The sequence below is a fragment of the Vulpes lagopus genome, chromosome 8, assembly GCF_018345385.1.
Source record: "Vulpes lagopus strain Blue_001 chromosome 8, ASM1834538v1, whole genome shotgun sequence".
Classification (NCBI taxonomy): Eukaryota; Metazoa; Chordata; class Mammalia; order Carnivora; family Canidae; genus Vulpes; species Vulpes lagopus.
Genome location: NC_054831.1, coordinates 130,513,452 through 130,623,801, shown reverse-complemented (window position 1 = coordinate 130,623,801; position 110,350 = coordinate 130,513,452). Strand labels below are relative to the sequence as shown.

Below are 110,350 nucleotides of genomic sequence, written 5' to 3'. Positions count from 1 at the left end.
AGGCTGGGGCAAGGAGAAACCCATGTCTTAGCTCTCTCTGGCTTCCAAACAATTCTCCTGCCCTTGACTGGCTATGTTGGTTACAGACACTTCTCTACCTCCTCCGTAGCTTTGGAGTCTGATACCTTGGACTGTCTGTGGCTTTTGAAGCTCAGGATGTGTCACCTTTGTGCAGCCTAATGGGATACCTCCCTGGCTTGTGACGAGGCTGTCCCAGTGTGAGGGGCAGTACCTGTCGGGCTCTCTGGGCCTTGCTGACGGGGGAGCAGGAACTGCCTTCCTCCTCCCAGGTTTCTGCCTGGTAAGGCCTAGCCCCTGGCCCCCGCCCCCCGCCTCTTCCCTGCAGTGGGTGGGCAGACAGGTTCCCTGGTGGGTAACGCACACTCTGCCAGACCTCTTAAGCATTTACTTAGAACATCAGCTCAGCTTTGTGTGTGGTGACAGGGCCTGGGCTCAGAGCCCAGCCTGGTGGGGAAAACACTGGCTTTCCCACAGCTGGGGGCTGGGGCAGAGAGGGCAGGGGGGCAGCCAGGGGGTGGTGCTCAGAAATGTGGCAGAGGCTGGGGATGGGGTCCTACCCAGGCCTTACAACAGAGGCAGGGGAGGAAGGGACATTTTACTCCTCTGGCCCATCCAGTTTCCCCGCTGAGGCCAGGCTGGGAGTGCCTGGGATGCAAACCTTTCACAGGGTGCCTCCGCGTGGTCTTTTGGGGGAAGCACACCTACTCCACAGATGAACAGTTACTGCTGGATCTAGACGAATTGCTAACTTGTGAGGCTAGGAGCATCACGCCATGTTAGTGATAAAACGGAGGTTCAGACGGGATCTGAGGGCTCCTACGTGGCCTTTTCAGCTCTTGAGTTGTGGGATGACTTGTCTTAGCCCAAAGTGACAGAACTGGCTTTTGAACCGAGGTCTTTTCTGGTTGAAAGCCGGCCCATATCCCTGTCCTGCAGCCTCTCTAGGAAGCCCTTTCTGAGTTGAAAGGGCATGGAGGGAACCCTTAGTCCCAATCCTTGACCTGATGCATACATCAGCTGCTACCCCTCCCCTGTAAGTTACCAGTCTCTGCTTGAACGCTTCCAGCAATGGTGGAATCATGACCTCGCAGACCATCTGCAAGAGCTCTGGACTGCTGTCGGCAGTGGTATATTGTAGGGGAAGGTGGGAAGGCAGAGAAGCAATGAACACCGGTCCCCTGTGGCAGCACTACAAGCAGACCAGTCTGCAAGACTCTGAGGTGATGCCTCCTGTCTTGCGGGACATGAGGGTGCTCAAAGGCTGGCCTTTCGAGGGTCCCCAGATGAGGGTGACGGGAGGCAAAGCCTTGGGCTGTGGGACTGGCTGAGGGTAGTGACATGTGCAAGGCCTTGGTCTCCTGATCTGAATCCGTGATTCCTGCACTGCCTACCCACAGAGCCAGCTGGGGAAGAACAGCAAAGGCCTGGGAAGGAGAAGGGCAGTGTGGAGCTGCCCTTCCCCTGGCTAGGTCCTGTGATTTAAAACTAAATGGGCACAGGCCTCTGGTCCATAATACCCAGGGGAGTGGCCAGGGAGTCTTGTGCAGTGGATGCCACCACCTGCCAGGCCTGGGGGAGTCATGGATCTTCTCTGAGCTGTGTTCTCCCCAAACCGGCACATTCCCTCTTCTCTGCTTCCGCACACCTTCTGACCTGAGGCTGATCATGTTGCTGTCTTCATGTTCAGGTCATCTCCGGAGCAGAAGCCTGCTCATCAGTGATTAGGAGCATGGCCTGTGGTAGGGACAGACTGTGTTAGGATGCTGTCTGAGAGGCCCACAGGCTGAGCTATCCCGAAGGCTGGGCATGTGGGGCCTTCCTCAGGCACTGATGTTTGCCTCCTTCCCCAGGACCACCGAGCACCCCTAGCATTCCACCCACCAAACACTGCCTCCTCTACAACATCCCTACACTGCCCAGGCAATGCCTGAATTCCCCCAACAGTGCCAAACTGGTTCTAGTTCTTCCCAGCAATGCAGAAATATTTCCCCTATTGCTCCTACCCACTGGACCTTGTTCAGCCCAACAGACCCACAATGAGTAAGTACAACCCTTCTACAAGGGCAACTGTGAAAGAATACAAAACAGTCAGTCATTCTACCTCTTGCCAATTCAATAGAGCCAGCACCAAGGGCCCTTCCTCGGGCCACACTCTAATTCGCTGTGTGTCTCAAAGTACAGGAAACAGAATGAGAGCTGCAGGGTCACACACCTGAGCAGGGGACAAGTCACTACATAGTATGCACTGAATGAAAGGAACATAATGGTACTTGGCCCATGGTTATAAGAAACTGGCACACACTCAGCAAGTGGCTTCGGCACTGGAGCAGCCCCCTACCCTTGTGAAGCCCGTCTCCTTCCAGGCACCCTCGCAGCGGGGAAGACTCATGTCATCAGTCCCCAGCTAACATTTCCAGATCAGGAACCCACTACGTGTGCCCTTGAATCTAGGCAGAAGAATACCTGATGTGCCAGAGGCAGAATTCAACTAGCAAACCAAGGAATTAAAGTCCAAAAGGGAGATTAAACAATGAAACAATTCTGACCTGATTTATGGCAGCAGCTGCTACTTACTGCTCTCGAGAGGCAAAAGCCTCAGAGGTTCTCACGGTGACATCTAAAAGATGACCCAGACAACCATAGACATGCATAATCCTTTGCAGGGACATGCTTGTAACAATTTACACAATGAGCCCAGCCCTCTCCTTCATGATCCTGTATTTTCTTCCAGGGTTCATTATAATAATAGCCACCCCCTACTGAGCACTTACCCTGTGCCAGGCACCGTGCTAGTGCTTTCATATACAACTTTAATTAACCCTCATGATCCTTTTAAGATAGAAACAACTGTATCTACAGACTACGAAACTTGTATTCAAGGTTAAGCAGTTAGTAGGGGAAGGCAGGATTAGAATACAAGTTTCTAAGGCTTCAGGCCTATGTTTCTAACCGCCATTTGCTGTGCTAATTCAAGATCCTGGGGCCTTGTGTCCTCCTCTTTGCTTAGGAGGCCAGCGATGATGTGGTGGTTGTCCTGGCCCCTGGGCTCCTGCTCCAAGCTCATCACCTCTCTGGGGTCTCCACCAAAGGGCAGTACCTGAGGCTCTGAAATACCAAATCCTTCAAGCATGACGGGGAGTTTTTAATTAAATGACACTATCCCCAGGGAAGGGCAACTCCCTACCTCTACCCCAAAACACAACCCCCCTAAAGGAGGAGGGCAAGTTTTCCAACTACTTTGCTTCCAGCTTCAATCTCCAACCTCAACTGCTCCCCATTATGGTTGTTTCTTTCTTCTTTTCTACTAATGAAACAGTTAAGACAATTCTGTCCATTTCGTTTTATTTGTTAAATTGCTAAAAAGTCATCAGGGAAAACCTTAACAAAAAATGAAATTGACAGATTTAAATATCAATGAAGTCCACTTTTCATTCCTACACTGTTATGTGCCTAAAATGACCATCTCAGGGTAAGCCACCTGGGACCCCTGAGTTATGGGAAACATCACTCACAGCACCAGCTTTGCCAGGGCACGATGGGTGTGCGCTGACATGAACCCTGGTTGGTGGGAAGGGAGCAGAGCGAGGAAAGAGAGCAACAAGGGTGGAGCCAAGATAAGGGTTGCTCTCCCATGACAATAAACACAGTGAGAGGGAGCCACTTACTGGTGACCATGCAGAACATGCCTTCTGCAGTTGGTGGGGAGGCTGCATGGGAGGCAGGCCTCCAAGTTCGGCTTCCTTGCCCCAGGGTGTGTTCAGGTCCTCCCCACTGACTTATGCGCTGGTAAGAAAGCACAGACAACGCAAAGCAGAGCACATCACCATGCCAGGATCACCACAAGGACAAGAACAGACAGACAAACCCACAGGAACATCACTTTTAAGGGGAAGCAAAGAAGCAAAGCAGAAGGAAACCCAGAATGATAAAGTTAAAGGAAGTATCCCTCTGTTCTCCATCAGCTGGTGGCTTTCTGTTCTCCAAAGTCAAGACTTGTCAAGTTGGTTTTCTTTTGTTGTCCTCTTCTTTTCTTAAGAGAGTTCCAACACAGTTCCTGGGATAGTTCGTGGTTTTAGCTCTTGATGTAAAACTCAAACATTAAAATCAGATCAATCCGCAGAGGGTGGGAGGAGAGGATGCCCAGTATTACAACTAAATTTAAGCTTGTATCAACACCTAATTCTTGCTGTTAAAATACATAATTGTGTGTGTGTGTGGGGGGGGGGGTGAAAGGATGTTTGTGCAGCCCACCACCCATGTTTACAAGAGTAGAAATATGAATGAAAATACAGAACCCTCTCTGCTGCCCAGCCTGTAAAGTGAGAAAATGGAAGCTCTGTCCAAGAGAGAAGGAAGACACCAAGACTGTCACATGAGGTCAATGAGGCGGCCGGTGACGTCATATGACATGGGGCTCTCAAAGGCACACTTGCAGGAATGGAAGGGGTTAAAGCTTCAAGTAGAAACAAAATGTATTTTAAATACTTAAATACTGACAGATATTTGCTAATTTAGGTGCTCCTGAAGGCTAAAGAAATTGTCTCATTTTTCTCAGTGAATTAAGACAAAATTGGCATCATGTCAAAACCAGAGTTGTGGTTAATCTGACCTGACTTGAAGCATCCATGGTGCTGTGGAAATGCTCTCCGCAGGCAGGACACCTAAAGTTCCCCTACACGTGTGGCTTCATTAGGGCCTGAGAACATAACCACCTTGACTGCGTGGAGTCGCTCTCCTAAGGTATCTGCCCACAGTGCCCAGGACCATCATGACCAACACCACCAGGTGCAGATGAGGCAGATTTTTCTTAAGGAGCTGTAAACAGTCTGGTTCTGAGTGGTCTGGGTAATACTGGAGGCCATCATCACCTCTGCCTGCCTGTTTGGGGAAAATAGAGGGAATCCACAAGCTAACAGCTGGCTTAGGGAGGCCACAAGACAAAGGGAATGGTCACAAAGTTGAGATTCTGAACTTTCAGGCTTCCAAATACTTTATATTTAAATAGGAACGGAGTTTGGGGATGCTGTCCATGCACAAACGCAATGTCATAAACAATGTTCAGCAACAGCAAAAATGTAATACCTAATCTTACAGGCTAGCTTTCTCTTGTGAATAAGGACCCCACATGATCTAACAGTCTTTGCCAGAGGAGGACCAGCAACAGCCCCAGAGCAAGGTGTCTAGCAAGCCGAGTGCTGAGCCAGGAGTAGGTGGACACCACAGTAAATAGGCACATGGTAGTTTTGTCATCTAAGGGAGCACATGGAACAGTTTCTGGAACACAGACCTCTCCCTATGAGCTGGCCCTTCCCTGGGCTTGGCACCAGGGGGGCTTTCCCACCAAGACCACATTGTAAAAGCTAATGGCTAGGGGAAAGAATTCAACATGATGTAATAGGAGAAAACACACTTTATCAGACAGACTGCTAAGTGCTGGCCTAAAGCCAGGACTCAGGGCCAGCTGTAGCAGTCTTGCGCTTGGGAAATGCTAACAAGAAAAAAGCGGGGCGTGAAAGATGGGAAATGCAATGTTTTGAAATTCAAATCCTAAGGGCAAAGTAAAAATCTACTTGCCACTAATGAGAAATCACCAAAAATCCACATTTAAATGGTGCCATTTGACTTAACTAATCTCTTACGTCCAGGCCATGGTTTAGAGACTGATAATTTGTAACTTCTTATATCTAGCAAAGAAATGCTCTAGTTTGTTGCACCGTATCTCAGAAATGGCATAACATAAAAACCCAACCCTTATTTGGGGCACATGTGAACGAGACTGTCACAAAGGAGGGACTGCTCCCAAGGTCAGTCTTGCATCAAAGAGGGTAAGCACAGGACACTCAACCCAATCACTAGTCAATAGCCTGACAGAAAAACACATGTCACAACAGGGGCAGAAATCACTTCTAGAAGGAGCTATTACTGGGTTTCCCTTCCAGGATCAATTTCCTCATTGTATAAATATGGATGGGTATGCCCAATGTGCTTTGGAAGTAAAAAGAAGCCCACAAGGAAAAACCAGTATTTTCTGCCGCTTAATGGATTTCTCATGATACTGGCATCTTGGAATTCTCTACTAGGCCCCTAAGTGATACCAGAGAAAGGGTCCCAGAAATATCTCTAGGAGATTTCCTTGGGCACCTTAGCTTTGTAAAAGAAAGTGAGAAAGCTGATAGGGCTTTAAAAAAAAAAAAGGGGAAAAAGCAGCTTCTGCGGATCAAGTTTTAAGGGAACAAATGCGGTTTTTGGCAACTTGCAATCAAATACGATTGTCAGAAAATTCCAAAATCAGACACCAATATGTTTTCTGAGACACAGAGGGAGCATGCTAAAGACCAGTGGACACCAGGTAGACAGGCATCTCTGCATAAACACTGTCTCATGGTGATCCCAGCACACACACGTGGAACAGAGTTCCTGGTTGGGCAAATTTCCTCAGTCACAAGGGTAGAGCGGGGCCTGGCAGAGGGCATGACCACAAAAAAAAGTTTGCACAGGTCCTCTCTGGTTTTAAAAGGAAGGGAGGAACAGTTCTCTACAGGCTCCTTTCACCCCACCAACTCCTGGAGCTCATGGATCGAAAGCCTCCACGTGGGCACCTTACACACGCTTTCTTACTCTCACTCCAAGAAGGCCACATAAAGATTTATGGGGGCTCTTCAGTTGCTTCAGGTAAGTTCTGACATTAGTTTGTTCCCTAAATTCTTGGTCTAGTTACCAGCAAAGTAGAAAAAGGCAGCACAGCCTCTGCTAAAACACAGCAACAAATTTATCTGAACCAGGACGGAGACCTCTCCCTCTTTGTAAACAGAGTTGGCTATATAATATATATTTATATATTTATATATAATTTTTTTTCTTAATGGAGATTTGATCCCAGCCTGGAGTGAGTGAGGTTGGGAATTGGGGTTTTGGTTTATGGTAGTAATTCTGTCCTTTGTTTTCCCAATTCTCAGTCCAAATGCTTGCACGCTGGAAAATTAAAAGCCACAGAAAGGGAAGGGGGTTTAGAACACATTATCTCTTTGCTCGCACAAAGTACAAGGCGTTTGTTTTTGGATAGTACTTCACATTCTGTTTCTTGTCCATGAGTCCTCCGAATATGATGAGTTCACCCCTGCCTTGGACCACTGTATGCAGGCTGGTTTCAGGAGGTCCGACCACAGAACTGCTATTAAATACTTTCCATTTGACCCGCCCCTTCTCCTTGGTGTCTTTAATGTCTAGCACATACATCTGCATGGGCTTGCAGTTCATACTCTGGTACAAAGGTTTGCCAACATTTAGGGACTGTGGAGGGTGGTGGCCCAGGCGGCGGGCAATGGGAGGTAAGGAATGTCCATCTCCTTGGGCAGGCCCGGGACGGGGAACGGGCACTGTTTCTCCACTGCTCAGGTTCTGGCTCCCAGGAGAGCCTGGGGAAGACCCCAGAGGAGGGCTTAGTGCTGCGGAGGCTGAGGGGCCTTTGGATGACATTGCTTTGATGGCTTCTAGGCTCCGACGCAGGGCACCTGGGGAGACAGCTCCTGCAAGGGCACTGGCCACGTGTGGTGGGGTGTGCACACCATTCGTCTGTTCAGGAGGGTGTCTCATGCTTCCCCCAACTGTCCTGTTGTCCACACCATCCATATGATTGCTACTCGAAGCGGGTTTCAGATCCCAATTCAGATCTATTGATCCTAACCTCAAATCTTTCTGATCTGGTAGTGACCCTCGCCGGGAGGCCAAAGAAAGTCCCATTTTGAGGTCATATCCTTCAGTGGTAGATGGAGTGCTAGGAGATACGGCTTGCACAGGGCTGTCCAAGGAAGAGCCACCTATAGCTGCTGTTCCTGGAGACAAATTGCCACCATTGAGGATGGGAGAGCCATCTCCTCTGGCTGGGGAAAGGCTCCCTTCCCGGGAACTTGAGGGGGTCTGCCTTTGGGCTCTGGGCCTCAGTGTTCCCCAGCGGCCATTAACACAAGGAGCTTCATCCATACTCCTTACTGGAGACTGAGAGCGGTACTCTCGGGTTTCAGGAACCAGGGCTGGAGGGGTGGCGCTGATAGGTGAAGGGCGGGAGTTCAAACTGGGGCTGAGTGGGGCTCTCCCACTAGGTGCCTGGCTGAAGACCACCACACACTGCCCCACCTGAAAGACAAAACACCTGTTCAGTTCTCATCATTCATTTAAGTACCAAACATTTTATTATGAGTACCTGGGCAGGCCAGGCATTTTGTAGGTACCAGAGATACAGAGATGAAGATAATGTGACTACATTATTCTAGGCTAGCAGGGGACACAGGCATGGGAACAATCTATGGCTGAAGCATGACAAGTGCTATCATCAGAAGCATGTCTGCAGGATAGGAGTGGGTTGGAGGGAGGAATTAGTTCTTGTTTGGGGACCCTGAAGAAAGGTCACAAAGAGATGCTTAAAGCTGGCACTTAAAGGGGGTGCCCGGCTGGCTCAGTCAGTGGAGTGTGTGACTTGATCTCGGGGTCAGGAATTCAAGCCCCACATTCATCATAAAGATTACATAAATAAATAAACTTGGGGCGCCTGGGTGGCTTAGTCATCTAAGCATCTGCCTTCAATTCAGGTCATGACCCTGGGGTCCTGGGATCAAGCACTGCATCGGGTTCCCTGCTCAGCAGGGAGTCTGCTTCTCCTTTTACCCCTTCCCCCCACAATTCATGCTCATACATGCATGTGTTCTCTCTCAAATAAATAAATAAATCTTTAAAATAAACTTTAAAAAAAAAAAAAAAGGATCAGTGGGGCTCACACAGGTTTCCCATCTAGAGGTTCATATAGAAGCAGTGCCCAAAGAGCAATGGTTAATGGCCGTTTCTTTTATGACATCAAGGTGTTCATTATTTCCATACTAATTTGCTTGGAAATCTGACAAGCCCCTTGGGTTTCACAGTTAGGACCCTTCTCTGGCTGGCCTGTCAGTGCCCTGCTTACCCGGCAAGCTGGGTGGCACCATAGTTCTGGGGCCCCATGGTCTTCATTTTCTACCTTGAGTGGCTGCCAGGCCCAGGGGCCTGAGTGCATGTGCAACAACCAAGCATCCTTGAAGAGCTAGAAGAGAAGCACCAACAATAGGACTTAGGTGTTGTACATTATACAACACACACACACACAGTAGGAATTTCAAAGCTGTGCTCTCTGGTCTAGAGAGTATGTGGGCTCTTCAGAAAGAAGGGCAACATTTGTGGTCACTCATTCCTTCATTCATTCATACACTACCACTGGCCTGGAACGCAGAATTGTGCTTGTAATCCATAAATCACTTTTAAGTGGTTTTGAATTGTGTGTGTGTGTGTGTGTGTGTGTGTGTGTGTGTGTGTTGAGGGGAGAGGGTAGATAATATATATCTGTAACTCTCTGAATCTGCATTCTTAAATTCCATATAAACTCTGGCAGTTATCAGTTTGTTTTTCTGTCCCACCCCTCCTTGAAAAAATGATAGCCACAAACCTTATTGCCTAAAGAGGAAATGGGAGTAGGAAGGACACAGACATAAATATGAGTATTCAAGATATGAATGTCTAGGAGTAATGTCTAGCACCTCTCACCCTACAAAAAAAAAAAAGAAAAGAAAAGAAAAGAAAAGAAAGAAAGAAAGAAAGAAAGAAAGGAAAGAAAGGAAAGAAAGGAAAGAAAGGAAAGAAAGGAAAGAAAGAAAGAAAGAAAGAAAGAAAGAGAGAAAAAAAAGCAGAGCTTGGCCAGAAAATACCATGGTTATATACCTGAAGTGAAAAAGATTCTTTCAATAAAAAGAATGTTATGCTTACAAGGTGAGACAGGGAGCAAGTGTGAACCCCTAGCAGCATCTGCCTTGGAATGCGGCACCAGCAATACTCACAGCATTGGGACCGCCACATCCTCCAAGGATTAAGATAGTTGCATCATCTATGACAATCTGGGAAGAGGAAGACATTTAAAATAAATCTACAAAGACAGAGGCATCTGACCTCCTATGCATCAGTGGTATATGAAAATAGCCTACCCAGATCCCAAATGAAAGTATTCTAGTCACCAAGCTCTCCATTCTCCCAAACCAAGTCAATTCCCATCCTTGTGAACAAATTACTGATGATTCACCTGAATGTATATATTCCTTGTTGATCAAACATTAACATGAGTGTACATAAAATGCAGGGTTCTCTTGAGAAATGAAACAGCAAAGTAAATGCTTTGGGGAGAGGTGTAATACAAAGCCACTAAAAATAAATACAACCCATTAGAGGTTGAAAAATAAATACCAGTAAAAAAGAACAACAAAGTCTCTTTGGCTTATGCATGTTGGCAGCTTACCTGACTCCCTCCTCCCTTTCCCATCCTAACTGGAAGATGCTACAGTGTTTGCTGAATAGTTATTTTAATTCCTGAGCACCTGAGATTGGCCACCTCGAGGATGAGGACTGGGGCCAGAGATGTTCGGCTTGGACCACGCCCACTGCTCAAGGTCAAGGACCCAGACATCGTTGCTCCTATAAGATAAGGGCATAACGTTGAAGGAGTTGGGAGTTCCCAGGAACCACAGAGCTGATATAAATGAAGTTACATTCATATTTTATTTTTTAAATTATTAAGTAGGCTCAATGCTGGACGTGAGGATTGAACTCATGACCCTGAGGATCCAAGAGTTGCATGCTCTACAGACTAAGCCAGCCAGGTGCCCCTGAAGTTACATTTATAAAGATGCCTAGCAAAGTGCCATGATCATAGAATCTTAAACTATATTTTTCTTCCCCTTCTTTCCCTGGAAAGAATGAACTGGTGATAGCAGGAAATAGCTACTGGTCAAGATATAGTCTTTCAAAAGCAAAAACCACAAGGAAGAAAAAAACTGATGCAAAAGGTAGCTTTATCATTGCCCAGGAGATAAAGATTTATCGATTCTGGCTACAAAAAGTAATTTCACCATAGCTACTGAGATCTGCAGTTTTATCAAGGACAGACTGGCATCTCCAAACCCCAAGGGACCAGTATGGCAAGCACACACTACTGGAAAGCAGTCTCTATTTTATTGTCACCTCGCTAAGGTCATTAACTCATAAAGAGGGATGCAGGAATAAGGATGCTAACACCATAAAGCCTTAAACTTTCTCATCTGGTTGGGGTGGGGGGGCAGCTCACAGACTCTCCACAACTGTTCTGAAATAGGAAGATGGGACTATCTTGTCTAACAGAGAACAGAGTTGGGTCTGGAATGCTTTTACTGCTGACGGCTCATCACCTTTCCTCTCATGACCATTAATGCAGCTACCACTAACTCAGATGAAGAGTGATTCAGATGGGTGGCTCTGGCTCTTGACTGGCCTGGGCTGGCCAGTTGCGGCCAGAGATAGTGAGGACAGTGGGCAGGGAGAACAACCTCACAGAAGTGCATCAGACCTGGCAGTTTTCTTGCTCCTACCCACTCCCCTATCTCCTCTCATTTGGAGAATGAACCATTTTCAACCAATCCTGTCAATCTATCTGTCTTCTCTAAAGCCCAAAAGGACATGGGCTGGGTCATAAACAGAGCAAGTAAAAGCACTCTGTGCTTCTTAAAAGGTAGCCTTTTGTAGGCACAGCTAGAAACAGACAAGGTGGAGGCTGCATCAGAATTTGATCCTGCCGAATGAACAACACACCAAAAAAAAAAAAAAAAAAAAAGATTCTACACAGCTCTGATTTTATGGAGGAAGTTTTTCAACCTATTGCTCTGTGATTGCTGGGAAGCAATGATTGGTTGGATTAATGAGAACCATGTTGAGGAATACTGACCTGACTAGTTCACGCTTCTGACCTGTTATTCCCAGGAGTATTTACCTTCAGGTTGATAGACAGCAAACCAAATATACTTACATTTGCCGGGATCCTAAGGAGCCACCAAAGACAATCATTTTATCATCTATCACACAGGAGGAATGGCCAGCCATGGGAGGTGGCCCATGGGTTGTCACAATGCAGTTCCACCTAATAGAAAAAGAAAGGAGGAAGCCAGGAAGTCAGCATCACCTGTGTCTGGTCTTTTGTGTTTAAGGTGGAAACAGTAGGTAGGTACCCACTTTAAAATGACAACCCTATCACCTCTAGTAGAGATACTGTTAAGATAACAAATGGAAGATGGCAGAAGGTATTCATACCTTTCCTACAAACCTGCTAAAGCTATGCTCACCTTCAAGTTCTCTGTGCGTATGGCTTAGAGGTGGGGTGGAGAGATGACCAGGGAAGCCATCATGGCTCCTTGGCCGCTTCAGCCTAGTGTGCTAAAGGAGCACCACCTTCCACTTTTCTACAGTCTGGATCAGCTACAGCTGCCAAGAGCCCTGTACTAAGTAGTCCATTACAAGAAAAAAGAAAAAAGAGTCAGGAATCAGTCCTGGAGACATAGCAGGGAACAATGGATCCACAGCACACCTGGGGAATTAGCAGCCAAAACTGAAGAGCCTCCTGTTTTCCAACTGGCATATTCAGTTTTCTAGGAAGAGGAATAAATCTCTTCCACTTTTTCTCTTTGGAATAGAGATTCTTTAGCTTTAGTTCAGTTTCTTTTTTAAAATTATTTTTTTAACCCTTTAAAAAACTTTTTAAAATTTAAGTTCTATACTTAACATGGGGCTTGAACTCATAACCTAGAGATCAAGAGTCACATGCTCCACTGACTGAGCCAGTCAGGCGCCCCTTAGCTTTAGGTTTTAAGGCGGGTCCTGTAAATTCTCTGAAACTGTCAGCAAACCTTGGTGTATGTAAATTTTTTTCCTGGAAAAGAGTCCAGAGCTTTTACCAAATTCTCAAAGAGATTCCTGGACACAAAAAAGATAAGGTGTCCATTCATTTGAAATCTTTTAATCCGGACTGAAAGGATCTTATCTTTGTGGCTTACCAGTTTTTAGAGGGTGAGTAAGTGTGTATTTCATCAAAGAATCTCTCTGGTTGGTGTAGGGGATATGGGCTTGGTCGTGTCCAGCCACCAAACAGCACCAGCAGGTCCTTGTACACGACCAGAGTTGCTCCAGCTTTAGGGGAAGGATAGGACCCTAGGAAAGGTCAACAACATCATGGTTAGGAATCAGGGTCTTATAAGCCACAGGTAGGTTGTCTATGGATCACCTTCCTCTGAAAGAGCCACAAAAGGGGAACCAACACTATGAAACATAAGGGAAAGGGAGAGAACAAAACTGGTCTGCAGGTCTGACAGAAAACCATCACCAATTTATACTTTTTTTTTTTTTTTTAGTTTTATTTATTTATTCATGAGATACACAGAGAGAGGCAGAGACATAGGCAGAGAGAGAAGCAGGCTCCATGCAGGGAGCCTGATGCAGGACTGGATCCCAGGACTCCGGATCACGCCATGAGCCGAAGGCAGGAGTTTAACCACTGAGCCACCCAGGTGTCCCTATACATCTTTTTTTTAGGACAGTTGACACACAATGTTATATTAGTTTAGGTGTACAACATGGGAATTCAACAAGTTTATATACTATGCTAAGTTCACCACAAGTGTAGCTGCCATCTGTTGCCATATATCACTCTTATAGTATCAATGACTTTCCATTTATACATCTTATAATCAGAACAGAGAGACCGGAGTTGGAGGAAAGTTACTTATTTTGCTTCCCTGACATTAGAGATGAGAGTACCTATTTCATAAGGCTGTTCTGATTATTAAATAATACACCTGAAGCACATAGCACACTGCCTGGCACACAGCAAATAGATGCTCAATAAATGTTGACTCTCTTGACCATCTTTCTTTTCTCTCTCTTTATAAAAAAGACTTTATTCATTTATTCATGAGAGACACACAGAGAGAGTGTCAGAGACATAGGCAGAGGCAGGGCAGGCTCCCTGCAAGGAGTCTGATGTGGGACTTGATCCCAGGACCCCAGGATCACACCCTGGGCTGGAGGCAGGTGCTAAACCGCTGAGCCACCCAGGTGTCTCTGACCATCCCTTTAATAAGCTGACTAGACCCCATACAGGAGAGAATATAAGGAATCTAGGGAGTACATATACAGGCTAGTACCTGGATGCAATGTAAAAACAGCTGCTGTCAGCAAACTTGGTTAAAACAGAGGCAGTGTGGAGTTATTTGTGCTGAGTCACATGTTAGCATGGTGACCTCTAGGCCTCTAGCTGTGGGCCTCACGAGCACAAAAGGGGGCAGAATTTCAGGCTCAATGTGAAGGCATTCCAATGGAGCTGCAGGCTTTATACCAGTGGCTACCAAGGCCCTCGAGGCTGGACTTCTGAGCTATAGTGACCAATTTTTGAAACAACGGAAAATTTGGTTTATGCTAGAAAACCCTAGGAATAAGAAACGTCACATAGAAGCATGATTTTTCAGAGCCTTTTCTGTCTTTTAAATAACAATCACTATTTCTCCTAATCTCTTACTCTACATGCTACCTTTAGTTTGCTTAAGACCAAAGAGATTTTCCTCAATACCTAGGTGTCAGTAAATACTGTAATATTCAAGGAGAAAAGTTTTGTTAACACTGAAGGATCCATTAAAAAAAAAAAAAAGTTAAGCAGAAGGAATCTCAACAGTATATTAAGCTGATAGCAGCTGAGGTGCTCCCATTCAGGTGAGGAGCTGGGCCTTCCCCTTCAGCAAAGGATTTGGGGAATATGGTTTGAAAAGCCCTGCTTAAACTGCTTTAATGGTATTGATGACAAAGTCCCAAGGCTGGAAAAGTAGAGCAAGAGGCTGTCTTCCTTGGGATCCAAATGAAGAGTAACTTACCATGATCTACTGAGAAGGTAACAATCATCAGAATATGGAGTAAGCATCTAAGAGTACTCTGTAGCATCAGCAACATATTTTGAACACTTTCCTAACAGAACAGACATCAATCCAAACAGGATCTGATCACAGAAATGAGTCTTCTCTAGGAATGATTCTCCAGTCACTCAGCAGCACTGACTGAGAGAATACTGACTGAAGTACTTCATGAGCTTTGCTCTCACGACCCTCATACCCTACTAGAATCATGACTAAGGGGGCTGCTGTCCTCAGTCTTATGATTTCTAGTTAAAACTTTTGCCTTTCCAGAAGAAAGCTTCCTAGACCAACCAGTTAGAAAACCTAATATAATGGTCTAGTTAAAATGCTAGTATTACCCCAAAATGATTTAATTTGCAAAATACCAAACAATGTTTCAAGTTCTTGCTATTACCTTGGAACTCCTAAATACTATGAAAAAGTTGGAAAAAAACAAATAAAACATGTTACAGATTCAGCAGTTGTTACTTAAAAACCTTCCAGGCTAATTCCCAAATTTGGATTGGGATTTGAAATAATGGAAATTCTGGTTTTTAAAATCAAGGGTGAAAAAATAAAATAAAATAAAATAAAATCAAGGGTGTAAAATGAAGCAGCACCATTTACAATGACGTGGATGGAGCTAGAGAGCATTATGCTGACCGAGAGAAGTCAGTCAGAGAAAGACAAATACCATATTTCACTCATATGTGGAATTTAAGAAATAAATGAACAGGGGCAGGGGAGATAGAGACAACCAAGAAACAGACTCCTGAAACTAGTATTACACTGTATGTTAACTAATTGGAATTTAAATAAAAACTTAAAAAAATAAAATGAAGTAGCGGCTAAGAGTCCCCGAAACAGCAAAACATGGAAACAGGGGCACCTGGCTGGCTCAGTCGGAGGAGCATGCAACTCCTGACCTCGGGGTCCTTGTATTCAAAACCCCATGTTGGGCCTAGAGCTAGCTGGCTTGTTTGTTTATTTATTTAAATATTTTATTTATTTATTGATGAGAGACGGGGAGGGGGCGGGGGGCGGGGCAGAGAGACACAGGCAGAGGGAGAAGCAGGCTCCCATGCAGGGAGTCTGATTGTGGGACTTGATCCTGTAACTCTAGGATCACACCCTGGGCCAAAGTCAGGTGCTAAACCGCTGAGCTACCCAGGGATCCCCAGTCTAGAGCTTACTTTAAAAAATTAAATTAATTAAATTTTTAAAAAATCATGGAAACAATTTTTAATTGGCCATTTGTATCAAATTTATATTTAAAAATTTTAAGTGCAGAGCGTCTAGGTGGCTCAGTGGGTTAAATGGCCAGCTCTTGATTTCAGTTCAGGTCGTGATTTCAGGGTGGTGAGTTCAGTCCTATGTGCCTCGACACTGTACTGAGAGTGAAGCCTGCTTAAGATCCTTTCTCTCCCTCTGACCGTTCCCCCACACTCTCAAGCTTACTCTCTCAAATAAATAAATAAATCTCAAAAAAAAAAAGTTAAATGCATATACTTTCTTTTCTTTTCTTTCCTTTTTTTTTTTTTTTTTTTTTTAAGATTTATTCATGAGAGACACACAGAGAGAGAGAGGCAGAGACACAGGCAGAGGGAGAGGCAGGCTCCATGCAGGGAGCCCGACATGGGACTTGATTCCAGGTCTTCAGGATCACACGCTGAGCTGAAGGCGGCGCCAAACCACTGAGCCACCTGGGCTGCCCTGCACATACTTTCAATCAGTAATTTCATTTTTTTTTAAGATTTTATTTATTTATTTGAGAGAGAGAGAAAGCACAAGCAAGGGGAGGAGTAATTCCATTTCTAAGGATTAATCCTTAGAAATGATAGCTGGGCAAAATGAAAAAAGAAATAAAAAGATGCTCATTTGAAGTCTTAAAGTAGACTAAAGAATATTCATGTAAAAAATACTATGTGGCAATTAAAAATTATGTGGCTCTTTATTTGTATTAGGTGAAAACTGAAAGCGGCAACTGACTGTGAGCCTATGTTTAGGGGGTATGGGGAAGGTGGTAGGAAAGGACGGGTGATTAGATTTTTTTGAAGATTTTATTTATTCATTTATTTGAGAGAGAGAGCACATGTGTGCGTGTACAGGGTGGTGGTGGTGGTATATGTGTAGGTAGTGTAAGTGGGGGGACAAACAGAGGGGAGGGATAGGTAAGTGGGGAAATATCTTAAGCAGACTCCTGCTCAGTGCAGAGCCCCTATCTTATGACCTTGAGATCATGACCCGAGCTGAAACTAAGAGTCAGGTACTCAACTGGGCCACCCAGGAGCCCTGGGTAACTTGATTTTTAAGAGAAATTAAAAAAAAAAAAAAGAGAGAGAGAGAGAGAAATTGCAATAATTACTATTAACTACTGCTACTACTAATGATAGTGACTAATATTGATAATATTTATCATATGCTAGGCATACCTAAGTACTTTGCATGCAAAAGCTGACTTAATCCTTCCCTAAAAACACTATTTTTATTTTTATTCCCTAGTTTTATTCCCATTTTACAGAGAATACTGAGGCATGGATCATTTAAATAACTTACTCAAGGTCACAGAACTAGTAAGTGGTGGAATTAGGATTCTAATTTTAGTCTAGATTTAAAACTCATTCTCTTAGCCATTATATTATTATTATTATCTTTAAAGATTTTATTTATTTATTCATAGAGACACAGCTAGAGAGAGAGAGGCAAAGACACAGGCAGAGGGAGAAGCAGGCTCCATGCAAGGAGCCCGACGTGGGACTCGATCCCGGGTCTCCAAGATTACGCCCTGGGCTGCAGGCGGTGCTAAACCACTGCGCCACCAGGGCTGCCCCTTAGCCATTATATTAAACTGCTCCTCATGCATACAGATACATTCTTTCTGAGTGGTTGCCACAAGCAAATCAGATACTATAAAAGGTCAGAGTGTTTCAAAGCTGAAAAAACACTTTCCTAAATCTTAATTAATTAGGTAAACCATGGAGAAAGAGTACACAAAAGAGGTAAGTAAACTGAACAGAAGTTTTTTCTTAGGACCTCCTTTTCTCCACAAGGCTCTGGGTCACATCTCTGTCTCATATGGGATCCTTTACTTGTTCTCTGGACTCTACAAGAAAAGGTAAACTAGGGCCAGTGACAATGACAAATTAATCCTTAAGGATTATTTTAGGTAAAGACTTTCCAAAGTGATTTCTCAAATATCCTGATCTTTTAGAAAGCCAAAATCCTTCCCTTTACTTCCCACTTCAAGGAGTGGGAGAACCCTCATCCGGCATTTCCAAGGTCTGTTTCATGTTACAAATACATACTTTAATTTCAGCATCTTAAATACTTTGACAACTAAGTAGGTTCATTAAGCTAAAATTAACTGTGTTCCTCCACCAAAGTTTGTAAGCAAAGTGGGAAAGAATCACCATGCAAAAACAAATGAAGGGGGGGGGGACAAAATTCAACATATAAGCCCTATATAGTTAGTTTAGGAAGAAGAGGTCAAAGATTTTGGTGCATCAAATTTTCTATGATCCAATTATGCACATAATGTTTGCATATGTTGCAAATTTGATACTTTTAAATTCTTGTTACTTTGAGAATCAATAGTGTAGGGATCCCTGGGTGGCTCAGCGGTTTGGCGCCTGCCTTTGGCCCAGGGCACGATCCTGGAGTCCCGGGATCGAGTCCCGCGTCAGGCTCCTAGCATGGAGCCTGCTTCTCCCTCTGCCTGTATCTCTGCCTCTCTCTCTCTCTATGTCTATCGTGAATAAATAAATAAAATCTTTAAAAAAAAAAAAAAAGAATCAATAGTGTAAAGCCTCGGTAAAAAGTCTCTAATTTGTTCATTTCTAAAAATCTACATATTTCATTCTTTTTTGAATTTTATTTGAGAGAGAGAGCATGAGCAGGATGCAGAAGGGCTAAGGGGAGGGAGAGGAGTAGAATGAGAGGGAGAAAGAGACTCCCTACTGAGCAGGGAGCCCACCTTGGGGCTCAATTCCAGGACCCTGAGATCATGACCTGAGCTGAAGGCAGAGGCTAAACCGACTGAGCCATCCAGGTGCCTTCATATTTTGAATTTGTTTAAAGCAGAGAGTCTTTAACTCCCCTCCCAATGATCTTAATGCAAGTTTCACAAATTTATCATGAGGTCAGAGACTGCAAGGTTGATGAATTTTGTTAATTTCCATAGCTTGAAGAAAAAATGGTCCTTTTAGCCAAGCGGAGTTCTGGAAAGCAAAACAATAAGTGTGTACTAGAATTTTGAAAACATGAAAACTTGTATTTAAATTACATACCTTTATCTATTGTTTTATAGTCATAAGAAAAGCAAGTTATTTCAAGGGTACTTAAAATTTTCTAAAAAAACAAAAAACAAAAACAAACCCGAAACATGACCACACCATTAGATAAATGAAATAACTTTTAATATGAACTCTAGACAAAATGTGAGGTCCAAAACTTTGAAGGACTGTACATTCATGCATGCAATTCATCTCATACAGTAGCTAGAATAGTATTAATTTGTTTAATAAATTTTTATTAACGCACACCTGCCTACCACATTAGAGAATGATTTATTGGAAATCTGGTACATTATAAAGTACTTTAACAACAGGAGACCCCGCCCCCAGTTATGAGGCCCATCACCAGGGTGACATATGAGGAAATAAATCCACTTCCCTCAAGAAAATTGATAGATGAAGGATTTATATTCATTTGGACATCTCTCGGCTTACCTTCAAAATAATGTGGCTACTGAGCCTCTAGACAGAGTGAAATATCATTGTATCACAAAAGTAGAGGAAGAAAGGGGGTCGCTCCCATGCAGGTTCTCATCAACACCAAAGGACTGAATGTGTCCATATCAAACCACATTCCTTGGGCCTATTACCCCATAGCCAACAGTTAGCCTCACAGGCTTTATTCCCCAAACATAATCACACAGCAGATATAATCAATGGAGCAAATCTCTGAACAAGGCACAAAACCCAAAAAGGCAGCTGTGGGAAACTGGATAATCACAACAGGCATTGCTACACAAAACTAACATTCCTTAAAATTGCTTTATTAGTTCAGATGCTTCTCAAGGTTCCTATGAAATCAGGGACTTTCACATGTGAAAGTGCCAGAATTACAAGGCAAGTTTTTGTTTACTTTTGCAAAGAAGATGGTAAAACAGTGAAGCAATTTCAAATTCTTTGCCACTTTCCCACAACTGTAGTTTCTATTCACACAGAACCAAGGGCTAGAAGAGCAGCTCAAATGTTTGATGCAAGATAAAACAAGCACTGGTTTTAATTAGGGATGCCTATAATTTTATGCATGACTGAACAGATTATTTCTACATCTCTTCCACGATCAGTCTTTATTAATATTATAGGTTTATTAAGATGTTATAAATAACAGCCATCGTCCCCCTAGAATGTTAGTTCTCAAATTCCAGCTTATTTTTTTTTTAGATTATTTATTTATTTATTTATTCATGATAGACACAGAATGAGAGAGAGGCACAGACACAGGCGGAGAGAGAAGCAGGCTCCATGCTGGGAGCCTGACATGGGACTCGAACCCGGGACTCCAGGATCCCGCCCTGGGCCAAAGGCAGGCGCTAAACCGCTGAGCCACCCAGGGATCCCCTATTATTATTTTTTAAGGGTTTTATTTATTTTATTTATGAGACACAGAGAGAGAGGCAGAGACACAGGCAGAGGGAGAAGCAGGCTCCATGCAGGGAGCCCAATGTGGGACTTGATCCAGGGTCTCCAGGATCAGGCCCCGAGCCGAAGGTGGCGCTAAACCACTGAGCCACGGCTAAACTGCTGAGCCACCCAGGGTGCCCAGATTCCAGCTTATTTTAAAGGAGATGGAGGACTTGTTACAATGCACATCACTGGGCCTCACATCTGCCTTTCCTATTTAGTAGATATGGGGTGGGGACCCAGAAGTTAAATTTCTAACCAGCTTCCAGGTGATGTTCATGTTTGGGGACCAGTCTTCGAGAACCATGTTGTAGAGTTAAACCATCCTTGAGTAAAACCTGTTAGATAATGCTCCAAAATGACATTAACACAGATAAATAGTTTCACCTCCCTCCCTCCCTCCCTCCCTCCCTCCCTCCCTCCCTCCCTCCTTCCTTCCTCCTTCCTTCCTTCCTTCCTTCCTTCCTTCCTTCCTTCCTTCCTTCCCTCCCTCCCTCCCTCCCTTCCTTTTTTAAGATTTACTTCCTTGAGAGAAAGACTGCATGTGTGCACAAGCAGGGGTGGGGAGGGCAGAGGGAGAGAATATCAAATAAACTCCCCGCTGAGTGCAGAGCCCACTTGGGCCTTGATCCCATCACCCATGAGAAAACCAAGAGTTGGACACTCAACTGACTATGCCACCAGATGCTCCATAAATTTTTTTCTATGAATACTCAGTATATGACTATATGGAACCCTTCATTTTGGTTAATAGAGGACAAGGGTCCAAAATGGATTTTCCCTGACAAACACTTTGCTCACAAGGGTGTTGAAAAGAACACTTACCTGTTCAGTATACAAACACTTCTCCAGTCACCTCATCTATAGGTCACTGAACTCAAGAGTTTGCAAAATAAAGAATAGGGGGAAAAGAAAGCATTCTCCCTATTGGCCTTCAGAGAAATCACTTTAAGACTTACTCAGAGCAACATAGGTACCTGCTAATAGTTCTATGCAATTCTGAAAACAAAGACTGAAGACTAGGAATTAGGGGCTTACTGGAGGTAAAGAAACAACTATGAGCATGAAATTTTTAACCATGGGACTCATAAGCATGGGACTCACCAATAAATCCAGAAGAAAAGTACTGGACAAAATCTTTACTTTGCTCCTGGAATTCCAGAATGTTCTGGTATGTAATCTGCTTTTTAAAGAGGGCTTGGTCTAAATTGGTTCTTAACTGGCAATCAAAAGGCTTTCCTTTGGATGCTTTCAGACTTCACATGCACTCATTTTCACAGGGTAGATCCAAAGAAAGGCACTCCCTCCCAGCTCCATAGGCAGCACCCTAAGTCCTTCCCACACAGAAGGCCTCCAGGGCAAAGTGAGACCAGACAGACTAACAATCCTACCTCCCAGTTTTCTCGTGTGGGTACTACTTCTCTGTGGCAGCCAGGAGCCTTGAGTTGTGTGCAAAGGGAGTAGGAGACATAATTTTTGCCGAGAGAATCCAAATTGGGTCTTGGGAAGCTGACCAAGCCTTTGGCTTGATAGAGCTGTCATTATGGTAGTGTGTGAAGTGACTGACCTTGACAGCAAGAGTTCAGAGTTCAGGAAAAGAATAACTTGGAAAGGCATTTCCCAGAACACCGCATTAGCATCTGAATCAGAAAACCTAGAGGGCAGGAGGGGACAGGCTGGCACTTATAACTTAGAGGCAAGAAATCCTTCAAAGAAAAACTGGTAGAGTTATAATTTAACTGCTTATATCTCTAAACTGTTGATTTTATAGGTAATGCTTTTGTCACAGAAACAAGAAAAGCATGTTTCACAGTTTTATCATTTGAGGAATGGAGAAGCAAAAGGAAAATTGAGAACATTTTACAATTCCTAAATATATCTGTCTTGGCTGTAAATACTGAAAGACAACTGTTAGAATGGTCTCCAAAGTACACAGCCAAGGTCCACAAGGGTTCTACCTGGAACAGATCTCAATCTCTCTTGTGATAATGGAAATATTTCTAATTTGTCATCAACATGCCCAATGATAATTACAATCAGTCTTTGCATTTATAGAGATGCTCTCAGAAGATACAAAAATATAGTGTTTATCTTATATAAAGCAGGAAGCAAATATAAAGTTACTCTTTGGCAAAGTCATTACAGAACCCCTAGACTGCTTTCTAGAACTTGGTTCTAGTCAAGTATGCTGTTTAAATTCAGTCTTAGAGATTTAAGTTTATAAAGAACACAGTACTGGATGCAAAACACAAATTCTTCTGCACAGGCATGGCCTTCTTTGGGACCTCTGCCAACACATCCCTCCCAAGCTGGGTTAAAGAGCCTCTTGGAGTGGAAGGTGATGAAGTTTTGGAATATAGGTAAGGCTTGGTGGGGTGAGGTCTGGAGCCGATGACCAAGAAAGAATTCTTGAGACGTCTTTGGTGCAAAATGGTGGTTTTATTAAAGTATAGGGACAGGCCCCAGAGGCAGGAAGAGCTGCTACCCCAGGGCCTGTGAGGGGTGGCTGATTGGGAGAGGTTTAGGGATAGCATACTCTCTAAAGAATTTTGGAAGCAAGGTTTCTAGGACCTTGAGGGGGCTAGCTATTGTTGGGGAAAGGTCACTTATTACCGGCTAATAAAACCTGAGTCATGAGACCCTTCAGATGTTTATCAGTGGGTCTTGTGCTTGGGGGATGATTGCCAACAAGTATCTTGGGGGGTTTAGAGATAAAGGAGATTTCTTTTTTTTTAATTAAAAAAAATTTAAAGATTTTATTTAATCATTCATGAGAGATACACAGAGAGAGAGAGAGTCAGAGACACAGGCAGAGGGAGAAGCAGGCTCCATGCAGGGAGCCCGATGTGGGAATTGATCTGGGACTCCAGGATCATGCATGCCCTGGGCCAAAGGCAGGTGCTAAACCGCTGCGCCACCCAGGGATTCCGAGATAAAGGAAATTTCTAAAGGAATTTTTATATGGTAAAGTAGACTCACAGGATCCTGGGGGTCGGGCTAAGATTACCTCTTGCCCTTAGCAAAATCTGAACCTCAAGGCATTTGAGTCCCTAGAGGCATGTCCCTCTGCCTGTTTCAAGGACTTGTCAGTGTGCTGTCCTGGGCTTGTGCTTTGCCTCAGCTAGCCTTCTGTTCCGCCATCAGAAAGGGTACATAGGGAAGGGACATCCTGTATTTATCTCAATCCCAGAATTTAGCACACAGGGTTGAAATTATCCATTTAGAGTCTCTCAGTAAGATTATACTATCCTAAAGAGCAAGAACTATTTCTTATGAAAATACTGAACTAAACTCCACCCTGGAAACCAAATGGTTAAAGATCCCTCCCAAGTTGGGATAAGCAGTGGCTCCAGTTAATCACAATTTACCCTGGAGGCATCATCCAGTCACTCAGCAGGGGTAAGGCCAAACACTTTTTTGGGTGTTTCCCTTATGCCTCCCCCTACCTTTTCCTATTTCATTCTTTAGTTGCAAAATGGCCAGAAAGTTACTGACTGATATCAAAACAACTCACTGATATTAGACAAAGCCTGTCTGGATTTTAGGCTTTGGGGCATGCGTTTTCATTATTATAATTATACCCATATTTTAAAAATCATCACTCCTTGGGTCACTTATAGACCATCTAAAACAAAAGGAACTTTTGTACTGTGCGTGAGAAATGTTTAGATCCTGTATGCCTGCATATACCATATGTGTTAACAAAAAGAAATTCCCTATTGGCACTGTTTTCACTTCTAAATAAACCCACGTGAAAGGCCACTTGATGAATAGGACAGCACTTATCAGCTAAAAATTAACAACATGAAACCAATAATAGTTCCTTGTTACCATTTCAAGTAGTCTTTTGATTCAATTTCTCCAGGAAGAGAGGAGGTCTACAGTCTGTTTAATCTGATAACTTGCTAATTGCAGTTCTAATGGGGGTTGGAGAGTGGGTACTCTTTGAAGTGGCTCTGTTTTTAAGTGAAAACAATGTTGCTAGTCATAAAGTTTTTGGCGTGGTGTCAAAACAGGAAAATCCTAGTCAGGCGGAAGAGAGCCAAACTGAAATGTGGTATAATCTTATTTATTCTCTCCCCTGGAAGACTAAGGTTTACCCGGATTTGTGCTATGCAATTTTCCCACTCTTCTCTCCAGCAGGAGAGAATGTGTACCCACCTTAGAAAAGCATGTATTCTGGAAAAATCCCAGGACTTTAATTTTATAAACAAACAGGAAGGATTCCTTCCTTTTCTAGGGGAACCCACTGGCTCTGTTCTCATGCACATCTCCTGAGACCACCACAGATCCAGGTTGTTTCCAGGGCAGCAAATGGCTGGAGGAGATAAGGAGAAATCACCAACTCATAAAGAAGATTAACCAGGGATCAGGAAGGAGCTGATATAACGAAGAACTCAGAAGTAGTCACTTAACTACTATCCTATGCCTCCTTCACTAGAGATTAGTCCATGAAAGTGGTATCTGGGTACCTGGGTGCCTTCCTTCTGTGGAAACAGAAAAATGCTTAAAATACTTCACAGTCATCTTATTTTATTTTACTTTATAAAGATTTTATTCATTTATTCATGAGAGACACAGAGAGAGATGCACAGACATAGGCAGAGGAAGAAGTAGGCTCCCAGGACTCAGGATCCAGGACCTGAGCCAAAGGCAGATACTCAACCGCTGAGCCACCCAGGCGTCTCTTCACAGTCATTTTAATCAAAAACACGTCATCTTAATAAAAACACATAAATGGCCTTAAAAATAAATTGTAACAAATTGTGAAGAGAATCCAAATCATTAGTGTACTATTTCTCTCCTCACAAATAAGATTTCCTTTAAAAATCCATGTGTCCATACAGAAGTCCTGGGTTGACACAGTTTATAACTTATTTTACTTTTTAAAGATTTTATTTATTTATTTATTTATTTATTTTAGAGTTAGACAGGGGCAGGGAGTGGGAGAGGGAGAATAGGGGGTACTGACTGGTTTATTGTCTGTCTTCCCCCAATAGACCTTGCACCTTATTCACGCTTGTACCTGCTATAGCTAGCACAGCACCAGCCATAAACACTCAATAAAGTAAGGGAATGAAAGTGAATAAACAGAGGGATGAATGCAATCACTTTTCAAGCTTTGGGAACTTAAGGATAACTTCTGACCACTCCCCACGCCTTAGCTGGTACTTCGGTATATATAAAGGTGTCCACCTAATCAGATTCTATATTCCCCTTCTCCATCTGAATACATCTGTATGGCATGTAATCTGAACAGAAACTAAGAAAGGTAGGTATTACCATCTCTATTCTAAAGGTGAGGCAAATGAGATGTTAAATAACCCGTTTAAGGTCACAAGTTACTAAGCAACAGATATCTGATGCAAACCTGTGTTTCTGCCTGGCACAAAAACTAAGCTCTTAATGGTGTTACCAACTAGCCTCCCTCCCTCTCCCAAAACATTCCTCCCATTACTTTAGGTGGGGAGGCCCTCAGTAGGAGCAGTACCTTTATTTATTTTTAATATTTTATTTACTTATTTATGAGAGACACATAGACACACACAGAGAGAGAGGCAGAGACACAGGATGAGGGATAAGCAGGCTCCATGCAGGGAGCCTGATGTGGGACTCGATCCAGGGTCTCAAGGATCAGGCCCTGGGCTGAAGGCAGTGCTAAACCACTGAGCCACCTGGGCTGCCCTGAGCAACACCTTTATTAGACAAGTAGCCTTTCCTCCCCAATCCTCTATAATATTTAGTTATATTATCATATCTTCCTACTAAGAGCAGGACTAAGTGAAAAGAGAACTCTCTTGGGATTCTCACTGTTATCTAGAATATTACTTTTTCAAGAAGATTTTTATTATTATTATTTTTAAATAATCTCCACACCCAACGTGGGGCTTAAACTTACAATCCTAAGATTAAGAGTGGCATTACACTTGGGACACCTGGGTGGCTCAGCAGTTAAGTGCCTGCCTTCCACCCAGGGCATGATCCTGGAGTCCGGGGATCGAGTCCCACATCAGGCTCCCTGCATGAAGCCTGCTTCTCTCCCTGCCTAAGTCTCTGCCTCTCTCTCTCTCTCTCATGAATAAATACAAATCTTAAAAAGAGTACCATTGCCCTATGGAATGAACCAGCCAGGTGCCGCCCCTAGAATATTTCTTAAAGTTGACAAGTAGGTCTTAAATAAGAAACGAGTGATATGTCCACAAATAAACTTATATAAGAATATTGACTGCAACTATATTCAAAGCAGAAATAACCCAAGTATCCATCAACAGGAGGATGTGTTAAAAAAAAAAAGTAGTATATTCCCATTATGGAACACTCACAGAAATGAGAAGGAATAAATCACTGATAAATGCAACCACACAGATGAATCTCAAACAAACCAAGATGAATCTCAAATCTCTTAGATGTTATAAAAGGTGGTTACCTCTGCAGGAAGTGGTATTGACAGGAAAGGGCATAAGGGAACTTTCTGAGGTAATAGAAGTATTTTGTATCTTGATCTGGATGCTAATCACATGGCTATATAAATTTTTTTTAATTGATGAGTTTTATTTATTCAAAAAAAATTTTTTTAGAGAGCACATGTGTTGAGGGGAGAAGGGCAGAGGGGGGGGGGGGGGGGGGGGAGGAAGAGGGTGAATTTTAAGCAGGCTCCAACCTGGGGCTTGATCTCAGGATTCTGAGATCAGTACCTGAGCTAAAATCAGGAGGTAGACACCTAACTGAGTCACCCAGGTGCACCTACATATATATATATATATATATATATTTTTTAAGATTTGCAAAAAAGTGGGGCTGAAATCAAGAGTCAGATGTTGGAGGCACCTGGGTGACTCAGTAGTTGAGCGGCTGCCTTTGGCTCAGGGCATGATACTGAAGGTCCTGGAATTAAGTCCCGCATCAGGCTCCCCACAGGGAGCCTGCTTCTTCCTCTGCCTATGTCTGCCTCTCTCTGTTATCTATCATTAATTTAAAAAAAAAAAGAGAGAGAGAGATGTTTAACCGACTGAGCCACCCAAGTGCCCCTGTATACATACTTTAAAAAGTCTTGAGTTGTGCACTTAAAATGAATAGCTACTGTCAAAGGGATAGAATGAACTATCAACCATGTTTATACCACTGTCACATGGCGTCACCCACTGATTTCACCAGTAAACAGAAAGATCACTAATTCATTGCCAGAAAATTCATTATATGAGGTCTTCAAGAACATATTTGTCACATAAAATGCAATAATGCTATAACTCACACATTTAAATCAAACAGTAAGAAATGTTTTAAGACTGGGCAATGGATTTCAGAAACCTTACTAAAATGGGAAAGAAGGCAAAAAAGGAACACAGCATAAAAGCCAACAAATCAAATACAAAAATCTATAGCCCAAAAACACTTCTAGAGAGAATTATGGAACAGAGGAAATTATCAGGAGCATTGATTATGTGAAAAGTAGGATTAATTAAAACAACAGTTCAGAAGTACGTTTTCCAAAGAGATGCAAGGTAGCTTCTAAGCTTTGAAAATACAAGGTAGTCTCCAAGGATTTAAGTTGATATTTCAAGTTAATAAATGACCCATCACAACCCTCACTCACCAAGGAAAACCACTCAGTAGATTCTTTACAAAAGTCACAAAAGCTGGGAAAGTTGAGAAACTGGCCCAATCCTGACTGTATAGAGAATAAACTTCCAAACAATATGCACTGGGCAGGAGCTGGTACAAGGCAGCCGAGTGTCCCAGGAACCAACAGTGTTATCCATGGAGGAGTCAGAAATGACTCTAGGATAGTGTCTTTGGTGTTCCCCCAAATAAGATTAGCCTGCAATTCCATTCAGCACACAAAATAAAATCAATAAATCTCTATAGCAATGGAGATACACAGGGATAAGACATCATGCAAAATGAAGTTTATTGTGCTCATAAAACATCAAGTGCTGTTGGGGGAAGGGAGGGTATGTGGATACCTGAGAGAAAACAGAAGCACTAAATGGTCTGAGCATTTTACTGCACAGGAAATCAAAGAGCAACCAAAAACTGTTTGTCAAGATGGTAGACAGACACGATAGCATTGCGTAGATATGAAAGCCCAGAATTGTAATGAAAGTCACTGCTAATGCACAGTGACACTCTGATTTCTATCTAAAATAAGAAAAGGCGAGGGATACCCGGGTGGCTCAGCGGTTAAGCATCTGCCTTTGGCTCAGGGAATGATCCTGGAGTTCCAGGATCGAGTCCCATACCGGGCCTCCTGCATGAAGCCTGCTTCTCGGGCAGCCCCAGTGGTGCAGCGGCTTAGCGCTGCCTGCAGCCCAGGGTTTGATCCTGGGGACCCTGGATCGAGTCCCACATCAGGCTCCCTGCATGGAGCTTGCTTCTCCCTCTGCCTGTGCCTCTGCCTCTCTCTCTCTCTCTCTCTCTCTCTGTGTGTGTCTCTATGAATAAATAAATAAAATCATTAAAAAAAAAATGAAGCCTGCTTCTCCCTCTGCCTATGTCTTTACCTCTCTCATGAATAAATGAAATATTTTTTAAATGAATGAATGAATGAACGAATAAATAAATAAATAAGAATAGGCTTAATGGGGTTTTAAGAAAGGATAAAAAAGGCTCATGAGTTGGACCAAGTAAAGTAAAAGTTAAAGAATGCAGAATTTTCAACATGGACAGATTTTAATACATCATGGTAATCAAGACATTTGAAAGATTCATAGGTAGAATTAATTCGGCCTTCTCATTCACAAAAAAAATATTAGAACATTGAGATCAGTGATCTGTTTTTAGGACAAAGAATGGAAGGAAGCTGGCAGTGTATTTTTTTTTTTAAAGAATTTTATTTATTTATTTATAGAGACAGAGAGAGAGAGGCAGAGACACAGGCAGAAGGAGAAGCAAGGCTCCATGCAGAGAGCCTGACGTGGGACTCGATCCAGGGTCTCCAGGATCACGTCCTGGGCTGCAGGCGGCGCTAAACCGCTGCACCACCAGGGCTGCCCCTGGCAGTGTATTTGAAAGGCAAGGGTGTCCTCTTGTTACATGGTCTGATATTTACCCATTGATAAAATCCATCTCTCATCTCCATAGAACTGGCATTCTAAGAACATATTTGCACATAATGGTTAATTTTTTTTAAATGTATAAAGTATTTAGACGCAAAACAATGCTAAAAAGCAGAATCTAATGCCTGTGAGTACACTAATATTATCGTTAAAAATTCCACATCCTATTTCAATGTCAACACTGACACCTGGGAACTAAGCCGAGGGAAGGATTGTGTGATCTTTTCCAGAACAGACTCTCCTGGTTAGCTGTTTTGGTTATACTTGGTGCCAGGTATCAGTATCACACTCCCTTATGTGTTTTGACATTTCCTGGACACGTTACCACACACAGGCTCAAGAAAGGGCAATAGAGAACCTAAGACTAAACTTTCCTAACAGATGCAGGACAGCAAAACTTCATCAATTGTTCATCATTTTTAAGGTATCATTTACATAGTAAGAGAAACAATGACACTCTGGGCAGTTATTTTCAGATAGTTCCAGAACTTTCCAACTTCTAAAGATATCATGGCCTTCCCACAGACATCTGATATGACCAATAACTTTTTTTTGCTGCCCAACTCCAAAAGTAAATTAGCTTTTCTGCTGGATTACTCAGTGATTTTGGAAGATGTGATTATTTGTTTAGGAAATAGTCCTAATGAAACAAAATTATTACCAGTAGAGTTTTTGGCTCTGGATAGCTGGAAAGATCTTGATGTGCTAGGTCATAACAAAAAAGATGTTGTCTTCAGCATTCTGCTTCCCACCAAAAAGTTTAAAAAGTCATGTTGATTTTTAAAAATTCTCTAAGCTATGAAAAGATTTCTTCAAATGACACACCCTCTGCTCATTATCCTTTCCTGACTCTGATGACAGACAGCTGGATAGCTTAGTTATTCCTCCAAAATTCAGTGGAAGATCAAGGACAAAGGATAACTACACAGAAAGGGAATACAGGAAAAGAAAGAAAAATAAACTAGAAAAAAAAATTTTTAAGTAGGCTCCAGGCCCAATGTGGAGCCCAATGCAGAGTTAGAAGTCATTACCCTGAGATCAACACCTGAGCTGAAATCAAAAGTTGGACGCTTAACTGAGTCACCCAGGTGCCCTGAAAAAGTAATTTGGGAGGGAGGGTGCCCTTCACAGTTTTACAGTAGAGAAATCTAAGAAACACTATCTTAGATCTTAGCCACATGATCAAGGTTATTAACAGCAATAAATTATATTCATAGTATGTTCCCTTGATAGGATGTGTTGACAACACCTCTACTGTGGTGTTCTTCCCCAAAACCCTGTAACTCTAATCTAACCATAAGAAAAACTTCAGAAAAACCCAAACCGAATGAAAGCCCACAAAATATCTGATATTACTCCTCAAAACTGTCAAGATCATCAAACAAGGCAAGTCTGAGAAAATGTCATAGCCAGGAGGAATCTAAGGAGACATAAAAACTAAATGTTGGAATGCCTGGGTGGCTCAGTGAGTGGTCTGCCTTTGACTCAGGGCATGATCCCAGGGTCCAGGATCGAGTCCCGCATTGGGCTCCCGCGTGGAGCCTGCTTCTCGCACTGCCTGTGTCTCTGCCTCTCTCTTTCTCTCTCATGAATAAATAAAATCTTAAAAAAAAAACAAAACAAAACCCAAAAAAGCTAAATATAATGTACCCTGGGATGGGATCTTGGAAGAGATAAAAAACATTAGATTAAAAAAAATAATAAGGAAATCAGAATAAAGTATGGACTTTAGTTAATAAAAATGTATCCGTATTTTTTTAAAAATGTATCAGTATTGGTTCATTCCTTGTCATAAATGTATTATACTAATGCAAGATATTAACAGTAGGGAAAATTAGGTGTAGGGTACATAGGAACTCTGTTCTATTCTCAAATGAAAAGCCTATTTAAAAAAATTTTTTTAAATAACGTGAAATAAATCATAGAAAAAATAAAACTACTCACAGCATGGCAGAGTAGAAAGAACACAGATTTTAGAGACAAAATCTTGGGTTTCAATCATTGCTCCATCATTTATTGGCTGTGTGATCTTACGTAAATTACTAGGTGATTTTCTGAGCTTCAGTTTCCTCATCTGTAAAACGAGGATAATAGTAGTGCCAACCTAATTGGGTTGGTTTGAAGGTTAGTTAATATTTTTAAAGAGTCTGAGACTACCAATACCCCACCCCCAAAACCCTTTCAAGGGTGTTCATACACATTTCCTCAGACAGCAAGCCACTCTTGACTAACCAAGGTAAAAGGTAGCTCTTTCTACAAAGAAGCAGTTAAGAGAGCACAGAGCAGCCATCCTTATTAACAGATAAGGAAGAAGTGCGGCTCTGCACATTACACACTCATCTAACAGATTGTGATAACAAAGTGAGGTCACAGATTGCATAATAAGAATGCCAAAAGATTTCACAGGTATCCAGATTTCCAAATTTAGCTAGGTAGAACCAACTGGGACATTTTCTGTTTTGTTTTGTTGTTGTTGTTTTTTTAAAAGATTCATCACTCTATCCCCAACCCCTTGAGATCAGCTGAGTCTAGTATGAGGTTGAAGAATCTATTATTTTTAGTATTTTTAGGTGACTTGGATAAAAGTCATCTGCTATGGGATTTTTGGAAACAGTGATCTTATCTCTTCTTCTTGCTCAGAAAAGGAAATGGAGGCCCAAAGAATGCAGAAGTGATTAAGGATTAAATTCAGAGGCAAGTGGCTCAGGAGTGGCAAGGCCAAGACGGGAACACATGGCTCGTGGCTCGGTTGTGTATCTCTGTCCTGAGTGTTTTCTAAAACAAAGGGCCCAAACCATAAGCCATCACTTGGAATCGCATGTGTGACTGACAGGGAAGAAACTGAAAAGCAAAAGGATTTACTAGGCAAGAAGATTCTGTGGAGAATGTGGTGGGAAAATCAGCAGTGCTGAGGGACTAGTTAAGAGAGATGACAGGCGGGATGCCTGGGTGGCTCAACGGTTGAGTGCCTGCCTTCAGCCCAGGGCGTGATCCTGGAGTCCCGGGATTGAGTCCCACATCGGGCTCCCTGCATGGAGCCTGCATCTCCCTCTGCCTGTGTCTCTGCCTCTCTCTCTCTCTCTCTCTCTCTGCGTGTCTCTCATGAATAAATAAAATCTTTAAGGGGAAAAAAAAAAAGAGAGAGAGAGAGAGAGAGATGACAGGCTGAGCTTTAAATCTTCCCCTAACATTTATTTTTTTTATTTTTATTTTTTTTTCCTCCCCCCCCCCTAACATTTACAAACTCTTCTACATGTGGAAAATTCTAACACTGAAATTTGTTCCCCTTTTGTAAATGGGTGTGGGCTAATGTTTAAGAAGTTCTGAAAATGAGAACATTCCAATTTAAAAATGCATGCTTGAAAATTTCTACCTTGATTTGAAGTAACCAAAAAAGGCTGTGATTGATGTTACTATATATTAAGTAGAAGCCAAAATTAGCCTCAGTATGACTAAAGGGTATTTTAGAAACTGTGGTTTAAACATTAGTCTTTTGAAGTACCTATCCCAAGAACTGCACAGTTGCTTTGGGAATCAAACACAGGCTGATTAAGAAGTAAGGTGTTCCCTTAGTACAACACCAGAAGGTGGAACATTCAACTTCCTAGAACCAACCGTCTGGCAAAGACTACAATGTAGACAATTGTACATTCATAATCACCCACTGGCATTTCCAAAGGCTTCTGTTCTGTCCCACTCTCAGTTATTTTATCTGGGTGATAAAGCAATCTGTAAGAACTTCCACCAGTTCCCACATCTATCCATCCGCCAGGAACTATAATCACATAATCCTTCCTGTTCCTGTGGATAAATGGTCAACGCTCCCATCCACGGCCAACCCCCTCCTGCGTTTTGTACCACTGGAGGACGCAGCTCTAACAATACTTCCTTTCCATCTACGTCCATTCCTCCCTCTAGATCACTCTCATCAACATGAATATGCTATGCAATCTGCTATCTTAAAAACAAACCTCTCAATTCCACATTCCCCTCCACTTAGCATCTCATTTCTCTGTTCTCTTTTACAGAAAAACTTCAAAAACTGTAATGCACTGTTTATACTGCCTGTCTTCCAACTCCTCTCTTCCCATTGTCTTGAAACCATTCCAAATACGCTTTCATCCTTATCGCTCATCAAAAATGCTCTACTGAATTTAAGGACAATTCTCATTGAAAATATTCTTTACTAAATTTAAGAACAATTCCAAGTCCTCAAATGACTCGACCTCTTCACTGTGTAGGATCTAGCTGATGACCTCCTCTCTCCTGGAAACGCTTTCAAGTATGGTGGCCTCTAAGATGCCATGTTCTCCTAGTTTCCCCCTCCCTCCTTGCGTGCTCCTTTTCTAGTTTTTTATTGTCTCCCTCTCTCCTCCCTGATCTCCAAATACTGTGATGTCCCAGAATTACCCCCCTCTACTATCTTCACTCACTCCCCTGGCAATCTCACAGCCTTGTGGCTTTAAATCCATCCGTATGCTAAAATCTTCCATCTGGCTATCTAGACAAATGTCTCTAGCCTATTTATCTTCCCAAACTCCACACATCTCCACCTGGATGTCCAAATGTGTGTTTCAATGTAGTATGTTTCCAACTGAATTTCTCACCTCTCCTGTACTTTACCAACTCTGACCACCTACACCTACAAGTCATACCTCAGTTAATGGCAACACCATTCCTTCAAATGCCCAGACTAAAAATCCTTAGGGTTGTCCCTCATTCCTGTCTCTCTCTCTTTTTTTTTTAAAGATTTGTTTATTTATTCATTCAGAGAGAGCAAGAGAGAGAGGCAGAGACACAGGCAGAGGGAGAAGCAGGCTCCATGCAGGGAACCCGACGTGGGACTCAATCCCGGGTCTCCAGGATCACACCCTGGGCTGCAGGCAGCGCTAAACCGCTGCACCACCAGGGCTACCCCGTCTCTTTTATATTCCACATCCAAGCCATGGGCAAATCCTGCTGGCTCTGTCCAACCCATCCAGTTCTTAATTTCTAATACTGCTGTGCACACTACCATCATTTCTCACCTAAGATTACTGCTACCACTTCTTAGCTGGCCTCCTCACTGCTGCACTTGTCTTCTATTATACCGTCTTCTCAGAACCCTAAATAACCAGTCACTTCACTCAAAATATGTGAAAAAGTCCCTACAACATCCAGGAAACCTTACATGTATGACACATTTCCCTCCATTATTTGCCCACTCCCTCTCCTAGGATACTATCTTTTTTTCACCCAGTGCTAGTCACGCTGATTCCTCATTATTCCTGGACTATCCCAACCACACTCCCAACTCTGGTTCTTTGCACTGGCTATTCTGTTTGGAATTTTTTTTTTTAATTTTTTTATTTATTTATGATAGTCACAGAGAGAGAGAGAGAGGCAGAGACACAGGCAGAGGGAGAAGCAGGCTCCATGCACCGGGAGCCTGACGTGGGACTCGATCCCGGGTCTCCAGGATCGCGCCCTGGGCCAAAGGCAGGCGCCAAACCGCTGCGCCACCCAAGGGATCCCTGGAATTTTTTTTTTTTTTAAGATTTTATTTATTTATTCATGAGACACTCACAGAGAGAGAGGCAGAGACCCAGGCAGAGGGAGAAGCAGGCTCCACGCAGGGAGCCCGATGTGGGACTCAATCCCGGATTCCAGGATCACGCCCTGGACCGAAGGCAGGCGCTAAACTGCTGAGCCACCCAGGGATCCCCGAAATATTCTTTCCTTAGATATCCACTTGGTTCACTTCTTATACCTAACCAGGTCTTTGTTCCAATATTGCCTCTTACATGAGGTCTAATCTGGTCACCCAAGCTGTAGTCTTCCTATCCCTGACCCTCTTACTATGCCATCATTTTGCTTTAGTAGCTTAACCATCTTCTAACATACTATATTATGTTGTCACTTATTTATAAAGATTTTATCTGAGAAAGTGCGAACATGCCTGAACACTATGGGGGAAGAGTTGGGGGTGGGGTGGAGGTAGGGAGAAGCCTCCCTACTGAGCACAGAGCTCCATGAGGAGCTCAACCCCAGGGACCCCAAGCATGACCCAGAGTTAAAGTCAGATGCTCAAACCAACTGAGCCACCCAGGGGCCCAAAGTTATTTGTCATTTAATTTTTATTTTAGATTTTATTTATTTATTCATGAGAGACATACAGAGAGAGAGAGGCAGAGACACAGGCAGAGGGAGAAGCAGGCTCCATGCAGGGAGCCCGATGTGGGACTTGATTCCGGGTCTCCAGGATCACACCATGAGCTGAAGGCGGTGCTAAACCGCTGTGCAACCTGGGCTGCCCTATTTGTCATTTTAAGTATCTGTCTTCCCTCATTTGGATTTGATCTTGATTAGGAGTGGGATTTTTGTCTGTTTTATTCATTCATGTCCCCCAGCATCTGAAACAATACCAGGGACAGAGCAGAAAATTCATAATATTTGCTGCCAGGGATGCCTGGGTGGCTCAGCAGTTGAGCATCTGCCTTTATCTCAGGGCATGGTCCCGGGGCCCCGGGATCAAGTCCCACATTGAGCTCCCTGCATGGAGCCTGCTTCTCCCTCTGCCTGTGTCTCTGTCTCTGTGTGTCTCTCATGAATAAATTTTTAAAAATCTTAAAAAAAAAAATAAATATTTGCTGCCAGAACAAATGAAGGATGAAAGTAGAATTAACCAAACAAAAGGAAAGGCTGTGCCATCCTTTAAGAGAAGGCAGGCACTCTATTTTAAATGTCAAAGTCTCACAACAACTAATTATGTGATACCACCACTTAAATGTGTAAAGAAAGAAAAAATTAAACTTCTTCCAAATATTTATTCTCCATTTTATTTATTTATTTTTTTTATTCTCCATTTTAGCAAGCGGGCCCACTATCTACCTAGCTGCCAAACCTGAAACCTAAGTCAGCCTTGACTGACCCTCTTACCTTCCCACAGCCAATTCATCCAGAAGTCCTGTCAATTTTATCTTAAAATTTCAGCTCAAATTCACCTGCTTCCCTTTCTCTCCACCACTAGGACTCCAGTCCAAGTCATCACCTCCTCTCACCTGTACCACTGTGACAGCCTCCTAGCTGTTCTCTCTGATTTGTTCTCTTGCCTCTGTTAATCCATTTCCTAAATACCAGCAAAAGCATTCTTTAAAATGTAAATTGGATCATAATATTTCTCTGCTTAAAATCTCAGAATCTCCCAGACCTTGGGGTGTGAATGAGTTAGCTCCTGTCTACATCTCAATTCTATTTTTGCCATTCTACTCCTTGCTCATCATGCTACATCCACAAAGGTCTGCCTTCAGGTCCTCCAACATGTCCTATTTTTTGCTGTCTCAGGGTCTTTGCATGTGTGGGTCTCACTTTCTCCAACTCTTCAACCTTCAAATCTCAGCAAAGAATGTTGCCTCCTCTTTTAAGGAGCCCTTCCCCTCTTATTCTCTTATTTCCTTCATCCTATTTGCTGACTTGTTTTTGTCTGTGTCCTCCCACCCCAATTCAATATAAGCTTCGTGAGAGGAGGGGCCACAATAACAGCTGTAAAGGGAGGAGAAGGTACCTCACTGGAAATATCTGAGGAGTACTACCTGTAGGTAGGTCTCACTCAGCTGTTTGTTGGGTTTTGTCTGCTTTTTAAGTAGGCTCCACACCCAATGCAGGGCTAGAATTCATGACCCTGAGATCAAGAGTCACATGTTCTTCTTTTTTTTTTATAGATTTTATTTATTTATTCATGAGACAGAAAGAGAGAGTGAGGGAGAGGGGCAGAGACACAGGCAGAAGAGAGAAGCAGGCTCCATGCAGGGAACCCAATGTGGGACTCAATCCCAGGTCTCTAGGATCAGACCCTGGGCCGAAGGTGGCACCAAACCGCTGAGCCACCTGGGCTGCTCTTGTTTTTTTTTAAGATTTTATTTATTTATTCATTAGAGACACAAAGAGAGAGAGAGAATGAGAGATAGAGACAGAGAGAGACAGAGACAGAGACACAGGCAGAGGGAGAAGAGTCACATGTTCTACCGACTGAGCCAGCCAGGCGTCCTAGAGTCTTGAGGTCCCGCTCAGATATAAGAGTTGTTATTCTAACACTGGTCACTACCATGATCTTTCCAGATAGAACATTTCTATCATTTCAAAAGGATTTCAGGGGCAAATCACATTAATTCCAATGGCTATGGACTGAATTGTGTTTTATCAAAATTTCTTATGTTGAAGCCCTAACACCAGTGATGGCCTTTGGAAATGGAACCTTTGGGAAATAATCAAGTTTAATGAAGTCACAAAGTTGAGGCCCTTATAATAGGACCGGTGGTCTTATAAAAAGAGGATGAGACACCAGAACTCTATCTCTGCCAGGTAAGGACAGCAAGAAGGCAACTGTCTGAAAGCCAAGAAGACAGCTCTCACCAGCGCCTTGACCTTGGACTCCCAGCCTTCAGAACTGTGAGAAATAAAGTTCTGTGGTTTAAGGCTCTCATCTACGGTACTTTGCTATGGCAGCCTGAGCAAGCACCACCCAAAATTAGAAGGCTCCAGTCTCATCTGCAGTATCAGCAAATAAACACAGAAAAAAAAAAAACGCCTGATGCTATAGCCCTCTCCAGAAAGACTCTCTACTCCAAAAGAAGCTGTCCCCCTGCTCATCTAATGCTCTTCTCCATACTGCTACACTTTTAAAGACTGAACCCCATTTAGGCTATTCCTTTGAATACTCACTTACAAATGCTCACATGTGAGAAGACTTCACAGCTGACAGGCACCCTCCCCTCAACCACCTTCCAACTTACCACCTCCGTACACTAAATGGGTGAGTCAGGCACACCAAGGTATATCAACAACTGTGTTTTGTTCAGAAAGACTCACTGATGTTTCAGTTAGGAAGTAATTTTGGTTGGGACGCATGACAGCAGACCGACCATTTCCTCAGGCAATCTTCCCATGGGATTTCTGCCTGAAGGAGAATCTCATAGGATTCTTTATTAAAAACTAGTGTTGTTTGTTTGTTTAAAAAGTAGACATATTTCAAAAAAAAAAAAAAAGTAGACATATTTCAAATAGCTGCTTTTCCCCCCTTTAAAACTAGGCTTTTACTATAAAGTGGCCAGTAGATTCTTTAAGATGCTCTGTTAGAAAATTAAACCTTCAGGAGTTTCTATGTTTTACAAAAGGAAACAGTCTTAACATTGCATTTTTATTTATTTATTTTATTTTTTGGAAAGAGTTTTGAGAGAGAGTGTGCACATGCACCTGCACAAGAGTGGGGGACAGGAGAGGTGGAGACAGAATCTCAAGCAGATTCCCTGCTGAGTGCAAAGCCTGATGATGGGCTTGATCTTATGACCCTGAGATCATGACATGAGCTGAAACCAAGACTTGGATGTTTAACCGAATGAACCATCCAGGAGCTCCTAACATTGTGTGTGTGTGTTTTTTTTTTTTAAGATTTTATTTATTTATTCATGAAAGACACCCACAGAGAGAGAAGCAGAGACACAGGCAGAGGGAGAAGGAGGCTTCAAGCAGGGGGTCCGAAGTGGGACTCGATCCCAGGACCCCAGGATCACGCCCTGGGTCAAAGGCAGGCACTAAACCACTGAGCCACCCAGGGATCCCCACATTGTATTTTTAAAGTCAGTTATTTCTCTGATACTTCTACCTTGGGGATTTCAAAACATACTCTTAGTGGTTTCAAAAAAAGAAATAAGGGAAAATAAGCACAGTAGTTAGCAACAGGCTATGAAGGTCCCATAGTCCAGAGCTCTACTTCTAGAAGAAAGAGCAGCCCCCATGCCAAATTATCAAAAGCATAAAGGTTGGTTACAAAATAGAGAAAGACAGTATTTTTTTCTTTTTTTTTTTTTTTAAATTTTTTATTTATTTATGATAGTCACAGAGAGAGAGAGAGAGAGGGAGAGACACAGGCAGAGGGAGAAGCAGGCTCCATGTACCGGGAGCCTGATGTGGGATTCGATCCCGGGTCTCCAGGATCGCGCCCTGGGCTAAAGGCAGGCGCCAAACCGCTGTGCCACCCAGGGATCCCGACAGTATTTTTTTCTAATATTTTATTTATTCATGAGAGAGACAGAGAGAGAGAGAGGCAGAGACCCAGGCAGAGGGAGAAGCAGCCTCCATGCAGGAAGCCTGATGTGGGACTCGATTCCAGGACTCCAGGATCATGCACTGAGCCAGAGGCAGCTGCTTAACTGCCGAGACACCCAGGCATCCCAACAGTATTTTTTTTTTTTTTTTTTTTAGATTTTACTTATTTATTTGACAGAGAGAGAGAGCAAAAGCAGGGGGAGCAGCAGGCAGAGGGAGAGGGAGAAGCAGACTCCCTACTGAGCAGGGAGCTTGACACAAGGCTCGATCCCAGGACCCCAAAATCACGACCTGAGCTAGAGGCAGATGCTCAACTGACTGAGCCACCCAGGCACCCCAATATTAGTATTTTGTGATTGGAATAATCAAAGCTGCTCTGAAATGGGACCTGGAAAGCAAGTATGGTGGCAACAGGATGCTTAAGGTGAACAGGTCTACATTTTAGAATCTGTGATTCTAAATATTAATCAATATTGCACAAAGTGCAACAAGTGACAAAAGGCTAAGAAAGGAAACTCTCCAAAGTACAAAATTCTGAGAGCTTTAAAAAAGAACCAATTTCCAAAAATTTTAAAAGATTAACACTTGGTCATTTTTCTAATGATTTTAATAAAGAATTTCATCTGTATAAACCCCAGCCCCACCTCTGAGAACCCACTGTCAGTAGGCTCCTGCATCTTACGTATGCCTATTGCAGAAGGAACAAGAGCTTACAGCTTTGGGGGAATGAAATGTAGCTTCTTCTCATAAAAAAGTTTTAAGTCCCTGGACTACACATTCACAGCAGTCATTACAGAAAAAAAGGGAAGCATAAACTAGCCTTCCCAACCTACTGGAAAATAGAATCATCTAGTCCTAGTCCATATTTATCCAAGAGAAAGGCAGTCACCTGTTCAGATACAGGGAGAATTGGCTGTTATACCAGAAATGAAACTCAAGTGTCTTCACTTTTTGCCGAGGGCCCTTTCTATTATACCAAGCTGCTTCCCATCTAATAATCAAAGTAGTAAATCAAGACCTAAATGAGTAAGGAATTTGCTCAAGGAAAATCTGTCTCCTTAGTCCTAGAGTGAATTCTGACCTTGAAAAGCCAAATGAATGTCTGAGAAAAGCTTGCCAACAAATCTAGTAGAGTACTTTATGCTCAGTGGACTCTATTTCTCCATCCCTTCAACCTTTTAGCTGTGCCTTTACAAACTATACTGCCTCAAGAGTACAAAAACAAATCTCCCACCTGCCTCAAGAAGGGCTAGGTCAAAAAGGAGAAAACAGCTTCTGTTCACTAGAATTTTGGCATAGTGGGACTGTGCAGGAATGTACCTACTCAAGAATCTTCCCACACTCCTGAGTTGTTAAAAGTAACCAGCAGAGGCATGTTCCATACACTCCCCAAATATCTGAGCTGGTGACAACAAAAGATATTCAGAGATCTTAGCCCTGGGACAACAGCTTCTGTCAGTCAACTACAGTTCTCACGATGCTGTGTTCCTGCTCTTACTTCAACTTCATACCAAAAAGCATATCACACCAGTGCAAGTACTTGAGAAAACCACACAAATGAATTCACACAGTAGTATAGCAATTCTGGCAGGGCACCATTAATGATAAAGTTTTTTTTTTTTTTCTTATTCAAAGATCTTATATAAACACATTACTTTTGGCATTTACACAGCAGATTTGACAAAGGGCCTGGGGCCCCAGTACCAGAGACCAATACCAAAACGGAATTACCATGCAGAGGTAGTTACCTGGTAAGAGGGAAAAGATCAGCATTTTATTTCTTACCTGAAGCCAAAGGTCGGATCCACTCTTTGCTATTTAGGTCAAGTCTCCAGAGGTCATTGAAGGCAGCATTGCAGCTGCTCTGGGTACATCCTCCAAACACATACATAGACTGATTAGCATCGTAATAGCATGCACCTAGGAAGAAAACAATAAATGCATAGCTGATATTTAACCTTGAAGCCCCTCTAACACCATAACTATAGCCCTTATCTTTCAAAGATCAATTATTTCAGGATGCCTGGGTGGCTCAGCAGTTGAGCATCTACCTTCAGTTCAGGGCCTGATCCAGGGATCCTGGGATGAGTCCCACATGGGGCTCTTCACAGGGAGTCCCTCTGCTATGTCTCTGCCTCTCTTTGTGTCTCTCATGAATATATAAAATCTTAAAAAAAAAAAAACCAATTATTTCATATGTTCTGCAACTCTGTCGCCAGGTACCAACTTTCTATAACCAGCCTCTTGTCTCCAGATTGGTTAATATCACACTCTTTAAAATAAGGCTCAGAGAGGGGCACCTGGCTGATTCAGTCAGAGGAGCATGTGACTCTTGCTTGATCTCAGGGTTATGAATTTGGGCCCCATGTTGGGTGTAGAGATTACTAAAAATAAATACATAAATTTTTATTTTTTATATTTTTCCTTAGATTTTATTTATTTATTCACAAGAGGCACAGAGAGAGAGAGGCAGAGACCCAGGCAGAGGGAGCAGCAGACTCCCTGCCCGGAGCCCAACGTGGGACTCGATCCCGGGTCCCCAGGATCACGTCCTGGACTGAAGGCGGCGCTAAACCGCCAAGCCCCCACCACCCCGGGCTGCCCATAAATAAATTTTTTAAAAATTACAATTAGGGCAGCCCAGGTGGCTCGGCGGTTTAGCACCGCCTTCAGTCCAGGACGTGATCCTGGGGACCCGGGATCGAGTCCCACGTTGGGCTCCGGGCAGGGAGTCTGCTGCTCCCTCTGCCTGGGTCTCTGCCTCTCTCTCTCTGTGCCTCTTGTGAATAAATAAATAAAATCTAAGGAAAAAAATTAAATTTAAAAAGGCCCAGAGAAAAGCTATGGAAATGTTGTTTCTGAGCACACTAAGCAAGTCGACAATGTCATCATTAAATAAGACAGTATAATTCCAGCAAGCACACACAAGAATTCAGATTAAGGGTGCTCAATGAGTAAAATTTAGTAAGCTGCCTAATTTTTTAAGATTTTATTTATTTATTTGATACAGAGAGAGAGAGAGAACACAAATGGGGAGGAGCAGAGGGAGAGGGAGAAGCAGGTTTCTTTCGGAGAGGGGAGCCCAATGTGGGGCTTCATCCCAGGACGGGGAGATCATGACCTGAACCAAAGACAGACGCTCAACAACTGAGCTGCCCAGGTGCCCCAACAGAGTTGCATAATTAATCTAAATCTGCATCAGTATCCTCTATGGCCAGGCAGAGAAGGTGCTAACAGATCCATTCTGTGCTTGCATTTCCCTCCTACAGCCTTCCTCTTACTATTTTCTCCTTTCAAATGAAACCTGAAGCACATTTGTATATGAAGAGAACAACAGAAAACAATTTTAATCAATGCCATGAAATAACCACATGTAAAGATCAATGTAGCTCAGGGATCTCAGAAGTAGTACAGTCCCAAAGCAACTGAGAGAAAAGCATGGAAGTCATTAAGCTCCTAGGTGCATCCCAAAGCCACCAACACAGGCTGGTTGGTAGTGAATGGAAAACCAGCACAGTAACATTTACAAAGCACCAAGGTCTCTGAGAAGAGCCTTTTCAATCAGATGATTTACATGCCTCACTGATGGGCCCCATTCCAAAGCAAAGGGGCAAGGACTGTAAGAAGGGCTGAGCTGTTCCCCTAAAACCAGGAGGACCAGAGCCAAAGTCTAGATGAGAGGCATTGCCACATTACTTCTCACCTAAAAAGCTCATTTAATCTTTATCCTTTGGAAAAGACGACCCCACTCCTTACAGTCTTGCATTTACCATCTTGGATCTCAGAAAGAGGGCTGAGCAAAACTTTCCTTTCCATTCATTTCATGCATACTGGTGGAGAAAAAAAGACCTCTCAATGTTCACGTGGAACGAGGCTGGAACAGTTAAGCGTCCCATTTGGGGAAGGAGAAAGGGAAAAGAAACTCGGAGATTCAACCCACTAGTGCGTGATTTCAGTTATCAGTAAGCTTACTTGTAGGTCTACCACAGTTTAGCACATCTCTGTTCCTATCTCAGATTGTTAAGAACTGCAAATAACAGGATCGAGTTTAGTTGACATTAGACAAAATGCTTAACTGCTGGAACTACACTTCAATCTCCACTAAAAGAGCTGAGCTTTGACATCTTGGTCTTCTCATATCTCTCTGGAACTAGCTATTCCAACAAATGGGACTGAAATTTTGAATTGAACCAACGGGCGCCAGGCACAAAAGAATTCTTTTCCTCTTGGTAACCCATACTTACAGAACAGAAATTAGCAATGTCCTATAGCTTCTGAAGGCTTAATTTGTGTCCATCATAACAATGTTTAATAAGACAAATCTGTAACTAAGAGAGTCAAGAGCTCATTTATGTCTCACCGTTCTTCAATCAACTCTCAGCAGCTGTTTCCTTCATATAGCAAAAGAGCACAGTGCCTTTATATTTCAAAGAGGTAGCAAACATTCTTCTTCTCTATTTGGATTGAAAACTCAGCCAACAGCTGGGCCCCAGGAGGTCCCTGCCACATGTATTTTAATCCTATACTAAAATAAGGCAATCGGCATTTTCCTGCTTTTTTTTGAGCAAACAAAGGTTTCTGGAAGAGGAAGGCACAGCCCAAACTCTGCAAACCTAGCAGGACTGAAATGACAAGTTTCACACACACTGTATTCTCAATGCTTATTAGTTAATTAGAAACTAAGTTTGGAAAGGAAGGGAGTCAATTTGGGGAGCTATGTTTAGAACTGAGATATAATGGAATGAAAAAATAGCCATCAGTAATACACTAAAACATTTTAAGCATCCTACTAAACTTTTGTTTATTGTCTATTTTTATTTAAGACACCTACATGTTGGTCTGGGTGGGGGTGGGGAGACCCAACAAGTTCAATGGGCTTTTTAGAAAAAATTAAGAATTTAAGCAAATACCAGTGCTCAAGTAGTCATTTCCCTTTTATCAAAGTTCTCCACCCAAACAGCACATTTTCTTTTCAGAACATTTAGACCACTGGAATGCGCAATACAAAAGTTATAGTTCAAAGTACAGTATGAATATTCTAAGAACATTAAGAACATTTTCTAATTGCTAAATCTCTTCAAATTTTCTGAAATGGGTTTGATTACTCCATGAACAACTATTCTAAGACATCTATTTCCAGTTAGTATCTAATAGTCTCTACTCAAAGACAAGTCAAATATTCACAATAACACACAGCAAACAAGCAGTTCTTCAGCATCCTGAACGCTTCTCTACTGTAGTATAACCCTCTCTAGCGCAAGGTCTTCCAGCTGTTTCATGTTTCCCATGATGGCTGGGAGTCACTCAAGAAACATTCACTGTATTCTAAGGTTTGCACATTCAAACGTTAAACTCCCTTTTGTTTCCAGGGAAAGGTCCTGAGGCATTTATCCCATGCTTAAAGAGACTATGTTGTCATGTGTCTCATGTCTACAAGCCAGGACATATTTGATAAGGCCTGTAATTACAAAACTATGGAACAAGCAAGGCAGATTATCCAGTTTGGGCCTGCTGGCTACTGCAGGAGCACTACTAGCACGGGTGTGAAATGATCTATTTGCAGCCTAAACCTAAACGCTAAAAGCATGATGCTGGGGACGCTAACAGATTTCTACATCAATCTGAAAAGGATATTCTCTATTAGTCAAGGCTTGTGTGATTGGGGACGCCTGGGTGGCTCAGTGGTTGAGCATCTGCCTTTGGCTCATGTGATCCCGGGGTTCTGGGATCAAGTCCCACATCAGGCTCCCTGCAGGGAGCCTGCTTCTCCCTCTGTCAGTCTCTCTGCCTCTCTCTGTGTGTTTCTCATGAATAAATAAATAAGATCTTAAAAAAAAAAAGCTTGCGTGATTGGTCATGCACAAAGCCACCAAAAAACTAGGAAAACTGGCTTCATTATACTTCCCTTGTCTTTTGGTCCCAGACTCTTACACAGGAAAGAAGCTGTACTGCTACATCTTTGTTACACTTAATTTCACAGAATTCAATAGATTTTAACTATGAACCAAGTGTTGTGAAAGATGTATGGATGTCTAAGACTCAGAAACCCACTTGTCCTCCAGAAGGCTACCACTTGTGGAGGAGACAACTTCATTACCCTATCACTTTGCAGTTTAAAATAAAATAAATTTTGACACGTGTTTCCTTGATTAAATTTCCTAGTGCCATTAAGATAATTTGTTATACACATTTTACAGATGAGAAACCTGTGGGTTAAAAGAGCCAAGAAGGGGCACCTGGCTGGCTCAGTCAGTAGTGTATGTAACCATGAACATGAGTTTGGGCCCTACATTTGGGTGTAGAGATTACTTTAAAAAAAAAAATTAAATAAAAATAAAAAAGAAGAGCCGAGGAACTGCTTCTCAAGGTTTGTTTTGTTTTTTAAGATTTTATTCATTCATTTGACAGAGAGAGAGAACACGAGTAGGAGGATTGGAAGGCAGAGAGGGAGAAGCAGGCTCCCCACTGAGCAGGGAATCTGATGTACAGCTCGATCGCAGGACCCTGGGATCATGACCAGAGCCGGAGGGAGATGCTTAACTGACTGAGCCACCCAGGCGCCCAGCTTCTCAAGTTTAAAGTCCTTTGGTATGCAGCCTCTCTGACACAGACAATTATGGTGACAGACAGATGGTGACAAACAGTACGAGGAAGGCAAGAAGAGTGTTTTAGGGGTGTACAAGCAGAAGAAGAAAAGAGCTTAATCTTCATGGCAGGGAATGTGAGAGGAGTTTGTGAAGAATGTGGCTTCTGGCTCGCTCTCTGAGATGGGTTTTAGAGGACAGAATATTTTCAGTTTATTAACAAGGGGCAAACAAGGCCATAGACAAAAAAGGAATGAGAGAAAGAGAGAAGGCAATCAGGGCATCCAAGCAAAGGGTGTGAAGTAAGGGAGTTTGAGACCTAATGAGGAGTCTCATGTGGGTGGAGCCTGGCTCTGAGGAGGTGGTAGAGATTCAGGCTGAAAGAGTAAGGTGGGGCCTTGAAAGTCAGAGGGAGTGGAAGCTTCTCCGCGCGCATGCATGGAAAGGCTGAAGTTTTTTGGCAGACGAGTGACAAGACTGGTTTGAAGTTTAGGACTTGCAATGATTCCCAATGGGGGCTCCTATCATTTTAGGCAGATCCATTCTCCCACTCACTGCAGGATAGTGAGCGTTCCTGGTCTTTGCCTACTAAATGCATGCAGTGCTTTCCAGTCAAGCAAATGAACAATGAATGACCTTACACATTTCCAAGTGCCCTAGGAGGTGGCACTGTCCCCAGTTTCAGAGATGGGTGCCAACAATGTCTACTGCAGATTCAGATGAAGAGAGAGAAAAAGCAAGAAGACCATTTAGAAAAGATTTAGGAAAGATGGAACACTTAGCTCATAGATGTGAGTAATGGGAAAACTAAGGAAAGATACGAGGGGGGGGAGACTGCAGAGATGGCTGGAATCAACAAGATCTGACTTTTGTTGTTGAAGGGAAGAAAGGAACTGATGATAAATCCAAGGATTCAAGCATGTGTAACTGACAGAATGATAATACCATAAACTAAATAATGAAGAGGAGAACATTGGGGGAAACTACTGCATGCCACCTGCAGCTGATGAGATAGGGAACATCTGTGTACCTCTGTGACAATATGAGCAAAGTGTTGGAAAAACAGATTTCGAGCTCAAGTCAGGAATAAGAAATAAAAATTGAGTTCTGAGGAGAAATACGCAGGAGAAAGAGGAAGGAGCTAATGAAAGACACTGAAGGAATTCCTTCTTTTCATCCTATTCTGAAAAATGCCCATTTCCATGTAACAATGCTCTTCAGGCTGCCAGTTAGCACAGAGAGAAAGGGAACAATGAGAGATAGGCTGAGAGGAAATGAGACACAGATCCCCTTTTTAAAAAATCTATGGCACCTTTTCTTGGCTTTCAGGTGAAGATATGAAAAAAATTTTAAGACAAAAACATGTATCAAAACACACCAACCGGGGATCCCTGGGTGGCGCAGCGGTTTAGCGCCTGCCTTTGGCCCAGGGCGCGATCCTGGAGACCTGGGATTGAATCCCACATCGGGCTCCCGGTGCATGGAGCCTGCTTCTCCCTCTGCCTGTGTCTCTGCCTCTCTCTCTCTCTCTCTCTCTGTGACTATCATACATAAATAAAAAAAATAATAAAAATTAAAAAAAAAAAAAAAAACACACCAACCTCTGAATTTCTGTGAGCTTAATCATTGTATTGTTCCTCTCCATTTCTCCTTCAAATAATGTTTCTATTTTGTGGTGACAACTCTGTCCAAAGCTAGTTAATGGAAAAATATTTTTTCTTCTCTCATTAAGAAGCTGAACTGTTGCTATGATAATTATTCACCCCTAAATACTTCCCAGCTTGGTTTCTACTTTATCCAGGTTCATTCCATTTCCCCCATTAGGGCTCTAAAATTAGTTGTCTAAAAAAAAGTCTTTGGGGATCGCTGGGTGGCGCAGCGGTTTGGCGCCTGCCTTTGGCCCAGGGCGCGATCCTGGAGACCTAGGATCGAATCCCACATCGGGCTCCCGGTGCATGGAGCCTGCTTCTCTCTCTGCCTGTGTCTCTGACTCTCTCTCTCTCTGTGACTATCATAAATAAAAAAAATAAAGAAAATTTTAAAAAACCAAATTAAAAAAAAAAAGTCTTTGGAAACTCTGTCTCCACTTGTTATTCCAAATATCTGTGGATAACTAAAGTTAACCTCCCTCAACAATAAATACTGGACCTAACATGGATTCTCCTGTAATTTCGTTAAATATTCTTGGCCAGGATTCATTTACAGTCTATACTTCTGAAAACATTCAAGATTCTTTCAAAACTATGTCTGAGGTAATAATATTGAGAAGGAGGAAGGGGAGAGGAGCAGGAGGAGGAGGAGGAGGAGGTGGTAGTAGTAGTGGTGGTGGTAATAGTAGTACTTGTAGTATCTGGGTTTGGGTTTTTTTCAGTAGTTGCTGTTAATGGCTCTTTTCACTATGTTGACATTTGCACTAGTGGTGCAAAAGCAATGCTGGGTAAAACTGCTGCATCCTATGCAAACTCAAGGCAGGGGTATTAAATAAAACTAGTTCTGACTTCACAGACCCTTGAAAGGGTCTCACAGATGCCCTCCTCCCCAGAAGTCCAGGAATCACAATGCCTTAGGCGGTTTACAACAGTACAAGTAAAAATACCTCCACAAGAGAACTGAAAACACAGGAAGAGATTGGCCTGTTACTTTGATCTATTTAGATCCAGTTCAAAGATAATGATAAATTATAATTATGGACTGAACTCTCCTCTGGATATGAGAGTACAACATATGGTCTGGGGCAGCCAGCCCTTAATATGGCCTCCGATGGTCCTCATTTCCTAGTATTTACACTGCTGGTCATTCTCTGTGTGACCAATAGAATTGAGCAGAAAAATTGGTAGTCACTTCAGAGATTAGGTTGGAAAAGACACCATGGCTTCTGTCTTGGTGTCTGTCTCTCTCTGTATCTCAGATAATTCATTCTGTGGGAAGCCAGCTGACAAGTCATAAGCAGCTCTATGCTGAGGTCCAAGTCCTAAAGAACGGAAGCCTCCTGTCAACAGTTACTTGAGTGACCCTGGCAGCAGAGCTCCTGGGCCCCAGTCAAACTTTCAGGGGACTGCAGCCACAGCTGACAGACTGACCCTAACCACAACCTCATCAGAGTCCCCGGGCCAGAACCTCCCAGTTGAAGCACTCCCAAATTCCTAACCCTCAGGAATTCTGTAAGATAAGAAATGTTGTTTTAAGATGCTAGGTTTCATGGTAATTTTTATGTAACACGAATAAGCAATATATTCTCCTTCCCCTCAAGAGTTCAAAATATATACACTTATCATGATGGAATTCTAGAACTACACTGGACACCTGAAACTAATATTATTACACTGTATATTAATTATACTGGAATTAAAATAAACTTATAAAAAAGTTCAAAATTAATATTAGTATCAAAAAGTATCAATATTAGTATTCCAGACAACATCATTGGCTCAGAACAGGATAAACTTTTTTTTTTTTTTTTTTTTAAGATTCATTCATTTATTCATGAAAGGCAGAGAGAGAGGCAGAGACACAGGCAGAGGGAGAAGCAGGCTCCCCGTGGGGAGCCCGATGCAGGACTTGATCCTGGATCCTGTGAGCTGAAGGAAGACACTCAACCCCTAAGCCATTCAGGTGTCCCGGGACAAACTTTTCTAAGAGCTAAAGATTGAGAGGTTTCAAAAAGGAGCTAGAACTCCCAGTTGGGTCTTCGAAGAAAGGCAGGCTCCAGCTAAGTAGATGGGAATATGCAATAAGGAAGAAAGCAGTATGGCAAAGTGACAGCCTGAAAGATGAGAGATCCTGGGAAAATCTGGGAGATGAAGTGGTAAATCTGGACACGGGTCAAATTAAAGAGGGCTCTGAATGTAAGACTAAGTTTATCTTTTAACTTGTTAGCAATGAATAAGCACTGAAGGTTTCTGAACAGGGAAGTAATCTAATTAAAGCTGTAATTATGAGAAACTTTCTAAGAGCCCCCTCAACAAACTTTCTTTATGTAAAACCATTAATAATACACCTTTACTGGCCTAAGATATACCACATCTCATTTTGACGAAGATAGGAATCACAAAAAAATAAATGGTGTCTACAGAAGTCAACTAAAATGGAGAGTTAATTCTAGAATAATTTAAAAAACTATATCTAAATTGCCAGAGCATTTATAATTTTACTATTTAAATTTGTATTTTATAATTAATACCCTTCATGTTTAAAGTTTTTGTGTGATCTCAGTCAAATTCAGTGTTTGCTAAACATATACTATGTTAAAATAAAGAATTATTATAAGACTTAGTGCTAAACTCTGGCTACTCCCCAAGTAGGATCTCAGAAATACCTTTGTGCACTCCTTTCCTGTTTTCCTCTGACTTGATGTCAAATGTCAAGTTGAAGATAACACCTTGACCTCTTTGGAGTACAGATACTAGAAAAATCCAAATATGAAATCATACCAAGGTGCCTACATTGTATCTAGACTTACACTCTTTTCTGATTCTAATTATAAAATTAATATAAATCTTCATTTTGCATTATCTTCATTAAAAAGTCAAAATACATGCCTCCGAAGTAATATTTGGAAATATGACCACAGGCAGGATGGCCTCTGCTCTCATAGTGAATACTTACTGTGTGAGAACCGCTGAGTGATCGGGGTTCCAGGGTAAGGGTAGGTCCGACTCTCCCACTGAATGTGTCCTTCCTGGACAGCCTTTATGAAACCATGATAACACTGGTGGGCTACACCTAAAAACAAAAATAACAAAGGCCTCAGCCTGAATACTTCATTTTTCAATCAAATTATTAAAATTCCATCTATTAACTGTCTTATTACTCTTGGAAGACTTAAATTTCTTAAAGGAACTCCAAATTTCTCTGATTTTTCATTCAAAGAAAGAGATTTTTTTTTTAAAGATTTTATTTATTTATTCATGAGAGAGAGAGAGAGAGAGAGAGAGAGGCAGAGACACAGGCAGGAGGAGAAGCAGGCTCCATGCAGGGAACCTGATGCGGGACTCAATCCCGGGTCTCCAGGATCACACACTGGGCTGCAGGCAGCCCTAAACTGCTGAGCCACCCGGCTGCCCAAAGAGAACTTCAAAACTAGAAGACCAAATCCTTTCACTTCACCATGGTTCAAGGAGGTTAAGGGTTACAAAGCTCAAGATTACAAAATTAGCTCACACTGTAACTCTGTTCCTCTTTAAGTCATATTGTGAGGCAACACATTAAAATAATTGGTAGAGGCACTTGGCTCAGTCATTAGAGCACAGGACTCTTGATCTCTGGGTCATGAATTTGAGCCCCACAAGGATGGGCAGACTTTACTTAAAAAAAATAGTAATAAAAATAAAATAATTGGTATTATTTATTCCAAAGCAAAGGGACTAGGGGATAATTTAGCTTTGTGAGAAAGAGCGTGGTAAAAACAGTGCCTGGGGGATCCCTGGGTGGCTCAGTGGTTTAGCGCCTGCCTTTGGCCCAGGGTGTGATCCTGGAGTCCCCGGATCGAGTCCCACGTCAGGCTCCCAGCATGGAGCCTGCTTCTCCCTCCTCCTGTGTCTCTGCCTCTCTCTCTCTCTATCATAAATAAATAAATATTTTTTTTCTTAAAAAACAAAAACAAAAAAAACAAAACAGTGCCTGGAATATAAATAACAGGTGTTCATAAATATCTATGGTTAAATCATGGCAACCAAAGATAGTCCATCTTAAAGAGATAATAGCTTACACGGAATTATGAAAAGGAAATTATGTAACTAAGGAAAGATGCTTTAAAAAGTGAGAACTTTTACTATAATGGTGGATACATGCATGTCATTATATATTTGTTCAAACGCACAGAATGTGCACTCTAATGTAAACTATGGATTTTGGGTGGTGATGATATGTCCATGAGGTTCATCAACTGTAACAAATGTACCACTCTGGTGGGGGATGTTGACAGTAGGGGAGGCTGTGGATTGAGGAAGGATAGGGGATTCATAGGAAATCTCTGAACTTTCTGTTCAATTTTGCTATGAATGTAAAACCACTTTAAAAAACATGGTCTATTTTTTTAAGTGAGAGCTTCATATTTCTGGAACAATCTAAACTTTTTTTTTTTTTTTAAGATTTTATTTATTTATTTGACAGAGAGAGAGAGAAAAAGTACACAAGCAGCAGGAGGGGCAGAAGGAGAGGTAGAAGCAGGCTCCTCAAAGAGCAGGGAGCCCAATGTGGGGCTTGATCCCAGAACCCTGGATTATGATCTGAGCCTAAGGCAGACACTTAACTTACTGAGCCACCCAGCTGCCCCTGAAACCGACTATCTTTTCAATACATGAAATGACTTACTTACTTACTTATTTATTTATGATAGTCACACAGAGAGAGAGAGAGAGGCAGAGACATAGGCAGAGGGAGAAGCAGGCTCCACGCACCGGGAGCCCGACGTGGGACTCGATCCCGGGTCTCCAGGATCACACCCTGGGCCAAAGGCAGGCGCTAAACCACTGCGCCACCCAGGGATCCCTTGAAATGACTATCTTATTTCACAGAGCAACATTCTGAATGAAGAGTACAACAAATTGTTATACTTTTTTTTTTTTTTTTAAGATTTTGTTTATTTATTCATGAAAGGCACAGAGAGAGAGCAAGGCAGAGACACAGGTAGAGAGAAGCAGGCTCCATCCAGGGAGCCTAATGTGGGACTCAATCCCAGGACTCCAGGATCATGCCCTGAGCCAAAGGCAGACGCTCAACTGCTGAGCCACCCAGGCATCCCAAATTATGTTATACTTTGAAAGAACATTATCATTTTTTAAGTCATGTCACCTTAGTGGATCCTTAAGTAGAATCATAGTACTTAATATATGTTTTCCAGTGAAGATTATTATCCCTTGGCTGAACTCACAGTTAAGAATTAAACACTAAGGGGCGCCTAGGTGGCTCAGTCGGTTGTGTCTGCCTTCAGCGCAGGTTATAATCTCTGGGGTCCTGGGATCGAGTTCCAGAGTCAGGTTCCCTGCTCTGTGGAGAGTCTGGTTCTCCCTCTTTCTCTGCCCCTCCCCCTCATCTGTTCGTGCTCTTTTCCCCTCTCTCAAACAAAGAAATAAAATATATATATATAAAAAAAAGAAATTAAACATTAAAAAGACACAGCTAGGGGATCCCTGGGTGGCACAGCAGTTTGGCGCCTGCCTTTGGCCCAGGGCGCGATCCTGGAGACCCGGGATCGAATCCCACATCGGGCTCCCAGTGCATGGAGCCTGCTTCTCCCTCTGCCTATGTCTCTGCCTCTCTTTCTCTCTCTGTGACTATCATAAATAAATAAAAATTAAAAAAAAAAGATACAGCTACTTTTTTTTTTTTTTAAGATTTTATTCATGTATTCATGAGAGGCACAGAGAGCGAGCAAGGCAGAGATACAGGTAGAGAGAAGCAGGCTTCATGCAGGGAGCCTGATATGGGCCTTGATCCCAGGACTCCAGGATCATGCCCTGGGCCGAAGGCAGGCGCTAAACCTCTGAGCTACCCAGGAATCCTCAACACAGCCACTCTTTTTTTTTTTTTTTTAAAGATTTTATTTATTTATTCATGACAGACACAGAGGGAGAGAGAGAGGCAGAGACACAGGCAGAGGGAGAAGCAGGCCCCATGCAGGAAGCCCGACGTGGGACTCGATCCCGGATCTCCAGGATCCGGCCCTGGGCTGAAAGTGGCGCTAAACCGCTGAGCCACCCGGGCTGCCCAACACAGCCACTCTTAATGTGTGACAGCATTGCCACTATACATTGATGAAGAAAGTAACACAGATTTGTAAAAGCTGAATTGAGGTAAGATAGCAAGGAATAAAAGACAGGTACTTAATGATAGAACAGGGAGGAAATAAATGATAGAACAAGTCATTGTCTAGGCAATGACTTTCTTCCCCCAAAAGACTTAAGTCTGTGAGCACGAGGTTAGGTAAGGGTCCTCTCCCTTTAAAAAAAAAAAAAAGGGAAAAGGAAAAAGGAAAAAAAATACACACACACACCAAAATAATAAGAATGCCAAATAAAACCAAGAATAAATTCATATATTTGATTAGATCACAGCCCCTCATCTGTGATTTTTCTACCTCTATTTTAGAGACAGAATCATCTACTTCCACTGTGTAGGCAGCCAATCTCTCCTGAAGAGTTCAGTAAGTCTGCAAATAGAAGCAGGCTGTGCATACCAGTATTACCATTTATGAGCAAATGAGCACAGGGCCCAGCAAGCAGTTTCAACATAGCTAGCTGATCCTCAGTCTTCAGGTTGCACTCTGAACAACTAACAACAACCCTATGCCCCAAGAGAACTACCTTGATGAAAGCAAAAGATTTTAAGACTCGCTCCGATCTTAAGGCTTTTCTCTGTCATATCTCTGACTGCCTGTTCCTACTAGGAAAGAACAAACTGATACAACCCTTGCTTTGATCAAAGATTATTCAACTGGTCTGACCATCTTCATTTAAAAAAACAGCCCCCCCCCCCAAAAAAAAAACCCCAAAAAACCAGGCCCTTGGGCAGCCCCAGTGGCTCAGCGGTTTAGCGCCACCTTCAGCCCAGGGTGTGATCCTGGGGACCCGGGATGAAGTCCCACGTCAGGCTCCCTGCATGGAGCCTGCTTCTCCCTCTCCCTCTGCCTGTGTCTCTCATGAATAAATAAATAAGATCTTTAAAAAAAATAAAAAATAAGAAAATTTAAATTAAAAACAGGCCCTTTCCACCTAAAATGTAATGAAGCCAAGGGGCACCTGAGTGCCACAGTCAGTTGAGTGTCCAACTCTTGGTTTCCGTTCAGGTCATGATTTTGGTGGTGGGATGGAGCCTTGTATCAGGTTCACGCTCAGCAGGGAGTCTGCTTAGGACTCTCTCTGCCCCTCCCCTTCGCTCTTATTCTCTCTCTCTCTCAAATAAATAAATAAATCTTAAAGTAATGAAGCCAGTTAACTGATATCTATTAGTTAAAAATACAGCACATCTAGTAATTTCAACAGTTAGCCAAAGTTGAAATCTTGATTAGAAAATGGAGGAAAAATAGGAGAGAATAATTTTTAAAAGTAAAAGATATGGATAGGGCCCATATCACTTAGAGATAAAATTGAGCAGTAAATGTTTGCACAATCCCACATTTGCCACAATTAGCTACTTTAAGAAACAAAATGATATCCTCATAAAGAACATGGACTCTAAAGCCAGACTGCCTGAATGTGAATCTTTGATCCCCCATTTACCACCTGTGTCACCTTGGGTAAATTACTTAACTATGCCTCACACTCCGTTTCTTTACCAATCCAGAGTCTCTGTGAGGACAGGAAAGCGGTCACAATACTGCCTGACAACAGTAAGAGGTATATTCATGTTAGCTATACCAATACCCCATATCCATCTCTACTTCACCTGTTCAAGAACAATACAATCTACCCGATCAACTCTAAGAATATAGAGAAAAAGAACACTCGCTTTAAAACTGCAAGTTGGATGAGATATCATAAGATTCAAGTTGTTCCTAAAACTAACCAAGATTAAGAGAAAAGGGAAATGCAGAGTTCATTTCTCAGACTAAATTTTAGAATCGTAACACATTGAAGGGAGAGAGGGGAAAATGAAATTGGGACCTCAAAAATAAATCATTAAAACATATTTAAAATAAATAAATAAAGATCCCTGGGTGGCTCAGCGATTTGGCACCTGCCTTTGGCCCAGGGCGCGATCCTGGAGTCCTGGGATCGACTCCCACGTCGGGCTCCTGGCATGGAGCCTGCTTCTCCCTTCTCCTGTGTCTCTGCCTCTCTCTCTCTCTCTCTCTCTCTCTCTCTCTCTCTCTGATAAATAAATAAATAAATCTTAAAAAAAGAAAAAGAAAAAGAAAAGAAAAAGAGGAAGCAGGAATGGGCAGGAGGAACAGAGCTCAATGCACACCTGACAAAGTCTGTCCAACAGAGTTTAGGAACAAGGATGGTCAAATAGGGAGTTCCAGTATGGGGTTCATCTATCACTCAGCCACTGGCTGGGGGGTACTCCAAAGCTGAGGCCTACCCTGAAGGGACTAACAACTTTCTTTAGTTATACTCCTTACAGATGGGCAGCAAGTCCTTTCTTGGACATCTGAGTTCATTTTCTTATCTTCTAATATATCTATCCCCTTGACCATACACACCTACTGAGACCATTCACCTTACAAATTTCCAGCATTCCCTCTAGCCCTGTTGCAAAGAATTATTAAATAATGGAACGAGAAGAGTGATCTTGAAATACACTTGGGGCTTTGAGAAAGATCTGAAACATTACAGGGGTGCCTGGCTGACTCAGTCAGTAGGGCATGTGACTCTTGATATCATAAGTTTGAGCCCCACACTGGGTGTACAAATTAAATATATATATTTAATGTTAATGTTAAATATATTATATTTAATATATTTACAAAAATATATTTTAAATATATGTATACTTAAATCGGGGGCCCCTGAGAGACTCAGTTGGTTAACTGCCTTCAGCTCAGGTCACAATCCCAGGGTCCTAGGAACAAACCAGCATTGGGCTCCCTGCTCAGCAGGGGAGTCTGTTTCTCCCTGCCCCTGATCCTGCTTGTGCTTTCTCTCTTGCTCACACTATCTCATAAATGAATGAATGAATGAATGAATGAATGAATGAATGACTTTTTAAAAAATCTGAAATGTACCAAAAAATGAGGGGGGTGGGAAAAGCAAAGAACAGCAATTTCTCCCCTCATCTCTACCACTCCTGTAACATATATACAAATTATGTACAACATCTTAAAAACTGGAAGAATGAGAGATGCCTGAGTGGCTCAGTGGCTGAGCATCTGCCTTTGGTCAGGGTGTGATCCTGGAGTCCTGGGATAAGTTCCGCATTGGGTTCCCTGCATGGAGCCTGCTTATCCTCCCTCTGCCAGTCTCTGTCTCTCTCTCTCTATGTGTCTCTTGTGAATAAATAAACAAAATCTTAAAAAAAAAAAAAAAAAAAAAAACGGAAGAGTTACCAGATTAAGGAAAGTGAAAAAATCAATCAGCTCATGAAATAGCTTCCAAGAAACTCATCTATCAAATTAGCTCATGATACTGCAATGTATCCTAGAAAAGTGGCTGCTAGAATCTTGATGATGGTGAACAATTGGTGGCTAACCAGAAGTAGTAGAGTAGCCTAAGTCCTCCTAGTTGGGGAAGGAGGGAAAGTGGCAGACAGAAGGTAGTGACAATCCCCCTCCATTCCCCAAAAGTAGAGGAGTGTTTACTGTAGGTTTAGTGTAATTGTATTAAATTATCCTAGATAGTTACTCCCATCTTGGGTGAGCTGTTTTTCCACATGCTTAAACTCACTAGAGGAAGCCCTTTCCATTTCCAGCCCTAACTCCTAACCTAAAGAGTAGAGTCATGTAAAATTTAAAACAAAAAATTTTTTCTGGCAAAACAAGGGTACTTTTTACTCCTGGGAAAAGATCACTTTCCATATTCCTTCTTATTCTTTCCCCTACAAGCTATCATTTCTCCCTACAAGTTATCATTTCTCACTTCCCACTGGCTATCTTCCCTAATTTATTGACTTTCTCATATTTTTAACTCCCACTCGGCTCTCAAATTTACTAGGGAAAAGAGTCCAAAGAAACAGATTCCTTGAGTTTGGCTCCATTTTTCACATTTGATTTAAACATAGCATCTCAAATACAGTTGTTCCTTCACTCAACAGCTTGACAGACTGTGAGGCTAGGGTCTGCGTCGGAACAAACTGAATCAGTGAAGGCTGCAAGAGCTTATTTATAGAATACTTTTTCCCAAGCGAAATAAAAATTTGTTTGGCCCAATAAACAACTTCTTACTCACTTTCCAAATCTTCTCAAAGTACAATTAGCAAGCCGACATAAGGGGACTTGCACTTTTTTAATACCTAGTTTTAAGTAATTCTCCCATTCAATCATTTCCCTGTCCACAAAAACATCAAACGCGATGCTCCTGAAGGCATGTTTGTGAACTTGGTCCTGAGCACAAATGCCAATGGGAACACACAGCGATGGGCTCAGATACGATTCCTCTGTAATTACACACCTAGCACCAATCTGTACAGCTCCTCATTTTCACTTCCATGATTAGGTAATGAAATCATCACTCATATTCCCACAGGATATGGAGGCATTCTGAAACAGTTTTTGTTTTCTTCATGCCAAAAGAAGCCATACAAAACAATTCACATGTAGTTATTGTTAGTTCACTGAACGTGGTTTTCATGAAGTCTTTTTTTAACTTAAGATTTTTAAAAATATTTATTTATTTATTCATGAGACACACACACACACACACAGGCAGAGACACAGGCAGAGGGAGAAGCAGGCTCCTCGCAGGGAGCCCGATGTGGGACTTGATCCTGGATCCTGGGATCACTCCCTGAGCCTAAGGGAGATGCTCAATCGCTGTGCCACCCAGGCGTCCCATCCCAAGATTTTATTTATTTCTTTTTTTTTTTTCAAGATTTTATTTCTTAAGTAATCTCTATACCCAATGTGGGGCTTGAACCCACAACCCCAAGATCAAGAGTCACGTCCTCTATAGATTGAGCCAGTGAGGTGCCCCCATGAGGTATTTATTTATTTATTTATTTATTTATTTATTTATTTATTTTTAAAGTAACCTCTATACCCAATGTGGGGCTCAATCCCACCCCCCTGAGATCAAGAGTTGTGTGCTCCACTGACTGAGCCAGCCAGGTGCCCCATCATGAAGTCTTTAAAAGAAATCTTTCTCTGGTCAGCCCCGGTGGCTCAGCGGTTTAGTGCCACCTTCAGCTTGGGGTGTGATCCTGGAGACCTGGGATTGAGTCCCGTGTTGGGTTCCCAGCATGGAGCCTGCTTCTCCCTCTGCCTGTGTCTCTGCTCTCTCTATCTGTCATGAATAAATAAATAAAATCTTAAAAAAAAAAACTTCCTCTGACCCCTCACTTTGTGTGAGGCCTTCCCCAAGTTTTGGGGACAAACCACAAACTGCAGTCTGAGTTCCTTGAGGGCAGAGACCATGCCTAGCCATCTTGTCTTGCTAGCATAGACATGCAAATGAGTACAAGGTTTATTGAAATTTCTCCTCATACTACCCTACCCTTGTGCTGACTTTGCATTATTTTATAATAGGAAATTACATCATCAGTACATCCAGGAATAGCAGACCCTACCCTTATATGTCACTGGATGCTGCCAAGATATTTTATTGGCCAGAATTAACATATCTCTCTGGTTCCTTGAATTTTGACCTTTTAAGGTGTACACTTGCCTGAGAGTCTGCCAGACTCCTGAGCCATTCCCAACGACCCTTTGCTGGGTCAAGATGGGTGGTACTAAAGAAACAATTTATTTGGCCCAGTAGTATCACTACTATACTATACTATACTATACTATATATAGCATACTAGGAGACTACATCCAACTAAATACGAGTCACTTTTAAAAATCCAAATACCTTGGTGTGCCTAGCTGGCTCAGTCGGCAGAGCATGTGACTTGATCTCAGAGAGCTCAAGCCCCACATTGGGCACAGAGCTTATTAAAAAAAAAAAAAAATCCATATACCTTGCCTATCTGAAGTGTAAATTGCGGTTAAGATTTTGAGACTGGGAGGGATGCCTGAATGGCTCAACGGTTGAGCATCTGCCTTTGGCTCCAGGCGTGATCCTGGGGTCTGGGATTAAGTGCCGCATCAGACTCCCTGTGAGGAGCCTGCTTCTCCCTCTGCCTATGTCTCTGTCTCTCTTTGTGTCTCTCATGAATGAATGAAAAAAAAAAAAAAAAAAAACCTTTAAAAAAAAACAAAGATTTTGAGACCAGGAGATCTGGCTACTATTTCTACCTGTAACACTGTGTGACCTAAGCTAGGGCACACAGGACAACATGGGAAAACCCCCTTACCCCTAAGTAATGAAAATTCCCTACCTACTTTATAAAGATTCTGTAAGGGTAGCAGATACCAAAAATTACTCTGAACTCCCTGAAGGAAACTGATTAACTAGTGAAGAGTTAAAATCAATTCACAGAAACTCAGGATGGGAATTAAACTACTTTGTTATCTACGTACAAGTTTTTACCAGATCCTACTACAATATTTGATTAACCGTGTCTTTGATTTCTGACAACTAGACATCTAACAATCCTCTTGAAGTAAACATGTCTTTATGAAAATCAAAATATGCTTCACTTACTAAAAAGAAGCTGAAGATTTAAAATGCAATCAAGATTATTCTTCAAAATTTCAAAAGACTAAAAAAACTGCAATAAGGGTAACCTCTCAGTGACAGTAAAATAAAGCATCGAAACTTAACTGAAGGAAATGTGGCTGGATTGAATGGATAAGCACCCACAGTCATCCCTCCACATGAGGGCTTCTGAGGCTTCAGGAGCAATGCAGCAACCTCGCACAGATGTCAATGAGGGGTTACCCACCTGGGCAGCACTAATGTCAGCTAAAAGGTATTAAACGCTACTCTTGGGGGGATCCCTGGGTGGCTCAGCGGTTTGGCGCCTGCCTTCTACTCAGGGCGTGATCTTGGGAGTCCCGGGATAGAGTCCCGCATCGGGCTCCCTGCATGGAGCCTGCTTCTGTCTCTGCCTCTCTCTCTCTCTGTCTCTCTCATGAATAAAAAAAAAAAAACCAAACAAACCACTACTCTTGAAAGTACAAAATACTGTTATATGCAGATTTACAGAAGACCACAATATGATTCAATCTAAGATGATAACAAGCCTTATTAATATATTACATTATCATTATTCTAAGTCAAATAAAAAAGTTATAGAAAATGGTAAAATATAAATTTCTACCTTACTTCATGCATTCAACAAATATCAATGAGACATTTACTGTACGTGAAAATACTGTGCTTACATCTTACGGGATTTAAAAAGGAAAGGACATGCCAGGGCACCTGGGTGGTTCAGTTGGATAAGCGCCTGACTCTCGGTTTCAGCTCAGGTCATGATCTCATGGGTTGCAGGATCAAGCTCTACATGGGGCTCCACACTCAGTGGGGAGTCTGCTTAAAGATTCTCTCCCTCTGCCCCTGCCCCCACTTGCATGTTTTCTCTCTCTCAAGTAAATAAATCTTTGGAAAAAAAAAAAAAAAAGGGACGCCTGGGTGGCTCAGCGGTTGAGCTTCTGCCTTCAGCCCAGGGTGTGATCCCAGAGTCCCGGGATCAAGTCCCACGTCGAGCTTCCTGCATGGAGCCTGCTTCTCCCTCTGCCTGTGTCTCTGCCTCTCTCTCTCTGTGTATGTCTCTCATGAATAAATAAAATCTTAAAAAAAAAAAAAAAAGAGGATATGCCACTATTTCCTCTCAAGGACATTAACCTGTTAAGAGCCACAGACACATAAATAAAGAATACCAACACAGGACAGACCTATGGTACAAACACAGGAGGAGATGGCATCCAACTAGTCTGAGCAGGAAATTACACAAAGGCAAGCATTTCAACTTTAAAGAATATGTAGGATTTCAAAGAATGAAATTAGGGAAGGTGAAGGGAATAAAGATCTTCAAATTACTATCTCTTGAAATGATATTCTTTGCTACTTCCAGAATTACCTTTTGGACAAAGGTAAAAACTATTTGTTACTCTATGGGTTTTATGCCATTTGCATACACTACTTAGTATTTCATCCACATTAACATAAACTCATAATCTGGAGACTCCTTAGTTCCTGACAGTCAATGTTTTGACAAATGGTAGAAATAGAATAATTTGGCGTAACTACTGCTGCTATTAGCAAACTGTGAGCTATTTTGACAAGCAAATTCAGAGAGCTATTTCTATACAGGATTCCAAACCTAATAAGAGATATCAGCCACAATAAGCTTTTTAAGTGGTTAACTCATCAATGTGTTATCTAATTAAGACTCCCTTTAAGGAAATCAAAAAGTATTTTGCCAAACTACCCACTTAGTATACTTTTATTCTTTACAACAACGGATATTAAATGAAAGCACTTTATGACTCTTTTAGAGTAGCAGCAGAAATGGAGCAGTCCTCAGAGCATTCTCCATATTCATATGTAACAGTCAAAGGTTGTTATTACTAAGTATATGATCAAGAAAAGTGTGGTTTTGGGATTCCCTGGGTGGCGCAGCGGTTTGGCACCTGCCTTTGGCTCAGGGCGCGATCCTGGAGACCTGGGATCAAATCCCACATCGGGCTCCCGGTGCATGGAGCCTGCTTCTCCCTCTGCCTGTGTCTCTGCCTCTCTCTCTCTCTGTGTGTGTGTGTGTGTGCGACTATCATAAAAAATAAAAAAAATTTTTTTAAAAAGTGTGGTTTTATATCATGAATGGAAATAATATAACAACTTTATTTTTAATTTTTTTTTTAATTTATGATAGTCAGAGAGAGAGAGAGAGAGAGAGAGAGGCAGAGACATAGGCAGAGGGAGAAGCAGGCTCCATGCACCGGGAGCCCAATGTGGGATTTGATCCCGGTCTCCAGGATCGCGCCCTGGGCCAAAGGCAGGCGCCAAACCTCTGCGCCACCCAGGGATCCCTATAACAGAACTTTAATACACAAATTTATATTTTGTGAGAACTTGAATTTTTTTATTTCTCTTGAATTTTTAGATTTTACGAAAAGACAGTAATAATGTTCAAAATATAGAATAATTAGGATTGTAATAATTTAACATCTAAGAGTAATTTAAACAAAAGGCTTTCATTGGAAATACAGTATGAATCGGAGGAGTCACGATTACAAAGTCGCATTAAAAGGTACATTATACTGGGTTTGGAAATTTTCTCCCTCTCAAAAAAATTACTTAAGAAAGTAAGAAAAATGCAAAAGGGTGAGATAACCATACTGTAACAGTTAGTAAACTGTATTCACTCAAAACTGATTGCATCAGGCTATAGAAATGTTCATAACATACCTACATCTCCCTCTATGCTCCCACAATACTAAGTATCTGCCAGCAGTACTAAGCATTACTATACTGCAGTCGTCTGCCTCCTCCCCTCCCCTTAAGGACACAAAAGAAAATTGTTTACAGTAACCATACAAGAGCTTAGGAATAAACAAGCAAATACAACTTGATGAATTCATTTTAGAGTCAACAACAAAACCTAAATGTTAATTCCTACATATTCTGATGGAAAAAAACTTCCTTATCAAAAAGTAAAAAAAAAGGGGGGGGGGGAATCCCTGGATGGCTCAGCAGTTTAGCACCTGTCTTTGGCCCAGGGCCCGATCAGGGAGACCCGGGATCGAGTTCCACATCGGGCTCCCTGCATGCAGCCTGCTTCTCCCCCTGCCTGTGTCTCTGCTTCTGTCTGTCTCTCTCATGAATAAATAAAATCTTAAAAAAAAATGTACAGAACCTAAGCAAATCATTACTATCTTTAAGATGTTCAGATTTTTCTGTGATTATGCACCTTCCTTCTGATGAGAGAAGTGTGCACAAACCACTGCAGGCCAGAATTTTCTTAGCCTTTTGCAGAAAGATTCTATCACAATGGTTCCCAGACTTAATGAATTTCACAGATCAGTAATTTTTTTTTTCAAGTGACACAGGGTCAACAAATTTTTATATTCCCAAATAAGGACAAGGGGGAGAAAAAAGGACACTTCTCCTTTTGAAGGAAATACTTAAACAAGTATTTACTTGTATAAAGTAAAAAGAATTTGTTTAAAAAAGTACCCCTTTCATTGAAGTAGATCTGCAATGGATGAGTAAACCAGAAAGCTGTTAGCCTTTCTTAAAACTGAAGTCATGAAATGGTGATTGCTTTAGTCAATCCTTAATGCAGGGGAGACTTTTGTTCTCTTTATTATTTCATTCTTTTATTGGATCTTGAGGTTTTCTACCTTACATAATTTTGGAGTGAAGTTTAAACTTGTTCTTTTTGTGTGTTTGAAAGTAGGGCAAAATAGCATCTTGTGTGAGAACCCAATGCTTAAAACGTTATCTTCTATGTAAAGTTTTGAAACTGTATGGTATGCCTGTAATACCCCCAATAACAGTAATAAAGGGATGCCTGGGTGGCTCAGTGGTTGAGTGTCTGCTTTTGGCCCAGGGCATGATCCTGGAGTCCCGGAATCGAGTCCCACATCGGGCTTCCTGCATTGAGCCTGCCTCTCTCTCTCTCTGTATCTGTCATGAATAAATAAATAAAATCTTTTAAAAAATAACAGTAATAAAATTGGACTGATATATTCAACTGCAGTGCTAGTTAAATCTTATTAAAAATATAGATCTTGGGATGCCTGGGTGCTCAGTGGTTAAGCGTCTGCCTTTCGGCCCAGAGTGTAATCCTGCAGTCCCGGGACCGAGTCCCAAATCAGGCTCTCTGCATGGAGCCTATTTCTCTCTACCTGTGTCTCTGCCTCTCTCTCTCTGTGCCTCTCATGAATAAATAAATAAAATCTTAAAAAAGAGAGAGAGAGAGAGAGAGAGAGAGAGAGAGAGAGAGAGGGAGACATTAGGAAATTTAGTGGGGAAAACAGTTTAAAAAATTTTAAATTTAAAAGCATTGTATAAAAAAGCCAACTAAAGAAAGAGTGGCAAGGGTTTTTTTTTTTTTTAAAGATTTATTTACTTTAGAGCTATGTGTGTAAGTGGGGTGGTGGGGAAGCAAGGCAGAGGGAAAGTGAGTCTTAAGCAGACTCTGCACTGAGTGCAGGGCTTGATCTCATGACCCTGAGATTAGGACCTGAGCTGAAATCCAAGAGTCAGACACTGAATCAACTACGTCACCCAGATGCCCCAAGAACAGTTAAGATACTTCTAAAAGAAAGTTAAAAATAGAATTGCCCTATGATCCAAAAATCATAGGTGCCCTAGAGATTAGAAAATGTTAAATGGCTCATCATAAATTGAAAGTTTTCAGAGGATATATACCTTGATTAAGAGTATTTACCCATTACTTAGATGACATCTGTGTAGCTCGGTTCTCTTTTTAAGATTTTATTTATTTATTCATATATATATTTATATATATGAATATATATTCATATTATATATTATAATATATATTCATATTATAATATTATATTATTAATATTATTCATATATATTTATATATATATTCATATATATATTCATATATATATATATATAAATAGGCAGAGGGAGAGAGGGAGAAGCAGGCTCCATGCAGAGAGCCTGATGTGGGACTCAATCCCAGGACTCCAGGATCATGTCCTGGGCCCAAGGTAGGCGCTCAACTGCTGAGCCACCCAGGCATCCCTTTGTAGCTCATTTCTGTTTTGTCAATAGTCTAAGTTTAAATTATGTGGGTAATGAAAGCTATAGTTGATTCTGGCTTCTGTGTTCTCTTAGGTGAAGTGTAAATTTCTAGAAAAAGATAGGATTTACAAAACTGACTCCAAAAGAAACAGAAAACTCAAGTAGTCTTATTCTTTAAAAAATGGAATCTGGGGACAGAAAAATTGCACAAAGAAAACTAGGCTTATATAGATTTACAACTGCTTTCTGCCAAATAGTCAATGGGCAGATAATTCCCTGTTTAATGTAAACTCTTCCAGACAATGGGGGGAAAAGGAACAGTCCCCAAATCATTTTATGAAACTAGCATAATTTTGATTCTAAGCCAGAAATAGACAATATAAGAAAAATTATAGGGCATGTCTCTCAAGAACATAGATAAAAAATTCCAAACCGGACACCTGGGTGGCTCAGTGGTTAACCACCTGTCTTTGGCTCAGGGTGTGATCCCAAGGTTCTGGGATTGAGTCCTGCATTGGGCTCCCTGTGAGGAGCCTGCTTTTTCCTCTGCCAATGTCTCTGCCTCTCTTTCTGTCTCTCATGAATAAATAAATAAAACCTTAAAAAGAAAATTCTAAACCAAACTTCAGCAAACTGAATCCAGCATTATATAAAATACAATAAATCATGGTCTAGTTCAGTTTGTCTGAGGAATGCAAGCTTATTTTAACATTAGAAAAGCAATATAATTTACCTCGACTAACAGAAAACCATATATTTTAGCAATTGCAGCAAAAGCATTTAATAAACTTTTAAAACTCATTTATGATTTTAAAATTAAATCAAATTGGGACACCTGGGGGGCTCAGCTATTGGCTCAAGGCATGATCCCAGAGTCCCGGGATCAAGTCCCATATTGGGCTCCCTGCATGGAGCCTGCTTCTCCCTCTGCCTCTCTTTCTCTCTGTGTCTCTCATGAATAAATAAAAATTGAATTAAATTAAATCAAATTGGGGCGCTTGGGTGGCTCAGTAGGAGGAGCATGCAACTTCTGATGTCTGGGTCACGAAGTCTGAGCCCCATGTTAGATACAGAGATTAGCTAAAAATAAATAAAACTTTAAAAAATTAAAATCACTTGTTGCCTACACTGCAAGTGGGAGTGTAAACTGGAATGACTTTGCAAGACAGTCTGACATTACCTAGTAAAGATGTACATGCCTGTACCTACACCTTTCAATTTCACTCCTAAACATGTATTTTAGAGCATTGTTTTCAACTTCTGCCTTGCAGCCTGATAATAAGAATGAACACAATTTAGTGGCATTTGACCAACAGTTTTCTTAAGTGTTAAATAAAACAGAAAATATTAATGTACCTCATCGTAAGGATATTATTTTGAGGAACTTATTCCCTATTATATATCTATATGTATAGGTGATTTGTGAGATAAAATATTTTTCTATTGTGTTTGCTGTTAAGAAAGTTTGCAAGCAACTCCTAATCTACAGAAACTAAAAAATGCTCATTATTTCATAAGAATAAACCTTGGAGACATGGATTTCTTTCAACAGCAGAACGGATACATTGTAATATATTAGTAACAATTTTACACTGCAGTGAAAATGAGCTACAACTACATCCAACTAAACAATATATTGCTTAGGGCTGTATTTCTTTTATCATATCCTTATGTGGTAAAGCTATAAAGAAAAGTAAGGGAGTGATAAAATAGCATAGTGTTTACTTTTGGTTGAGTCTGAGGTTACGGGTAATGAGAGGGGCACACAGAAGCTGAATATATCCTGGTCATGCCTTATTTCCTAACCTGGATGTGGGTACAAAGTGGTTCGTTTTATTATCTTTTGAGTTGTGCATCTGTGTCCTATACAGTTTTTTTTTTAATTGTTGTAAAATATATGTAACATAAAATTTACCATTTTAATAATTTTATTTATTATTATTATTTTTTTAAGATCTCACCCATTTATTCATGAGAGACACAGAGAGAGAGAAAGAGAGGCAGAGACACAGGCAGAGGAAGAAGCAGGCTCCATGCGGGGAGCCTGATGTGGGACTCAATCCTGGGACTCCAGGATCATGCCCTGGGCTGAAGGCAGGCGCTAAACTGCTGAGCCACCTAGGGATCCCCATTTTAATCATTTTTAAGTGTTAAGTTAAGTGGCATTGAGTATATTCATATTGATGCCCATCACTATTCATTCTAGCATGTTTTCATCTTCCTTGACTAAAATTCCATACCTATTAAATAATAACCCTCTGTTCTCCCTCAGCCCCTGGCAGCCACCATCTGCTTTGTGTCTAGATGTATTAACTACTGTAGGTACCTATACAAGTAGAATCCTGCAGTACTTACCCTAGTATGTCTGGCATGTTCACTTCGTACAATGTCTTCAGGCTCCTTCCATATTGTAGAAGGTGTAAGAATTGCATTCCTGTTTAAGGATGAATAATATTCCATTGTGTGTATATACTACATTTTGTTTATCCATTTATCAGGGGGACATTAAGGTTATCTCCACCTTTTTGCTATTATGAACAATGTTGTTGTGAACATAGGTGTACAAATAATGTTTCAGTCCATCCTTTCAGTTCTTTTGGGCATATAATCAGAAATGGAATTAGAGGATATGGTAATTCTAATTTTTTAAGGAACTACCATACTGTTTCCCATGGCTGCAACTCTGTATGATTTTGTATGTATATTTTTGGCTGTTAAAAATTAATTTTAAAAAAACAAAGACGGGGCAGCCTGGGTGGCTCAGCGGTTTAGCACTGCCTTTGGCCCAGGGCGTGATCCTGGAGTCCCGGGATCGAGTCCCACATCAGGCTCCCCGCATGGAGCCTGCTTCTCCCTCTGCCTATGTCTCTGCCCCTCTCTCTCTCTCTCTCTCTCTCTCTCTCTCTCTCATTAATAAATAAATAAAATCTTAAAAAAAAAAATGAATAAAAAAAAAAGACTCTATCTTTCCCTTCTCTGATTATCCTCTCAAATTTGATGTCTTTCTAGGTAATTTTTCTATGCATTTATATATATGGAGACTGTGTGGATTTATAATTTGTATTCATTTGTTGTTGGACTGGCTGTGGAAGAGTTGTTTGAGTGCTTCATTAAAGATAAAATGACTGGGATGCCTGGGTGGTTCAGCAGTTGAGTGTCTACCTTTGGCTCAGGGCATGATCCTGGAGTTCCAGGATCGAGTCCCACATCGGGCTCCCTGCAGGGAGCCTGCTTCTCCCTCTGCCTGTGTCTCTCCCTCTCCTTCTCTGTGTGTGTCTCTCATGAATAAATATATAAAAATCTTTAAAAAATAAATAAATAAAGATAAAATGACGGAGATTCAACCCCACCTCCCTCCCATCCACCTCCACCTCTCCACTGTAAGCCCCAGAGATTTTGATTTGGTTGGTTTGAATGGTTTTAGGAATCTAAATTTTAATAGTTTTTGAGTGATTCTGATGGGCAACCACTGATTTTCTTTATTAAGATTTTATTCATTTATTTTTGGTATCCTCTATACCCAACATGGGGCTCAAACTCACAACCTGGAGAGCAAGAGTTGCACACTCTTCTGACTAAGCCAGCCAGGTGCCCTGATTTATTCTTTAACATAAATGAGGGGCAGTCCGGGTGGCTCAGCAATTTAGTGCCACCTTCAGCCCAGGGCCTGATCCTGGAGACCAGGAATCGAGTCCCACGTCCGGCTCCCTGCAGAGCCTGCTTCTCCCTCTGCCTGTGTCTCTGCCTCTTTCTGTGTCTCTCATGAATGAATGAATGAATGAATGAATAAATAAATAAATAAATAAAACAAAATTAACTTAAATGATATTATGCATTTTTGCATAATTGAAGGGCACCTGGGTGGCTCAGTGGTTGAGCATTTGTCATGATCCCGGGGTCCTGGGGTTGAGTCCTGCCTCAGGCTCCCCTCCACTTATGTCTCTGCCTCTCTCTGTGTGTCTCTCATGAATAAATAAAATCTTAAGGGACGCCTGGGTGGCTCAGTGATTGGGCATCTGCCTTTGGCCCAGGGCATGATCCTGGAGTCCCGGGATCCAGTCCCACATCAGGCGCTCTGCATGAAGCCTGCTTCTCCCTCTGCCTATGTCTCTGCTTCCCTCTTTCTCTCTCCGTGTTTCTCTTGAATAAATAAATAAAATCTTAAAAAATAATAATAAATAAATAAAATAAATCTTAAAAAAACAAAATAAAACAAAAAAATTTTTCTAATCTCCAACAGATGTCAGGAAAAAGTCCTGTTCACTTAATACAGCCCTCATTTCTCTAAATTCCATTTTAACTTCCTTTCTTCCCCACTACATGGTACACTACTTGAGATAGAAGCCAAGTAATATTCATCTTTGTAATATCTGGCACATTAATATGTACCTTATCAATACAAAAACTTTTACGATTTACTTATTATAAGAGAAAAAAAATGGAAGCGGGGGAGGGGCAGAAGGAGAAGGCAAGAGAGAATCCTCAAGCAGACTCCCTGCTGAGCACAGAGCCTGATGTGGGGCTCAATCCCAGAACCCTGAGATCATGACCTGAGCCAAAACCAACAGCCAGATGTTCAACTGACTAGCCACCCAGGCGCCCAAATCTTGATTTCTAATCTCATCTCTAATAAAAGGAAGTAGGGCTCCTTAGTGAAACTGCAAAATCTAGGACTGGGATAGAATCTATACAAGACAAGTTTGAATAATCCTGTAATGTCAGGAAGCAAATAATCCAAAAACAAAACACTTACACGATCATGTCAAAGGGATACAGGAGACAAATGAAAGAGCCCCCAAAGGCCAAAGCTGAAACACCTTGAGCACAATATCCATGAGTTCATACTAATATAAGTAACTGAATAGGTTAAAAAAAAAAAAAAAAGACAGTAGACAAATCTCCCTTGCAGATTTCCAAATAATTCACATAGGTGGGGTTTAATTTCCTTCATCTTCCTAACTTGTCTCTATCTACGTAAAATTCTTATTAGCATACAATGTAGATAGACACTAAGCTAGTTTCTTATAATACATAGAAAATAATTTCAAGGGATGCCTGGGTGGTTCAGCCGTTAAGCATCTGCCTTCAGCTCAGGGCATGCAGGTCCTGGAATGAGTCCTGCATTGGGCTCCCCACCGGGAGCCTGCTTCTCTGTCTTCCTCTGCCTCTGCCTCTCTCTCTCTCTGTGTGTCTCTCATGAATAAATAGAAAAAGAAAAGAAAAGAAAAAAGAAAATTTTCAACCAGAAGACTACAGCATAACTTCACTCCTCACACCCTGGGCAAATAAAAGTTTTGTGTATATCTATGCCAGGAAATTCATAATGGGGAAATACGGGTTAAAAATAAGGAAGTGGAAACCAATAAGTACTTTCCATTAAAAGACATAATCAAGGCACTGAGACCTCATTTCCAACTGTCATGATTTCCAAGTTGTGATTACCTTCCAAGCATACCTTCACACTTGCACACCAAAAACTAGACTGTCGGTTTTGGTGGCTGACTTAATCATCATTATCACAAAATCCTTACAAGCTATTCCCTTTAGCTAAAGTGAACTATCCTATATTTCTTTATATTCAGCTTCTGTGCAAATGAAAAATAGAAATGGTAAAAGATCTATATGACAGAAGCACAATCATAAGGAGGCCAGGCCTCAACTGACCCCCATGTCAGGACTTTCTGAAGAAACTCTTAGGATCTTCTATTCCTGGGACACCTGGGTAGCTCAGCGGTGAGCGTCTGCCTTTGACTCAGGGCGTGATCCCGGAGTCCTGAGATCGAGTCCCACATTGGGCTTCCTGCATGGAGGAGCTTGCTTCTCTCTCTGCCTATGTCTCTGCCTCTTTTTCTGTGTCTCTCATGAATAAATAAAATCTTTTATAAAAAAAAAGGATCTTCTATTCCTTTGGGAATTTTCTTGAAATGATAAAAACATAAAATACTAAGGAGGAAGTCATTACCCTCTGTTACTGACTGAATATTTGTGTACCTCTCAAATTCCTATGTTGAAGCCCTAACCCACATTGGTATGTGGAGACGGGGCATTTTGTTTTGTTTTGTTTTAATTTTTATTTATTTATTATAGTCACACACAGAGAGAGAGAGAGGGAGAGAGAGAGAGAGGCAGAGACATAGGCAGAGGGAGAAGCAGGCTCCGTGCACCGGGAGCCCGACGTGGGATTCGATCCCGGGTCTCCAGGACCGTGCCCTGGGCCAAAGGCAGGCGCCAAACCGCTGCGCCACCCAGGGATCCCGAGACGGGCATTTTGGAGATAATTAGGGTTAGATGAAGTCATGAGGGTGGGGCCCTTAATGGAATCAGGGCTCTTGTAGGAAGTTCTCTACCAGAGAACTTTCCCTTTCTCTCTCTCTCCTCCCTCAGTCCCAAAAGAGGTCATGTGAGCACTCTCTACAAAGAGATGGTGGGCACTTACAAGTCAAGAGAAAAGGTTTCAAAATGAAAACTTCCTTGCCAGCACCTTGACCTTGGACCTCTCAGTCTGGAAATATGAGAAATACTGGTGTCTAAGCCACCTGGCCTATGGTATTTTGTCTTGGCAGCCCAATCTAAGACACTCTCCTTCCAAATACCTCCTTTAAAAAATGCTAACATAAGTAAATAGGAAGTAAGCCACAGTGGATTTATAGCATAACAAAATAAGATTTTTTTTTTAAGTTTTTATTTTTAAGCAATCTCTACACCGAACATGGAACTCAAACTCACAACCCTGAGATCAAGAGTTGTACACTTGCCAGCCAGGCACCCCCAATAAACTAAGATTTTATTTTTACTTTTTTTAAGCGTGCAGTTTCTTTTTTTAAGATTTCTTTATTATGATAGACATAGGTTTTAAAGAAAGTATATAGGATGGGTTACTGGTTATATCTCATTACCTTTAATATTTAGTCACTTTCCATGCAGCATATTTTTTGCCTTGGAAAAAAAAAATCTATTGATTTAGGGGGATCCCTGGGTGGCTCAGCGGTTTTGCGCCTGCCCAGGGTGCGGTCCTGGAGTCCCGGGATCGAGTCCCACGTCAGGCTCCCGGCATGGAGCCTGCTTCTCCCTCTGCCTGTGTCTCTGCCTCTCTCTCTATGTCTATCATGAATAAATAAAAATAAATCTTTAAAAAAATCTATTGATTTAGCAATACCCTTTTATATTTGTTCCTTTGTCCTCCCAGAAATGTCACTAATAAATTGACTCATTCTGGGATAACAAACAGGTATGGGAAGCGGGGGGAATAAATGAAATAAAAAGGTCTCTGCCCTTTAGACACCTTCAGTAAAATTTACCACATATACTGAGAACTTTGTCTATACTTTAAAAATGTATCGTGGTGCACCTGGCTGGCTCAGCTGATGAAGCATTTGACCCTTGGTCTCCAGGTTATGGGTTCAAGCTCCATGCTGGGTAGAGATTACTTAAAAATAAAATCTTTTAAAAAAATGATATTGTACTTAAATGTTAAAATTTTCAAATTTCTCCAACATAGTAAGAAAGCAGATTACTATTACTATTGAATGAAGGAAGATCAAATATATATTTTTCTACACAAAAAAAAAGAACATTTATGGAATAGATGAAAAGACTTAATGAATTAAACTTTGGCATGTCACCTGGACAGAAAGTAAATCAAGTTATCCTCTTGGATCCTAGAAAATCTCTCTCTCTTTTTTTTTTTCTAGAAAATATATCTTATTTGGTTTAATTCTTCCTATCAACAATATGAATTTTTTTATAAAATTACCAGGCAATAGCTACCAAAGCATGTCAGGGATTTAAGAATAAGATTAGGGCAGCCCAGGTAGCTCAGTGGTTTTGCGCAGCCTTCGGCCCAGGGCGTGATCCTGGAGTTCTGGGATCAAGTCCCATGTCGGGCTCCCTGCATGGAACCTGCTTCTCCCTCTGCTTGTGTCTCTGCCTCTCTGTCTCTCTGTCTCTCATGAATAAATAAATAAAGTCTTTAAAACAAACAAACAAGAATAAGATTAATGTTTCTTTCTCACAAATTTTAATACAGTCATTTTGAGCTACTTGTTCCTGTAATAGACTCAGCTCTTTTCCCATCTCTGGTCTTTGCTCTTGCTGGCTACCCTGCCTTCCAAAAATACCCTTCTACTTGCCAGCTTGGCAAATTCCTACTTGTTATTTAAGAGTTATCTCTTTTGTGAGATCCTCTCATCCCCCCCAGCTCATTAAATACTCCTTTTGGCCTTCTATTCATTTTGTACAGTATCCTCATTATCTTAGAGCTGTATAAATATTTGTTCAGTTAGGTGGCCTACAAGACCCATGCCAACATTAGATAAATAACACAGATAGTTCCCACTTTTCATCACTTCATAAGTTAAAATTCTACTCATTAATAACTTGCCTAATTAAAGCCCATATTTCACTTCTTATTGCTATGGTTTCCAATAAGTCCAGACAAAGGCAACAGCACAAAAGGCAATCAAGATTCAACATACACAGCCAGCATTCTGCTTTTAGGCAGACAATATGCATTAAGATAATGCGTCTAGGAAAATGTGAAATGACAAAGGCCAACTACCCTTTTGTATGTGCTGTATCATAGTGTACTTCAGATGGGTAGGTAGTGTGATGGCTGAAAATCTTTAACACCCTAATTTAAATTTAAGAGTCCACATTTATAAGGATGGAGTCAGGGGCACCTGGGTGGCTCAGGCGGTTTAAGCGTCTGCATTTGGCTCTGGTCATTATCCTGGAGTCCTGGGATTGAGCCCCACATCAGGCTCCCTGCTCAGTGGGGAGCCTGCTTCTCCCTCTCCCTCTGCCTGCTGTTCCCTCTCCTTGTGCTCTTCCACCCTCTGCAAAAAAAAATTCACCCAAAATTTCAACATGGGGCATTCTGTATTATTTCTATAAAAATAAATGAAGATTGTGCAGAATATAAATGTACTCAAAGAAAGCATATTAAGGGCAGCCGGGGTGGCACAGCAGTTTGGCGCCGCCTGCAGCCTGGGGTGTGATCCTGGAGACCCGGGATCGGATCGAGTCCCACATCGATCGTGGAGCCTGCTTCTCCCTCTGCCTGTGTCTCTGCCTCTCTCTCTCTGTGTCTATGAATAAATAAATAAAATCTTAAAAAAAAAAAAAGAAAGCATATTAATATTGAATTCAGCTACCAGATGGAAATATGTGAAAGCAAAATTTGTACTTAAAATTGATTCTACAAACGAAATAAATGCTGTCAGGCAACACCTTACTGATGTTTGGAGCCAAAGGTCAATTGTATGGTCTGTTCTAAACAGCTGACTTTTAAATATTTTTTAAAAGATGGGGCGCCTGGGTGGCTCAGCGGTTGAGGGTCTGCCTTTGGCTCAGGTTGTGATCCCAGGGTTCTGGGATGAAGTCCTACGTCAGGCTCCCTACAGGGACCTGCTTCTCCCTCTGCCTACATCTCTGCTTCTCTCTGTGCCTCTCGTGAATAAATAAATAAAATCTTAAGAAAAATAAAAGAAACCCACAAGTAAGAACATAATATGAAACAAAATATTCCTAATTTCACTGCTTCACATGTACTATTCTGGATCAGTTTAGAAACTCTAAAATCAAACTGACATGCATTTACAGAATTCCCACTCACACAATAACATTGTCTTACAAAAGAAAGATAAGAATTATCTTATTAGGAGTTATCTACTTCTCTGTTACTTCTTTTTTTTTTTATTTTTTTTTTATTTTATTTTTTATTTTTTATTTTTTTTTTTTCTGTTTTTTTTTCTGTTACTTCTTTTAAGCTGCAAATCATAAATCCAAACTTCAGGAGAGATATTAAGTAGAGAGTGTATGAAGATGAACTATACAGGCAAGCAGGTATAATGAAACATTCATATTCTCTTATTCTTATACATTAAAGTTGTTAGGATGAAAGCAAAGCAAACCTCCACTAAATTGGAGTTTTAGAAAGTAACAGTAATCTTGATGTATTATCAAGAAAAGAAAAATTTTAAAGAACTAAATTACCTAATTTTATATACAGTTGGTGGCATAACACTACAGAGAGAGGAGTTAGTTCAAGTAGCTTTAAAATACAGTATTTTTGACTATATATTTTCTGTGAGTTATATTGTAAGTACAAAAGCATAGGGCAGGGATCCCTGGATGGCGCAGCGGTTTGGCGCCTGCCTTTGGCCCAGGGCGCGATCCTGGAGACCCGGGATCGAATCCCACGTCGGGCTCCCGGTGCATGGAGCCTGCTTCTCCCTCTGCCTGTGTCACTGCCTCTCTCTCACTGTGTTCCTATCATAAATAAATAAAAATTAAAAAAAAAAAAAAAAGATTTTCAAAAGCATAGGGCAGTTGACTGGCTCAGCTAGTAGAGCATGTGATTCCTAGCCTCAGGATCTTAAGTTCGATGGCATGTTGGGCATAGAGCTTACTTAAAAAAAAAATAAGTACGAAAAACCCATGAAAAAAATAATACAGCTCTATTTAGTAGTCTTATTTGTAGTAATAGTACTGTCATTACTATTTTTAAACTAACATAGGTGCAGTGTAGGATAAAGCTAACAATTAATTATGTTAACAATATTAAAAACCAAAAGAATTCAGCATAATGAAGAGCTGTAAGTATAAAATTAAAGAGATTAAATAAAAACTCTATAACTGGGGGAACCTTGGTGGCTCAGTCAGGTGGGTGTCTGACTCTTGGTTTCGGCTCAGGTTGTGATCTCAAGATCATGGGATCAAGCCCTATGTCCGTTGAAGAGTGCTTGGTGCAGGGCCTGCTTGAGATTCTTTCCTCCCACCTCCACTTCTGCTCCTCCCCCTGTTCATGCTCTCTCTCAAATACATAAATAAATTTAAAAAAACAAAAACAAAAACCCTGTAACTGTACATCTGAATCAGAATATCAGCAGGAACTCATTTTTTAAATCTCCTGGGGTGGTAGAGCATCTGATTTTTTAAAAACTATTTTATTTATTTATTAGAGAGAGAACACAAGCTGGAGCTGGGAAGCACAGAGGGAGAAGCAGACTCCCCACTGAGCAGAGCTCCACACTTGGGACAGGTGGCTCCACAAAGGCAGGGGGGGGGGGGGGGGGGACCACGGATGACAGGATCATGACCTGAGGCAAAGGCAGATGCTTAACCAACTAAGCCACCCAGGTGCCCCTAGAGCATTGGACTCTTAATCAACTATAGATCTCAGGGTCATGAGCTCAGGCCCCACATTGAGTGTAGAGATTACATAAACGAAAGAAAGACTTTTCTAACCCTGTCCACAGAAAAAGATTCAAAAGCAATGAGTAGCAAAGAATATCTCAGAACCCAGATTGTGGTCTTTATATCCTATTTTCCGCTAAAGAGACAGTCCCCTTAGAGAAATGGCTATTTCTAAAATTGGGGCAGGAAATGTACAAGGTGAGCCTGGAACATGCTGTTGTTCCCAAAGCAAGGAAATTATTAAAGACTAATGCAGTCTTGTCAAAAGGTCGCAGGACCCAAATAAAAGGCACTCCCACGGGCCTAAGAGTAAACAATTTGAGCATAAAAAACTACAAAAAACAAAGCTATTATTTTATGTCTATGAAATATATAAAAATCTGTATGTTCACAATGCTACTAAAGAAAATTCACAGTCATCAGGGAAGGCTGCTAAAGGGACTAATTCATGATTCCTCTAAAATTACTTGAGGGCAGCCCAGGTGGCTCAGCAGCTTAGCTCTGCGTTCAGCCCAGGTGTGATCCTGGAGACCGGGGATCGAGTCCCACGTCGGGTTCCAGTATGGAATGGAGCCTGCTTCTCCCTCTGCCTGTGTCTCTGCCTCTCTCTCTCTCTACCTCTCATGAATAAATAAAACCTTAAAAAAAATAAATAAAATTACTTGAGAAATAAGGAAAAGAATCAAATCCCTTTCCTGCCTTTCCTATACTAATCAACAGAGTAACCAAACAGTTAATGTGGTAAAGTTCTAAGGAATTTCATCTATATGAAGGAAGAACAGACTAAGAAAAGTATCATGTTGCAAACCCTAATAATTTATAATCACAATAGGTACTAAAACCATTACATGAAAGGTTGATGGAAAATATTCTAATGGAAAGATCAGGCTACTATCATCTGAATCCAGAGCTCGATCTGAAGACGGTTAAAAGTGAGATGTCTAGAAATTACACATCACAAGCCAAGTAATGGGAAGTACGCACACTGCCTGTGAAACACTCTTGCTTTAGATTTTTTTTTTTAATTTTATTTATTTATGATAGGCACACAGTGAGAGAGAGAGAAGCAGAGGCATAGGCAGAGGGAGAAGCAGGCTCCATGCACCGGGAGCCCGACATGGGATTCGATCCCGGGTCTCCAGGATCGCGCCCCGGGCCAAAGGCAGGCGCCAAACCGCTGCGCCACCCAGGGATCCCCTTGCTTTAGATTTTTAATTTCATTATTTAGCCTCTACCTAAAGGATACCACAAGAAGGCAACTGGACAAATGTAGACTATGGAACATTCTGTTATTCAAAAGACTGACTGACTGCCCAGGCTGTCTGCCTGAAGGCAATTTTTGGACCTCAATAAAGTAAAGGAGGGAATCAAAAGAGTCCATTAACCTCTCTGAGTTGAAAAGATACCAGGGTTCAGGGAGGCTGAAGAGGCTAGAACTCTGGCAAAATTCCAGAAAGGTAGGAAGAGAAAAAGAACTACAAAAATCTGCATAGTATCCCCTTTAATCTTTGCTAAGTATTGGGCAACACTTCCACGGCCAGTCAGTGTATTGTATGGATAGGGAGGTTGCTGTGATCTGTCCTGCATGACCAACCACCTCGAACTGCACGTAGGCAGGCAGGCTAAAGAATGCTGTTTGTGAGACTTGGCCACATAAGTGACCTTGGGAGCCTGATTAGTTGACATTAGCTGGCCTCGAGGTCAGAAATGACCCTTCTTGCTGGACAAGAAGAGCTATAAATTTTGCCCTGCATCCCCTCTGGCTCCAGGCTGGACTGGCCCCCCAGAATGGAATCTGGGAGAGGAGGCAAACACACTTCGCCTCTTTGAATATGTAAAGCCATGATAACACAGAAATGCAGCTCACCACAAACTGCACGTAGGCAAACAAATGTTTAACTTCAGATTCCATCATTTGCCCTATAAAATATGGGCTTTCTGGGGATGGTCAATTAGAAGTCTCGCCAGAGGGAAGGATGCTTGCCTAGGCCTCTCAATAGGGACTCCAGCCTGGCTGGCTCCACAGGGCTTCCCCAGCTAAAGGGGTTGGGTGTTGTAAGTACCCAATTTGATGTAACTCTGCCTTATTCTCCTTAACTGCTTACTATTACCCTGATCTATACACGGATTTACCTTTTCTTTCCATTTCTATGAGATTTTTATAATATCAATAGTGGTTTTTTTCCCCCCCTTCAAAACTGAGAATATGGCTGCCATGAATCTTTTCTTCAGAACAGTAAGGCAAAGAATAACAGGGAAGTTGTAAGCTGGTCAGTTCTCACAGCTCACAAGCACAGAAACATTCAAGCTCCAGCAAGTCAGGGTAAAAAGTCCTTGGTGATCACCTGAGATATTCAGTAGAGACTCTAGAGGATTCATCCCTTAGTATAGGGCTCAAATGTCCCTGTAATGAAAACTACTCTAGATCTACCCTAGGAAAACCTAAACAAAGAGCTCAAAACCATGAACAGGCAACCTGTCTGCCAAAATACTTGTTAAAGAAAGGCAGCAAAAGACAGACACTCATCCAACACCCAACCAAAAATTACTACATGTGCCAAACGACAAAATAAAAACAAAACCATACTAAGAGAAAAGTTAGTCAACAAAGGAGCAAACTTGGAAATGGCACGTAAGGACAAGAACATTAGAGATGCCTGGGTGGCTCAGTGGCTGAGTGTCTGTCTGCCTTTGGCTTGGATTGTGACCAAGTTCTGCATCAGGCTCCCCACAGGGAGCCTACTTCTCCCTCTGCTTTTGCCTCTCTCTATCTCCCATGAATATATAAATAAAATCTTTAAAAAAATTTAAAAAGCAGGATCCCTTTTGGGTGGCTCGGTGGTTTAGCGCCTGCCTTCGGCCTGGAGCATGATCCTGGGGACCTGGGATCGAGTCCCACGTCGGGCTCCCAGCATGAAGCCTGCTTCTTCCTCTGCCTGTGTCTCTGCCTCTCTCTCTCTCTCTCTCTCTGTCTAATAAATAAAAATCTTTTAAAAAATTTAAAAAGGACAGTAACATTAAAACTTTAAGAATATTATATTCAATGACTTAAAAAAAAGTAACTGTAACAGAGAAAGAAATGGAAAATAGTCAAAAGAAAAGAAGAAACTTCTAGGAATAAAAAACACAATATATGAAGTGAAAATACCATTGTATGTAATCAATGGCATATTAGAGCATGCAGAAGATTCAGTTAAGATACAGCAACACAAACTATCCAAAATGAAACACAAAGGGGGGAAAAACACTGAAAAAATTTAACAAAGCCTCAGTAACCTCTGGGAAATATCAGAAGGTCTAGCACACGTGGAATTGTAGTCCTGATGTAAAGAGAGAAGGGACCAGATAACCAGATAAAAATCTTAAGAAATAATGATGAAAAATGTTCCCAGTCTCATGAAAAGTATAAACCCAAAGATCCAAAAATCTGAACAAACCAAGCAGGATAAAACACATATATAGAGACAAAACCACACCAAGGTATATCATTTTCATAATCAAATTTGCTGAAAACCAGTGATAATGACTAACGGAAACTATGAATGTCAGAAGACAAAGTATTGGCATCTTTAAAATGCTGAAAGAAAAAAAAAAATCAGGGGCGCCTGGGTAGCTCAGTTGGTTAAGCATCTGCCTTCAGCTTGGGTCCTGATCCCAGGGTCCTGGGATGGAATCTAGTTTCTGGCTCCCAGATCAGCAGGGGGCCTGCTTCTCCCTCTTCTGACTCTCCTCTCTGCTTGTCCACACACTCACACACTGTCTAATGAATAAATAAAATCTTATTAAAAAAAAAAGAAAAGAAAAAATCAACTTGGAATTCTATATGCATGAAAACATCCTTTTGAAAAAAGGGGGAGGGGGCAGCGGTTTAGCGCCGCCTGCAGCCCAGGGCCTGATCCTGGAGACCGGGGATCGAGTCCCATGTCAGGCTCTCTGCATGGAGCCTGCTTCTTCCTCTGCCTGTGTCTCTGCCTCTCTCTCTCTCTCTCTCTCTGTGTCTCTATGAATAAATAAATAAAATCTTTAAAAAATAATAAATAAAAATAAAAAAAGGGAGTGGGGACCTGGGTAGCTCAGTTCATTAAGTTTCTGCCTTCAATTCAAGCCGTGATCCTGGGGTCCTGGGATTGAGCCCCACTTCAAGGTTCCTTGCTTGGTGGGGAGTCTGCTTCTTCCTCTGCCGCTCCTCCTGTCTGTTCTCTCTCTCTCTCCCTCTCTCTCTCTCTCTCTCACTAGGTCAAAGAAATAAATAAAAAAATTTTTTTTAAAGAACAGGTTTAATTTATTTATTCATGAGAGACACAGAGAGAGAGAGAGAGAGACAGAAACTGGCAGAGGGAAGCCACCTGGGTGCCTGCACGAAAATATCTTTAGAGATAAAAGTGCAGAGGGTGCCTGGCTGGTTCAGTTGAAGAGCATAAGACTCTTTATCTCAGGGTCTTGAGTTTGAGCCCCACATGGGGTGTAGATTACTTAAATAAAACTTTAAAAAACAAAAGAAAAAAACTGATATAAAAATATTTTCAGACAGGCAAGGTGGAAAGAATATAACACCAAAACACCTGCATGACAAGAAATGTTAAAGGTAGTACTTCAGGTGGAAGGATGGCATCAGCTAAAAATTTGGATATACACTAAGAAATGAAGAGCACAGAAAATCATATACGATTAAATACAAGAGACTTCTGTTTTATCACTTTTTAAATTTCCTCAGGGGCACCTGGGTGGCTCAGTGGTTGGGCATCTGCCTTAGGCTCAGGTGGTGATCCCGGGGTCCTGGGATCAAGTCCCACACTGGGCACTCTGCGGAGAGCCTGCTTCTCCCTCTGCTTATGTCTCTGCCTCTCTCTTGTGTGTCTCTCATGAATAAATAAATATTTTTAAAAATAAAAAAATATAAAATTTCCTTAAAAGGTAACAATTTTAGGGGTGCCTGGATGGCACAGGTGGTTTAGAGTCCAACTCTTAGTTTTGGCTCAGGTTGTGATTTCATGGTGAGACTGGCCCCCTGCATCAAGCTTCAGAGTGTGCTTGAGATTCTCTCTCTCTCCCTCTCCCCCTTCTGCTCATCTGCACATGCACACTCTTATCCCTCTCTAATAAATAAATAAATCTCTTCTTTTAAAAAGTCACTGTTAAAAAAAAAAAACAAAAAAAATAAAAAAATAAAAATAAAAAGTCACTGTCTAGGGATGCCTGGATGGCTCAGTGGTTGAGCGTCTGCCTTCAGTTCAAAGCATGCCAGGTCCAGGGATCGAGTCCCACACAAGGCTTCTTGAGAGCAGTCCACTTCTCCCTCTATGTCTCAGCCTCTCTGTATGTGTCTCTCATGAATAAATAAAATCTTTTAAATAAATAAATAATTAATTAATTAAATAAAAAACCACTGTCTAAAGCAAAATTAATGTATTTTACAGTTTATAACATGTATAGAAATAAAGTATACATTGTAGAGTTGCCTGGGTGGATCAGTCAGTTGAATGGCTAACTCTTGATTTTGGCTTGGGATAGGATCTCAAGGATGTAAGACTGAAACCACATCAGGCTGCACACTCAGCATGGAGTCTACTTATCCTTCTCCCTCTGCCACCCCCTTGCACACAAGTGCACTAACAAATAAAATCTTTTTTAAAAAATGTATTATTGTGGGTACCTGGGTGACTCAGTGGGTTAAGCATCTGCCTTCAACTGCTTCTCAGTCTTTTGGCTAAGATCAAGCATCTGCCTTCGACTCAGGTCATGATCCCAGAGTCCTGGGATCGAGCCCCACATGAGGCTCTCTGCTCAGCGGGGAGCCTGCTTCTCCCTCTCTTCCTCTGCCTGCAGCTCCCCTTGCTTGTGCATGTTCTCTCCCTCTCTCTGTCAAATAAAACAAAATCTTTTTTAAAAATTCAAAAAATATAAAGGGGCAAAGAGGCTAAATGTCACAGGAGGAGACAGAAGAGAAACAGCAAGCATTAGAAGGCTACAGTGTCTATATTAATATAGACATCGTAGGCTTCAAAACAATACTAACAAGAAAAAAAAGAGGGACATTTCACAATATTTCACAGTGATAGGTCAATTCACCAAGAAGAAACAATCCTAAAAAAAAAAAAAAAAGTGTATACCATCAATAAGAGCTGCAAAATACAGGAAAGGAAAAAAGAAAAAACAAAACACAAATCCAAGACCCAAAAATCAGTGGAAGATGAGTACATATTTATTTGTGAAATGAGAAGATATCTAGAATTTGCTTCAAAATACTCCATCACAGCCCTGCCCAAAAATACAGATAGATGAAATAAGACAGGTAATGTGTCGGTAATTTTTTGAGCCTAAGTGATGAGTAACAGAGATTCTCTACAGTAGCCTATTTATAAATATATTTGAAATTTTTCTTTACATAAAGTTAAAGAAAGAAAGAAAAAGTGCACCAAACTCTTGTGCACTAATTAACAACATACTACTGATTAGGGGTTGCTGAGAATAGTGGCAAACAGTGGCCAGAAGAATCCTCAAAACAAAGGTGCCAGAGTAGTTCCGAAAATGTACAGAAACACTTTTGTACACACATGAATAAAATTAAAATGACAAGGAAAGTATATCTTGGAATCACAATTGCCTGAAAAAGCTCTATTTAAATTTCTGAGTTCTATTTAAAGGTTTCTTTTAAAAGCCTTCATTCTCTTAGCTAGAAAATGTGGGTAATACCTATCTCATAAAGCCACCGTGAGGACTAAATGCAAATTCTTCAAAAAATATAAAGAATATAGTAACTACTCAAGTGTTTTTTGTACTTTTACATTTCTATTTGCAGAAGTATAGTTAAAGTACAACATTTTAAACAAGCCTGTAGTGTAAGTAAATTTGTTTTACCATATATATCAATTCTTTTACCAGAACATGTATTTCCTTTGAGGAAAGCAGTCTATATACTACAACAACAAATTAGATGATGTTTTTAATAAATACAAAAATGTAAACATATTCAATTGTATTTCAAACTGATTTGGAAAACAGTGTACCCCATATTGTTACACAGGAAGGCAAAGTTATTCAAAGAAAAAGTTGCATCTTACAATCACATACACCAAGAGCTCCAAGTCTAGTAAAGAAATAACCATTGAAAGCATACCACATATTACAAGTCCAAAAGGAGGTAAAACAGTCTCCCAGGATCAGTTGGTTTCACTTATTTTGGTTTCCAATGAGGATAATGCTATCTACAGTCAGAGCTCCTCTGGAGATGTCTTTGTACACATAAAGGATATACAGAGAAATAATAATATATATCTGCAAACATTCTATAATGTCAAGTAATATCCCACAAAAAAAACTTCAAACTGTTATCTTTAAAATTTCCTAAAGGGACGCCTGGATGGCTCAGTCAGTTAAGCATCTGCCTTTGGCTCAGGTCACAATCCCAGGGTCCTGGGATGGAGCCCCACACCGGGGTCCCTGTTCTTGAGGAGTCTGCTTCTCCCTCTACTTCACCCCTCTGCTCCTACGTGCACACACTCTCTCTCTCTTGCCCTCTCTCAAATAATTAAAATCTTAAAAAAATAAAAATTTCCTGAAACTTTTTCATCAGGTAACACTATTCCTTGATTTCCAAATGATTTTAGAATCTCTAGTTTCACTTTGATACAAGCATTTGTTACTGTCACTCTGTACAAATAATTTTCCTATTTCTGCCGAGAATATTTTGTATATAAATAAAAAATACTTTATTTTAAATTTACAATAGCAAACAATTTTCTAATTATAGTCCTTTACAAACAGTATGGAAACTACTGATACAGTAAATCTAGGCAATTTATTTTTACTAACGCTCATTTGCTTGTATTACACACTAGGAAAGAAAATATAGTCTCACTTATTTCCCTCCAAAATGATCTATAGTTGACTTCTTTACTGAAGTATTCCAATTCAGGAAGCCTAATACAACGAAAACTTTAAGATCAGCTCAGCCACAAGTTCTGTTTATAAAATGCAGCAGTACTTGAAGGAAGCCTAGAGTCACAGTTCTAAGTGTTTAATTTTATAAAGAAAGTCTACTTAACTAAAATAGATTAGCATAATTATCTTCACTATTACTTCCTATTTGCATAATGCTTTGGCCAGAACCAGGATCTATTTGCAAATTTAAAAGAATTGAAGGAAAAAAATTATTCTTCAGAATTTTTTCTTTAAGAGTTTATTTATTCATGAGAGACACAGAGAGAGGCAGAGACATAGGCAGAGACAGAAGCAGGCTCCACGCAGGGAGCCTAATGTGGGACTCAATCCTAGGACTCAGGAAATCACACCCTGAGCCAAAGGCAGACGCTCAACTGCTGAGCCACCCAGGTGTCCCTATTCTTCAGATTTTTTTTCTTTTTTTTTTTTAATTCATGAGAGACACACACACACACACACAGAGAGAGAGGCAGAGACATAGGGAGAAGCAGGCTCCATGCAGGGAGCCTGACATGGGACTTGATCCCGGGTCTCCAGGATCACAACCGGGGCTGAAGGCGGCGCTAAACTGCTGAACCACCCAGGCTGCCCCATTCTTCAGACTTTAAACAACACAGTTACACCAATATCTACAAATGTTCTGCTGTCTACCAGAACCTAATTTAGAAAGAAATGCAAAATAACATACATGCATACATCCATTCATACATATATAGATACACACATATTCATCGGGAGTGGCAAAATAAGATTTAGAGGTTAAAAATAATTTAATTATTAATAACATTCACAGGGGTACTGATTTCACATTTGTAATTATCAAGATGTCAGTCATTTACATTGCAAAGATGCAAAGAGTTCCTTGGACTCTTCTATTTATCTTAAATTTTCAAGTTTTCTAGTCAGAATGGACACTGGCAGTTTTTCACATTGCTGAGCCCCCATGGTGGTTTAGAAGGAGTAGCTGTCCAAAAATTAGTTACAGCACTAATGAATACTTTCATTAAATTAATGAAATAATTGATATTTCATTATATATGTTTCATAGAATGTATGTTTTCAGTTTAATGCAGCTTGCATTAACTTTAGACATAAAAAGGGAGATTAGTTAAAAAAAAAAGTTACATACATCAGTAAAGAAAGACATACTTCACCAACTCATCTTTTTAAAGTTTATTTTTAAGTAATCTCTATGCCTAATGAGGGGCTTTAATTCATGACCCCGAGATCAATAGTTGCACACTCTACCAACTGAGCCAGCCAGGCGTTCCTTCACCAACTCATTTTTTACATCACAAAAACGATTTCATAAAACAGAATCTAATTTGTACAATATTGCCCATTTAAAAATAAAAATTGTCATTTTTTTAAACTGTCAGTTATATTAATACCTACACAATACTATCACTATATAACATTATAAATACATGCATATATACTAAAATATGCAAACATGCAAACATGCATGAGAATGATGAACAAAATTCATTATGGCTATTTTATTTTATTTTATTTTTTTAATTTTTATTTATTCATGATAGTCACAGAGAGAGAGAGAGAGAGGCAGAGACACAGGCAGAGGGAGAAGCAGGCTCCATGCACCGGGAGCCTGATGTGGGATTCGATCCCGGGTCTCCAGGATCGCGCCCTGGGCCAAAGGCAGGCGCCAAACCGCTGCGCCACCCAGGGATCCCTATTTTTTTTATTATTTTTTTAAGATTTTATTCATTTATTCATGAGAGACACAGAGAGAGAGAGAGAGAGAGAGAGAGAGAGAGAGAGAGACTCACGCTGAGGGAGAAGCAGGCTTCCTGAAGGAAGCCTGATGTGGGACTTGATCCTGAAACTCCAGGATCATGCCCTGAGCCAAAGGCAAATGCTCAACCCCTGAGCCACCCAGGCATCCCGCATTATGGCTATTTTAGAGAGAGATCAAGGCACTGGGAAAGGGAACACAGCATTTCAACTGCTGTGTCTTTTATTTCCCTTTTTTAAAAAATCTGAAGCAAATATGGCGAAAGGACAAACCTGATCAAGCTAGTTGAAACATTACAATTTATTGCCCTTAAAAATATTTTTCTGGGGGCTGCCCCGGTGGCTCAGGGGTTTAGCGCCGCCTTCAGCCCAGGGAGTGATACTGGAGATGTGGGATCAAATCCCACGTCGGGCTCCCTGCATGGAGCCTGCTTCTCCCTCTGCCTGTGTCTCTGCCTCTATCTCTCTGGGTCTCTCATGAATAAATAAAATCTTTAAAAAAATGAAAAAAAATTAAACTTCAAGAAGAATCAATTTTATGTAGGAAAGACAAAAAATTGCTAGGAAAGAGGTTTTATTTTTTTTAAAGATTTTATTTATTTGTTTATTCATGAGAAACAGAGACAGAGAGGTAGAGACACAGGCAGAGGGAGAAGCAGGCTCTCCACACAGGGAGCCCCATGTGGGACTCGATCCCAGGACCCCGGGATCACGCCCTGGGCCGAAGGCAGCGCTAAACCAACGAGCCACTCAGGCTGCCCAAGAGGTTTGTTTTTTAAAAGAAATATATTATTTATTCTCTGTAAGAATAGAGAATTCTTACTGGTTACTGGTTACATAAACATGTGAAGGGGGATCCCTGGGCAGCTCAGCGGTTTGGTGCCTGCCTCGGCCCATGGCCTGATCCTGGAGTCCTGGGATCGAGTCCCACGTCGGACTCCCTGCATAGAGCCTGCTTCTCCCTCTGCCTGTGTCTCTGCCTCTCTCTCTCTTTTTTTTTTTTTTTTTTTTTTAATTTACTTATGATAATCACAGAGAGAGGGAGAGAGAGAGAGGCAGAGACACAGGCAGAGGGAGAAGCAGGCTCCATGCACCGGGAGCCCGACGTGGGATTCGATCCCGGGTCTCCAGGATCGTGCCCTGGGCCAAAGGCAGGCGCTAAACCGCTGCGCCACCCAGGGATCCCATGCCTCTCTCTCTCTCTCTCTCTCTCTGTCTCTCATGAATAAATAAATAAAATCTTTTTTTTAATGTGAATATACTTAATGCCACTAAACTATATACTTAAAATAGCTAAAATGGCTAATTTTATGTTATGTATGTTCACCACAATAAAATAAAAAAGTATTATGAGTCAGGCCAGTTTAAATTGAAGGAAGATAATATTTTTACAGGTAAAAACTAAGGACAAAAGTTCTAAATGGAAATTTCTGCTTAATAACAGAAATCCAAAACTGAAAGCACAGCTGACTGGCACACTAATGTAATTCGATTTCAGTCATGGATCAAAAAATATGAAAAATGGCACAAGAGAAAAAAAATTTTAAGATTACACTGCCATCATGCCTATGGACAAACAGAAGTGAAATAGCAAAGCTTGAATTTATTTTGAAGAACAAATTTCAGAGATTTTCCAACTTCATATTACTATTTTGATTCCTTAAATTCAGTTTAATCCTTGATGACTATATATTCCGTTTGGTCTCTACTACCTCTCTGATCCCTCATTCTGAGGTTTCTTTCTCCTTTCATACTCTAAATGTGGAGGTGGCTCTTAAAATTCCATTTTGCCTTCTCTTTCCTTGCTACGTTTTCTCCTTAGGCAATCACACGGTTTCAAATATAAATGCTAAGAGAATGACTCACTAGATCATTCGATCCTTGAGCATACAGATTGTCGTATTCATCAAATGTGTGCAGCAAAGGCAGATTCAATTAAACATTTGTTCAGATGGACAGGCAAATCACTCCACAACTTATCTGTAGGCCTGATTCTCCTGAACTACATTTCCCCATCTTCATACTGGACATTTCCCCATCTTCATACTGGACATTCTCCCCATACTGGACATTCTCCCCATACTGTTTATCTTCCCCATTTACCTGACCTAAAATCTAGCAGTCATCTTTTACTTTTATTTTTCTCTTTCCTCCCACATCTAATTAGTTGTCAAACATCTCCTGAATTTAGGGCATCTGGGTTGCTCAGTTGGTTAAGAGCTCAATTCTTGATTTTGGCTCATACGGTAATCTCAGCACAGAGTCGGCTTGAGATTCTCTCTCCTCTCACTCTGCCCCCTCCCCCCACTCTCTAAAAAAAATAAATAAATCTTTTAAAAAACAAAATAAACATCCCCCACATTCACTCTTGTTCTAACTTTTCTCCACTGCTGCCCTAGAGGCCCAAATCATCTTTCTTTTTTTTAAGGTTTATTTATTTGACACAGAGAGAGAGAACACAAAGAGGGGGAGAGGCAGAGGGAGGGGGAAGTAGACTCCCTGCTCCAAACCTGACAAGGGGCTCAATTTCAGGACCCTGAGATCATGACCCAAGGCAAAAGCAGATGCTTAACTGATTGAGCCACCCAGGAACCCCAGGCCCAAATCATTTCCTAGCTAATCTACTATAATAAAGAAGAGCTGATTTTTCACTGCTAACTCCTTCCTTGGCCGATTTCTTCTTCTTCTTCTTTTTAAAGTAATCTACACCCAATGTGGGGCTCAAACTCATGACCTTGAGGTCAAGAGTCGCACACTCCACTAAGCCACCCACGCATCCCTCCAATTTGTTCTTTATTTCAGGATTAATTTTTATGGTGCAAACCTGGATCAAAAACTTTCATCAAGTGGGGGATGGGCTGAAATAAAGGGATTAAAAGATACAAACTTCAAAAATACAAAAATAACTCAGGGCACCTACCTTTGGTTAGTCATCTGCCTTCAGCTCAGGTCATGATCCCAGAGTCCTGGGATTGAGTCCCGCATCAGGCTCTCTGCTCAGTGGGGAGCCTGCCTCTCCCTCTCCCAGTGCCCCTCCCCCTCATTTTCTCTCTCTCTACCTCTCAAATAAATAAAATCTTTAAATAAGTAAATAAGTCACAGAGATGAAAAGTACAGCATAAGGAATATAGCCAGTAATTTGTAGTAGTTTTTTACAGGGACAGATGGTGGTGACTACACTTATTGTGGATAAGCACTGAGTAATGTACAGAATCAAATCAACATTGCACACCTGAAACTAGTATGACATTGTATGTTAATTATACTTCAGTAAAAAAACTGATTACTAAATGTTTTTTCTTTAATATTCAAGCTCTTTAGTATTCCATTTATCTTAAATTTTAAGATACACATAACATAGGACGTTTTAATCATTTTAAGTATATATTTCAATGGCAAAAGTGCATTCACATGGTACAAACATCACTACTATTCATCTCTAAACATCATCATCCCAAACAGAAATTCCATACCCATTAAGCACAAACTCCACATTTCTCCCCTCCTCTCAGCCCCCAGTAAACCCCGCCCAACTTTGTCTCTATGAATTGGACTGCTCATATAGTTAGAATGACACCGTATTTTTCCTTCTGTGTCTGGCTTATTTCCATTAGTGTAACATCTTCAATCTTCATCCATGTGGTAGTATCTGTCAGAATTTTGTTCCTTTCTAAGGCTGAATAATATTCCATTATACAGAATACTGTAATATTGTATTTTAATATTCATCCCTCAATGGACATTTGGGTTCTTTTCTCCTCTAGGCTACTGTGAATATGCTATTATGGATGCTGGTGCACAAATATCTGTCTGAATTCCTGCTTCAGTGTTTATGGATATATATCTAGGTGTGGAATCGCTAAATCAAATGGTAACTCTATATTTTATTTTTTGAGGAATTGGTTTCCACAGCTAGCATAATTCTTCAAAGTCATCACAATCTGGGTCAAATCTCACTTTTTGTGTGCCTCTCCCACTGTAGCCTAGTCCTCTATCACTCCGACAAACTGTATTTCCATAGAGCCTCTTCCTCCTATCTCTGTGATCACTTGTCCTTGATGCTATTTGGGATACAATTTCATATGTGCAAACCTGCCTATCCTGAAGGCTGGCTCAAGCACCACCTGCTCCAGAAAACCTTCCCCGACTTCTCCAAATACAAGGAATCATTTTTTCTAAATTCCTTTTAAATTTCCTTTTCAGGGATCCCTGGGTGGCACAGCGGTTTAGCGCCTGCCTGCCTTTGGCCCAGGGCGCGATCCTGGAGACCCCGGATCGAATCCCACGTCGGGCTCCTGGTGCATGGAGCCTGCTTCTCCCTCTGCCTTTGTCTCTGCCTCTCTCTGTCTCTCTGTGTGACTATCATAAATATATAAATAAAAAAAAATTTCCTTTTCACTTTCCACCATATGTAATAAGGTGACCCACCAAGTATGGGTCATATGTGTAATGTCTACTACCTTCAGTAACTAACAGGTAGTAGATAATGAATAAGTGAACAGAATGGATTAATGACAAAGAATAAAGATAAAATACAACTCAAAATTTCCAATTAGGTTGAAGTCTGTGAAGGAAAACTAAACCATACATGTTAAAATCTTTTTCTTTTTTCTTTTTTTTATTTATGATAGTCACACAGAGAGAGAGGCAGAGACACAAGCAGAGGGAGAAGCAGGCTCCATGCCCAGAGCCCGACGTGGGACTCGATCCCAGGACTCCAGGATCGCGCACTGGGCCAAAGGCAGGTGCCAAACTGCTGCGCCACCCAGGGATCCCCAAAATCTTTTTTTTTTTTAAGATTTTATTTATTTATTCATGAGAGACAGAGAGACAGACAGAAACATAGGCAGAGGGAGAAGCAAGTTCCCTGCAGGGAGCCTGATGCAGAACTCGATCCCAGGACCCAGGGATCATGACCTGAGCCGAAGGCAGACGCTCAACTACTGAACCATCCAGGGGTCCCTGTTAAAATATTTATTTATTTATAAGATTTTATTTTTATTTATTCAGAGACACACAGAGAGAGAGAAAGAGAGACGCAGAGACACAGGCAGAGGGAGAAGCAGGCACCATGCAGGGAGCCTGAGGTGGGACTCGATCCCGGGTCTCCAGGATCACACCCTGGGCTGCAGGCAACACTAAACCACTGCGCCACCTGGGCTACCCTAAAATATTTTTGTAAAGGTTATCTGTTAACATTTTATTTTATTTTTTTAAAATATTTTTATTTATTTATGATAGTCACACAGAGAGAGAGAGAGAGAGAGGCAGAGACACAGGCAGAGGGAGAAGCAGGCTCCATGCACCGGGAACCCGACGTGGGATTCGATCCCGGGTCTCTAGGATCGCGCCCTGGGCCAAAGGCAGGCGCCAAACCGCTGCGCCACCCAGGGATCCCCCTTTTTTTTTTTTTAATATTTTTTCTGTCAACATTTATTTATTTTTTTTTTTTTTATTTTTTTGATAGTCACAGGGAGAGAGAGAGAGAGAGGCAGAGACACAGGCAGAGGGAGAAGCAGGCTCCATGCACCAGGAGCCTGATGTGGGATTCGATCCTGGGTCTCCAGGATCGCGCCCTGGGCCAAAGGCAGGCGCCAAACCGCTGCGCCACCCAGGGATCCCCTCTGTCAACATTTTAAATGCACATGCCAGATGACCCAGACATTCTACTAGAAATATGTCTGAAATAAACCTTGGCACATTGTGAAAAGGATGTTCAATGCAGTACTGTTTTAACAGAAGAAAAAGGAAAGAAAGAAAACAAGCTCAATGTCCATTCACAGGAGAGTAGATAAATTATGATACAATCATAATCCTAAGCAGCTGTTAAAAATGAGGTGGAACTATATGTACTAATTTATACTCTACAACATATTGTGAAATTCAAAAAGCCGTATCTGCCTAAAAATGTGAAGATGAATTTTTTTGTACCCACAGAAGAAGTTTCATTTCAAACTGTTAAAAGTAGTTATCTATGGCAGTTTGTAAAAAGGATTTGCTTTTGTGAACTGGTTACAGCAAGCATCTGTTCTTTAATTTTTAAAAATGTCTTCCAAATTTTCAGTAAATTCATCTTGGTTCCAATTTTTAAATGTAAAAATGCATATTTAAAAGAATGTTCTATAGTCTAATTAAGAAAAAAAGATACTCAGGATATTTTATAATATTCCTACCAAAAATAAATATAAGAAAATTAGCAATTTTGTAATATTCAGAATCAAAGTGCTGAGTGGTTTACATATTACAACTGTGTAGCTTTATTTATTTTTTAAGATTTTATTTTTTTATTCATGAAAGACACAGAGAGAGAGGCAGAGACACAGGCAGAGGGAGAAGCAGGCTCCACACGGGGAGCTCGATGTGGGACTCAATCCCGGGACTCCAGGATCAGGCCCTGGGCCAAATGCAGGCACTAAACCGCTGAGCCAGGGATCCCTGGGTGGCTCAGTGGTTGAGCACCTGCCTTCAGCTCAGGGCATGATCCTGGAGTCCCGGGATCAAGTCCTGCATCAGGCTCCCTGCACGGAGCCTGCTTCTCTCTCTGCCTATGTCTCTGCCTCTCTCTCTCTCTCTCTCTGAGTCTCTGTGTCTCTCATGAATAAATAAATAAAATCTTTAAAAAAAAAAAAAAAAAAAACGCTGAGCCACCCAGGGATCCCACAACTGTGTAGCTTTTTTTTTTTTTTCCTGTGTGGCTTTAAATAGGGGGAAAACAAACTGCATTAATGGATGTTCTCTATAGACAACTAAATATCAGGGTTGAACACTATAGCTAAAATTGTTCAAAACCTGTCAGACTTTTTTGGGCTTAATTACTTAAAACTGAGCAAAAGACAACAACAAAAGAACACATAAAGTATGGCTCCATTTATGTAAAGTTGACAAACAGGCAAAACTAAACCACTGCTTAAAGATATACATGCAGGTGATAACACTATCAAGAAAAGCAAAGAAATTATCACAAAAGACAGGACAGTGGTTACTTCCAAGAGACAAATGGATGTCACAAGAGTACACTGAAAGCACCTCTGAGGCACTAGTAATATTTTTTTTTCTTGACTTGGTTGGTGGTTATACAGGTGTTGCTTATAATTATTTTAAAATACATATGTTTTTTGCATTTTTCTGAATGTCTCACAATAGTTAAAAATCTAGCAGAATTCAACCTCTAACACTATTTAATAACATGTAAAGACTTCTGCAGTTGAACTTTTACTCTAAACACCTGCTCGTATATTTTACCTAAAATAGTTTCAGGGACACCTAGCTGGCTCACTCAGTGAAGCTTGTGACTTTTGATCTCAAGTTTGTGAGTTCAGGCCCAAGTTTTTACTTAAAAATAAAATCTTGGGGATCCCTGGGTGGCGCAGCGGTTTGGCGCCTGCCTTTGGCCCAGGGCGCGATCCTGGAGACCCGGGATCGAATCCCACGTCGGGCTCCCGGTGCATGGAGCCTGCTTCTTCCTCTGCCTGTGTCTCTGCCTCTCTCTCTCTCTCTCTCTCTCTCTCTCTCTCTGTGACTATCATAAAAAAATAAATAAATAAAAATAAAAATAAAAATAAAAATAAAATCTTGGGGGGATCCCTGAGTGGCTCAGTGGTTTAGCGCCTGCCTTTGGCCCAGGGCGTGATACTGGAGTCCTGGGATAGAGTCCCACATCAGGCTCCCTGCATGGGGCCCGCTCTTCCCTCTGCCTGCGTCTCTGCTTCTCTCTCTCTCAGTCTCTCTCTCATGAATAAATAAATTAAATTTAAAAAAATAAATAAAATCTTGGGGTGTCTGGGTGGCTCAGTTGGTTAAGTGCTGACTCTTGATTTTGGCTTAGGTCATGATCTTGGGGTCATGTGGGAGGGCACCTGTTGAGCTCTGAGCTCAGTAGGGAGTCTGCTTGAGGATTCTCTCTCCCTCTGCCTCAGTCTCTCCCCCCACTCATGTGTGCACTGATAATTTTTTTAAATAAAATCTTTAAAAATAAATACAATAGTTTCAGCTAATAGTGCACAGCAAAAATCAACCTGCCAAAAGGTAAAAAGAGACACCCAATTATTAGGAACTCAGGCAAAAAAGAGGAAATCTCTCACTGGCAATTTCTTAAGGTCCCAATGCTTCTCAAGTTTTAATGTGGATCTCATTAAACTACAGATTTGGATTCAGTAGGCCTAGAGTGAGACCTGACATTCTGCATTCTAACTCTGGTGATGCCAATGCTATTGCCTGTCTATGGACTCAGAATATAAAGTTCTTAAGTAACTATTAAAATGTGGCTGGTGTCAGAATGATTAAAGAAAAGGGAATCAAAGAGGAACACAAACCATAGAAAACTATAGGAAACAACTGAGGGTTGCTGCTGGGGCAGTAGGTGGGGGGATGGGGTAACTGAGTGATAGCCATAAGGAGGGCATTTGATGTGATGAGTGCTAGGTGTTATATGCAACTGATGAATCACTAAACTCTACCCCTGAAACTAATAAAACACTATATATTAATTAACTGAATTTAAATTTAAAAAAAGGGAATCTGGGCAGCCTGGGTGGCTTACTGGTTTGGCGTTGCCTTCGGCCCAGGGCATGATCCTGAAGACACGGGATTGAGTTCCATGTCGAGCTCCTTGCATGGAGCCTGCTTCTCCTTCTGCCTGTGTCTCTGCCTCTCTCTCTCCCTGTGTCTCTCATGAATAAATAAATAAAATCTTTAAAAAAAGGAAAAAAAAAGAGAATCAACAGTTATTGAGAGTATGTGCCAGCTGCCTTATTTCATTTAATCCTTACCTCAACTCTATGAGGGGCATATTATCAGTCCATGTTTGGAGGATAACAGGGTTCAGATAAATTAATTTGCCCAGGATTACATAGCTTTGTAAAAAGAGGAACCAGAATTTGAATCGAATTCTATGATTCCATTTTTTAAAAGGAGAGTATAAATCAGGCTTCGAAATTAATTTAAAATAATTCTCAAAAAATAACTCTAACATGTTCCATTTCACAGTATCTTGCATACAGACTTTTATCTTCCCCCATTAGTTCATTCTTCAAATCAGCCTTCCCTTTATTGTTATTCCCTCTGTTATGATGCTGGTCATTGTTATTTAAACTACTATAGTTAACATGTATCTAACATCTAACTTCCCTGATTTTATTCTCTGGCCCCATCAATCTATTTGGAAGTCTCTACAAAGTAGTGCTTTTAAAACTTGACCTGACATTCTCATTTACATGCTTCTATGTCTTGCATGCTTCACTGAGCAATAGCTTTAAAATATGTCTAACAGGGACGCCTGGGTGGCTCAGGACGTGAACCTGGAGTTCCGGAATCGAGTACCACATTGGGCTCCTGCAGGGAGCTGCTTCTCCTCCTTCTGCCTATGTCTCTGCCTCTATGTCTCTCCTGAATAAATAAATAAAATCTTTTTAAAAATAAAAAATAATAAAATAATAAAATATGGCTAATAAAATTTCTAGAAAAATATATTATAGTAGGAGATCTTAGAGATTACAGAACAATTGAACCCTTTAAACGATAAGGAGAAACTGAAGTCAGAAAACATGCAACTTCCTAAGGTTGTGCAGGTAATTGTTGGCAAAACAGAACCTGTGTCTTTTGTTTTTCAGCTCAGTGCTCCTTCTAACACATCATACCAAAATCTACTTTCAAAAGAGTGGCAGTAAAGCATTACTTATTGATATTTATCAAAGACTAGCTAGATGAACAAATCCAGCACATCCACGCAACAAAACTGCAAAAAAAAGATGAAGGATTACCTCTGTTCCAGTATGGCATGATTTCCAAGATACAGCAAGAGAGAAAGGTGCTGAACAGTGTACATACTATGACAACCTTTCATGTAAAAAAGAAGAAAAATGAATATATGCAGATATTTGCTTATTCTTTTTTTTTAAGATTTTATTTATTTATTCATGATAGACACACGGAGAGAAAGAGAGGCAGAGACACAGGCAGAGGGAGAAGCAGGCTCCCGGCATGGAGCCCGACACAGGACTTGATCCCGGGACTCCAGGATCGCGCCCTGGGCCAAAGGCAGGCGCTAAACCACTGAGCCACCCAGGGATCCCGATATTTGCTTATTCTTGCAAAAAGAAACACTGAAAGGATAAACCAAAAACTAACAAAAATTAGGAGAGTCCAAGTACCAACCATGTAGCCCATCATGGCAACCACTCCTCGTGGTCCCAGCTCTGAAAGTGGCAGCAGGACTTCATCCTTCCTCCATATTCTTTAAAAGTTCTGGTAAAGGAATGCCTGGGTGGCTCAGCAGTTGGGCATCTGCCTTTGGCTCAGGTCGTGATCCTGGAGTCCTGGGATCAAGTCCCACATTGGGCTCCCTACATGGAGCCTGCTTTTCCCTCTGCCTCTCTCTCTCTCTGTGTCTCTCATGAATAAATAAAATCTTAAATATAAAAAAAAATAAAAATAAAAGTTCTGGTAATACCATCTATCCCTTAGGTTCCTCCAACTCTTGAGATGACAGTTTCATCCTACAGTTATGAATCTCCATTTGAATATCTAGTACATTTTCCATCCTCTTGACTGGATCCTGACAGAATGAATGTTAAGGATAAAAGAATCACAAAAAAAAAAAAAAAAAAAAAAAAAAGAATCACAAAGGAATCTTAAATTTGCCTCAGTAATTTTGTTAGTAATATGGATATATATATATATTTATATATTTTAAGATTTTATTTATTCTTGAGAGACACAGAGATAGACAGAGAGAGAGAGAGACGCAGAGACACAGGCAGATGGAGAAGCAGGCTCCATGCAGAGAGCCCTACAAAGTGGGACTAGATCATGGGTCTCCAGGATCACACCCTGGGGCAAAGGTGGTGCTAAACTGCTGAGCCACCTGGGCTGCCCCATGGATACTATATTTTTAAAATTTCTTACATCTATTGTAAGATAAAGCAAATAAGTGTGAATGGTACTTAAAAACCAAGATTTCCAGCTAAAAAGAGACAAATATAAAATCTAAAGAAAAAAACCTTCCAATATGTTCAAATTAAACTGTAAACAGCAATATGAAGTTTTTATCTAAAAAACATTTTCCAATTCTGCCCACTGAAAGGATCTAGAAATAATGAAGACCCAGTAGCAATAAGCATTCCTAGCTCTCAGATCTTGGGTTTCAAATGACATTCTTCATAAAAGAAACTAGATTTTCCTAGAAAAAATGACTGATTTCAGTCAAGAACAGGGAAAGTACAAGGTGACTGTGGAATATCTTGTGACAGAAAACAATCCAAAGATCAATGGGGGCATGTCAAGGGACACCCAGAGCTTAAAGAGTCATATACTAGGGACACCTGAGTGGCTCCCTAGGAGGAGTTGAGCATCCTTCTTTGGCTCAGGGCGTGATCCCAGATTCCGGGGTTCAAGTCCCACATCGGGCTTCCTGCATGGAGCCTGCTTCTCCCTCTGCCTGTGTCTCTGTCTCTCTCTGGTGTCTCCAATGAATAAATAAATAAAATCTTAAAAAAAAAAAGGGGGGGGGGGAGACATATATTAGACAACGTTCAGTGTCAAAAAGATTAATGGCTGCAACTACACATAAAATAAATAATAAATAACAATCATGCACCTACAGTGATACAGAAACAGCAAAGAAACTTATTTGCCACCACTGAGGTGACCAATTCTTTACTAAGAAAATTTACAATGAAAGGCAAAGAATTAAACCCTCTACCTTATTAGGAGGGATTTTTAGTAGCTCATTCTCAGTTGATGGTATCTTGCCAGCTACTAAGTGTGGAAGGAAGAGTAATAATAATCATCCTTCTGCAACTTCCAGTGAAATAACTGATTCTGACAAAGATCATTAATGGATGCTAAACAAAAGACAGTTGAGAAATAGCATAATTATGTTATGTTAAATTGCCACCCCACAGATTATTGATCACTGTTAAGGGTAAGTAAGCTTTACAAAAGAAAGATGAAGATTTTCATAATAACCAGGTTATCAAATTTAACATTATTATAATGGAAAAATACAGCACCAAGGGTGATACTAGTATACAATATTACAAAAGATTGCAAATGTAAATATAATCGAGCCTTTACCGTCCTCTTAAAAGAGGATAAAGGGGTTAAATGACAGAAGTGAAACATTGAGACAATCATGAATGTGGAGGAGTCCACCAGAGAACCAGACTGGTACCTTCAAAAAGTCAATGCCAGTTAAGGAAAGAAAAAAGGGGGGTTTGGGGGGAGAGGACTATTTTAGAGTAAGAAGCAAAAGCTAATTAAAGCCAAACGCGGGCAGCCCCGGTGGCGCAGCAGTTTAGCGCCGCCTGCAGCCCGGGGTGTGATCCTGGAGACCCCGGATCGAGTCCTGCATCGGGCTTCCTGCATGGAGCCTGCTTCTCCCTCTGCCTGTGTCTCTGCCTCTCTCCTCGCTCTCTCTGAATGAATAAATAAATAAATAAATCTTTAAAAAAAAAAAATAAAACAAATAAAGCCAAACGCAATTTAGGAATCCTGACTGGATCCTGGCTCTTACTTTAGTCCTCTGCACTTGTTCTCTCTGTTCCAAGCTTAACATTGAACATTCTTCCTTGTGTCTTTCTGAATATGACCTTCTCACAGAGGCCTTCTCTAAACCATCCTATCTCAGCCTTCCCCTTCTGCTCCATGTCATTATCACATCACCCTGCTTTATTTTCTTTGTAGTACTTACTACTATAAGAAATTTTATTCATTAATTGCTTTCTCCAATCTCAAATATAAGATCCAGGAAACTACAGACCTTGCCTATTTTATCTACTCTATCCTTAATATCTTGAACTATTCCTAGCACATAATAGTATTCAACAAATATTTGTTAAATGGACCAATGAACAAAAAGGCAACAAAGATTTAATAGACACTTGGGATTATACAATGTCTCAGTTCATGAGAAACATCAATCTGCAAGAATTGAAAGTATACACTAAATGAATATCTGAGTGCCTAATACGTAAGCACTAAATGTGCCTACAAAGCACTAAAGATATTACATATGAATTACACTGCATGATACATTCCTTTTAAGCTATTTGGCAGAAACTAATTAGCAAAATAATTTTCTTTGCGGGGCAGCCTGGGTTGCTCATCGGTTTAGCGTGCCTGCCTTTGGCCCGGGGCCTGATCCTGGAGACCCGGCATCTAGTCCCCCATAGGGCTCCCTGCATGGAGCCTGCTTCTCCCTCTGCCTGTGTCTTTGCCTCTCTCTCTGTGTGTGTGTGTGTGTGTGTCTCTCATGAATAAATAAATAAAATCTTGAAAAAATAAGTTTTCTTTTGGATATTAACTTTTTTTTAGATTTTATTTATTTTATTTATACAGAGCTACAGAGAGAGGAAAGGAAAAAAGAGAGAGAAAAAAAAAAGAGGGGAAGGGAAGGGAAGAAAAGAAAAGGCCCAGGGTGCCTGGGTGGCTCAGTTGGTTGAGCCTTTGGCTCAGGACATGATCCCAGGGTCTTGGCTTAGGGCTCCCTGCTCAGCAGGGAGTTTGCTTCTCCCTCTGCCTCCCTAGCCGCCCATGCTCTCCCTCACATTTGTGTGTGCTAATAAAAATAAATCTTTAAAAGAAAAAAAGAAAGGCCCTCTACCTAGGAAGATAAATGTTCCAACTGTACACCCAAGCATAAGATACACAGAGGCAAGGCAAGGTACAATGAAGTCATACGGAAAGTTCAAAAGTTAAGCAGGGGAAGTAGACACAAATTACGATGGGTTCTTGATCAGAGGAAAAACATTAAACAATATCCCTTAAGACTGGTCTGTCAAAATACTGTCACCTCAATCTCAACCATTTCCAAAGATTACTGAGAAAAATATCTCAAATAACAGCAGCTTCTGTTTGTTGAGTGTTTACCATGTGTTAGGCATTTAGTTAAATATTTTACACATATGTCATGAGATAGGAATTGTAATTGCCATTTGAAGATGAGGGAGACTGAGAGCATAAAACTAGCAAATGGCAGGGCCCTGGCAACAAAAGCAGCTAAAAACTATGACACTAATTCAGTCTGCTTTCAGCTCATGAAAGCCTGGTCTAGAGTGATGGTAAAGACAGGCAAATCTAAGGGATACTGAGAAAAAGAATACAGAACTACAGATTTTTTAAAAAAAAATCTTCCCAGTTTTACAGTCTATTAGATCAGAATAAAATTATTCTACCTATGGATGTGGGAATATTGAGAAGTGAAGGTTTTTACCCTAACAGAAGAGAGAGATGAGATAATAGACTCTGTTGTAAACACTTGGACAGCTGAGTTAGAGGATATGCTCTATGACGTCCCTAGAGAACCAAGAAGCATAAAAAGAAAGATCACACCTAGACGGATTTAAGAGACATCAGAGCAGGGGTGTTAAAAAGAGCCATGCATAAACCCAGGTCTCTAATCAAGGGTGGAAAGAGAAGCCCAGGAGAGAAACAAAACAAAACAAAAAACATGCATTCCTGCGACAGGACAGGTATGCCACTGGGACTATACCATAAAGAAGTTAGGAGACTATGCTCCCCTTGTCCTTGTCCCAGTTTTACTCTTTTTATTTATTTATCTATTTATCTTTATAACTTCTACACCCAACACAGGGCTCAAACTCATGAACCCACAATCAAGAGCCTCCACGATTGAGCCCCACGGGGATCAATCCACTGATTGAGCCAGTCAGGCTACCCTTGTCTCGTTTTAAGGTTCCATAAAGACAATACAATAATATCTAACATTTGGATGTTTATATGTGCTATGCAATGTGCTAAGAAGTTCACATACATTCCCATATTTAATTGTCCCACAACACAGGCATCATTATCCTCATTTTTTCAGATGAAAAACTGAGACTTAAAGAAGCTACGATTCATACTTAAAAAACTAGGGTAGGGGCAGCCTGGGCAGCAGTTTAGTGCCGCCTTCAGCCCAGGGCATGATCCTGGAGACCCAGGATCAAGTCCCACGTCGGGCTCTCTGCATGGAGCCTGCTTCTCCTTCTGCCTGTGTCTCTGCCTCTCTCTCTCTCTGTCTCTCATGAATAAATAAAAGCTTTTTAAAAATAAACAAACAGGTAAATAAATAAACAAACAAACTAGGGTATAAGCCTGAGTCTACCTGGGGCCAAAGCCTAGGAATTAATTACTATGGTAAAATAAATGGTTATCAAGCCATCCCACAGAGCATATATAAACCATTAAAATTGTGTTATTAATAAATCCATAACATAAAATTTGCCATTTTAACCATTTTTAAGTGTGCACTTTGGTGGTCTTATGTACATTCACTGTTGTACAACTATCCCCACCATCTATCTCCATAACCTGTAATCATCCTAAACTGAGACTCCATAACATTAAACAATAATCTCCACAATCCTCAACTCAGCCCCTGGCAACTACCATTCTACTTTCTGTTTCTATGAATTTGAATGCTTTAGGTACATCATATAGGTGCAATCATATAGTACTTGTTCTTTTTTGTCAAGCTTATTTCACCTATAATCCCATCAAGGTTTGTTACCATTAAGTTACTTTTAAAATAAATAAAATGTGAAATTTTAATCCACTGGTCATTATGCATCTCTACAGAGAATCACATTCCCAAACTCCATGATGTATGAAACAGACTTTTGGAGGAGAAAACTGCAATTAGTGAGAAAGGGGGAGAGGTGAAAACAGGCAACAAATCAAAATTTGAAGGACACACAGGAAAGTAAACCTTTAGATTCAGTCGTAAGGAAGAGAGCAGGTTGCTTGATCTTGACTAGACCAAAGGATCTATTTGGGAAGATGTTATTAAGTATCAAATCAAAAGTTAGGAAAACAATCCTGAACAACACAATGCAAACAAAACACTGTTGATCCCAAGACAAGATACTGTTCCTTTCTGGCAAAAGATATCAAGACTACTAATAAAAAAGCTTTAGTAGCACGGGGCTGGCTCAGCTGGTGAGGCATGTGACTCTTCACCTCAGGGTTCTAAGTTCAAGCCCCATGTTGGGTACAGAGGTTGCTTAAAAACAAAACCTTAAAAAAAAATAAGCTTAAAAAATATTGAAATAGAAGGATAAATTCCATTTCCCCTGACTTCTATTTAAAAAGCCAGGAGAGGGATCCCTGGGTGGCGCAGCGGTTTGGCGCCTGCCTTTGGCCCAGGGCACGATCCTCGAGACCGCGGATCAAATCCCATGTCGGGCTCCCGGTGCATGGAGCCTGCTTCTCCCTCTGCCTGTGTCTCTGCCTCTCTGCCTCTCTCTCTCTCTCTCTCTCTCTCTCTCTCTCTCTGTGACTATAATAAATAAATAAAAAAATAAAATAAAAATAAAATAAAAATAAAAAATAAAAAATAAAAAGCCAGGAGAGGGCAGCCGGGTGGCTCAGTGATTTAGTGCCGCCTTCAGCCCAGGGCGTGATCCTGGAGACCCAGGATTGAGTCCCACATCGGGCTCCCTCCAATGAAGCCTGTTTCTCCCTCTGCCTGTGTCTCTGCCTCTCTCTCTCTCCCTCTCTCTCTCTCTCTCATAAATAAAAATAAAATATTTTAAAAATAATAAAAATTAAAAAATAAAAAGCCAGGAGATGGGAGAGGCAGCATTTTAATAAAAGTGTATTGATGAATTTATAATTAAGATCAATCTTTCTCCAAACCATGCACCAAGAAGTTCATTCTGGAAAAAAAATTACCTGTTCTCTATTAGCAACATGAACCAAGCATTTAAAATGAGAATAACAGGGGCACCTGGGTGGTATAGTAGGTTAAGCATCTGACTCTTGGTTTTGGCTCAGGTTGTGATCTCATGGTTGTGAGACGAGCCCCGTGTAGGGCTCTGCAGACAGGGCAGCGTCTGCTTGAGATTCATTCTCTCCCTCTCCCAGCCAGGAGTTTGCTTCTCCCTCTGCCCCTTCCTCTGCTCATGCATGCACATACACTCACTCCTTCTCTCTCTCTCTCTCTCAAATAAATATAATATTTTTAAAAGAAAAAAAGAAAAAAAAAGGAGAAACTTTATCAGAAATAATCAAAATTTAAAGCAAATTTGCTTTCCAATACACCCATGAGTAAAGTAAGGAAGAGCAAAATTAAGCTACAGGAATATCACTAAGTTGTAATTTTACAAGACATTGAGAAGGTCACAAAAAAACAATTTAGTTATTTTTGTCTTTTTCCCAACACTTTTGTTGTTGTTGTTGTTGTTTAAAATAAGCTAAGGCAGGGCACCTGGGTGGCTCAGTCAGTTAAGCACTGAACTCATGATTTCAGTTCAGGTCATGATCTCATGGGTTGTGGAACTGAGCCCCACATCAGGCTCTGCACTCTGACTATTTCTCTCCCTCTGTCTCTCTCCCTCTGCCTCTGCCCTTCTCCTTGGCACACGCTCTCAAATCAATCAATCAATCAATCTTAAAGTAAGTTATATGGCCAACATGGGGCTTAAACCCACAATCCAGAGATGAAGAGCAGTATGCTCTATCAACCGAGCCAGCCAGGACCCCTAGGTCACAAAAAACAACTTAGAAAACAAGCTAACAGGTGGGATGGCTCAGTCAGTTGAGTATTCAACCCTTGGTTTTGCCTCAGGTCATGATCTCAGGGTCCTGAGATTAAGCCCCACATGGGGCTCCACACTCAGCATGGAGTCTGCTTGAGATCCTCTCTCCCTCTGCCCCAGCAACCCCACAATCGTATGTGCACTCTCTCTAATAAATAAATCTTTTTTTAAAAAAGAAAAAAAGAACAGAAGCTGAATTATGAGCACACCACAATACCAGGCAATTTTATTTTTTTCAAGTTTATTTACTTAAGTAATCCCTACACCCAACATGAGGCTTCAACTCACAACCCTGAGATCAAGAGTCACATGCTCTTCCAACTGAGATAGCCAGGCACCCCAAGACTAAGCAATTTTAAAATGACTTGTCTATACATCATATCCTTCTGTATATGTAACAAACAATACAGAAACATAAACAGACACATCACCTTCACTTTTTGTCAACCACAACCTTAAAGCCCTCATTTTCAGTATTGCTTGTTTACATGGTAACATGTAAACATGAATGTTACCAAATTGTTTTTTAACGTTACCAAATTGTAAATGTTCAGCTACCACATAAAGATTCTACACATCCAAAAACTCATAAAATTTTTGCAATATAGGCAACAGCATGCTAAGTTAATTATATAAAACTACTAAGCACTAAGATGAGGAACTTGTATTGAGATATAGAAGTTCAATACCAGAGATGCAAGCAACCTCAATTCACATGAATTGATTCTCTAAAATAGTTCAGTAGGGCGCCTGGGTTAAGTGTCTGGCTCAGGGTGTGATCCTAGAGTCCCGGGATCAAGTCCCACATTGGGCTCCTGAACAGAGTCTGCTTCTCCCTCTGTGTTTCTCACTCTCTCTCTCTCTCTCTCTCTGTGTGTCTCTCATGAATAAATAAATAAAATCTTTAAAAATAATAATAAAATAGTTTAGTATAGTCCTGGTTTAAGTTGTCAGCTTCACCCAAAAAGGAAAAGAACCTTCACACTTATTTTGGGAAGGAAGAAGACAGTACTAGAAACCACTTACAGTCAACATTCTAAGGGATTGACAACTAAACATTAACTAAACGTGATCAAATTAAAATCATACATTGCTTCTTATGCCAGTTTACAAAACAAAAACATCATCACTCTAAAGTTGTCACCATTTAGTAATCTGAGATATTTTCATTGCAGCTGCAATGTTTGTGTTTGTTGCCTGGCATATGACTCACTCTCAGGTTCTCCCAAGACTCTGCTGGATTTTTGAGAATGCAGCAATCATAACTGGGGCATACTGTGTGGGAAGTGTCATGACAGTGAATGAATAAAAGGGGGAAAGAACTCATGATACAAAATTTTTTGTGTTTTTATAAAAAGCAAGTCACTCACAAAAGGCAGATTTTTCTGCAAAATAGGAAAGGCTGGGGAGCCATTCTGGCCCCGAGAAGCCTTCCTTGACTCCCTTGGTTGCATTCTCTGCACTTCTTACACTACAATATACTTAACTATTTTCCTTGTCTGGCTCCCCAACCAGACCGTAGGCAACCTGAGACCAAAAGGTGTCCCATCTTAGTAACATTAGTACCTACTTCCCCAAATGCCCAGTGTATATAGAGGGTCCTCAGTAGGGGCTTTCATAAAATTGATCACTGAATAATCTTACATTTACCAGTTATTTTGCAAAGGACCCTCAAAAAACATTACCTCTTTTGACCCTCACAACAATCTTGAAGTGGAAAAGGCATTAGTTAACCAAACGGCTTCTGCCTTTATAAACAGCTGTTAATCAACTAAAACAACCTTAAAATCACAAAAGATAATGACTTATTTTTTCATCTTTGAGAGAACTTCTCCTTTGGGACCTCAATATTCTTGTAAAACCCAGAAGTTTTACTAGCATTTTCTATGCCTGCTCTTCCTAATATGTAGGAATCACACACAGTTCTCAATCTTACAGAAGAGTCTGACTACATAAAGTAGTGTCATATGAAGACTCCTTTAGGTATCAGACAGCAAGCAGCATCCTAAGCTATTTTTCCTGATGCTGTTCTTTTTGTGACACTGAGAAGGAATTGCAAAGGGCAAAATGCTGGAAAGTGAATGATGTCATGGATGTCATGAAGTTGCATCAATACCTGATGATGATTTAGCACAACAATGCAACACATTATGCGAAGAAGCATAATGTCAAACCATCAGGATGTTTTACTGCATTAATTTCACGACTCGTCGCAAACTGAAATTTAAGGTGGCTCTCCAAATTTCTGCGATGAAGTTATTTGTTCAGGTTTATGTCCTTATGACAGGCACTAAGAAAATCTACAAATCTCTGTGGGAAAGCCTTTTAAGAAAAGCTCCAAAAAATAGCTAATATTAAACCCAGCAGTCATTTTAACAACTTACCCACTTTTCAAAGTAGACAAAAACACCCGTGGGTCAGTGTAGATTGAGTAACAGATTTACACTGGGTTTGTCCAAAGCAAATAGTTACCGGGCGTAAAATGACAACACACAATAGAAAGGACGTCCAATCAGATGATACACATGAATATGCTCAAAGTTAGTAATTCGACACACAGAGTCACTATTCACTGTCAAAGCTACAGACTGGATTCTAATAGACAGCATTTCCCCTCTAATTTCCTTCTCCCCTTAAGCCCATGATGTCATCATTTTAAACACAAGCAAGACAAATTTAAGTCACAAAGACATTCGGTGTGTGTCCAAGCCAAAGCCACTGCCTCAACATTGTCCCCATAGCACAGCTCCAACTGATCCCATCCGGTCTTCGGGGAGGAAGAGATCACAAGGCTTCAAACCGGCTTCCCAACGTGAGAAACTCCATCAAAACCTCCCAATTAGCAGCCGAACCACAACCAAAACAAACAAACAAACAACAACAACAACAACAACAAAAAAACCAACTTACTCTCAAAAAGGCATAACAAGCATCGTGCAACGTCCTTGCCAGCACGTGAGAACCGGCAGGTGTCTGAACCTTCACCTGGAGCAGTCAGAATCCCACCACCGAAAAAAAGTCCCAAAGACTCTGGCAGTCAAGGAAAAGCAGCTTTTTTTTTTTTTTTTTTTTTTTTTAATTTTCCTAATGAATGAAATTCGGGACACGGTTAACAGACAAGAAGCAAGAAGCAATGAGCAATTCCGAACCTCAGCGACACGAGGGTTTTCGGGCGGACGGAGGCCTCCTCGGCACCAGGCTTACTCCGCAGGGACCGTATCACCATCTCCCCGGTCGCTCTCTCTCCGTCCACAAATTCGCTCCCACCCGCCCACCGCTCCCCTTTGCACAAACAATTCTCGCAGCCACAACGTGCATGGCTGTCTCCGCCGAGGGGACCTTGCTCCGAGAGCCAAGCGGTAGGACAGACAGGCTGCCTGGGGGGTTTTTATTTTTAAATGAAACAATTGCAAGATCGTCCCCTTTGCAGCTTCAGCTCCCCCCCGCCCCCCCCCCGCCGCCGCAGCCCCAGGTGGACGAGGGCTCTGGAAAGCCCTGGACCCCGGGTCCCCAGCGCGAGCCGTTAAAGATCCGGGGGCTGCGGGGGGGGAGCATCTGACACCCTCGCAGCCACCCTCGCCCTGGCCGTACACCCTCCCGTGGACCCGGGGACGGCAGCGGCTGGAATCCCTGCCTAACCCAGGGGGCGCGGGATGACGACAGCGAGGCCCCCGGGCCAGCCGGCACCCACCCCGGCGCGAGATGCGCGGCCGCCCCCCGCCCCCTGCGGGCCCGGGGCGTAAAGGGCAAGAAGGCGCCGGCGCCCCGCCGCGGCCCCAGGAGGGGGAGAAGCCGCCTCACCTGGCCTAGCCCGTGCCACGCTCTCAGGTTCGCTCCGCTGGCGACGGCGAAGAGGGAGCCGGGGGCAGGGCCAGAGCAGAGGGGCTCCGCCTCAGGCCGCGCTGGCCGCACCGGGGCTCCTCACAGCCGGCGGGACCCCGCGCTGCCCGGAGCCGCCATCTTCCTCCGCTCAAACGCCGCCGCCGCCGCCGCCGCCGCCGCTGCTGCTCTGGCCCGGAGAAGACAGCGCACAGTGCGCATGCGTCGGGGTCCGGCGCGGAGGACGCGCGCGCATTGACGTCAGCGCGGCGGCCCCGCGCGACGCGGCCCGAGGGCGACGCCATGTTGGGAAGGGAAGAGGTCGTTCTGCAGAGGTTGGAACGCCGCCCCTCTCCGCCGCGAGGAGTGACCGGCCACGGGGACACCTCGAACCTCTGCGCCCGCCTCCCTTGAGTCCCTACAACCGACCTCACAGCTGCACCCACCCCTCCCTGGCACTTAGGCCTGGGGAGGCAACTGGGCGGGTTTCCCAACGGCGGGAGACCGGACAGACCTCGAGGTCTCTAACTCGTTGGGATGCCCGGGGGCCTGAGGAGCACGAGGGAGGGATGGGGTGGGTGCAGGTGCTTGCTCTTGGACGTCCGCCGAAGAAGCGACGCTCCGTGCCTTGATGGTGCAATCGAGGCCTCCCTTAACGGAGGCGACCACCGTGTTTTCAGATGAGGGAAACTGAGGCACAGAGGAGTGTCAGTGCATTCTGCAAGGTCACGCATCGGAGGGGCAAGGGGGGGGTGGGACTTAGGCGTTTGGGACTCCCGAGCACCATCACCATCACCAGGCGGGGGAGGGGGGGGTCCCGCAAAATACCCCTTGCAAGGGAGCTGCCTGGGGTGCAGGTGAGACCCCGTGGGCTCAGGCGCACAGCGAGCGGACTGCGGCGAAGCCAGACACACGGGGCCCAAGGGCTTCAGTCTAAACCGCTTGCCCCTGGAACTGAGGCAGGGCAGCCCGGTGGCTCAGCGGTCTAGCGCCCCCTCCTGTCCGGGGCGTGACCCTGGGGAACTGGGATCGAGTCCCACGTGGCTCCCTGCATGGAGCCTGCTTCTCCCTCTGCCTGTGTCTCTGCCTCTCTCTCTCTCTCTGTGTGTCTCTCATGAATAAATAAATAAAATATTTTTTAAAAAGAAATCCTGTCATTAGAAACGCCAAGCACAAAACTCGCCACAGAGCTTGTGACCAATCCCACCATCCACCAAAACAGAGCTCAGTGTTAGAAACACTGGACCAGCTAGTAAGTGCTTCCTTTTAAAAATGCAAGTTGCAGGGCTCACCTTAGACCCCACCTCAGATTTTTTCTAAAGCTTTCTAGGGCTTCTGATGCCCAGGTTGGCTTGGAACTGCTGGATTATGTTAAAACAAGTTCAAATATAGAACCACTCCGCTGCGCATGCACACAATCTCCTAGCTGGAAGACACCAGATACTGCTCTTTAGTTCACTGCTTTATCATCTAATATAGAGACCAGCACACAGCAGAGACTTATTAAATGCGTGTTGAATAAGTGAATGCATTGGGAATTTGACAACTAAGAAGGCATCTAGTCGACAAATATTTGCTGAGCACCTACTATGTGCCAAACCATGTAATATGCATAGTAACGTGTTTTTAAATAAAACTAAGAAGGCCTCTTGTCTTCGTGGAGATCCCCTACAGGTACTGGGAGAGACAGACAATAAACAAGTAAATAAGCCAATATAAATTATAAATTGTGATAAGCATGAAAGTATTATTAAAGCAAAATCTTTAATAATAATCACAGCTGGGATGCCTGGGTGGCTCAGCAGTGATGTGTCTGCCTTTGGCTCAGGGCTTGATTCTGGAGTCCCAGGATCAAGTCCTGCATCAGGCTCTCCACATGGAGCCTGCTTCTCCCTCTACCTGTGTCTCTGCCTCTCTCTCTGTGTCTCTCATGAAAAAATAAAATATTTAATGTCAAGAGAATTTAATAGAATTTCCACAATCTGCAACCTGAATATGAGACTGGAGGCCACCTGGCCCTGCCTAAGCCTCCAGATTCAGGGGGAAAAAATAAAATATTTAAATAATAATAATAATAATAATAATAATCACAGCTAATGTTTATTGTGTGCTCTTATTATGTGTCAAACTGTTAAGTAGGTGCCCTTATTGTGCTTTTTTTGCAGATGATGGAGGGGCACCTGGCTGGCTCAGTTGGTGCAGCATGTGACTTTTGATCTCAGGGTTGTGAGTTTGAATCCCACCTTGGGTGGAGAGATCACTTTGTTTATTGATTGATTTTTTAAGAATTCAGTTATTTATTTGAGAGTGACAGCACGAGCAGAGAGGAGAGGGAGAAAGAGATTCCCCACTGAGCAGGGAGTCCGATGCGGGGCTCAATCCCAGGACACCAGGATCATGACTTGAGCTGAAGGTAGACACTTAACCAACTGAGCCACCTACGCACCCCCAAAATAAAATCTTAAAAAAAAAAAAAGACAAAAGAAACTGAATAACACAGAAATTAAGTAGCTCAACCCAGAATCACAGGCAAAGGTTTGAACCCAGGTGGTTTTGCTTCAAAGCCTCTGTTATTATTATTAATTTTGTTCATTATTTTTCCAACTTTTTTATTGTGGTAAAATACACATAAAATACAAACAACATTTACTATCTCATCCTTTTTAATTGTAGCACTCACTGTTATTAAGTACATTCATAATGTGGTGCA

The 110,350-nt window shown here is 41.6% G+C and overlaps 1 protein-coding gene across 1 annotated transcript; it reads right to left on the bottom strand.

Moving 5' to 3' along the window:
- Nucleotides 1–3,346: 3,346 nt before the first annotated feature.
- FBXO42 (F-box protein 42) lies at nt 3,347–107,727 on the bottom strand. Its single transcript, XM_041768264.1, has 9 exons — nt 107,623–107,727; nt 50,793–50,909; nt 41,389–41,523; nt 12,891–13,044; nt 11,870–11,980; nt 10,410–10,506; nt 9,879–9,935; nt 8,975–9,091; nt 3,347–8,154 (listed from the first exon to the last, which is right to left on the bottom strand). Exons 3-9 carry the CDS (start codon nt 41,492–41,494, stop codon nt 7,039–7,041), a joined length of 1,758 nt encoding a protein of 585 aa, XP_041624198.1. The 5' UTR covers nt 41,495–41,523; nt 50,793–50,909; nt 107,623–107,727; the 3' UTR covers nt 3,347–7,038.
- Nucleotides 107,728–110,350: the final 2,623 nt, after the last annotated feature.

Excerpts from the sequence above, each read along its gene's own strand:
- FBXO42 (XM_041768264.1), bottom strand. The coding sequence starts at position 41,494 with ATGTATGTGTTTGGAGGATGTACCCAGAGCAGCTGCAATGCTGCCTTC. Across the intron at positions 11,981-12,890 it reads TACTCACCCTCTAAAAACTG|GTGGAACTGCATTGTGACAA; the intron begins GTAAGCCACAAA and ends TTTTTCTATTAG. Across the intron at positions 9,936-10,409 it reads CTCGAGGTGGCCAATCTCAG|ATTGTCATAGATGATGCAAC; the intron begins GTGCTCAGGAAT and ends TCCTCTTCCCAG.